Genomic DNA, 111833 nt, shown 5'->3' with positions numbered 1-111833 from the left:
GCAGCCTTGCTGTGGGTGCCTGGATCCCAGGTCCTGTGTCACTCACAAGGGGGCTGGAGGCAGGGCCCAGGGGCAGGGCTGAGGCTCTCATTCCCGTTCCCATTCCCATTTGTCCCTCCTGGGCTCAGCAAGCTCTGCAGCTGCTGTGGCCTTCCTCCTACCCTCTCTTGGGCTGCAGATGTGCTGAGCAGCTGGAGCTCAGGAGGGGTGGGATGCATGCTCCTCAGCCCTGGAGACTCCAGGGAGATCCCAGCTTCCCCCCTGGGAATGAAGGGCTGCTGTGGGCAGTGCTCTCTGCAGCACTCAGCCAGCAGGGCCCAGCCATGGCCCAGCCTCAGCCCCAGCTGGGCACCAGGCTGGGCTCCTGCCAGGCACAGCAATCCATCAGCCCTGGCTGGAGCCAGCTGCAGCACTGGGCAGTCCCTGCAGGAAAGGGAAGTGGTTGGAGCAGATGCAAGTGGTCAGCACAGCTGCCTCCCTCTGCTGCTCCTCCCTTGGGGGCCTCAGGCTGAGGGTTTCCTGGCAGGGCCCTGGCTGAGGAGCTGTGGGAGCTGGAGGCCTTGGCAAGCTCTGCTGTGGGCTGGGGGAGCAGCTGGCAGCCCTGCTGCAGTGGGGCTGTGAGCAGGACAGAGTGGGGCACCAGAGCTGGCCCTGCACAGGGGCCTGGGAGGGCTTGGCTGGGAAAGGACTTGCAAGGCCACCCAGCCCCAGCCCCTGCAGCCCCCAGGGACAGCTGCAGCCCCAGCAGGCTGCTCCCAGCCCCACACAACCTGCCCTGCACTGGGGCCAGCCATGGGGCAGCTCTCTGGGCAGCCTGGGCCAGGCTCTCCCCACCCTCAGCACCAAACATTTCTCCTCCTCTCCACTCTCAAGCTCCTGGCTTGGATCAGACCTTTCAGATCAGGGAGTCCAAGCCTTACCCCAGCCCTGCCAGGGCACCACTCAGCCATGGCCCTCAGCACCACAGCTGCACAGCTCTGCAACCCCTCCAGGCCTGGGGACTCCACCCCTGCCCTGGGCAGCCTGGGCCAGGCCTGGACAACCCTCAAGGGGAAGAAATTGTTCCTCATGCCCAAGCTAAGCCTCCCCTGGGGCAACCTGAGGCTCTTTCCTTTTGTCATGGTGCTGGTACCCTTGAGAGGAGAGCAGCTCCCACCTCACTCGGCCTCCTTGCAGGAAGCTGCAGGGAGCCAGAAGCTCTCCTCTCAGTCTCCTGTCCTCCAGAGAAACAACAGCAGCTCCTCCCCAGCCCTGCTCTCCAGACCCTTCCCCAGCTGCCTTGTTCTTCTCTGGCCCTGCTCCAGCCTCTCAATGTCCTTCCTGGGGTGAGGGACCCAAAACTGACCTCAGCATTCAAGCCGTGGCCTCCCCAGTGCCCAGCACAGGAGGACAATCCCTGCCCTGCTCCTGCTGGCCACACCACTGCTGCTCCAGGCCAGGCTGCTGGGGACCTTCTTGGCCACCTGGGCACCCCCTGGCTCATCCTCAGCTGCTGCCAACCAGCACCCCCAGGGCCTTTTCCCCCAGGCTGTTTCCAGCCACTCTGCCCCCAGCCTGGAGCCTTCCTGGGGTTGTTGTGCCCCAAGGTCAGGACCCAGCCCTTGGCCTTGTTGAGCCTCATCCCATTGGGCTCAGCCCATGGATCCAGCCTGGCCAGGTCCCCCTGCAGAGCCTCCCTGCCCTCCAGCAGGTAATGCTGCTTGGTCTTGGGCAAGTGGTACTGGCTTGTGTGATCCCTGGAGGTGTTCCAGAAAGCTGTGGCCATGGCACCTGGGGCCATGCTTTAGTGGCCATGGTGGGGCTGGGCTGGTGTTGGACTTGAATCATCTTGGAGGTTGTTTCCAACCCAATCAATTCTCTGCTTTTTCCCTGGGATGAGCTCTGTGGCTGAATGGTTAGGGTGGGATAGGATAGGATAGGATTGGATAGGATAGGATAAATCAGGTTGGACAAGACCTTTGAGATCATCCAGTCCAACCTCTCACCCAGCACCATCTGATCAACTAAACCATGGCACCAAGTGCCTCATCCAGGCTCTTCCTAAACACCTCCAGGGATGGGGACTCCACCACCTCCCTGGGCAGCACATCCCAAGGGCCAACAACTCTCTCTCTGTGGAAACCTCCCTTGGCACAGCTTGAGACTGTGTCCTCTTGTTCTGGTGCTGGGTGCCTGGGAGAAGAGCCCAACCCCCACCTGGCTCCAACCTCCCTTCAGGGAGTTGCAGAGAGCAGGAAGGTCTCCCCTGAGCCTCCTCTTCTGCAGGCTAAGCAACCCCAGCTCCCTCAGCCTCTCCTCACAGGGCTGTGCTCCAGACCCCTCCCCAGCTTTCTTGCCCTTCTCTGGACACCTTCCAGCAGCTCAACCTCTTTCCTAACCTGAGGAGCCCAGAACTGGACACAGGACTCAAGGTGTGGCCTAAGCAGTGCTGAGCACAGGGCACAAGGACTTCCCTGCTCCTGCTGGCCACACTCTTCCTGATGCAGGCCAGGATGCCCTTGGCCTTCTTGGCCCCCTGGGCACACTGCTGGCTCCTGTTCAGGCAGCTGTCAATCAGCACCCCCAGGTCCCTCTCTGTTTGGCAGCTCTCAGCCACTCTGACCCCAGCCTGTAGCTCTGCCTGGGGTTGCTGTGGCCAAAGTGCAGCCCCTGGCACTTGGATGTGTTCAATCTCCTGCCCTTGGCCTCTGCCCATCTGCCCAGCCTGTCCAGGTCCCTCTGCAGAGCTCCCCTACCCTCTCACAGCTCAACTCCTGCCCCCAGCTTGGTTGACACCCCAAAGTCTGTCTCCTCCTCCTGGCTCCTCCTGCAGCATCAGGGCTGCCCTCAGGGGGATGCTGCCAGTGGGCAGCTCTGTCAGCCTCCCACCACAGGCACCTGTGTGACCCCTGGCACAGCTCTGCTCCCCCCTTCCAGTGGCCCAGCTCTGAGCAGAGCTCTCTCTGTCTGCAGGGCTTGGGTTCACCTCGAGCCTCTGGGAGCCAGCAGCCTGCTGGCCTCTGCCACGTGCTGGAGAGAAGAATCCCTGCAGGAAACAGCCCCCTGGAAAAGAGAGCAAAACAAAAGAGGCAAACCATTCAGCTGGTGGCTGGCTGCTGCTCCTTGGCTGCTGGACAGACAGACAGGCTCTTCCCAGGAAGGCAGGGAGAATAACAGGAAGGCAGAGGGGCTGGGGGCAGTGTCCCTGGCCCTGGGGGGGACACAGCTGTGCTGCTGGGCAGGATTAGGCCTGGCCTTCAGCTGCTGCTCCAGGGAACATTAGCTGGAGGCAAGCACAGAGGAGCAGCAGAAGTTGTCCTCTCAACCACAGCTGTTTGCCCACCCTGGAGAGGAATGCTGGGTTCCCTGCCAGCCTTGGGGGAGCAGGGGAATGTTTTCCCAGCTCCTGGCTTTGCTCTTGCTGTTGGCTCCTCACAGCTCTTCTCCCTGCTGCTCCTGCAGGGTGTGAAAAACACATCCTGCTCACCAGCTTCTCCAGCCCTCTCTGTGCTGCTTTTAGCTTCTCAGCTGCCAGTGGAGCAGGGCCTGGGCCCTGCTCATCTCCTCCAAGGGGTTTCTGACACTCCCTGGTAGTCCTCTTCCTCCTGGGAGCAGGTTCCCTGCACTCAGCCCTGAACGTGGGGCACTTCTCAGCACCTTCCTGCCAGCCTGCTCTCATCCCCAGCCCTCCATCCTCTCCAGGAGGTCACCCCTGATCTTGCCCACCCTTGGAGGCCAGAGGGTTGTGTTTGTAAACCTTGGCAGGAGCTGCCTGCTGGACAGGAGCAGTCGTTGCTGGTTTGCTTTTGGCTGCCCAGCTAAGATGTTAGGATCCAGGCAGCCCCAGCCAGCCTCAGGCAGCTGGCAGATGACACCAAGCTGGGCAGCAGTGTTGAGCTGCTGGAGGCTCTGCAGAGGGAGCTGGCCAGGCTGGATCCATGGGCTGAGGCCACTGGGATGAGGTTCAGCAAGGCCAAGGGCTGGGCCCTGACCTTGGGTCACAGCAACCCCAGGAAGGCTCCAGGCTGGGGGCAGAGTGGCTGGAAAGTAGGTTGGCAGTGGGGGGATCTGGAGGGGCTGGTTGGAGGTGAGCCCAGGGGGTGCCCAGGTGGCTAAGAAGGTCACCAGCAGCCTGGCCTGGAGCAGCAGAAGCAGGGCAGGGATGGTGTCCCTGTGCTGAGCACTGCTGAGGCCACCCCTTGAGTCCTGGGGTCAGGTTTGGGTCCCTCACTGCAAGAAGGACATTGAGAGGCTGGAGCAGGGCCAGAGAAGGGCAATGAAGGTGGGGAAGGGTCTGGAGAGCAGGGCTGGGGAGGAGCAGCTGAGGGAGCTGGGGGTGTTGAGCCTGGAGCAGAGGAGGCTGAGGGAGACCTCATTGCTCTCTGCAGCTCCCTGAGAGGAGGCTGGAGCCAGGTGGGGGCTGGGCTCTGCTCCCTAGGAACAAGTGACAGGGCAGGAGGAGATGGCCTCAAGCTGCACCAGGGGAGGTTCAGCTTGGGTATTAGGAATCATTTCTTCTCAGCAAGGGCTCTCAGGCACTGGCCCAGGCTGCCCAGGGAGCTGGGGGAGTCCCCATCCCTGGAGGGGTTTAAAATCTGCAGCTCCTGGGGAGGGCAGCTCCTGGGGAGTGCAGCTCCTGGGGAGTGCAGCTCCTGGGGAGTGCAGCTCATGTGTGCAGCTCCTGGTCTTTGCAGCTCCTGTGTGCAGCTTGCTTGGCCCCAGGGAGCCATCAGCCCAGAATCAGCTTGGTTGGGAAAGACCTTTAAGACCCTCAAGTCCAACCATTATCCAGCTCCACCAGGGCCACTGCTGCACCATACCCTTGGGCACCACATCTGGATGGCTTTAAGCCCCTCCAGGGATGGGGACTCTGCCACTGCCCTGGGCCAGGCTTTGATATCCCTCAAGGGGAAGAAATGGTTCCTCATGGCCAACCTAAACCTCCCCTGGGGCAACCTGAGGCCATTCCCTCTTGCCCTGGCTCTTGTTCCTTGGGAAAAGAGCCCAACCCCCTCCCTGGCTCCAGCCTCCTCTCAGGGAGCTGCAGAGAGCAATGAGGTCCCCCTCAGCCTCCTCCAGGCTGAACACCCCCAGCCCCCTCAGCTGCTCCTCCCCAGCCCTCTTCTCCAGACCCTCCTGGGCAGTGCTCTGCAGGCTTTGGCTGAGGATCCTCTTTTCCCTGTGCTGCTGGAGCTCAGGGTTGTGACTCTGAAGCTTCATTTTCTCCTGTTCCCCTCGGGGCTGCTCTTCTCTCACCTCTGCCTGGCTGCCCCCCAGCTGGGGTTGGTTCCCCCTCACCCCCCCTGCCCTCCCAGGCTTGCCCCAAGGCGTTTCCTGCTCTTTGCTCTCGCTGTGGAGCTGCTGAGGGCTTTCCCAGCAGCAGCAGTTCTGACCCTGCTGCAGGATCTGCTTGCAGAGCTTCTGTGAAGAAAGGAGGGAAGTAACCAGGGGGGAAGTAACCAGGGGGGGAAGTCAGGGGTGGAGGATCAGGCTTCAGGGGCTGGAGCTCCAGCTGGCCCCATCGTGGCTGCTTCCATCTCTCCCCCTTTGCACTGCTGCTCTCTCCACTTTCCACAGCACTTCACTGGCTCCTGCTCTCCAGTCTTGCAGGCAGGAGCCTGGAGGAGCTGGCCCTGGCCATCCTCTCTCTCCTCTGCCCAGGAAGGCCAATGGCACCCTGGGGAGTATCAGAAGGGCTGTGGTGAGTGGGTCCAGAGAGGTTCTCCTGCCTCTCTGCTCTGCCCTGCTGAGGCCACAGCTGGAATCCTGTGTCCAGTTCTGAGCCCCTCAGTTCAAGATGGACCTCAGGGAACTGCTTGAGAGAGACCATCCCAGAGCCTCAGAGGTGCTGCAGGCAGTGGCACATCTCCCTGTGAGGCCAGGCTGAGGGAGCTGGGGCTGAGAGCTGCCCGAGGGCTGCCCTCAGTGCTGGGGATCAAGATGTGCAGGGCTGGAGCCAGGCTCTGCTCAGGGATGGCCAAGCACAGCACAAGGGGCACTGGGGGCAAGCTGGAGCAGAGGAGGTGCCATGGGAACACTGTGAGGGTGGCAGAGCCCTGGAGCAGGCTGCCCAGAGAGGTTGTGGAGCATCCTCTGGGGCCTTCCCAAGCCCCTCTGGCTGTGTCCCTGTGTGCCCTGCCCTGGGTGGCCCTGCTCTGGCAGGGGGCTTGGACTGGGTGATCTCCAGAGGTGCCTTGCATCCCCTGCCATGCTGTGCCCCCTGTGCAGCAGGGGGGCTGTGCTGCAGCACTCTGTGGTGGTGCCTCTGCAGTTGCTCTGTTGTCAAGGCTGTGGGAGTTAGGTTTTTTTAACCAGCTCTGTGCCTCAGCCTGAGCTTTTTTATCCTCTGCTCACGTCAGGAGGCATCTGCCATGCCTCTGCCTCTCTGCTGGGGTGGGGCTGGCTCTGCAGCCTCCCTCTCCTTCCCTCCTTTCCCACCCTTCCTCCCCACAGCTTTTGAACCTGCTGCCAGCCCACAGTCAGATCTGGCAGGGGCACAGGGAGCTCTGGGCCTTGCCTCTCCCTGGGCTGGGTGAGCAAACCCAGCCCTCTTGGGAGGAGAAAGCCCCTTGGTGGCTCTGGTGAAGGAGAGGAGAGGGAGAGAGGAGGAAAGGAGAGGAGAGAGGGAGAGGGGGAAGAGGGAGAGAGGAAGGCCACTGTGCTGCAGACATCACAGAGCTGAGTCACTGAGACAGTGTTCCCCAGAATGCTTTAATGCTCTGCTCACAGAATGCTCTGAGGGCTGTGAGGCTGAGAGCTGGGCTTGGGCAGCCTGCAGAGGAGAAGGCTCCAGGGAGAGCTTCTGGTGGCCTTGCAGTGCCTCAGGGGGAGATCAGAGAGCTGGGGACAGACTGCTGAGCAGGGCCAGGCCAAGGGGGGATGGTTTGAACTGCAAGAGGGAGCTGGAGAGTGGAGAGGAGGAGAAATGTTTGGTGCTGAGGGTGGGGAGAGCCTGGCCCAGGCTGCCCAGAGAGCTGCCCCATGGCTGGCAGCAGTGCAGGGCAGGTTGTGTGGGGCTGGGAGCAGCCTGCTGGGGTTGGGGTTCTGACTGCAGGGGGTTGGACTGAATGACCCAAACCCTTCCCCCCCCACCCCAGCTGTGACTCTGTGCCACTGGCTCTGTTTGCCTCCTCTCTACAACTCCCTGAAGGGAGGTTGTAGTCAGGTGGGGGTTGGGCTCTTCTCCCAGGCATCCAGCAGCAGAACAAGAGGACACAGTCTCAAGCTGTGTCAGGGGAGCTTCAGGCTGGATGTGAGGAAGAAATTCTTCCCAGAGAGATTGGCCACTGGGATGTGCTGCCCAGGGAGGTGGTGGAGTCACCATCCCTGGAGGTGCTCAAAACCAGCCTGGATGAGGCACTTGGTGCCATGGTTTCATAGGATCACAGAACTGTCAGGGCTGGAAGGGAGCTCAAGGCTCAGCCAACTCCAACCCCCTGCCATGGCCAGGGACACCTCACACCACAGCAGGTTGCTCACAGCCACCTCCAGCCTGGCTGCAAACACCTCCAGGCAGGAGGCTTCCACCACCTCCCTGGGCAGCCTGTGCCAGGCTCTCACCACCCTCCTGGGGAACAACTTCTTCCTCACAGCCAAGCTCAATCTCCCCATTTCTAGTTCTGCTCCATCCCCCCCAGTCCTATCCCTCCCTGACACCCTCAGAAGTCCCTCCCCAGCTTTCCTGCAGCCCCCTGCAGATCCTGGAAGGCCACAGTGAGGTCTCCTGGGAGCCTTCTCCTCTGCAGACGCCGCACATCCCCGGCTGATCAGATGGTGCTGGGCGAGAGGTTGGGCTGGAGGGTGCCTGAGGAGTTTCCCAGCCTGCCTAACCCCGCGTCCTGTCTGCTCTCCCCGCAGGGACCATGAGGGCCGTGCACAGACATCTCTTCCCCGGGGACTCCGCGGCGGGGCAGGGCATCGTCTGGGAGTGGCAGAACGACGAGGGGGGTTGGTCCCCCTACGAGATGAGCCTCTGCGTCCGCCTGGAGCGCGCCCACGCCGGCCGCCACCCGCGGGTGGACCTGGGCCCCCTGGGCTACGACTACGAGGTGGACCTGGGGGCTCAGGTGCAGACCAACAAGGCCACCGGGTTCCGGCGGGGCGTGCGGCGCCGCCCGGGCCCCCCCTACCCGCCGGCCGCCCCCCTGGCGGCGCCGCCCGCGGGGCCGGGCTGCTCCTGCCAGCAGTGCTGGGCGGGCGGCGTGCCGGGGCCCATCCCCGCCCGCTCCCGCCACGCCGCGGGCGCCGCCCCCGCCGGCCCCGCCTTCCTGCCCTACAGCAAGCCCGCCCCGCCCGCCGCCAGGGCTGCGCCCCGCCCCGCCGCCCACGCCGCCGCCGCCCACGCCGCCGCCGCCCCGCCCCCGCCGGCCCCTGCCGGCACCGCCCCGCCCGCGGCCAACGGAGTCAGGTACACAGACGCGTCCGCCCCGGGGGCTCTGCTGCTGGCCGGGCGGGAGGGGAGGAGGAGGGGAAGAGAGAGGATGAGGAGAGGAGAGGAAGGGAGAGGGGAGAGAGGATGAGGAGAGGGAGAGGATGAGGAGAGGATGAGAGGAGAGAAGATGAGGAGAGGGAGAGAGGATGAGGAGAGGAGAGGGAGAGAGGATGAGGAGAGGAGAGGGAGAGAGGATGAGGAGAGGAGAGGAAGGGAGAGGAGAGGAGAGGGAGAGAGGATGAGGAGAGGAGAGGAAGGGAGAGGAGAGGAGAGGAAGGGAGAGGAGAGGAGATGAGAGGGAGAGAGGATGAGGAGAGGAGAGGATGAGAGGAGAGAGGATGAGGAGAGGAAAAGAGAGAGGATGAGGAGAGGATTAAGAGAGGATAGAATAGGGTAGGGTAGAGTAGAATAGGATAGGATAGAATAGAATAGAATTTAATTGATTCTGGATGATCTCCAGAGCTCCCTTCCAACCCAAACCATTCTACCAGAGAGGTTGTGGAGTGTCCTTGTGTGGAGAGCTTCCAACCCCCCCTGGGCAGTGTGCTGCTGGGCAAGCTGCTGTGGGTGCCCTGCTGGAGCTGGACTTGAAGTGGTTGATCTCCAGAGGTCCCTTCCAGCCCCTCCCTGCTGGGGATCTGGGATAACCTTGTTCACAGCCAAAAGCACAGCAGCCTCCTACAGCTGCTGAGGAGCTTAAGGATTCACAAGGCCAGGAAGCTCAGCACACCTGAGAGTCCTTTTCCTGTTGCTTTCAAGGCTGATGAGCTCCAGGAGTCTCTCTCAGTCAGGCTTTGCCTTGCAGCCATGGTGAAAGAAGCTCTCCCCTGTGAGGGTGGTGAGACACTGAGACAGGCTGCCCACAGCAGCTGTGGACACCTCAGCTTGGAAAGTGCTCCAGGCCAGGCTGGATGAGGCCTTGAGCAGCCTGGGCTGGTGGGAGGTGTCCCTGCCCATGGCAGGGGGGTTGGAACTGGATGATCTCCACAGAGCTCCCTTCCAACCCAACCCATTCCACCAGAGAGGTGGTGGAGTGTCCTTGTGTGGAGAGCTGCCAACCCCTCCTGGGCAAGCTGCTGTGGGTGCCCTGCTGGAGCAGGAGTTGGGTTGGATGAGCTCCAGAGGTCAGCCCCTCGGTGCTGGGGTTGTGTGAAGGGCTCTCTGCCTGCTCCCTGTGTTTGGGAGGTGTCCTGGGCAGTGTTTGCTGGGCCCCACAGATGGGCCAAGTGCTGAAGCAGAGTGTGAGCAGCTGCAGGAGAACTTGCCAGAGCTGATTTACCTGCCCAGGCTGCCTGACTGAGCAGGGAGAGAAGAGATCCAGGAGGGTGTTGAAAGCAGCCTTCAGCTAATGAGAGGAGGAGCTGGGGCTGCAGGTGCCCTTTGAAGCTGCTTTCTGTTCCAAGCCAGGAGGTGAATCTGGAGGTGTTTTCCTCAGCACCCTGTCAGGGCTCTTCCCCTTCCTGGGGGTCATCTGAGTGAAACACCTTCCCACATCCTCTTCCTCTTTCTCACAGTCTTTCTCTGCTGTCTTCTCTGTGCTTGATGCTTTCTCCTGACATCTCCACCCCCTGCAGCACTTCCCTGCCCCACTCACCTTTGGCTGGGGCTGAAAACCAGGCTCTGGCCTTCTCCTGCCCCATTCCCCTACCCTCAGGAGCCACTGAGGGCTGCCTGGAGCCCTTATCCTCCCCCAGAGCCTCAGCAAAGTGACTTTCACGCTGAGGAGGTGAAAAAGGAAGAAGGAGATGCTGCAGCAGGTGCCCCCCAGGCCTGTCTGGGGCTGCTGAGGCTCTGGGGGGGCAGAGCAGAGCTGCTCACACAGGGGTGGCACAGCCTGCCAAAGGTGGAGTCTCCTTCCATCACCCAGGTGATGCCAGCTGGCAGGAGAAGGTCAGCCAGGAGAACAGCTGGAGGTGCCCAGCTAGGGCCCTGGGGAGGGCACTGTTGTGGCTGGGGCTGCCCTCAGCAGCTTGGTTAAAGCCTCCAGCAGGTGAGGGCTGGGTTGAGGGAGCAGCTCTCGGGGCTGCAGGCTGTCCCTGTGCTCTCCACTCCCTGCTCCAGTTCTGCCCTTTCTTCAGCACTGAGCAAGGAGGCTTCTGTGGCTGCCCTGCTCCAAGCCCCAGCTCCCTCAGCCTGGCCTCCCAAGCAGATGTTCCACTGCCTGCAGCACCTCTGAGGCTCTGTGCTGGACCTGTGAGGTCCTCCTTGACCTGAGGGGCCCAGAGCTGGACACAGTATTCCAGATGTGGCTTCAGCAGGGCACAGTAGAGGAGCAGGAGAGCCTCCCTTGGCCTACTCACCACAGCCCTTCTCTTACACCCCAGGATGCCAGCCTTGGCCACAGGGCACATTGCTGGCTCAGGGACATCCTTCTGCCAACCAGGAGCCCCAGGTCCACTTCCTCAGAGCTGTTCTCCAACAGCCTCCAGCCTGGGGTTGTTCTCCCCCAGCCCCTGCTGCTCCCTGGGGTTGTTCTCCCCCAGCCCCTGCTGCTCCCTGGGGTTGTTCTGCCCCAGCCCCTGCTGCTCCCTGGGGTTGTTCTCCCCCAGCCCTTGCTGCTCCCTGGGGTTGTTCTCTCCCCCAGCCCCTGCTGCTCCCTGGGGTTGTTCTCTCCCCCAGCCCCTGCTGCTCCCTGGGGTTGTTCTCCCCCAGCCCCTGCTGCTCCCTGGGGTTGTTCTCCCCCAGCCCCTGCTGCTCCCTGGGGTTGTTCTCCCCCAGCCCTTGCTGCTCCCTGGGGTTGTTCTCCCCCAGCCCCTGCTGCTCCCTGGGGTTGTTCTCCCCCAGCCCCTGCTGCTCCCTGGGGTTGTTCTCTCCCCCAGCCCCTGCTGCTCCCTGGGGTTGTTCTCCCCCAGCCCCTGCTGCTCCCTGGGGTTGTTCTCCCCCAGCCCCTGCTGCTCCCTGGGGTTGTTCTCCCCCAGATGCCACACTCTGCCCTTGGCCTTGTTGGATTCCCTGTGCTTTCTCCTCACCCCAGCAGCCACACAAGCTGGGAATGTATTCCATCACCTCCAGTGCCACCAAATCATAAACCATACACTGCTGAGGCTGGCAGAGACCTCTGAGCTCAGCCAGCCCAAGCACTCCCCCAGAGCTCACAGCCACAGCACTGCCACTGCACCACAGTCCTCAGCACCACATCCAGGTGGCTTTGAAACCCCTCCAGGGATGGGGACTCCCCCAGATCCGTGGGCAGCTTGGGCCAGGGCCTGGGAACCCTTTAGGGGAAGAAATGATTCCTAATGTCCATCCTGAACCTCCCCTGGCACAGCTTGAGGCCATCTCTTGCCCTGTCACTTGTTCCTAGGGAGCAGAGCCCAGCCCCCACCTGGCTGCAGACTCCTTTCAGGGAGCTGCAGAGAGCAATGAGGTCTCCCTCAGCCTCCTCTCCTCCAGGCTCAACACCCCCAGCTCCCTCAGCTGCTCCTCCCCAGCCCTGCTCTCCAGACCTTTCCCCAGCTTGGTTGCCCTTCTCTGGCCCTGCTCCAGCCTCTCAATGTCCTTCTTGCAGTGAGGACCCAAACCTGACCCCAGGTCTCAAGGGGTGGCCTCAGCAGTGCTCAGCACAGGGACACCCTCCCTGCCCTGCTCCAGGCCAGGCTGTGGTGACCTTGCCTGGGAAGAAGTTTGCCCTCATCTCCAACCTGACCCTCCCCTGGCACAAGCCCAGCAGTGCAGCTGCTGCTGCCAGCCTGGAGTGAGGGCTGGGCCTGGCTGTAGGGGACAGCCCCACAGGAGCCAGGCAGCTCTCCAGGGTGAGCTACAGCTCCAGAGGTCTTCTCCAGAGGTGCAGCTTTGCCTTGGCCCCACAGCAGAGATGTCTGTAGCTGTGTTTCCTGAAGGAACTGAGTGAACTGCAGCATCCTCCAGCCCCTCCCTCAGCTTTGGAGACCTTCTGGCAGTTGGAGCTCAGCTCTGAGCTGCAGGAGCTGGGTGGTCACAGCATCCCAGCAGGGAGAGGATGGAAGGGACCTCTGGAGATCATCCAGGCCAAGCCCTGCTCCAGCAGGGCACCCACAGCAGCTTGCCCAGCACCACAATGCCCAAGGGGGTTGGAAGCTCTCCACACAAGGACACTCCACAACCTCTCTGGGCAGCCTGCTCCAGGCCTCCAGCACCCTCACACCAAACAACTTTCTCCTCCTCTCCACATCCAACCTCCTGGCCTCCACTCTCTGCCCCTTGCTGCCCCTTGCTCTGGCCCTGGCCACCACTCAGCAGAGCCTGGCCCCAGCCTCTTGCCCCCCACAGCTCCTTCAGCTCTTGCTGAGCATTGCTCAGCTGCCCTCTGGGGCTGCTCTTCTGCAGGCTCTCAGCCCCAGGGCTCTCAGCCTTTGCTCCTCCCAGAGCTGCTCCAGGCCCCTCAGCAGCTCTGCAGCCTCCCCTGGACTCTCTCCAGCAGTTCTCTGTCTCTCCTCAACTGGGGAGCCCAGACCTGGACCCAGCACTCCAGATGTGTCCTCAGGAGGGCAGAACAGAGGGGGAGGAGAACCTCCCTTGCCCTGCTGGCCACACTCTTCTCCATGCCCCCCAGGACCCCATTGGCCTCCTTGGCCACATTGCTGCCTCCTGGGGACCTTGTTGTCCCCCAGCACTCCCAGCTCCTTTCTATTGCAGGAAAGAAGAGTGCAGCATTTCTCTGCTGGCCTGCTCCAGGTTCCCCACAGCAGCTCTGTGTTTGCTTTCTTCACCCTCAGGAGCAGTGACCCTGGGGGGGGTGGGATCCCTGCTCCCCTCCTGCTCTCCTGGCAGAGCAGCAGCTTCAGCTTTGGCCTCTATTGTGTTTCCACCTCCCCCAGGGAGCTGCAAGCCCTCGAGGAGGCTTCCTGGGGCTCCTCAGCCCCAGAGACATGCAGGGGCACAGAGCTGGGGGCAGGGGGGTGCCCAGGCACTCTGTGGTCTTCTTGGCTGCTCAGTTGGAGGTGGGAGCAGAGGAGGTCCAAAGCCTCTCTGATCCTTGGGAGCAGGTCTCTCAAGCTCCTTTTCATTTGCACCTGGGTTCAGTTCTGGGCTCCTCACCCCAAGAAGGACATTGGGAGGCTGGAGGAGGTCTGGAGAAGGGCAACAGAGCTGAGGAAGGGTCTGGAGAGCAGGGCTGGGGAGGAGCAGCTGGGGGTGTTGAGCCTGGAGGAGAGGAGGCTGGCTGAGAGCAGCTGGGGGTGAGCCCAGGGGGTGCCCAGGTGGCCAAGAAGGTCACCAGCAGGAGCAGGGCAGGGATGGTGTCCCTGTTATGAGGCCATCCCTTGAGTCCTGGGCTCAGTTTTGTTCCCCTCACTGCAAGAAGGACATTGAGAGGCTGGAGCAGGGCCAGAGAAGGGCAATGAAGGTGGGGAAGGGTCTGGAGAGCAGGGCTGGGGAGGAGCAGCTGAGGGAGCTGGGGGTGTTGAGCCTGGAGCAGAGGAGGCTGAGGGAGACCTCATTGCTCTCTGCAGCTCCCTGAGAGGAGGCTGCAGCCAGGTGGGGGCTGGGCTCTGCTCCCAGGTGACAGGGCAAGAGGAAACAGCCTCAAGTTGCCCCAGGGGAGGGTTAGGTTGGCCATGAGGAACAATTTCTTCCCCTTGAGGACTGTCCAGGCCTGGCTCAGGCTGCCCAGGGCAGTGGTGGTGGAGTCCCCATGCTGGAGGGGTTGCAGAGCTGTGGTGCTGAGGGCCAGGGGCTGGTGGTGCCCTGAGCAGTGCTGGGCTCAGGGCTGGACTCCAGGATCTGAAAGGCCTCTTCCAAGCTCAATGCTTCTGTGGCTCTCTGGGCCTCAGCTGGAGCTGGAGGCTGAGCTGCCCTGCCTGTGGCCATCCCCTGCTGGAGGTCACAGCAGCAGGAGCACAGCAGTGGGATGAGACAGAGAGGGGAAACAGCTGAGAAAGAGCTGTGAGCAAAGACCCAAACCAGGAAGGGAAGGCCATGAAGAGCAGCCAGGGAAGCACCCCAGCTGCTTCAGAGCCTTTGGAAACTGAGGGGGGGGATTCCACCCCAGCTGGGGGGGTTGGCTTGGGCTGTGGCCAGAGATCTCTTGTGTCACTGGCAGGTGCTGCAAAACTGGGGCAGGGGAGGGGAAACAGCCTGAAGAAGAGGGGAGGGAGAGCTCTGCGCTCTGGAGAGCTCTTCAGAGGGCTGCAAGAGCTGGTCCTGCCTGGCCAGGCTGTCAGACCTGGGGGAGCAGGGCCAGAGGAGGCCACAGCAGTGCTGCTCCCACCCCTTGGCCACCAGAGTCCTCCCAGTGCTGCCCTGTGCCCACTGCCTGCCCCAGCTGCCAGCCCTGGCCCCTGCTCATGGGGGGAGCTGAGAGCTGGACTGGCTCCCTCTGTCCCTGCTCATGGGGGGAGCTGAGAGCTGGACTGGCTCCCTCTGTCCCTGCTCATGGGGAGAGCTGAGAGCTGGACTGGCTCCCTCTGTCCCTGCTCATGGGGGGAGCTGAGAGCTGGACTGGCTCCCTCTGTCCCTGCTCATGGGGGGAGCTGAGAGCTGGACTGGCTCCCTCTGTCCCTGCTCATGGGGGGAGCTGAGAGCTGGACTGGCTCCCTCTGTCCCTGCTCATGCTCAGCACCACTGGGGCTGCTGTGCTGGTCCTGCCTGTGGCTCTCCAAGCAGACAATCTCCTGCCCAGGAATCTGAGGCCACCAGGGAGACCCTGGGTGCCTCCAGCACCTGCAGGGCTGGAGCAGCTCTGGAGCCCTCAGCACAGGCAGGGAGCTGGGGGAGCAGGGCCAGAGGAGGCCACAGCAGTGCTGGCAGGGCTGGAAGCCCTCTGCTGGGAGCCAGGCTGAGAGAGCTGGGCTTGGGCAGCCTGCAGAGGAGAAGGCTGCAGGGAGAGCTTCTGGTGGCCTTGCAGTGCCTCAAGGGGAGATCAGAGAGCTGGGGACAGACTGCTGAGCAGGGCCAGGCCAAGGGGGGATGGTTTGAACTGCAAGAGGGAGCTGGAGAGTGGAGAGGAGGAGAAATGTTTGGTGCTGAGGGTGGGGAGAGCCTGGCCCAGGCTGCCCAGAGAGCTGCCCCATGGCTGGCAGCAGTGCAGGGCAGGTTGTGTGGGGCTGTGAGCAGCCTGCTGGGGTTGGGGATGGCCCTGGGGGGCTGCAGGGGCAGGGGTTGGGCTGGGTGAGCTTGAGAGGTTAATTCCAACCCAGCCCAGTCCACCATTCATGACTGAGGACACAGTCTCAAGCTGTGCCAGGGGAGGTTCAGGCTGGAGGGGAGGAGAAAGTTCTTCACTGAGAGAGTTGTTGGCCATTGGGATGTGCTGCCCAGGGAAGTGGTGGAGTCCCCAGCCCTGGAGGGGATTGGATGTGGCACTTGGAGCCATGGTTGAGTTGTCAGGAGGTGTTGGGTGACAGCTTGGACCTGCTGATCTCTGAGGTCTTCTCCAACCTGGTTGATTCTTTGGTTCTGTGCCTGGAGAGCTCTGGCAGGGCCTGGGCTCCTCACATGCAGCCTGCAGCTGCTGAGGCTGTGGGCAGGGGGGGGGTGGGGGTGGATGAGGGGGTCCCAGATGGGGCTCATCTGAGCAATTGATCCCTGCTGATCGATATCCAGGGCCCTGTCCCTGCTTTCTCAGCCCCTGAGGTGTGCTGCTCAGCTTCTCTTTCTCTCTCCCTCTCCAGCCTCCCCACCCTGCCAGTCAAGATGTCCAAGCCCAGCAAGGTGACCCAGGCCCTGGCAGGTAAGGCTCTGGCTGTGTCCTGGGTTGGGTGGGCAAGGGGCTCTGCTCTGTGCCCCTGAGCTGCCCTCTGGGAGGGGCTGGAATGCTGCTGCCATTTGGAGGCTCAGTTCCAGAGCCCCTTTCAGCCAGGCCAAGGAGGTGAAGCTGGGGGAGGAGAGGCTGCTCAGACCTTAGGCACTGCTCCTCTCAGCTGGGCTGCTCCTGGCTTTGCCTCATGGAGCCACAGAGTGCTTTGGGTTGGAAGAGGTCTTAAAGCTCCTCCAGTTCCAACCCTTCTGCCCTGGGCAGGGAGACCTCCAGGCTGCTCAGCACCTTGAGGGTTGGGTGTTCACCTTGGGCTTCATCTGAAGCTGGGCAGACTCTGGCACAGGCTGCCAGGGAGGCTGTGGCTGCCTCCTGCCTGGAGGTGTTCAGGGCCAGGCTGGATGAGGCCCTGAGCACCCTGGGCTGGTGGGAGGGAGCCCAGGGCTTGGAGCTGGCTGAGCTTTAAGCTCCCTTCCACCCCAAGCCCTGCTGTGACCTTGTGTGGCTGTGGCTGAGCAGGTAGCAGGGGGCAGCTCCTGGGCCCAGCTCAGCACCAGCTGCTGCCTGCTCCTGTTTCTAGCACCAGGGCAGAGGAGCAGTGTGAGGTGGAGCCTGGCTTCCACCTGAGCCCTTCCAGAGGGGCTTCCTCACTTTGAGCTCAGCTTTGTCTGGGGGGGGTCAGAAGTGGCATCAGACACTGTCTGCTGTGGCAGCAGAGCAGGGGTTGGTTGGTTGGTTGGTTGTCCTCCAAACCCACCAGTGCTCACCAGATGCAGCTGGGGGGAGGTCAGATGCCCATGGGCAGAGCTCTTTTCCAGAGCAGGTTTGCTGTTGGGCACCAGTGGCATTGCCTTGGAACCAGCAGCTCGTGGCAAAGCCTTTCTAGGCCAACTCCAGGCAGTGCTCCTGCTCTGTTTGGGCTCTGCCAGCACCAGCCAGGAGTCTGGGGGTGCCTGGGGGGTAGGTCTGGGTGCTGTGCCCAGAGCTTGGTGCCAGCACTGGGCTCAAAGTCTCATCACAACCATCCTGGTGCTGGGGTGGGTGCAGAGGAGGGCACTGAAGCTGCTGAGGGGTTTGAAGAGCATGGCTGGAGGAGGGGCTGAGGGAGCTGGGCTTGGTGAGCCTGGAGAGGAGGAGGCTGAGGGAGACCTCACTGCTCTGTGCAGCTCCCTGAGAGGAGGCTGGGGTGAGGCTGGGGTGGGCCTCTTCTCCCAAGGAGCAACAGGAGGAGAGGAAATGGCCTCAGGCTGCAGCAGGGGAGGCTTAGGTTGGAGGTGAGGAAACCTTTCTTGGCTGCAGGGGTGGTCAGGGCCTGGCAGAGGCTGCCCAGGGAGGTGGTGGAGTCAGCACCAGTGGAGGTGCTCCAGAAATGAGTGGAGGTGGCTCCTGGGGCCAGGGTTTGGTGGTGGTGGAGGTGCTGGGTGGAAGGGTTGGAGCTGATCTCAGAGGGCTCCTGCAGCTTGAATGACTCTGTGCTGATGTGGTAAGCTGGGATGGGGAAGGATCTGGTGGTTGGGGTTTTCTGTGGCCACTGCAGGCCCCCTGCTAGCCCATGGCTTCCTATGGCTCTTCTCCATGCATGGTCTGCTGAGGTTCTTAGCTCCCTGGGGACCCAGCTGTGCTCCTCAGCAAGTGCAGAGCATTCCATTCTTATAGTTTCATAGTTTCATAGTTTCATTCAGGGTTGGAAGGGACCACAAGGATCATCTAGTTCCAACCCCCCTGCCATGGGCAGGGACACCCCACACTAGATCAGCCTGGCCAGAGCCTCATCCAGCCTGGTCTTAAACATTCTGGCCCTGAGCACCTTGTTCCAGGAGAGGTGATGGTGTGTGGCCTGTCCTAGACTGTCCCAAGGGTCAGGCTCCAGCCTGCCTAGGAGAGCCCCCCAGGGTGGGAGCTGGCAGGCATCAGCTGTTAGCACCATCCCCAAAGCTCTGCCTTGCACATCTCTGTGGCCAAGTGAGCCCTGCCTGAAGGCTATCCCTGGTGTCCCCTGGCAGCCTGCAGCAACTCTGACTGCTTGCTGCTAGGCTCTGGAAAGACCTCAGAGGGGATTCTGCCCCTCTGCTCTGCTCTGCTCAGCCCCCACCTGCAGCACTGCCTCCAGCTCTGGGGCCCCCAGCACAGGGAGAGGATTCTGTCCCTCTGCTCTGCTCTGCTCAGCCCCCACCTGCAGCACTGCCTCCAGCTCTGGGGCCCCCAGCACAATTGGGGATCTCCCTGGAGTCTCCAGGGCTGAGGAGCATGCATCCCACCCCTCCTGAGCTCCAGCTGCTCAGCACATCTGCAGCCCAAGAGAGGGTAGGAAGAAGGCCACAGCAGCTGCAGAGCTTGCTGAGCCCAGGAGGGACAAATGGGAATGGGAATGAGAGCCTCAGCCCTGCCCCTGGGCCCTGCCTCTAGCCCCCTTGTGAGTGACACAGGACCTGGGATCCAGGCACCCACAGCAAGGCTGCAGAGGACCCCAAGCTGTGAGGTGTGGTGGGAAGGATCCATCCAGGGGCACCCTGACAGGCTGCAGAGTTCAGCCCATGACAACCTCCTGAAGCTCAGCAAGGCCAAGGGCAAGGTCCTGCTCCTGGCTCAGGGCAATCCCCAGCACAAATCCAGGCTGGGTGAGGAGTGGCTCCAGAGCAGCCTGGAGGAGAAGGGCCTGGGGGGGTCAGGTGGTGACAAACTGCCCAGGAGCCAGCAGTGGTCCCTGGCAGCCCAGAGCCAGCTGAGTGCTGAGCTGCAGCCAGAGCAGGGAGAGCAGCAGCACAGGGAGGGGATTCTGCCCTCTGCTCTGCTCTGCTCAGCCCCCACCTGCAGCACTGCAGCACAAGAAGGACCTGGAGCTGCTGGAGAGAGGCTCCAGAGGAGGCCACAGAGATGATCAGAGGCTGCAGAACCTCCCCTGTGGGGCCAGGCTGGGAGAGTTGGGGCTGTGCAGCCTGGAGAAGAGAAGGCTCCAGGGAGACCTCAGAGCAACCTTCCAGTAGCTGAAGGGCTCCAGGAGAGCTGGGGAGGGACTTTGGGCAAGGGCTGGGAGTGCCAGGGAGAGGAACAATGGCTTTGAGCTGGGAGAGGAGAGACTGAGAGTGGAGATGAGGAAGGAATTCTTTGCAGTGAGGCTGGGGAGGGCCTGGCACAGGCTGCCCAGGGAGGCTGTGGCTGTGCCCTGCCTGGAGGTGTTCAGGGCCAGGCTGGATGAGGACTCCCCAGGGAGTCTTTGCTCTCCCTCCCAAGCTGTTTTTTGGAAGCTTGTCCAGAGGCCTCCAGGGAGCTTTTGATCTTCATCCCAAGGTGCCTCTTGGAAAGGTGCTTAGAAAGTCTCCGGGGCACCTTCAGTCCCCGCCGCCCCCGGGGAGCCTCTCAGCTGCTTTGCCTCTGGTTTGAAGCAGGGGAAGCTGAACCTCTGTGTCCTGTGGGTGAGCTGCAGGAGCAGCTGGGGCAGGCAGAGGGCTGAGGGAAGAGCTGGACCTTGGTGGTGGTGAGCTGAGCACCTGGGGATTGGCCCTGCCTGTGGCAGGGATGGTGTCCCTGTGCTGAGCACTGCTGAGGCCACCCCTTGAGTCCTGGGGTCAGGTTTGGGCTCCTCACTGCAAGAAGGACATTGAGAGGCTGGAGCAGGGCAACAAAGCTGAGGAAGGGTCTGGAGAGCAGGGCTGGGGAGGAGCAGCTGAGGGAGCTGGGGGTGTTGAGCCTGGAGCAGAGGAGGCTGAGGGAGACCTCATTGCTCTCTGCAGCTCCCTGAGAGGAGGCTGCAGCCAGATGGGGGCTGGGCTCTGCTCCCAGGGATCAGATGCTAGGAGGAGAGGAACTGGCCTGAAATTGTGCCAGGGGAGGCTTGGAGATGAGGAAATATTTCTTTGGTGCCAGAGTGGTCAGGGACTAGCAGAGGCTGCCCAGGGAGGTGGTGGAGTCCCCATGCCTGGAGGGGTTCAAGGAACCTGTGGCCATGGCCCCTGGGGCCAGGGTTTAGTGGCCATGGTGGTGCTGAGCTGATGTTGGACTGGATGAGCTTGGAGAGGTTTTCCAAGCCAACAGCTGTGTGATTCTGGAAGCACTCAGCCTTTGCTGGGGAGGAGCAGCTGAGGGAGCTGGGGGTGTTGAGCCTGGAGGGGAGGAGGCTGAGGGAGACCTCATTGCTCTCTGCAGCTCCCTGAGAGGAGGCTGGAGCCAGGGGGGGGCTGGGCTCTGACATGGAACAAGTGGCAGCCAGGGGGTAGCAGCCTCAGGCTGCACCAGGGGAGGTTCAGGTTGGACATTAGGAATCATTTCTTCCCAGCAAGGGCTCTCAGGCCCTGGCCCAGGCTGCCCAGGGAGCTGGGGGAGTCCCCATCCCTGGAGGGGTTTCAAAGCCACCTGGATGTGGTGCTGAGGGCTGTGGTGCAGTGGCTGAGCAGCAGTGGTGTGGCTGTGAGCTCTGGGGGAGTGCTTGGGCTGGCTGAGCTCAGAGGCCTCTTAAGTTCCAAGTGACAGGAGGAGAAGAAATGGCCTCAGGTTGCCTCATGGGAGGGATAGGTTGGAGAGGAGGAAAAGCTTTGTTGCTGCCAGAGTGGTCAGGGACTGGCCCAGGCTGCCCAGGGAGGTGGTGGAGTGCCCATGCCTGGAGGGGTTCAAGGCCCTTGGGGTGGTGTCACAGTATCATAGCATCAGTCAGGGTTGGAAGGCACCACAAGGATCAGCCAGTCCCAACCCCCCTGCCATGGGCAGGGACACCCCACACTAGGTCAGCCTGGCCACAGCCTCAGCCAGCCTGGCCTTAAACACCTCCAGGGCTGGGGCCTCAACCACCTCCCTGGACAACCCATTCCAGGGCTTCACCACTCTCATGGGGAAGAACTTCCTCCTCCCCTCCAGCCTCAATCTCCCCACCTCCAGCTTCATTCCATTCCCCCTAGTCCTATCACTCCCTGAGATCCTGAGCAGTCCCTCCCCAGCCTTCCTGTAGCCCCCTTCAGATCCTGGAAGGCCACAATGAGGTCACCTGGGAGCCTTCTCTTCTCCAGACTGAACAGCCCCAACTCCCTCAGTCTGTCCTCACAGGAGAGCAGCTCCAGCCCTCTGCTCATCCTCCTGGCCCTGCTCTGGACACCTTCCAGCACCTCCAGATCCCTGGTGCTGGGTTGCTGTTGGCCTGGATGGCTCTCAGAGGCCTTTCCCAGCCCAAGCTGTGGGGGTTGCATGGTCAGAAGCAAGGTTTGGGGGTGCTGCTGGCTCTGGGGGTGCCTGCAGCTGTGGGCAGCCTGGCTCAGTGCTGCTGCTGGCTGCCCCAGCTGGGAAGGGCTGAGGCAGAGGTGCTGAGCAGGACAGCCCAGCAGCAGGCTGCTGCCTGGGGGGGGGGTGGCTGTGGCTGGGAAGCAGCAGGCAGCCCCTCAGGCCAGCAGCCCTGCAGCTCTCCCTGGCCTGCAGGGCAGGGCTGTCCCCTGCAGTGCCCCCAGCCCAGGGCATCCCCTGCACACAGCTGCCCGGGATGGAGGGGGGCTGGAGCTGAGCTGCCTCCCGGCCTGGGGGTGAGCAGGGAGGAGATGCTGGGGGGTGAGCAGGGGGCAGCTGCTTTGGAGGGGCAGCTCCAGCCCCCAGCCAGCCAGCCTGGCACTGCTGCCCTGCTTAGGGGCAGTGAAGGTGCAGCTGGGGCCTGGGGGGCACTGCAGGCTGGGTGGAAGGCGAAGCTCTGGGGGCAAGGGGCTGGAGGGGGAGGTTTTGGGGGGGGAGGTTTTGGGGGGGGAGCAGCTGAGGGGGCAAGGGAGGTGAGGGGAGACTGTGGGGGGTGAGGGGATGAGGGGGAGCTAGGGAGGCAAGCAGCTGGGGGGGAGCTTTGGAGGTTGAGTAACTGGGGGGGAGCTTTGGAGGAGCTTTGGGGGTGAGCAGCTGGGCTGGGGTTTTGGGGGGCTGAGGAGGGGCTTGGGAGAGCTTTTGGGGGGCTGAGGAGGGGCTTTGGGGCGAGCTTTGGGGGCAGGGAGCTTATGGGGGGGGCTGAGGGAGAGCTTTGCAGGGGAGCATTCGGGGGGGCTGAGAGGGAGCTTTGGGAGGCTGAGGAGGGACTTTGGGGGGTGGGTGGCTGGGCCAGAAGCTTTGAGGGGCTGAGAAGGAGCCTGGCTAGGGGGTAAGCTTTGGGTGGCTAAGGAGGAGCTTTGGGTTGGCTGAGAAGGAGCCTGGGGCTGATATCCCTCATCCTTCACACCCCCAAGGTCAGGGCTGTGGGGGAGGCCACTGCCCTTCAGCAGCCTCCATGCCTGCAGAGCCTGGAGCCCAGGCAGGTGCCAACCATAGACTCAATCAACCAGGTTGGAAAAGACCTCAGGGATCAAGTCCAAGCTGTCACCCAACACCTCCTGACAGCTAACCCATGGCTCCCAGTGCCACATCCAGTCCCTTCCTGAACACCTCCAGGGATGGGGACTCCACCACCTCCCTGGGCAGCACAGCCCAAGGGCCAATCTCTCTTGCTGGGAAGAATTTCTTCCTCCCCTCCAGCCTGAACCTCCCCTGGCACAGCTTGAGACTGTGTCCTCTTGTTCTGGTGCTGCTTACCTGGGAGAAGAGCCCAACCCCCATCTGGCTCCAACCTCCCTTCAGGGAGTTGGAGAGAGCAAGGTCTCCCCTGAGTCTCCTCCTCTCCAGGCTAAGCAACCCCAGCTCCCTCAGCCTCTCCTCACAGGGCTGTGCCCCAGACCCCTCCCCAGCTTTGTTGCCCTTCCCTGGGCTCACTGTCTCTCAGTGCCCTTCTTGAGCTGAGGAGCCCAGAGCTGGACAGAGGACTGGCCCCAGTGCCTGCTGCTTGGCTGAGCAGAGTGCTAGGCAGAACCACCTCAGGGTGAGAGGGGAAAGTCCTTCTCAGGTGACTTTGCTTTCCCTCCCCCCCTGAGCCCCTCCCAGCCCCACAGCTCAGGCAGCGCTGCCCTGGCAGAGCAGCTCAGCCTCCCCCAGCCCAGCTGCAAGCCCAACCGAGCTGCAGAGGGCCTGCAGCCCCCCAGCTGCTGCAGCAAGGGCTGCTGGCAAGCTGCAGAGCTCAAGCAGGCAGCTCCTGGGTGCCAGGGCTGGCAGGGGGGGCGCTGGGCACTGCCTGGCGCCGTGCGCTGAGCTCCTGCCTGCAGCTGGGGTCGGCCTCAGCCTGCTGCCCTGCTGCTGAGAGCTGGGCAGCTGCCTCTGGCCTGCTGGGCTGCCTTCAGATTCTAACCTGCCCCTGCAGGGAGCTCTGTGCCCCCCTCCCCCACCCCCTGCTTCCACCCTCTCCCTCCACCCTCTCTCCTCCTCTCCCTCCCCTCTCGCCCGGCCGTTGTCCTCCGTCGGATCCCAGGAGGGTTTGGTTTGGTTTGGTTTGGTTTGGATTTGGTTGGTTTGATCATTTTGCTGATTGTTTCCCCCCCTCCCCTCCCCCCTTTTGGTTTTAATTTGGGGCTGTAATGAACTTGTCTCCCCCCTCCCCTTGCCTTCCCTCCCCCCCCCCTCCCTGCATGTCGCTCTCCCCCCCTCCCGCTGTAGGCATCTCGGCTATACTGATGTCAGCCGCCGGACTCCCCGCTCACCTCTCCTGTGTGCCTGCAGCTGCCACCACCCATAGAGCCACTAAAAAACACAGCTCAGTTAAGGAGGGGAGGAAAGTGGCCAAGAAAGGTAGTTCCTGCTCTCCCCCTCCCCGCCCTTCCCCCTCCCCAAACCACCCTCTTGATCTCTGCTGCCATCTCCTCCTTGTCGTCTCCTTTCCTTCACTCCTGCTCCCCTCTCCTCTCCTCTTCCCCGCCCTCGCCTCCTCCTCTTCCCCGCCCTCGCCTCCTCCTCTTTCCTGCCCCCTCTCCTCCTCTTTCCTGCCCCCTCTCCTCCTCTTTCCTGCCCCCCTCCCCTCCTCTCTCCTCCTCGTTCCTGCCCCCCTCCCCTCCTCTCTCCTCCTCGTTCCTGCCCCCCTCTCCTCCTCCTCTCCTCCTCGTTCCTGCCCCCCTCTCCTCCTCTCTCCTCCTCTTTCCTCCCCCCTCTCCTCCTCTCTCCTCCTCTTTCCTCCCCCCCTCCTCCTCTCTCCTCCTCTTTCCTCCCCCCCTCCTCCTCTCTCCTCCTCTTTCCTCCCCCCTCCTCCTCTCTCCTCCTCTTTCCTCCCCCTCATCCCCCCTCCTCCTCTTTCCTCCCCCCCTCTCCTCCTCTCTCCTCCTCTTTCCTCCCCTCCTCCTCCTCTCTCCTCCTCTTTCCTCCCCCCCTCCTCCTCTCTCTTTCTCTTTCCTTCCCCCTCCTCCTCTCTCTTTCTCTTTCCTTCCCCCTCCTCCTCTCTCTTTCTCTTTCCTTCCCCCTCCTCCTCTCTCTTTCTCTTTCCTTCCTCCTCCTCCTCCTCTCTCTCTCTTTTCCTTCCCCCTCCTCCTCCTCTCTCTCTCTTTTCCTTCCCCCTCCTCCTCCTCTCTCTCTCTTTTTCCTTCCCCCTCCTCCTCCTCTCTCTCTCTTTTCCTTCCTCCTCCTCCTCCTCCTCTCTCTCTCTTTTCCTTCCCCCTCCTCCTCCTCTCTCTCTCTTTTCCTTCCCCCCTCCTCCTCTCTCTTTCTCTTTCCTTCCTCCTCCTCCTCCTCTCTCTCTCTTTTCCTTCCCCCTCCTCCTCCTCTCTCTCTCTTTTCCTTCCCCCTCCTCCTCCTCTCTCTCTCTCTTTTCCTTCCCCCTCCTCCTCCTCTCTCTCTCTCTTTTCCTTCCCCCTCCTCCTCCTCTCTCTCTCTTTTCCTTCCCCCTCCTCCTCCTCTCTCTCTCTCTTTTCCTTCCCCCTCCTCCTCCTCTCTCTCTCTCTTTTCCTTCCCCCTCCTCCTCCTCTCTCTCTCTCTTTTCCTTCCCCCTCCTCCTCCTCTCTCTCTCTCTTTTCTTTCCCCCTCCTCCTCCTCTCTCTCTCTCTTTTCTTTCCCCCTCCTCCTCCTCTCTCTCTCTCTTTTCTTTCCCCCTCCTCCTCCTCTCTCTCTCTCTTTTCTTTCCCCCTCCTCCTCCTCTCTCTCTCTCTTTTCTTTCCCCCTCCTCCTCCTCCCTCTCTCTCTCTTTTCCTTCCCCCCCCCCCCCCCCCCCTCCTCTCTCTCTCCCTTTTCCTGCCCCCCCTCTCCTTTGTGGTTTGATTTGATTGATTGGATGAGGAGGGAACCTCTCTGCAGTGAGGGGGTGGGGAGGGAACAGCCCTGGGGAGAGGCTGTGGTTGTGTCTCCCTCACTGGAGGTGTTCAGGGTTGATGAGGTTGGCTTTTGTGGCCAGCCTGGTGCTCAACATCTCCTGGTGGGGGGGGAAGGACATCCAGAAGCTCCCTGGGCAACCTGAGGTTGCCCAGGGAGCTTCTGGATGTCCTTCCCCCCCTCTCCCTGGAAGTGTTGAAGCAGTGGGGCCCTGGGTGGCCTCCAGGGGAGGCTGTTGGAGCCTCCTGGGGGCTCCCAGGGGTGCCCAGGTTAGAGCCCTGGCTCCCAGGGCTGGGGCTCCTGGCACACAGCTCCTTTGCCCCCCCTGGGGGGTCAGCCCCCCCCCCCCCCCAAGCTGAGGTGCTGCTGCCTTCAGGGAAGGGCAGGGGAGGTGAGCAGCAGGGAGGTGCTGGAGGAAGGGCCCTGAGGTGGAGGGCAGCTGGGGGGGGGGGCTGGGCACCTGTCAGGGCCAGGATCCCCTTGGAGCCTGTGCCTGGGGGGGCAGGGAGGTGGCAGGGTGGTGATCAAGGTGCAGAGGAGGTGTCTGGTGCAGAGCTCTTGTGCAGGGAGCTGGGAGGAGGAGGAGGAGGGAGAGAGCCAGAGCAGGAAAGCAGAACAGGAGAGGGGGAGCTGGGGGCAGGGGGGCAGCGGCAGAGGGGCTGCACAGGACCCTCAGTGCATGCAGCCAGCCTGGGGGGGGCTGTGCCCCCTGCCATGAGGGCTGGGGCCCTGGGAATGCAGCAGAGGGGAGGCCAAGGCCCCCTGCAGCCACCTTGCAGCCTCTGCTGCTGCAGGAGGGCAGAGGGCCAGGCCTGCCAGGGCTGCTGGGCACCTGCTGCAGGGGCAGGATGTGGCCCCCACAGCCCTCTGGAGCTGCTGGCCTCTCCTGGGGGGGCTCTGCCTGCCTGGGGCTCTGGGAGCCTCTCCTGGCAGGGGGAGGTGCCACAGCCAGCTGGCAGCCAGGCACCAGTGGTGTGCCCCAGGGAGCAGTGCTGGGCCCTGTGCTCTTTAACATCTTCATTGATGATCTGGAGGAGGGGATGGAGTCAGTCATCAGCAAATGTGCAGCTGACAGCAAGCTGGGAGCAGATGTTGGTCAGTTAGAGGACAGAAGGGCTCTGCAGAGGGACCTTGCCAGGCTGGACAGATGGGCAGAGGCCAACAGGATGGCATTCAACAAGTCCAAGTGCCAGGGGCTGCACTTTGGCCACAGCAACCCCAGGCAGAGCTACAGGCTGGGGCAGAGTGGCTGAGAGCTGCCAAACAGAGAGGGACCTGGGGGTGCTGATTGACAGCTGCCTGAACATGAGCCAGCAGTGTGCCCAGGGGGCCAAGAAGGCCAAGGGCATCCTGGCCTGCATCAGGAGCAGTGTGGCCAGCAGGAGCAGGGAAGTCCTTGTGCCCTGTGCTCAGCACTGCTGAGGCCACCCCTTGAGTCCTGTGTCCAGTTCTGGGCTCCTCAGGTTAGGAAAGAGGTTGAGCTGCTGGAAGGTGTCCAGAGAAGGGCAACAAAGCTGGGGAGGGGTCTGGAGCACAGCCCTGGGAGGAGAGGCTGAGGGAGCTGGGGTTGCTTAGCCTGGAGAAGAGGAGGCTCAGGGGAGACCTTCTTGCTCTCTCCAACTCCCTGAAGGGAGGTTGGAGCCAGGTGGGGGTTGGGCTCTTCTCCCAGGCAAGCAGCACCAGAACAAGAGGACACAGTCTCAAGCTGTGCCAGGGGAGGTTCAGGCTGGAGGGGAGGAGAAAGTTCTGTGTTCTGTGTGAGCTGCCCTGGGTGCCCTGCCCTGGCAGGGGTTGGACTGGGTGAGCTCTGGAGCTCCCTTCCAGCCCCTGGCACTCTGTGATTCCCTTCTGCTCCTCTGTTTGCCTCCACCATGAGCAGTGCTCCCCCACAACCCTGCTCCCTCCCTCCCTCCCTGCTGGGGCCAGGCCCAGCTTTCCTGGGGGGTGCCACAGCAGCTCCCTGCTCTCTCTTGCTGCTTCTCCAGCCAGAGGCAGTGCCTGGGAGCCTTCCAGCACCCTTAGGAGCCCAGGAGTGGAGGGGGAGGGCTGAAGATGTGCCTTGTGCAGGGTGCCCCCCCCAGCTGTGGTGCCTGGCTGCTGAGGGTGGGGAGGCTCCATGCCCACCATGGAGGAGCAGCACTCTGCTGCTGCCCTCCAGGGGCTTAGGAGCAAGGCTGAGGGGAGAGCTCCTGGGGGGCAGTGATGGAATCCAGCTCCCTTGTGAGGCCCTGGGGTGCTGGGTGCTGGTGCTTGGGGCCTGTCTGGCTGCTGCTGCCCACCCTCCATCCCTGCAGGGTGAGCTCCCAGCCACCCCCATGCAGGGCTGGAGAGCAGAGGAGCTCCCAGCCACAGCCCAGCCTGCCCCTGAGCTCCCCCTGAGCTCCTCCTGAGCTCCCCCTGGGGCAGCTGAGGGAAGGGAGGCTGAGCTCCCTCCTCTGCCTGCTGTCACCAGGTTACCTCTGCACAGGGCTCCTGCCCTGGGCTGGTGGCAGGGCCTGGAGGCCTCCCTGGTGGTCTGGGTGGCCAAGGGAGTCCTGCTGCTCCCCTCAGGGCTGGCTCCTGCCAGGGGCAGCTCCAGGAGGATGGGCTGGGAGCTGTGCTGCCTTCTGCTGCTGCCAGGGGCAGCTCCCCAGGGCTCTGCTGTCACCTCTCTTGGCTCCGGCCCTGCAGCTCCCCCCCTGCAGCTCCCCTGCAGCCCCCTGCTCCTGGTCCCTCCAGCCTGGGGGGGTGTCAGGGCTGGGGCTCCCCAGGTTGCTGCCTGTGAGCTCAGCAAGAGCTCAGCCCCCAGCAGGGCCAGGAGGGAGGCTTGGAGCTGACCACCATGGGGTCTCCTCCATCCTTGGGCCTTGGGGGGGTGGGGGGGGGCTGCCTCCTCTCCCTCTGTTGTCCCTTCTGAGTGTGGTGGTCTGCAGGGGCAGGAGGTGAGCTGGCATCAGCCAGCTTGTGGCTGGGCACAGCAGTGCCAGCTCCCTGCCCTCCACCTGCCCAAGCACCTGCAGCCCCTGGCAGTGCTGCTGGCAGGCGGGGAGCCTGGGCAGCCCTCCCTGTGCCCCTGGGGGAGCTGCTGCAGGGGACCAGGGGGAGCAGCTGCAGGGGGCCAGGGGGAGCAGCTGCAGGGCTGCTGTATCCCAGCCTGGGCTGCTGGGGCTGGGGGTGGCTGCGGGCTGAGGCGGGCTGGGGGCTGGGGGCTGACTTGGAGCAGCCTGGAGCTCCAAGGCAGGGGGGATGGAGCTGGGTGGTCTTCAAGGTCCCTTCCAATTCTGTGAGTCTCCAGAGTGGAGCAGGGCAGCTGCTGGCAGGGCCCTGGGCATCCCTGGGTGTCCCTGGGCATCTCTGGGCGTCTCTGGGCGTCCCTGGGCATCTCTGGGCGTCTCTGGGCGTCCCTGGGCATCCCTGGGCGTCTCTGGGCATCCCTGGGAGTCTCTGGGCATCCCTGGGTGTCCCTGGGCATCCCTGGGTGTCTCTGGGCGTCCCTGGGCATCTCTGGGCGTCTCTGGGCGTCCCTGGGCGTCTCTGGGCATCCCTGGGCGTCTCTGGGCATCCCTGGGTGTCTCTAGGTGTCTCTGGGCATCCCTGGGTGTCTCTGGGCATCCCTGGGTGTCTCTGGGCATCCCTGGGTGTCTCTAGGTGTCTCTGGGCATCCCTGGGTGTCTCTGGGCATCCCTGGGTGTCTCTAGGTGTCTCTGGGCATCCCTGGGTGTCTCTGGGCATCCCTGGGTGTCTCTAGGTGTCTCTGGGCATCCCTGGTGTCTCTGGGCATCCCTGGGCGTCTCTAGGTGTCTCTGGGCATCCCTGGGTGTCTCTGGGCGTCTCTGGGCATCCCTGGGTGTCTCTGGGTGTCTCTGGGCATCCCTGGGTGTCTCTGGGTGTCTCTGGGCATCCCTGGGTGTCTCTGGGTGTCTCTGGCATCTCCCCTCTGTGGCACCCGAGGTGCTAGTGGTGGCCAAGCCTCTCTGGGGCTTGCAGGGTGACTTGGAGCAGCCTCTTCTCCCTTCTGAGCCTCACCTTTCTCCTTGGCACCCTGGCCAGTGGGTTGTCTGCCCCCTCTGGCTCTCCCCCTGTGCCCCCAGCCCTGCTGCCATGGCTCAATCTCCTTCTCTGCTCTCTCCCGGTGCAGCCGCCCCGACCGAGCCGGAGGCAGTGGTGAGGAGGTACCTGGAGGAGGTGAAGGGCACTCCCCCTGAGCAGGTGAGAGCACAGCCCCAGCTTCCCAGGGGCCCCTGCCCTGGCAGGCTGGCCCAGCAGCCCCCTCAGCCCCCGCCTCCCATCCCTGGGGCAGCCCCCTGCTGCCAGTGGCACCTTGGCACTTGGTGCAGAGGCCTCGGCTCTGACTGAAGGCTGCAGGCAGGAGCTGCTGCCCTGTGCTGCTCAGAGGGCTGGGAGGAAGCCCTGAGCCTGGGGATGTCCTCCCTCTGCTGGAGTGAGCCCAGAGGAGGCCACAGCAGGGCTGGAAGCCCTCTGCTGGGAGCCAGGCTGAGAGAGCTGGGCTTGGGCAGCCTGCAGAGGAGAAGGCTGCAGGGAGAGCTTCTGGTGGCCTTGCAGTGCCTCAAGGGGAGATCAGAGAGCTGGGGACAGACTGCTGAGCAGGGCCAGGCCAAGGGGGATGGTTTGAACTGCAAGAGGGAGCTGGAGAGTGGAGAGGAGGAGAAATGTTTGAGCCTGGGGAGGCCACAGCTTGAACCCTGGGGTCAGTTTTGAGTCCCTCACCCCAGGAAGGACATTGAGAGGCTGGAGCAGGGCCAGAGAAGAGCAAGGCAGCTGGGGAAGGGTCTGGAGAGCAGGGCTGGGGAGGAGCTGCTGTTGTTCATCTGGAGAACAGGAGACTGAGAGGAGAGCTTCTGGCTCCCTGCAGCTTCCTGCAAGGAGGCTGAGTGAGGTGGGAGCTGCTCTCCTCTCAAGGGTACCAGCACCATGACAAAAGGAAACAGCCTCAGGTTGCCCCAGGGGAGGCTTAGCTTGGGCATGAGGAACAATTTCTTCCCCTTGAGGGTTGTCCAGGCCTGGCCCAGGCTGCCCAGGGCAGGGGTGGTGGAGTCCCCAGGCCTGGAGGGGTTGCAGAGCTGTGCAGCTGTGGCGCTGAGGGCCATGGCTGAGTGGTGCCCTGGCAGGGCTGGGGTAAGGCTTGGACTCCTGACCTGAAAGGTCTGATCCAAGCCAGGAGCTTGAGAGTGGAGAGGAGGAGAAATGTTTGGTGCTGAGGGTGGGGAGAGCCTGGCCCAGGCTGCCCAGAGAGCTGCCCCATGGCTGGCAGCAGTGCAGGGCAGGTTGTGTGGGGCTGGGAGCAGCCTGGGGATGTCCCTGTGGGGTGCAGAGGGTTGGACTGAGTGGCTTTGAGTGGTCCCTTCCCACCCAACCCCTTCCTCATCCTGTGGATCCCCTTGGAGCTGGCTCTGGGGCCTGGGCCTGGGCAGGGAGTTTGGCTTTGGGCTCCTCCCCGAGGTCAGAAGCAGAGCTCCAAACCCTGCCCCGGGGCTGCTCTGGGGGGAGCAGGATGCAGCCATGCTCAGATCCCACTGCTCCCTCCTGCTGGGGGGCAGCTCTCTGCCTGGGCTGCCTGGGAGGTGGGGAGGGGGATGGCAGCCACCAGGGGAGATCTCTCTCTGTGGCCTTCAGTCTCACCAGAAAGAGTCACAGCATGGGTTGGGTGGGAAGGGAGCTCCAGAGCTCACCCAGCCCAAGCCCTGCACCCAGCAGGGACATCCCCCACCAGAGCAGGCTGCTCAGAGCCCTCTCCAGCCTCACCTGCAATATCTCCAGGGCTGGAGCCTCAGCCCCCCCTCCCTGGCAGCCTGCTGCAGTGTCCCACAGCCCCCTGGGCAGAGCTTGCTCCTCACATCCAATCTCAGTCTGCTCTGCCCCTGGTGCCCTCCCTGCAGGCCTCGGGGCACAGGCCCTCTGCAGGGCAGCACCTGCTTGCCTGGCAGGCTGAGTGCTGGTGCTGAGGCCGTGCTGACCCTGCTCTGCTCTCTGCCTTGCCCTGCAGGACTGCATCATCTGCATGGAGAAGCTCTGCTGCCCCTCGGGCTACGGCGACACCTCCCAGGCTGCCGGCCTGGCACCGGAGCTGGTCGGCCGCCTGCGGCGCTGCCACCACCACTTCCACCTGCTCTGCCTGCTGGCCATGTACTGCAATGGCACCCAGGTACCGGCTGGGGTGCCCCCTGACTGCCCCCTGGCACCCAGCCTGGCACCCAGCCTGCCCCCTGCCCTGAGCATGGCACCCAGCCTGCCCCCTGCCACCACCACTTCCACCTGCTCTGCCTGCTGGCCATGTACTGCAATGGCACCCAGGTACCAGCTGAGCCTGGCACCCAGCCTGCCCCCCTGCCTGCCCCCTGCCATGAGCACGGCACCCAGCCTGCCCCCTGCCATCAGCCTGCCCCCTGGCACCACCACTTCCACCTGCTCTGCCTGCTGGCCATGTATTGCAATGGCACCCAGGTACCAGCTGAGCCTGGCACCCAGGCTGCCCCCTGCCATGCACTGAAGTGCCAACCAGGTGCCAGCTGGGCTGCCCCCTGGCTGCCCCCTGCCATCTACTGCAGTGCCACCCAGGTGCCAGCTGGGCTGCCCCCTGCCATGCACTGCAGTGCCACCCAGGTGCCAGCTGGGCTGCCCCCTCTCTGCCCCCTGCCATCTGCTGCAGAGCCACCCAGGTGCCAGCTGGGCTGCCCCCTGCCATGCACTGCAGTGCCACCCAGGTGCCAGCTAGGCTGCCCCCTGCCATGTACTGCAATGGCACCCAGGTGCCAGCTGGGCTGCCCTCTGCCATGTACTGCAGTGCCACCCAGGTGCCAGCTGGGCTGCCCCCTGCCATGCACTGCAGTGCCACCCAGGTGCCAGCTGGGCTGCTCCCCTCTCTGCCCTCTGCCATGTACTGCAGTGCCACCCAGGTGCCAGCTGGGCTGCCCCCTGCCTGGGGGCTCCTGCTGCCCAGCCCCTGACGCCTCCTGCTCTCTGCCCCTCGCAGGATGGGAGCCTGCAGTGTCCCTCCTGCAAGACCATCTATGGGGAGAAGACTGGCACCCAGCCCAAGGGCAGGATGGAGGTCTCCACCTTCCCCCAGTCCCTGCCTGGCCACAGGGACTGTGGCACCATCCAGATCGTGTACCACATCAGCAGGGGCATCCAGGTGAGGCTGTGGGCAAGGCAGAGCCTCCAGCCAGCTGCTGCCATGGAGTCAGCACCCAGCTGGCAGGGCTGGCAGGGAGCTCAAGGCTCAGCCAGCTCCAACCCCCTGCCATGGCCAGGGACACCTCACACCACAGCAGGTTGCTCACAGCCACCTCCAGCCTGGCTGCAAACACCTCCAGGCAGGAGGCTTCCACCAGCTCCCTGGGCAGCCTGTGCCAGGCTCTCACCACCCTCCTGGGGAACAACTTCTTCCTCACAGCCAAGCTCAATCTCCCCACTTCTAGTTCTGCTCCATCCCCCCCAGTCCTGTCTCTCCCTGACACCCCAGAGCAGAGGGGCAGGATCCTCTCCCTCCACCTCTGCCAATGGGCACTGGCAGCCCAGAAGCTCAGCTGCCCTTGGCCTTCTGGGCTGCCAGTGCCCATTGCTGGCTCCCTGTCCCAGGCCTGATTCCTTCCCCCCTCAGAGCTGTCCCAGACCCCTATCCCTCCCTGACACCCTCAAAAGTCCCTCCCCAGCTTTCCTGCAGCCCCCTGCAGATCCTGGAAGGCCACAATGAGGTCTCCTGGGAGCCTTCTCCTCTCCAGCCTGCACAACCCCAACTGCCTCAGGCTGTCCTCACAGCAGAGCAGCTCCAGCCCTCTGCTCCTCCTCCTGGCCCTGCTCTGGACACCTTCCAGCCCCTCCAGAGCCTTCCTGGCACAGAGGCTCCAGCACTGGCCCCAGAGCTCCAGCTGTGGTCTCAGCAGAGTGGAGCAGAGGGGCAGAATCCCCTCCCTGGCCCTGCTGGCCACACTTCTCTTGCTGCAGCCCAGGCTCTGCTTGGCTCTCTGGGCTGCAAGTGCTCCCTGCTGGCTCCTGCTGAGCTTCTCCTCCCCCAGCACCCCCAAGGCCTTTCCTGCAGGGCTGCTCTCCAGCCAGTCCCTGCCCAGCCTGTATTGGTGCATCCAATCTCAATCTCCCCACTTCTAGTTCTGCTCCATCCCCCCTCACAAGTCCCTCCCCAGCAGGAGTTTGCCATTCAGAAAACACTTTTGGACCTGAAGTTCTGCAGCTGCCCTTCCATTGCTGTTCTGTGCCCTCCCTGACCCCCTCACAAGTCCCTCCCCAGCTTTCCTGCAGCCCCCTGCAGATGCTGGAGGCCAGCTCACAGCAAGGGCAGCACAGATCTCCTGGGGCTGGGACTTGGGGGTCTTGGGACTGTGGCCCCACAGTGACACTCAGAGTTGGAGCAGAGGAGCCCCTGCTGGCAGCCCAGGGCTGAGCAGTGGTGGCCATGGCCTGAGGTGCCTGGAGCCACCACCTGCCCTGGCTGCTCTCCAGCCTGTCAGTGACCTGAGTCTCCTCCAGGAAAGGCAGAAGGTGCTGGAGGCCACATCCCTGCTTCAAGGTCAGGCTTGATGGGGCTGTGAGCAACCTGATCTAGTTGGGGATGTCCCTGCTGGCTGCAGGGGGTTGGGCTGGGTGACTCTGGGGGTCTCTTCCTGCCTGGAGCATCCTGTGGCTGCAGGGGGTTGAGCTGGGTGACTCTGGGGGTCCCTTCCAGCCTGGAGCATTCTGTGGCTGCAGAGGGTTGGAGTGGATCACCTCTGGGGGTCCCTTCCTGCCTGGACCATTCTGTGGCTGCAGGGGGCTGGGCTGGGTGACCTCTGGGGGTCCCTTCCAACCCAATGCACTCTGTGACCCTGCTCTGGGATCCTCTCCCACTTGGAGAGTGGCCCCAGGGTCTGCAGCAGCCTCTCACCCAAGGCCTGCATGCAGCAGGGAGCAGACTCAGCTGTGCTCTGCACCCGGGGTGGCTGAGATCCCAGCATCTGCTTCCAGAGCCTGCAGCTGGGTTTGCAGCCAGGCTGGAGGTGGTTGTGAGCAACCTGATCTGGTGTGAGGTGTCCCTGCCCATGGCAGGGGGGTTGGGACTGGCTGAGCCTTGAGGTCCCTTCCAACCCTGACAGATCTGTGGTTCAAAGACCTTTTTCAAGCCTCTCAAATCCCATAGGAACAAGTCAGACAGCTCCTGGAAGCAGCAGCACTTTGCTCCTTTGGCATGGGCAGAGCTGGTTTGGACTCAGTGGCATCCTGGCCTCCAGCAGGAGCAGGGAGGTCATTGTGCCCTGTGCTCAGCACTGCTTAGGCCACACCTTGAGTCCTGTGTCCAGTTCTGGGCTCCTCAGGTTAGGAAAGAGGTTGAGCTGCTGGAAGGTGTCCAGAGAAGGGCAACAAAGCTGGGGAGGGGTCTGGAGCACAGCCCTGTGAGGAGAGGCTGAGGGAGCTGGGGTTGCTTAGCCTGGAGAAGAGGAGGCTCAGGGGAGACCTTCTTGCTCTCTGCAATTCCCTGCAGGGAGGTTGTAGCCCAGAGGGGGTTGGTCTCTTCTCCCAGCACCAGAACAAGAGGACACAGTCTCAAGCTGTGCCAGGGGAGGTTTAGGCTGGAGGGGAGAAGAAAGTTCTTCCCAGCAAGAGAGATTGGCCCTTGGGATGTGCTGCCCAGGGAGGTGGTGGAGTCGCCATCCCTGGAGGTGTTCAGGCAGAGCCTGGCTGAGGCCCTTGGAGCCATGGTTGAGCTGATCAGATGGTGCTGGGTGGGAGCTTGGACCTGATGATCTCTGAGCTCTTTCCCAACCTGCTTCATTCTGTGCTCTCCATCCAGCTGCTGGGGGCAGAGCTGTCCCTGCCAGATGTGCCTTCTGTCTTGCAGGGCCCTGAGCACCCCAACCCCGGCCTGCCCTACACGGCCAGAGGCTTCCCGCGCCGCTGCTACCTGCCCGACAACGAGAAGGGCAGGAAGGTAGGACAGCAGCGCCCCCCCCCCGGCCCCCCTGCCTGCTGCCCCCCTGCCTGCCTCCTGCCTGCCTCCTGACCCCCTGCCTGCCTGCCTCCTGCCTGCCTGCCTGCTGCCCCCCTGCCTGCCTCCTGCCTGCCTGCCTCCTGCCTGCCTGCCTGCTGCCCCCCTGCCTGCCTGCCTCCTGCCTGCCTGCCTCCTGCCCCCCGACCCCCCGGCCTGCCTGCCTCCTGCCTCCCCACCCCCCTGCCTGCCTGCCTCCTGCCTGCCTGCCTGCTGCCCCCCTGCCTGCCTGCCTCCTGACCCCCTGCCTGCCTGCCTCCTGCCTGCGTGCCTGCTGCCCCCCTGCCTGCCTCCTGCCTGCCTGCCTCCTGCCCCCCGACCCCCCGGCCTGCCTGCCTCCTGCCTCCCCACCCCCCTGCCTGCCTGCCTCCTGCCTGCCTGCCTGCTGCCCCCCTGCCTGTCTGCCTGCCTCCTGCCTGCTGCCCCCCTGCCTGCCTGCCTGCCTCCTGCCTGCCTGCCTGCTGCCCCCCTGCCTGCCTCCTGCCTGCCTGCCTCCTGCCCCCCGACCCCCCGGCCTGCCTGCCTCCTGCCTCCCCACCCCCCTGCCTGCCTGCCTCCTGCCTGCCTGCCTGCTGCCCCCCTGCCTGCCTCCTGCCTGCCTGCCTCCTGCCCCCCCCACCCCCCGGCCTGCCTGCCTCCTGCCTCCCCCGCCCGCCCTCCTGCCTGCCCCCCCACCTGCCTGCCTCCTGCCCCCCCTGGAGCTGCTGAGGGTCAACCTTTTGTGGCTCTCCCTCTCCCCCACCCGCAGGTCCTGGAGCTGCTGAGGGTGGCCTGGCGGCGGCGCCTGATCTTCACCGTGGGCACCTCCAGCACCACCGGCGAGAGCAACACCGTGGTGTGGAACGAGATCCACCACAAGACAGAGATGGACACAAACCTCAGTGGCCATGGCTACCCTGACCCCAACTACCTGGACAATGTGCTGGCAGAGCTGGCTGCACAGGGGGTCACTGAGGACTGCCTGAGACACTGATGCCCAGGGGCAGCGCCGCCCGGGGCGCCGGGGCGGCTGGCAGGGAGCGTCCCCCCGCCCCCGGCCCGGTGCCCTTCTTCCTGTGCCTTACCTTCTGTGTCTGTCACACTCAAGCAATAAGATTTGATCTGCAGGAGCCTGGCTCCCTCCAGCCTCCTCTTTGGGGTTTGGGGAGGGGCTCTGAGCTCTAAGGTGGGTGGGAGGGTGAGGAGAGACTGGCACGGGATGCCCGAGGAGGTTGTGGGTGTTGCTTGTCCTGCCTGGTGCTGAACACCTCCAGGGGGGAGGACATCCACAACCTCCCTGGGCAACCTCAGGTTGCCCAGGGAGGTTGTGGATGTCCTCCTCCCTGGTGGAGGTGCTGAAGGCCAGGCTGGATGAGGCCCTGGGCTGGTTGGAGGTGTCCCTGCCCGTGGCAGGGGGCTGGAAGTGGCTGAGCTTGAAGGTCCCTTCCTTCCCTTCTGTGTCTGTCCCACTCAAGCAGTAAGAGCAAGGGACTGGCAGAGGATGCCCAAGGAGGTTGTGGATGGTCCTTCTCCTCCCTGGAGGTGCTCAAGGTGAGGTTGGATGAGGCCTTGGTGCAGTCTTTTCATGCCCAGCCTGGTGCTGAACACCTCCAGGGAGGAGAACATCCACAACCTCCCCTGGGCAACCTCCCTGCCCAGGGGAGGTTGTGGATGTTCTCCTCCCTGGTGGAGGTGCTCAAGGCCAGGCTGGATGAGGCCCTGAGCAGCCTGGCCTGGTCCCTGCCCATGGATGATCTTTCAAGGTCCCTTTCCAACCCACTTGAGTGCCTGGGGGCAGGATGGGAGAGGGGAGAACATCTCACCTCCTCCCCAACCACCTGGGAGCCTTCTCCCTCCTGCCCCTGCTTGGGCACCACCAGTGGCCCTGCCTGTGCTCCCCCCCAGCTCCCAGCCCTGCCTGTGCCCCCCCCCAGCTCCCTGCCCTGCCTGTGCCCCCCCCAGCTCCCTGCCCTGCCTTTTCCCCCCCCCAGCTCCCTGCCCTGCCTGTGCCCCCCCAGCTCCCTGCCTGTTCCCCCCCCAGCTCCCTGCCTGTGCTCCCCCCCAGCTCCCAGCCCTGCCTGTGCCCCCCCCCAGCTCCCTGCCCTGCCTTTTCCCCCCCCCAGCTCCCTGCCTGTTCCCCCCCCAGCTCCCTGCCTGTGCTCCCCCCCAGCTCCCAGCCCTGCCTGTGCCCCCCCAGCTCCCTGCCCTGCCTTTTCCCCCCCCAGCTCCCTGCCTGTGCTCCCCCCCAACTCCCAGCCCTGCCTGTGCCCCCCCAGCTCCCTGCCCTGCCTGTGCCCCCCCAGCTCCCTACCTGTGCCCCCCCAGCTCCCTGCCCTGCCTTTTCCCCCCCCAGCTCCCTGCCTGTGCCCCCCCCAGCTCCCTGCCCTGCCTTTTCCCCCCCCAGCTCCCTGCCTGTGCTCCCCCCCAGCTCCCAGCCCTGCCTGTGCCCCCCCAGCTCCCTGCCCTGCCTTTTCCCCCCCCAGCTCCCTGCCTGTTCCCCCCCCAGCTCCCTGCCTGTGCTCCCCCCCAGCTCCCAGCCCTGCCTGTGCCCCCCCAGCTCCCTGCCTGTGCCCCCCCCAGCTCCCTGCCCTGCTCCCTCCCCCCCCAGCTCCCTGCCCCTGCCTGCTGGAGCTCTGGCGCCCCCCCGTGGTGCCTGGCACCCTCCTGCCTGCCTCCCCTGCCCGCTGCAGGGCTCCCAGCCGTGCCAGGCCGTGGCAGGGATGCTCTGTCCCCGGGGTTGGCAGCTGGTGAGGCTGCCCCCTGCCCTGTGCCTGCTGCCCTTGCTGTGCCTTGTCCCCTGGCTTCCCATCCCCTGCTGCCTGGAGCCTTGGGGCTGTTCCTGGCCCTCCCTCTGCCCCCACCCAGCCCCAGCTGCCTGGAGGGTGGCACAGCAGCAGCTCTGCTGCCCTCTGCCCTGTCAGGGCTGGGGCTTGGCATCCCCCTGGGGGCAGCAGGCTGTGGAGAGCAGCAGCAGAGCAATCCTTCTGCCAGCAAGAAACCCAAAGAGGCCTTCTGGAGCTGTCAGGGGCTGGAGTGGTTCCCCAGGGCCCTTTCTGGTCCTGCAGGCTCAGGGGAGCAAAGCCTCAACCCCCCTCTGGGCTTCAGGAGAGCCTTTGGCACCACTGCCCACAGCACCCTCCTGGGGAAGCTCAGGGCTTGGGTGGCTGAAAACCTTCCTGGGGGGGCCAGGCCCAGGGAGCTGTGGGGGATGGAGGCAGCTCCAGCTGGGGGCTGCTCCCCAGGGCTCAGCACTGGGCCCAGCTCTCCTTAATGTCTTTAGCAGGGGTCTGGCTGTGGGGGCTGGAGCACCCCCAGGCAGGTTGCAGGTGGCACTGCCCTGCTGAGGCCACATCTGGAACCTTCTGTCCAGCTCTGGGCCCTACAGCTCCAGGAGGAGCTCAGGGAAGTGCTGGAGAGAGTCCAGCACAGAGCCACAGAGATGCTGCAGGCAGTGGAAGATCTTCCTGATGAGCAGAGCCTGAGGGAGCTGAGGGCTCTGTAGCCTGGAGAGGAGCAGCCTGAGGGTGACCTCATTGCTGTTGCTAAAGCTGTGCAGGGTGAGTGCCCAGAGGCTGGAGCCAGGCTCTGCTGGGGGATGCCCAATGCCAGCACCAGGGGCAGTGGTGGAAGCTGAGGCAGAGGAAGTGCCATGGAAACAGGAGGAAGAATTTTGTCACTGTGAGGTGACAGAGGCCTGGAGCAGGCTGCCCAGGGGGGCTGTGGAGTCTCCCTCTCTGGAGAGATTCCAACCCCACCTGGATGAGTTCCTGTGTGAGCTGCCCTGGGTGCCCTGCTCTGGCAGGGGTTGGGCTGGGTGAGCTCTGGAGCTCCCTTCCAGCCCCTCACACTCTGTGACACTAAGCTGCCTGGGAGCTTGGATCTGCTTGGAGGCAGGGAGGCTCTGCAGGGACCTGGCCAGGCTCAGTCCATGTGCAGAGGCCACTGGGGTGAGGCTCAACAGGGCCAAGGGCTGGGGCCTGACCCTGGGGCACAGCAACCCCAGGAAGGCTCCAGGCTGAGGGCTGCAAACTGCCTGGTGGAAGGGGACCTGGGGGTGCTGGTTGGCAGCAGCTGAGGATGAGCCAGGGGGTGCCCAGGGGGCCAAGAAGGTCCCCAGCAGCCTGACCTGGAGCAGCAGTGGTGTGGGCAGCAGGAGAGGGCAGGGACTGTGTCCCTGTGCTGAGCACTGCTGAGGCCACCCCTTGAGTCCTGGGTTCAGGTTTGGGTCCCTCACTGCAAGAAGGACATTGAGAGGCTGGAGCAGGGCCAGAGAAGGGCAAAAAAGCTGAGGAAGGGTCTGGAGAGCAGGGCTGGGGAGGAGCAGCTGAGGGAGCTGGGGGTGTTCAGCCTGGAGGAGAGGAAGCTGAGGGAGACCTCATTGCTCTCTGCAGCTCCCTGAGAGGAGGCTGGAGCCAGGTGGGGGCTGGGCTCTGCTCCCTAGGATCAGGGGATGGAAGGAGAGGAAATGACCTCAAGCTGTGCCAGGGGAGGCTGAGGTTGGAGATGAGGACCAATTTCTTTGCTGGAGGAGTGGTCAGGGCCTGGCAGAGGCTGCCCAGGGAGGTGGTGGAGTCCCCATGCCTGGAGGGGTTGCAGCAAGCTGTGGCCATGGCCCCTGGGGCCAGGGTTTGGTGGCCATGGAGGTGCTGGGCTGAGGTTGGACTTGAATGACCTTGGAGGCCTCTTCCACCCCAACCCATTCTGTGATCCAGCTCTGTGTGGGGATGCTGCAGGAGCTCCTGAGGAGCAGCAGGTCCCAGTCCATGCTGCTGAGCTCAGCACCAGCAGGGCTCTGCCTGCTCCTCTCCTGCCCTGCTTGCCAAAGGAGGAGATTGGGAGCTGAAGCCTCAGCTTTGTGTCCCCAAATCAATCAAAACACTGAATTGAGCCAAAAATGGAGCAGGGCTCACCCAGCCCTCTGCACAGCCAGAATTTCCTGCTGGGCATGGCCCCTCCTGAGGGTGAATCAGCTGCAGCCTCCCTGCCTCAGGGTGGGCCTGGGAGCTTGGGCAGTGCTGTGCAGGGAGAGGGTTTGAGCCTCAGAACCCAGCAGGGAGAGGCTGGAAGGGAGCTCTGGAGCTCACCCAGGCCAAGCCCTGCTCCAGCAGGGCACCCACAGCACAATGCCCAGCAGCACACTGCCCAGGGGGGGTTGGAAGCTCTCCACACAAGGACACTCCACAACCTCTCTGGGCAGCCTGCTCCAGGCCTCCAGCACCCTCACACCAAACAACTTTCTCCTCCTCTTCACATCCAATCTCCTGGCCTCCACTCTCTGCCCCTTGCTGCCCCTTGGCCTGGCCCTGGCCACCACTCAGCAGAGCCTGGCCCCAGCCTCTTGCCCCCCACAGCTCCTTGAGCTCTTGCTGAGCATTGCTCAGCTGCCCTCTGGGGCTGCTCTTCTGCAGGCTCTCAGCCCCAGGGCTCTCAGCCTTTGCTCCTGCCAGAGCTGCTCCAGGCCCCTCAGCAGCTCTGCAGCCTCCCCTGGACTCTCTCCAGCAGTTCTCTGTCTCTCCTCAACTGGGGAGCCCAGACCTGGACCCAGCACTCCAGAGGTGGTCTCATTGGGCGAGGAGAACCTCCCTTGCCCTGCTGGCCACCCTCTTCTCCCTGCCCCCCAGGACCCCCTTGGCCTTCTTGGCCCCCAGGGCACATTGCTGCCTCCTGGGGACCTTGTTGTCCCCCAGCACTCCCAGCTCCTTCTCCTTGGAGCTGCTTCCCAGCAGGTCCCCCCTCAGCTGTGCTGCTGCAGGAGGTTGTTCCTCCCCAGGCCCTGACCCTGCCCTTGCCCTTGCTGAGCTCCATGAGGTTCCCTCTGCCCAGCCCTGCAGCCTGGCCAGGTTGTAGCTGGTGCCCTCTCTGCCCTGGTGCAGGGGTAGCAGCCAGCTTGGGGCAGAGGTACTGCAGCTGGGGTGGGTGCTGGGGTGGGTGCTGGGGGGAACTGGAGGGGGACAGAGCCCCAAGCAGCTCTGGCTGAAGCCTTGAGACCCCCTGGCCCTGACTGGAGACCCAGGAGGGGCATTTCTGCCTCCCCCTGGCAGTGCCAGCTTGTCTGCAGCTGTTCATTGTAGTCGTCCCTGCACTGCTTCCCCCCCCCAGCTCTGCTGGCTTCATGTCCCAGTGGCTGAAACTGTGACTCACTGTCCCCCACCCTCACCCTCCCCTGCCCCATCCCTGGCATCCTCTGGGGAGTGCCAAGGAGGGCTGGGGGTGCTGGCAGGGGGCCAGAGGCACCCACAGCCCCCAGGGCAGCTCTTGCTGGGGGGGAGGAGGGTGAGGGGGGCTAGGCTGGGGCTGGAGAAGGGAGGGGGGCTGGGGGCTGCAGCTGTGCCCAGCTCTCCCTGGCAGCTGGGCTCTCTCTAATCCTCCCCTGCCCCATTTCCACTTAAGCTGAAGGTGCAGCCCCTGGCACGGGGGGGGGGGGGACAAATCCCCTCCCACGCAGGGGTGGGCAGCCACAGCCCTTGGCAAACAGCAGGGGAGGAGCACACAGATCCCCCTGGGTGCCCCCCCAGCTTCCCCCTGCCTGGAGCAGCTCTCCTCTTCCACTCTCCCTGCCCTGCTTCCATCCCAGGGCCCTGGGGGGGGCCCTTCCCCAGGGAGGGGGGAGGCTGGGTGGGGAAAATGCCAGCGTGGGGTGGCCCCAGAGCTTGGGTGCCCAGCACTGGGTGGGAGCCTTGACCTTGAACACAGGAGTTTGGATGAGTTTTGGTTGTGATGGGCTCCAGGTTCTTCCCTGCCCTCAGGGCAAGGCTGGCTGCACCTGAAGCCAGCTGGGTGTGGGCACAGCACTCATCCTGGCACTGCCTACAGGGTGAGCATGGGGCACCTGCAGGGAGTCCTGGAACCCCAGAAGGGTGAGGCTGGAAGGGACCTCTGGAGCTCACCCAGGCCAAGCCCTGCTCCAGCAGGGCACCCACAGCACAGTGCCCAGCAGCACAGTGCCCAGGGGGGGTTGGAAGCTCTCCACACAAGGACACTCCACAACATCTCTGGGCAGCCTGCTCCAGGCCTCCAGCACCAAACAGCTTTCTCCTCCTGTTCAAATGGAACCTTCTGGCTTCCAGTTTGTGCTCCTTGCTGCCCCTTGGCCTCACCCTGGCTCCTTCTTCTTGGCACCCCTCAGATATTTGTAAGCTCCCCTCTGGGGCTGCTCTTCTGCAGGCTCTCAGCCCCAGGGCTCTCAGCCTTTGCTGCTCCCAGAGCTGCTCCAGGCCCCTCAGCAGCTCTGCAGCCTCCCCTGGGCTCTCTCCAGCAGTTCTCTGTCCCTCCTCAACTGGGGAGCCCAGACCTGGACCCAGCACTCCAGATGTGGTCTCACTGGGCGAGGAGAACCTCCCTTGCCCTGCTGGCCACCCTCTTCTCCCTGCCCCCCAGGACCCCCTTGGCCTTCTTGGCCCCCAGGGCACATTGCTGCCTCCTGGGGACCTTGTTGTCCCCCAGCACTCCCAGCTCCTTCTCCTTGGAGCTGCTTCCCAGCAGGTCCCCCCTCAGCTGTGCTGCTGCAGGAGGTTGTTCCTCCCCAGGGCCAGGACCCTGCCCTTGCCCTTGCTGAGCTCCATGAGGTTCCCTCTGCCCAGCCCTGCAGCCTGGCCAGGGTGATGTCAGGGATGGTCTTGCTGGTGCCATGCACAGGCAGGGGAAGGAGAACCTCCCTTGCCCTGCTGCCTGCACTTCTTCCTGCCCTCCCTAGGCCACCATTTGCCTTCCTGCCCCCAGGGCTCCTTGCTCTCCCATGGATAACTTCTTGTCCACCACCCAGCTCCTGGGGGGGTCAACAGGGCCCTGGGGTCTCTTGCCCAGCTGCCCTCATGGCCCCAACACAGCCTCAGTTTCCCTTTCCCATCCCAGGTCCTGCATCCTCGCTGCCCTCTGTGGTGTCCCAGCTCCAGGCCCCCCCCAGGGTGGCCCCACGAGGGGCTGTGGGGGCAGTGGGTGACAGGGAGGTGCAGCAGGTCCCTTTGCCCCCCGGCTCTGGCCGGGCCGGCAGAGCCGGTGCAGGAATGCTGGGCTGGGAGGGGACACGGGGCCAGGCCGGCCCTGCTGGGGGGCCCTGTGGGGTGGCTCAAACCCCCCCGGCAGTGGGACAGGGTGAGCAGAGCTGGCACAACACCATGGAGCTGCCGCGGGTGCTGCTGCTGCTGGCTGCGACGCGCACGGCCGCGGGCCTGGGTGACTTCCCCGGGGACAAGGGGCAGGGGGGCAGGGGCTCCGAGGGGCTGCGAGGTCTTACCTCGGGGCTCTTTGTGCTCAGGAGGGGGTTATGGGGTCGGGCACGGTTGGGGGGGGTCCCTACACCGGTGCTGCTCCCGAGGTTCCGCTGTGCCGGCACCGGCGCTCAGGACCCCGGCAGGGAGGGGATGGTGCTGGGCAGGGAGGGGATGGTGCTGGGCAGGGAGGGGATGGTGCTGGGCAGGGGGTGCCCCCCGCTCACCGCCTGCTCCCCCAGCCCTGCTGCCCTACGTGCCCCGCCTGTCCCCCATGGCGCTGCCGGGGAAGCTCACTGCCAGCACCTTCGCCCTGGAGAGGCCCCGCTGCATCTTCCAGCACCACGCCAGCGCCTCCGATGCCGTCTGGCTCGTGGTGGCTTTTGCCAACGGTGAGTGCCCGCGGCGCCGGGGCAGGCTCCCGGCCCTGGCAGGGGGATGTGGGGGCGCCCTGGCTGCAGCTGCTCAGCCCCCACCTGTGCCACGCAGCCTCGGCCGCCTTCAGGAACCCCCCGTGCCGGGCTCAGGTGCCCCTGTACCAGCAGCTGCCCACCAGGGGCTCCTACATGACGCTGGAGATGGAGGTGGCCGCACACTGCTGCTCGGCCCCCGGCCCGGCTGTCCTGCGGGTCGGGGGGGACACAGCCTGCGGAGCCCACGGCGCCCGGGAGCCCTGCAACGGGCCCCTGCCCTCCCCGGGGCCCTACAGGTGAGGCCGGTGGCAGCCACCCCCCACCTACCCCCACCAGCCAGGGCGCGTCGCCACCCTGTCCCCTCCGTGCCCCCTCTGCAGGGTGAAGTTCCTGCTGATGGGCCGCCGGGGCCCCAAGGCAGAGAGCAGGTGGTCTGAGCCCATCCTTCTGCGCAGAGGTACCCACGGCACGGCCCTGCCCCCGGCTCCCCTGCTCCTGCCTGCCTGGGGGGCTGGCACGCAGCGTGGCATCCACCCTGTGCCATCACCCCCAGCCCCGAGGGCAGAAGCAACTCCTGGTCTCCCCTGGCTGCCTCATCCCTCCCCTCTCCACCACACCATCCCTGAGCCCTCCCCGCCCCCCGTGTACGCCTTCCCATCCCCCTTACTCCATCTTCTTCCAGCCAGCAGCCCGAGTGCCATCGACCCCTCGCCCACTCGCGGTGCCGGCAGTGACGTTGTGGTCATCACCTCCATCCTGGCCAGCCTGGGGGTGGTGCTGGCCCTGGCAGTGCTCAGCGCCGTGGGGTATGGGGTCCGCGTGGGGGCGTGCTCGGGGGGACATCCCCTCCTCAGCCCCACCAGCAGAGGGACGGAGCCCTGCAGAGGCTTTTAAGCTTCTTGAACTGGGGGTCGGGGGGTCGGGAAGTTTGGCCAGAACAGGCCCCTTGGAGATGGTTGGGGAGGGGAGGGCTGGCAGAGCGCCCCCCGCCGAGGGCTCCGCTTGATGCCTCTTGTCTCTCCCTGCAGAGCCGAGGTGTGGGCGTCCCTGTGCCACCAGGACTTGGGGACCGACACCTTCGCCCGCAAGTCCTACAGGACCCACCACATCCCCCCGGCCCCTCCCCAGCCCCCGCCCGCCGGCCCTGGGGGCAGCCCCCCAGGCCTGGGCTGCTTTGCCTCTCGTCCTCCTGCTCCGTATTCTACCAAGTAAAACTCGCAGTTGGCATCGCAGCTGCCTCCTCCTTGTTCAGCACACGGCAGTGCCCCCTCCGCTCCGCTCGGTGCCCTTGGCCATCGAGCCCCCCGCTGTCACCCACAGGGGGATGCAGCCATGGAGGGCGGGGGCACCCTCTACTCAGCTCTGGTGATACCCACCTGGAGTACTGTGTCCAGTTCTGGAGCCCTTATTACAAGAGGGATGTGGAGGTGCTGGAAGGTGTCCAGAGAAGGGCCACAAGGATGAGCAGAGGGCTGGAGCTGCTCTGCTGTGAGGACAGACTGAAGGAGTTGGGGCTGTTCAGTCTGGAGAAGAGAAGGCTCCCAGGTGACCTCATTGTGGCCTTCCAGTATCTGAAGGGGGCTACAGGAAGGCTGGGGAGGGACTGCTCAGGATCTCAGGGAGTGATAGGACTAGGGGGAATGGAATGAAGCTGGAGGTGGGGAGATTCAGGCTAGATGTGAGGAGGAGGTTCTTCAGCATGAGAGTGGTGAAGCCCTGGAATGGGTTGTCCAGGGAGGTGGTCGAGGCCCCGTCCCTGGAGGTGTTTTAGCCCAGGCTGGCTGAGGCTCTGGCCAGGCTGATCTAGTGTGGGGTGTCCCTGCCCATGGCAGGATGATCCTTGTGGTCCCTTCCAACCCTGAATGAAACTATGAAACTATGAAACACCCCCCGCGGCCTCGGCTCGGTGGGACTGGAGGCGCGGAGGGGGCAGCCCGCCGGGCTGCGCGGGGGGCACGGCGCGGGGGGCGGCATCCCTGCCCCCGGGGCTGGGCGAGGGCCGAGGCCGGCGGCGCGGCGAGCGTGGCGGTGCTGAGCCGCCCTGGCTGGCGGGCGTGGGGCGGCCGCCCGGGCGAACGAGCCCGACCTGTTTGCCACGGGGCTGGCGCAGGAATGTGGGAGGCTGGCGGCCGCGGGCGGGTCCGCTGCGGCCTCGGCGGTGCGCCGCACTCCCGCCCGCGGCACCCAGGCGCCCGCACCATGGCCCCGCTGCTCCTCCTGCTGCTGCTGGCCACGGCCCACGGCCTGGGTGAGTGCCCCGACGCCAGCGGCGCCGCCGGGGGGTCCCCCACGACCCCGAAGTGTGGCGGTGCGCTGGGTGTGCACATCGAGGGGGACAGGGCCCAGCGCGGTGCATCCTCTGTGCAGGGTGGGCGCTGCCCCCTCCGTGCTGGGTGCTTACCCCTCTGCTCTGGGGGCTGCCCTCTCTGTGCTCTGTGCTGTCCTCTCCATCCTGGGTGCTTCCCCCTCTGCTCTGGGTGCTGCCCTCTCTGTGCTCTGTGCTGTCCTCCCCATCCTGGGTGCTTCCCCCTCTGCTCTGGGTGCTGCCCCCTCTATACACAGTCTCAAGCTGTGCCAGGGGAGGTTTAGGCTGGAGGTGAGGAGAAAGTTCTTCCCAGAAAGAGGAATGCGCCCTTGGAATGTGCTGCCCAGGGAGGTGGTGGAGTCCCCATCCCTGGAGGTGTTCAGGAGGGGACTGGATGTGGCACTTGGAGCCATGGTTGAGCTGTCAAGAGGTGTTGGGTGACAGCTTGGACTTGGTGATCTCTGAGGTCTTTTCCAACCTGGTTGAGTCTATGGTTCTGTGATTCCATGCTGGCTGCTGCCCCCTCTGTGCTGGCTGCTGCCCCCTCTGTGCTGGCTGCTGCCCTCTCTGTGCTGGCTGCTGCCCTCTCTGTGCTGGCTGCTGCCCCTTCTGTTCTGGCTGCTGCCCTCTCTGTGCTGGCTGCTGCCCCTTCTGTTCTGGCTGCTGCCCTCTCTGTTCTGGCTGCTGCCCCATCTGTGCTGGCTGCTGCCCTCTCTGTGCTGGCTGCTGCCCTCTCTGTGCTGGCTGCTGCCCCTTCTGTTCTGGCTGCTGCCCTCTCTGTGCTGGCTGCTGCCCCTTCTGTTCTGGCTGCTGCCCTCTCTGTGCTGGCTGCTGCCCCTTCTGTTCTGGCTGCTGCCCTCTCTGTGCTGGCTGCTGCCTCTTCTGTTCTGGCTGCTGCCCTCTCTGTGCTGGCTGCTGCCCTCTCTATGCTGGCTGCTGCCCTCTCTATGCTGGCTGCTGCCCTCTCTGTGCTGGCTGCTGCCCTCTCTGTGCTGGCTGCTGCCCTCTCTATGCTGGCTGCTGCCCTCTCTGTGCTGGCTGCTGCCCTCTCTATGCTGGCTGCTGCCCTCTCTGTTCTGGCTGCTGCCCTCTCTGTGCTGGCTGCTGCCCTCTCTGTGCTGGCTGCTGCCTCTTCTGTTCTGGCTGCTGCCCTCTCTGTTCTGGCTGCTGCCCTCTCTGTGCTGGCTGCTGCCCTCTCTGTGCTGGCTGCTGCCTCGTCTGTTCTGGCTGCTGCCCTCTCTGTGCTGGCTGCTGCCCTCTCTATGCTGGCTGCTGCCTCTTCTGTTCTGGCTGCTGCCCTCTCTATGCTGGCTGCTGCCCTCTCTGTGCTGGCTGCTGCCCTCTCTATGCTGGCTGCTGCCTCGTCTGTTCTGGCTGCTGCCCTCTCTGTGCTGGCTGCTGCCCTCTCTATGCTGGCTGCTGCCTCTTCTGTTCTGGCTGCTGCCCTCTCTGTTCTGGCTGCTGCCCTCTCTGTGCTGGCTGCTGCCCTCTCTGTGCTGGCTGCTGCCTCGTCTGTGCTGGCTGCTGCCTCGTCTGTTCTGGCTGCTGCCCTCTCTGTTCTGGCTGCTGCCCCTTCTGTTCTGGCTGCTGCCCTCTCTATGCTGGCTGCTGCCCCTTCTGTTCTGGCTGCTGCCCTCTCTATGCTGGCTGCTGCCCTCTCTGTGCTGGCTGCTGCCCTCTCTATGCTGGCTTCTGCCCTCTCTATGCTGGCTGCTGCCCCTTCTGTTCTGGCTGCTGCCCTCTCTATGCTGGCTGCTGCCCCTTCTGTTCTGGCTGCTGCCCTCTATGCTGGCTGCTGCCCTCTCTATGCTGGCTGCTGCCCCTTATGTCTCTGGTGTCACCTTCCCGGGCTGCTGGCACAGGGTGGGGTGCCCCGGGGGTCTCGCAGGGGTGTCCCTCGCCTGGGGGTGGTGGCACAGGTGTGGTTTTGGTTCTCCTTTTCACGATCCACCTCGTCTATGAGCTCAAAACCCTGGGGGGCAGGAGGGGGCAGCTCCCTCCTGTGCCCAGCCCCATGCCGAGCCCCAGGAGCTGTGGGTCGGGGGGCTGCAGTGAGGGGTCCGCACCCTTGCCGCACTCCCCTCTTGGCTTCCCACCGCAGTGACGCTCAGCTACACCCCAGAGCTGGCCAGCTCTGCCCTGGAGGGGCGGATCACCACCTCCACCTTCGTGCTGGAGCAGCCCCGCTGTGTCTTTGACGGATTCCCCACCGAGAACATCTGGCTGGTGGTCGCCGTCCCCGAGGGTAGGTGCGGGAGCAGCCCCGGGCAAGGGGGAGGGAGGGGGGGGCTCATGGCTCCCTCCTTACCCCCCCCGCTCCCCGTGTCCCCATCCCTGCAGCCGTGAATGACTTCAACAACAGCCTGGAGCCGGGGACCCCCGAGAGGGCCTTCCAGGAGTTCCCCAGCCCCGCCCGCGCCTACATGACCCTCAACACCACCCTGCTCAACTACCCCTGCCCCGAGTCCTCCGAGAACATCACGGTGCTGCACGTCGGCATCGAGACCAGCTGCGCCAACGACACCGCCAGGCCCACCTGCAACGGACCCCTGCCCGCTTCTGGCCCCTACCGGTGAGCCTCCCCATGGCCGACTGCCCTCCCCCCGCCCCCCCCGCGGGCCTGCCGGCCGCCCCCCGGCTCGGGGGCGCACATCCAACCTCCCCTTTCGCGCCAGGGTGAAGTTCCTCGCCTTCAACGGCTCCGTCCCCGTGGCCGAGACGCGGTGGTCGCTCCCCATCACCCTGCGGACAGGTAGCACTGCCCGGGTGCTCCTCCTGCCCCTCGGGGGCGGGCGAGGGGGGCACGGGGTGGGCACGGGGGGCAGCCGCACCCTGAGCACCACCAGCTTAGGCTGCGGGGACCCTGTGAGTGGGGAAACTGAGGCAGGGCACCGCTGTGGGTCGTGCTGGGGTAGGATGGCACCGCGCAGGGGCACGTTGGGTCTGCAGGCTGTGTTCGCCCCCCCTGCCAGCGCCCCGCAGTGCCCCCCGCCCTGGCTGGGTGTCTGTCCCCCCCACGCCGCCCTGGGGTGTGCATCCTGCTCCTTCCCCTTCCTCTCTCCCCCCAGCCAAGGACCCGAGCAGCATCCCGGTGCCGGGCAGCGGGCACAGCGGTGGCATGATCGCCCTCACCACCATCCTCTCCATCCTCTTTGCCATCCTGCTGGCCGGCCTGCTGGCCATGCTGGTCTTCTGGGGGTGAGTGCCACTGCCCAGGGGCTCTGCCGGGCGCTGGGCAGCTGGGATTGGCGCCAGAGGGTGCCCCTGGCACCCCCTGGCCCCCTCCTTCGCCCCTCACCAGCTCCTCCCTCGGCAGCTCGGACACCTGCGGGGTCAGCGGCAGCTTCAGCAAGCCGGAGGTGGTGTCGGTGCGGCGCTACAACACCCACCACGTCTACGACCAGCCGGCTGCCCGCCTCTGAGCCCCGCCACGGCCCTCTGCTACCTCCCTGACCCCCCCCCCCCCCCCCAGCACCTCATCACCTCCCCCTGCACCCTTGGGTGCCCTCAGGAGTGCCCCACTGGTGCCGGTGGCATGATGCCTGCCCCCACCGGGGGCCCAGCCGGGGCTGCTCCGCGGAGCAGAGCCCCAGGGAGCGGTGACTGAGCAAGGGATGAACCATTAAAGGCTTTTCTGAGTGCTTCATGCCCAGCATCCCCCTCCGGTGTGTGCCCCCTGGGCCTGGCACCCGCTGGAGCCTCCTCACCTCCCGCAGCCCTGCTGGCCTTGTGCCCACCTCCCCGGGCAGGGCTCTGGCTGTGGCACTGCTGCCACCTGGGGCAGGATGCGTCCAGGGCTGCTGTGGAGTGGGAGAAGCCTTTTCACCCCCAGCTTGGGGCATGTGGTGCCACCTGCACCCACCCTGGACTGGGGCAAGTCCCCTGGGGTAGGAGGCAGTGAGGGGAGGCCGATGCCCACCAGCCCTGGCACGGGGGTGAGGGGCACAGACCTGCCCCCAGGAGCTGGGGGTGAGGCTTCCTCCCCATTCCCTCTCACCCCACAGCGGTGTCCCCATGTCCCAAACCCAGAGGAGGGTCTCCACCTGGCACAGCTGGCACAGCTGGCACAGCCCTGCCTGGGTGCTGCTGATCTTCCCTCCTTGGCCATGAGATGGCATGAGGGGGCCGGCAGCCTGGGGCCTCATCCTGCACCGGGACATGGGTCCCTGATCCCGTGCTGGGGAAGGGTGGGGTGTGGGGGGCCTGGTCCTGTACCAGGCTGTGGGGTCCTGATCCTGCACCAGGCTGTGGGGTCCTGATCCTGCACCAGGCTGTGGGGCACTGATCCTGCACCAGGCTGTGGGGTCCTGATCCTGCACCAGGCTGTGGGGCACTGATCCTGCCCCAGGCTGTGGGGCACTGATCCTGCACCAGGCTGTGGGCACTGATCCTGCACCAGGCTGTGCGGTCCTGATCCTGCACCAGGCTGTGGGGCACTGATCCTGCACCAGGCTGTGGGCACTGATCCTGCACCTGGCTGTGGGGCACTGATCCTGCACCAGGCTGTGCGGTCCTGATCCTGCACCAGGCTGTGGGGCACTGATCCTGCACCAGGCTGTGCGGTCCTGATCCTGCACCAGGCTGTGGGGCACTGATCCTGCACCAGGCTGTGGGGGACTGATCCTGCACCAGGCTGTGAGGCACTGATCCTGCCCCAGGCTGTGGGGCACTGATCCTGCCCCAGGCTGTGGGGCACTGATCCTGCCCCAGGCTGTGAGGCACTGATCCTGCACCAGGCTGTGGGGCACTGATCCTGCCCCAGCCTGTGGGGCACTGATCCTGCCCTGGGGCAATGTGGGGTCCCGGTCCTGCCCTGGGGGATGTGGGTCCTGACTCTGCCCCGGCAGGAGGAGCCTGCCGCGGTGCTGAGCGAGGGGAGCTGGGGAGCAGCGCAGGGTGGCTGTGCCTCTCTGGGTGGTGCCAGGCAGGTGCACCCACACCCCACACCTCCCATGAATAGCTCTCTTCTCCTGCGGGCACCAGGGGTTAGGCACATTTACATCTGAGCCGTGGGCACCGTGCCCTCAGCAGGGTGCCAGGGGAGTCACCCACCTGCCCCTGCTGCACTGAGCTGCTGCCAGCAGCAGGCTCCAGGGAGCCCAGCCAAGGACACCCAACCCCCCCGGAGCTCAGCCTGAGCATGGCTTCACCCGGCAGAAACTTCTGCCCTCTGCCCCCTCAGGATGAAGCCCCTGTTCAACCCAGAGTGATTGTGAGGGGCTGGGGGCTCTGTCCCCTCAGGGTGAAGCCCCTGTTCAGCCCAGAGTGGTTGTGAGGGGCTGGGGGCTCTGTCCCCTCAGGGTGAAGCCCCTGTTCAACCCAGGGTGGCTGAGAGGGGCTGGGGGCTCTGTCCCCTCAGGGTGAATCTCCTCTGCCCCCTCAGGGTGAAGCCCCCGTTCAACCCAGAATGGCTGTGAGGGGCTGGGGGCTCTGCCCCCTTAGGGTGAAGCCCCTGTTCAACTCAGAGTGGCTGTGAGGGGCTGGGGGGCCCCTCTGTCCCCTGAGGGTGAATCTCCTCTGTCCCCTCAGGATGAAGCCCCTGTTCAACCCAGAGTGGCTGTGAGGGGCTGGGGGCTCTGCCCCCTCAGGGTGAATCTCCTCTGTCCCCTCAGGATGAAGCCCCTGTTCAACCCAGAGCGGTGTGAGGGGCTGGGGGTCCCCTCAGGGTGAATCTCCTCTGTCCCCTGAGGGTGAAGCCCCTGTTCAGCCCAGAGTGGTGTGAGGGGCTGGGGGCTCTGCCCCCTCAGGATGAAGCCCCTGTTCAACCCAGAGTGGCTGTGAGGGGCTGGGGGCTCTGCCCCCTCAGGGTTAATCTCCTCTGTCCCCTCAGGGTGAAGCCCCTGTTTAAACCAGAGCGGTGTGAGGGGCTGGGGGTCCCCTCTGTCCCCTCAGGGTTAATCTCCTCTGTCCCCTCAGGGTGAAGCCCCTGTTTAAACCAGAGTGGCTGAGAGGGGCTGGGGGTCCTCTCTATCCCCTCAGGGTGAAGCCCCTGTTCAACCCAGAGTGGCTGTGAGGGGCTGGGGTCCCCTCTGTCCCCTCAGGGTTAAGCCCCTGTTCAACCCAGAGTGGCTGTGAGGGGCTGGGGGCTCTGTCCCCTCAGGGTGGAGTCCCTGTTCAACCCAGAGTGGCTGTGAGGGGCTGGGGGCTCTGTCCCCTCAGGGTGAAGCCCCTGTTCAACCCAGAGTGGCTGTGAGGGGCTGGGGGCTCTGTCCCCTGTCCCTCTACAGCTGCTGGAGGGGGGCACATGCAGGGGGGGACATGCAGCCCCGAGCCATGCAGGGCTAGAGGTGGCACATGGGGACACACAAGTGGTGGTGGCAGGGGATTGCTCATCACCCTGATCCCCTCTGTGGGGGAGGCAGAGGGGCAGCATGTCCCCAGCACGTCCCTGTCGTGTCCTTGTGGTGCCCAGGCACAAATGCCAAGGACAGGCAGCATCTGCCAGCCCTGAGCCCTGGCTTTGGGTGCTGAGCAAGTCCTGCAGGATACCTGGTCCCCTGTACCCACTCCTGTTTACCCCAGAACCCCAGGAGGGAGGGGATGGAAGGGACCCCTGGAGCTCATCCAGGCCAAGCCCTGCTCCAGCAGGGCACCCACAGCAGCTTGCCCAGCACCACACTGCCGAAGGGGGTTGGAAGCTCTCCACACAAGGGCACTCCACAACCTCTCTGGGCAGCCTGCTCCAGGCCTCCAGCACCCTCACACCAAACAACTTTCTCCTCCTCTTCACATCCAACCTCCTGGCCTCCACTCTCTGCCCCTTGCTGCCCCTTGGCCTGGCCCTGGCCACCACTCAGCAGAGCCTGGCCCCAGCCTCTTGCCCCCCACAGCTCCTTTAGCTCTTGCTGAGCATTGCTCAGCTGCCCTCTGGGGCTGCTCTTCTGCAGGCTCTCAGCCCCAGGGCTCTCAGCCTTTGCTGCTCCCAGAGCTGCTCCAGGCCCCTCAGCAGCTCTGCAGCCTCCCCTGGACTCTCTCCAGCACTTCTCTGTCTCTCCTCAACTGGGGAGCCCAGACCTGGATGGAGGACTCCAGATGTAACCTCCCTAGGGCAGAGCAGGCTGTGAGGAGAACCTCCCTTGCCCTGCTGGCCACCCTCTTCTCCCTGCCCCCCAGGACCCCATTGGCCTTCTTGCCCCCCAGGGCACGTTACTGCCTCCTGGGGACCTTGTTGTCCCCCAGCACTCCCAGCTCCTTCTCCTTGGAGCTGCTTCCCAGCAGGTCTCCCCTCAGCTGTGCTGCTGCAGGAGGTTGTTCCTCCCCAGGGCCAGGACCCTGCCCTTGCCCTTGGTGAGCTCCATGAGGTTCCCTGTGCCCAGCTCTGCAGCCTGGCCAGCTCTGGCTGGACGGCAGCACAGCATGAGGGCTGTGAGCCACTCCTCCCATCAGCAGACTGCCTGAGGCTCCACTTTGTCTCCTTATGGCACCAAGCCCCCGAGATAGGACCACAGTCACTCCAGGGATGCTGCATCTGGGGGCGGATGCTTAATGAAGAGGTCAAAGCCACAGAGCCAGGGCGTGTAGGGAGCAGGTCACCGAGGAGAGGCCGGTGCTGGCCCGGGGGTGCATCCCCCAGGCTCGGGAGGTCGCTGGGTCCCAGTGTAGCTCTATCCTGTCCCTAAGTGCCATCGCAGAGGGGATCCGCTCCGAGTCCCCCGGGACGCGCCGCTGCCCGGGGCAGAGCGGCACCTAGCCGGGACGCGGCTGGCTCCGGCTCCTCCCACTCCTGCCTCGGCCCCGCCCCCGCCCGCCGAACTCCGCCTATTGGCCGACAGCCGATGCTGTCACCCGATCACTGCTAGGAACTGGCCTCCTGTCCCGCCCCCTGGCCGGCTCCCCGCGGTGATTGGCAGGCGAAGGGGCCCGCCCGCACATGGGCGCGGGGCTGTGCGTCCGCGGGTTCGAGGCTGCGTTCCGCTTCCTCCGCTGAGCTCGGCTCTGGGCAGCTCAGCTCAGCTCAGATCGGCTCGGCTGGGCTCGGCTCCGCTGCCCGCCATGGCCCGGCGGAGCGCGCTGTCCATCCGCATCGTGGAGGCCAGGAACCTGCCCGCCAAGGACATGTGAGTGACACGGTGGGGGTGAGGAGGAGTTCGGAGCGACACACCCGGAGAGGGAGCCCCCCCCCCCCCCCCCCCGACAGTGCTGTCAGGTGTCCCCCCAACAGGTCCCTGCACTTTGGGGACGCTCCCAGGGTGGCTTAAGGTTGTCCCTTCTGCTTCGGAGGATTGCCTAGAACGGCTTGGGGTGCCCTCCAACGGTGCCTGCCCTTTGGGGGTTCCCTCCAGGCTGGCTTTGTGGTCCCCTTGCATTGGGGGTTAGCCCAGGGTGGCTTTGAGGTGTCCACCTCATCAGTGTCTGTGCTTTGGGGGTTCCCTATAGAGTGGCTTTGGAGTCCTCTTGCATTAGATGTTCCCTCCACGATGGTTTTGGGGTCCTCTCGCATCGGGGGTTCCCCTCCAGAGGGGGTTTGGGGTGTCCACCCAGCTGTGCCTGTGCTTCGGGGGTTCTCTCCAGTATGGTTTTGGGAGCCTCTTGCATCGGAGGTTCCCCCCAGGGGGGCTTTGAACTGTCCCCCAGCAGTGCCTCTACTTTAGGGGTTTGCCCCGGGCTACCCCTGGGTGTCCCCAGTAGTTGTCTGCGCTTTGGGGGTTCCCTCAGCAGTGCTGTGATGTCCCCCCCTGATTTGGGGCCACCCTCTGGGGCTCTCCCTCCCAGTAGCACCCAATGCTTTAGGATACCCCAAGCAGTGTGCCCACTTTGGAGGTTCCCCCTGGGGGAAGCTGCCCCCACCATGCCCCCCCCCACCTGCAGCTGGCCCCCGAGTGGGGTCCTTTGAACAAGCAGCAGGACCCCGAAAGGACAGGGGGGAGCCCCGGTGGCTCTGTCACCCTCTCACCATTCCCAGCCCTCCTGGCTGTGCATCCTGGGTGCTCCTCTGGCAGCCCCCCCCCCCCGCGTGGGGCTTTCCCTCCTTGGCAGCCCCCTAAGGGCTGTCCTCATCTCCTGCCGTTGTCCTCATTGCTCTGATCCTCACTGGGGGATCAGAGGGGAGGAGGGAATGTGGGGACAGTGCTGGGACAGGAGGACGGCATCGGGGTGGTCCTGAGCCGCCAAGGTGGCCGTTGAGGAGCTCAGCAGGAGGGCAGGGGCAGGGCTGCCGGAAAAGCAGCAAAAAATCCCTGCAGCCGTCATGGAAAAAGAGGATAAACAAGGAAAGGAGCAGGAGTTGTGGGGTTTGACTCTCTCCCTCTCTCGCTGGCTTTTTTTAAACCACATGTGTCAGAGCCTGGGCTTTAAATCCCTTGGCACAAGTCCTTGCCGGGAGCTCTGACCTGCTCGAGGAGGCTCAGAGGGTTGGGAGGCTCAGAGGGTTGGGAGGCTCTGGCTTTTCAGAGGCTGGCTTTGTGGAGGCTCTGGGGTGTGGAGGTTCTGGGGGTTTGGCGGCTCTGGGACTCTGGGGTTTGGAGGTTCTGAGGTTTGGAGGCTCTGGGGTGTGGAGGCTCTGAGGGTTTGGGGGCTCTGGGACTCTGGGGTGTGGAGGTTCTGGGGGTGTGGAGGTTCTGGGGGTGTGGAGGTTCTGAGGGTGTGGAGGTTCTGGGAGTTTGGGGGCTCTGGGGCTCTGGGGTGTGGAGGCTCTGGGGGTTTGGAGATTCTGAGGCATCGAGGTTCTGGGGGTTTGGAGACTCTGGGTCTCTGGGGTGTGGAGGCTCTGGGGGTTTGGAGATTCTGGGTTGTGGAGGCTCTGGGACTCTGGGGTGTGGAGGCTCTGGGGGTTTGGAGATTCTGGGGTGTGGAGGCTCTGGGGGTGTGGAGATTCTGGGGTGTGGAGGCTCTGGGGTTTGGAGGCTCTGGGACTCTGGGGTGTGGAGGTTCTGAGGTTTGGAGGCTCTGGACATGGGAGGCTTTGGGTTTTCAAAGGCTGTCTCTTTGAAGGCTCCCTGTGGTTTGGAGGCTCTGTGGTTTGGAGGCTGTGGGGTTTCAGAGGCTGGAGGCTCTGGTTATCCAGACTGGAGGCTTTGGGCAGCAAGAGTGGGGAGGGAATTGTGAGCAGCAGATCTGACACTGCCCAAGCACTGCCTGAGCTTGGCATGGGGGTTTAAATCCCTTGGCAGAAGTCCTTGCTCGGAGCTTGGACCTGCGTGGGGAGGCTCTGGGGGTTGGGAAGCTCTGGGGTTTGGAGGCTGTGGGGTTTGGAGGCTGTGGGACTTTGGGAGGCTCTGGGTTTTCAGAGGCTGTCTTTCTGGAGGCTCTGGGGGCTTGGGAGGCTCTGGGTTTTCAGAGGCCGTCTTTCTGGAGGCTCTGGGGGTTGGGAAGCTCTGTGGTTTGGAGGCTGTGGGGTTTGGAGGCTGTGGGGTTTGGAGGCTGTGGGGTTTCAGAGGCTGCAGGCTCTGGTTTTCCAGCCTGGAGGCTTTGGGCAGCAAGAGTGGGGAGGGAATTGTGAGCAGCAGACCTGCCACTGCCCAAGCACTGCCTGAGCTTGGCACTGTCTGGCTGCTGTCCCTCTGGCTGCCAGGGAGATCCTCTGCCCTGGCACAGCCTTTGGGATCCCCACTGGGGCAATCCCTCTGTGGGGTGCCAGCCCTGGGTGTGTGTGCAGACCAGACCCTGCTTGGGGCACCCCTAAAGCCCCATGGAGCCCACCCAGGGACCTGCAGGAGCAGGATCTGGCCGATGCAGCTGCCCACAGCCCCCTCATCCCCTGTGTGATTTCGGGGGGGAGGTTAACCTTGCCGCCAGACCCCTGGTGGCTGTGCCCGCAGGTCTCCCACCTCCTCCCACCGCGGGAGGGCTGCTGGTTGGTTTTTCTTTCCAAGCCAGTGCCCGCCCAGCCTGGCACCCTGCAGCCTGGCACCCTGCAGCCACCAAGCCATGGAAGTGGCCATAAAGCAGCAGGAAACCGCTGCCGCTTCCTCCCTCTGGCACCTCCCTGCCCACCGTGAGGCCAGAACCCAGCTCAGCCCCGGGTGGGCTCTGCCCTTGCTGCCCCCCCCCCCCGACCTCCCCCCTCCCAGGGATCTGCAAGGGGAGCAGGAGGCTGAGCCCCTCCCCAGCTGCAGAAGTCCTCCCCGCGCCCCTTGCCCGCAGGGTACCGAGGGGAATCAGCTGCTTCCATTTGATCTTACTCCCTCCCCAAGGGCAGGACAAAGCTCAGGCCCTCAGCCCCTGGAGCTGTGCTGGCGGCAGGGGGGGGCACGGCTGGAAGCAGGGGGGCACGGCTGGCTGTAGGGGGGCACGGCTGGTGGCAGGGTGGGCATGGCTGGCGGCAGGGGGGCACGGCTGGCTGTAGGGGGGCACGGCTGGTGGCAGGGTGGGCATGGCTGGCGGCAGGGGGGCACGGCTGGCTGTAGGGGGGCACGGCTGGTGGCAGGGTGGGCATGGCTGGCGGCAGGGGGGCACGGCTGGCTGTAGGGGGCACGGCTGGCGGCAGGGGGGGCACGGCTGGCGGCAGGGGGGCACGGATGGCTGCGGGGGGGGGCATGGCTGGCTGCGGGGGGCACGGCTGGCTGCAGGGGGGGCACGGCTGGCAGCGGGGGGGGCACCACGGCTGGCTGTAGGGGGGCACGGCTGGTGGCAGGGTGGGCATGGCTGGCGGCAGGGGGGCACGGCTGGCTGTAGGGGGCACGGCTGGTGGCAGGGTGGGCATGGCTGGCGGCAGGGGGGCACGGCTGGCTGCGGGGGGCACGGCTGGCGGCAGGGGGGCACGGCTGGCTGCAGGGGGGCACCACGGCTGGCTGCGGGGGGGGCATGGCTGGCTGCGGGGGGCACGGCTGGCGGCAGGGGGGCACGGTTAGCGGCAGGGGGGCACCACGGCTGGCTGCGGGAGGGCACGGCTGGCTGCGGGGGGGCATGGCTGGTGGCAGGGGGGCACCACGGCTGGCGGCAAGGGGGCACGGCTGGCTGCAGGGGGGCACGGCTGGCTGCAAGGGGGCACGGCTGGCTGCAGGGGGGCACCACGGCTGGCGGCAAGGGGGCACGGCTGGCGGCAGGGGGGGGCACGGCTGGCGGCAGGGGGGGGCACGGCTGGCGGCAGGGGGCAAGCCTCTTTCTTCCCCCTCCCTAATTTATAGCCTGCCAGCACGCTGTAAAGCTTCATTTCCTCTTTCCAAAGCCCAACCTTCCCCTTCCCTAGCTCCTTCCCCTCCACCAAACCCCTCAGCTTTGCCACCCACGCTGGCGTGGAGGGCCCGGGGCGGGTGGCCAAAGGGAGCTGTGCCCTGCGTGGGTGTCAGCGGAGCGCCCAGCGCCCGCCGGGAGCCTGCCAGCCACATCTGCCTCCTCCCCGGCACCTCCCGGGCGCTGCTGCTCGGCGGCCGGGGGTGGGGATGCTCTGCAGACCGTGGCCCCTCCTGCAGCAGCCGGGGGGAGGTGGTGGGGAGGATGGATTTGTGCTGCTCTGGGGTTTAATCCCCGCAGCACACCGTGCCCGAGCGCCGCAAGAGCAGTTTCATGGCAACCCGTGTCCCGGGGGCTGGCAGCGTTTCGCCACCGCCAGCGGAGGGGCAGCCCCCGCGGGAAGCCTGCCCGGCGTTGCTGGGCACGGGCAGAGCTTCCCCGGCTGCTGCCTGCTCCCTGCCCGCTCCCCGGGGCGTGCGAGGCAGGAGAAAGCTCTGGCTGATGGTTCTCCATCCACTGCCCTCATTAAACCCTCTCAGGGGGAAGCTGGAGCTGGGAGCAGGCAGGCAGAAAGCTGCTCCTAGCAACCTGCCTGTGCTGCCGGCACCGAGCGTGGCCGAAATGCTGGGGGGGGGGGGGCTGGGGCCGAGGCTGGCAGAGCTGTGCCTGGAGAAACCTCCACGGCTGTGCTTTGCAGGGCAGGGAGCACCCCAGCCCCTCTCAGTCCCCCAGCCCCTCTCAGTCCCCCAGCCCCTCTCAGTCCCCCCAGCAACCAGCTCTCCAGTTCCCTGATTTGGGGATGGAGAAGTCGCTCCATGCTCAGCGTCCCCAAACCTGAGCTGTGTGCTCCCCACCCTTCTAAAGGCTGCTCAGGGCTGGCAGATGAATCCCCCAGCCCCTCTCAATCCCCCCCAGCAGCTGCCTCTCCACCTCCCATGTTATGGATGAGGAAACTGCTCCATGCTCAGGATCCCCAAACCCCAACCCCATGCGCTCCCCACCCTGCTTCTCCAGCACACTCAGGTCAGGCTTGACAAATTCCCCAACCCCTCTTTCAACTCCCCAGCCCCTTTCAATCCCCCAGCCCCTCTTAATGCCCCCAGCAGCTGCTTCTCCACCTCCCTGGCTTTGGGATGGGGCAGTCCCTCCATGCACAGGGTCCCCAAACCCCAACCCATGCACTCCACACCTTCTCCAGAGCGCTCATGGCTGGTTGATGAACTCCCCAACCCCTCTTTCAACTCCCCAACCCTTGCACTCTCAACTCCCCAGCCCCTCTCAACTCCCCAACCCCTCTCAACTCCCCAGCCTCTTTCAATCCCCCAGCCCCTCTCAATCTCCCCAGGAGCTGCCTCTCCACCTCTCTGCTTTTGGGATGGGGCAGTCCCTCCATGCACAGGGTCCCCAAACCCCAACCCATGCACTCCCCACCTCCTCCAGGGTGCCCAAGGCTGGCTGACAACTCCCCAACCCCTCTCAACTCCCCAGCCTCCTTCAATCCCCCAAACCCTCTCAAACACCCCCCCTCCCCCCCCCCCCCCAGCAGCTGCTTCTCCTCCTCCCTGGTTTTGGGATGAGGAAGTTGCTCTCCAAACCCCAACTCCATGCACTCCACTTTCTCCTCAGGTCTGACTTGACAAATCCCCCAAGCCCTCTCAACTCCCCAACCTCTTTCAGTTCCCCAGCCCCTCTCAACCCCCCCCCCCCCAGCCCCTCTCAAACCCCTCCCCCAGCAGCTGCTTCTCCTCCTCCCCCCTTATTTTGGGATGAGGAAGTTGCTCCAGGCTCAGGCTCTCCAAACCCCAGCCCCATGCACTCTCCACCTTCTCCAGGACACTCACTAACTTGAATCCCCCAGCCCCTCTCAATCCCCCCAGCAGCTGCCTCTCCACCTCCCTGGCTTTGGGATGGGGCAGTTCCTCCATGCTCAAGGTCTCCAGATCCCAACCCCATGCACTTCCCCCTTCCCCAGGCTGCTCAGGGCTGGCAGTGGAGGCTGCCAGGCTGGGTGTTAATGAGTAACCCTGCTGGGAGCAGCTCCGTGCCAGCTGGAGCCACAACCTTTACACCCTCTTGGCCAGCACCTGGGTCCTGCTGGCTCCTCTGCCTCGGGCTGGTGCCCCCCAGCCCGCCTGCCACCCAGCCAGCTCCTCCCTGATGAGCTGGGGCAGGCAGCTGGTCGACGGTAGGCTGAACATGAGCCAGCAGTGTGCCCAGGCAGCCAAGAGGGCCAAGGGCATCCTGGCCTGCATCAGGAACAGTGTGGCCAGCAGGAGCAGGGAGGTCATTCTGCCCCTGTACACTGCACTGCTCAGGCCACACCTTGAGTCCTGTGTCCAGTTCTGGGCCCCTCAGGTTAGGAAGGAGGTTGAGCTGCTGGAAGGAGTCCAGAGAAGGGCAACAAAGCTGGGGAGGGGTCTGGAGCACAGCCCTGTGAGGAGAGGCTGAGGGAGCTGGGGTTGCTTAGCCTGGAGAGGAGGAGGCTCAGGGGAGACCTTCTTGCTCTCTCCAACTGCCTGAAGGGAGGTTGGAGCCAGGTGGGGGTTGGTCTCTTCTGCCAGGCACCCAACACCAGAACAAGAGGACACAGTCTCAAGCTGTGCCAGGGGAGGTTTAGGTTGGATGTTAGGAAGAAGTTCTATACAGAGAGAGAGATTGCCCATGGGAATGGGCTGCCTGGGGAGGTGGTGGAGTCACCATCCCTGGAGGTGTTCAGGAGGAGACTTGATGGGGTGCTTGGTGCCATGGGTTAGTTGTTTAGGTGGTGTTGGGTGATAGGTTGGACATGATGATCATGAAGGTCTCTTCCAACCTGGTCTGGTCTATTCCATTCCATTCCGAAATGGTGATGAGGACTTTGGCTCAGGGTGTCCCCAGGGGGGTCAGGATGCCAGCAGCCCGCGGGTGCCCCGGCACGCGGTGCCCGCCCTTCGCCGCCTCCGCATCCCCACGGCCGTCCCCGTCCCCAGGGGGGTGCCAGGGCTGGGGAAGGCTGTGTGTGAGGGGCTGGAGGCCTCTCAGGAAGGGTGGGGATTTGTTTGTTTCTTCACCTTCCTGCGGGGAAGAGCAGAGCCGCTGCCAGCTGCCGGCGGGACGCGGCCCGCCGGACACGCTCCGGGAGGCGCTGCCACCGGCCTGGGAGTGCGGCTGGGGTCAGCACACGCCTGCAGTGGTGGCCAGATCCCCCCTCTGGGGCCTTCATCCCCCAGCACCCCAGAGCTCTGAGGTGTCAGCCCCCCTCCCTTTGCAGGGCTGTGTGCCCGAGCTGAAGGCTTGGGGTGCCCATGCCTGTGAGAGCCCCGCGGGGTGGGCGCAGGGCCCAGGGCCGTGGTTGGTGGCACTGACAGAGCCCTGCTGTGTCCTTCCAGCACGGGCAGCAGTGACCCATACTGCATCGTGAAGGTCGACCGATGAGGCCATCATCAGGTGAGTGGCTGCTCGTCCCTGGCAGGTCCCCCAGGCATGCTGGCAGAGCTGGCGCCTGGTGAGTGCCTCCAGCTGCCCTGCTGCAGGCGAGGATCTGTCTGTCCCTGATAGCATCTTCCTCTTCCTCCTTCTTAATCTGCTCTTTTCTTCTTCTTCTTCTTCTTCTTTGCTCTTCTTCCTTTTCTTCTTTCTTCTGTATTCTTCTTTGCTCTTTTCTTCTTTCTCTTTTTCTTCTCCTTCTTCTCCCTTCCTCTTTCTTCTCCCTTCCTCCTTCTTCTCCCTTCCTCCTTCTCCTCCTTCCTCCTTCTCCTCCTTCCTCCTTCTCCTCCTTCCTCCTTCTCCTCCTTCCTCCTTCTCCCCCTTCCTCCTTCTCCCCCTTCCTCCTTCTCCTCCCCTTCCTCCTTCTCCTCCTTCCTCCTTCTCCTTCCTCCTTCTCCTCCTTCCTCCTTCTCCTCCTTCCTCCTTCTCCTCCTTCCTCCTTCCCTCTCTTCCTCCTTCTCCTCCTTCCTCCTTCTCCTCCTTCCTCCTTCTTCTTCCTCCTTCTCCTCCTTCCTCCTCCTCTTTCCTCCTTCTCCTCCTTCCTCCTTCTCCTTCTTCCTCCTTCTCCTTCTTCCTCCTTCTCCTCCTTCCTCCTTCTCCTCCTTCCTTCTTCTCCCCCTTCCTTCTTCTCCCCCTTCCTCCTTCTCCTCCTTCCTCCTTCTCCTCCTTCCTCCTTCTCCTTCTTCCTCCTCCTTCTCCTCTTTCCTCCTTCTCCTCTTTCCTCCTTCTCCTCCTTCCTCCTTCTCCTTCTTCCTCCTTCTCCTTCTTCCTCCTTCTCCTTCTTCCTCCTTCTCCTCCTTCCTCCTTCTTCCTCCTTCTCCTCCTTCCTCCTTCTCCTCCTTCCTCTTCTTCCTCCTTCTCCTTCTTCCTCCTTCTCCTCCTTCCTCCTTCTCCCCCTTCTTCCTTCTCCTCCTTCCTCCTTCTTCCTTCTCCTCCTTCCTCCTTCTTCCTTCTCCTCCTTCCTCCTTCTTCCTTCTCCTCCTTCCTCCTTCTCCTTCTTCCTCCTTCTCCCTTCCTCCTTCTCCCTTCCTCCTTCTCCCTTCCTCCTTCTCCTCCTTCCTCTTTCCTTATTCCTCCTTTCCTTACTCCTTCTTCTTTCTTCCCCTTCTTTATCATTGTTGTTGTCATTGAACTCCTTGCTTTGGGCTGAGTTACCTCTCCAGACCCAGGCTGTGATGTCCAGCAGCTCCTGGCCACCTCCCACCCTGCAAGCCGCCCCCCATGTCTTGCTAGCCCGGAGCCACGAGGCAGGCCAGGGCCAGGGCCAGAGATGGAGCTGAGGGCTCAGAACTGTGGCTGCTGCCTCCAGCTGCATGTCACAAGCTGGGGAGGGAGCTGTGAGTCCCCAGTGCTGTCTGCCTTGCAGGACTGCCACAGTGTGGAAGACTCTGTCCCCGTTCTGGGGGGAGGAGTACGAGGTGCACCTCCAGCCCAGCTTCCACAGCATCTCCATCTACGTCATGGACGAGGACGCCCTCAGGTATGGGAGGCTGGCACGGGGGGCTGGGCACAGGGACTCAGAGCCTGCTGGCTCAACCCTGCTGTAGGCTGCAGAGCCCAGGCTGTGCTGGCCCTGGGCGTTGGGACACAGCCTGCTGGAGCTCTTTCCCCGAGGCTGTCTTCCAGCAAAGGGAGGCTGATGTGCTCCACGTGGCGGCCCCAGGCCAGGCCAGCGGAGTGCCATGGTGCCCCCTGGCACAGAGGGCAGGGGCTGTGCTGCCTGGGGCCTGGTGGAGCAGGTGGCTCTGGTCCCAGCCCAGGTCCTGCTGCTGCTGTTTCGCAGCCGTGACGACGTCATCGGGAAGGTCTGCATCAGCCGGGACACGCTGCTGGAGCACCCCAAGGGTAGGGGCAGCGGGGGGGAGAGGCTCCCAGGGAGGACACATCTCCCATCCCTGTGACAAGCCAGCCCCCAGGACCCTCCCCCAGACCCCTGCTCTCATGGGGGTGCTCCTGTGCCCGCAGGATACAGCAGCTGGGTGAGCCTCAGTGAGGTGGACCCTGCCGAGGAGGTGCAGGGAGAGATCCACCTGCGGCTGGAGGTCCTGGGGAGCCAGGGGGACCGGAGGAGGCTCTGCTGCACCGTGCTGGAGGCCAGGTGAGGAGGGGCTAAGGGACAGGGGGCTGTGGGTGGTGAGCCAGGGTTGCTGGGGCTCCCCAACCATCACACTGTGTCATGGCTCAGAGCTGAGAGGAGCAGAGCTATGGTCCTCAGCAGAGCCAGCTCAGAGGAGAGGCAGAGAAAGCAGGAAAGCTGTGTCCTGGATCAGATCTGGAGGAGATATGACACTGTGTCTCATGATGTCCTCCAAGAGAAGGTCAGGAAGTGTGGGTTGGAAGTGGACAGTGAGGTGGGTTGAGACCTGTCTGCAGGGAAGAGCTCAGAGGGTTCAGAGGGATCAGTGCTGCAGAGTCCAGTTGGAGGCCTGGAGCTGGTGGTCCTCCCCAGGGGCCAGGACTGAGGCCAGTGTTGGTCAACATCTTCATCAGTGACCATCAGTCACCACCCAACAGTGTCCCCTCAGCTATTTTGCTGCTGGCACCAAGCTGGGAGCAGTGGCTGACAGCCCTCAGGCTGTGCTGCCATCCAGCCAGGCCTGGCCAGGCTGCAGAGCTGGGCACAGGGAGCCTCATGGAGCTCAGCAAGGGCAAGGGCAGGGTCCTGGCCCTGGGGAGGAACAACCTCCTGCAGCAGCACAGCTGAGGGGGGACCTGCTGGGAAGCAGCTCCAAGGAGAAGGAGCTGGGAGTGCTGGGGGACAACAAGGTCCCCAGGAGGCAGCAATGTGCCCTGGGGGCCAAGAAGGCCAAAGGGGTCCTGGGGGGCAGGGAGAAGAGGGTGGCCAGCAGGGCAAGGGAGGGTCTCCTCACAGCCTGCTCTGCCCTAGGGAGGTTACATCTGGAGTCCTCCATCCAGGTCTGGGTTCCCCAGTTGAGGAGAGACAGAGAACTGCTGGAGAGAGCCCAGGGGAGGCTGCAGAGCTGCTGAGGGGCCTGGAGCAGCTCTGGCAGGAGCAAAGGCTGAGAGCCCTGGGGCTGAGAGCCTACAGAGGAGCAGCCCCAGAGGGCAGCTGAGCAATGCTCAGCAAGAGCTAAAGGAGCTGTGGGGGGCAAGAGGCTGGGGCCAGACTCTGCTGAGTGGTGGCCAGGGCCAGGCCAAGGGGCAGCAAGGGGCAGAGAGTGGAGGCCAGGAGGTTGGATGTGAAGAGGAGGAGAAAGTTGTTTGGTGTGAGGGTGCTGGAGGCCTGGAGCAGGCTGCCCAGAGAGGTTGTGGAGTGTCCTTGTGTGGAGAGCTTCCAACCCCCCTGGGCAGTGTGGTGCTGGGCAAGCTGCTGTGGGTGCCCTGCTGGAGCAGGGTTTGGCCTGGATGACCTCCAGAGGTCCTTTCCAGCCTCTCCCTGCTGGGATTCTGTGATTCTTCCTTATGCAGAGAGCATCCCCACCACCACCCAGCAGCTAGCAGAGGTCCTGAGGCAGAATTCACCTGATGTGCTGGTCTTTGGGGAGTGCATCCTGAGGTGCTGAGGGGGGCAGTGGGCACAGTGGGAAACTGCCTCTCTTGTCGGCAGGGATTTGGCCAGGAAGGACCGGAACGGAGCCTCCGACCCCTTCGTCCGCCTGCGCTACAACGGCCGGGCTCAGGAGAGCGCCGTGAGTGTCCCCGCGGTGCCTCCCGGCCCCCAGCCCGCCGGCGCTGAGAGCCGCTCCGCTGAGAAGCCCAACCCTCGGCCGGGAGCCCTCCCCGTCCCTTCCTGCCTTGCCCAGCAGGCTGTCCGCGGGGGGTTTGCCCTTGCAGGTGGTGAAGCGCTCCTGCTACCCGCGCTGGAACGAGACCTTCGAGTTCGAGCTGGCCGAGCCCGCCGGGGAGAAGCTGTGCGTGGAGGTGTGGGACTGGGACCTGGTGGGCAGGAATGATTTCCTGGGCAAGGTGAGACCCCTCCCCACCCTCCCATCCCCGACCTCCTCTCTCCGCTGCCAGAGCTGGGGGCTGCTCCACCGCATGCCTCACCCCCTCCTGCCCTCCCCTGCCAGGGCTGGGGGCTGCCCTGCCGCATGCCTCACCCCCTCCTGCCCTCCGCTGCCAGGGCTGGGGGCTGCTCCACCGCATGCCTCACCCCCTCCTGCCCTCCACTGCCAGGGCTGGGGGCTGACCTGCCGCATGCCTCACCCCCTCCTGCTCTCCGCTGCCAGGGCTGGGGGCTGCTCCACCGTATGCCTCACCCCCTCCTGCCCTCCGCTGCCAGGGCTGGGGGCTGCCCAGCTGCATGCCTCACCTCCTCCTGCCCTCCCCTGCCAGGGCTGGGGGCTGCTCCACCGCATGCCTCACCCACTCCTGCCCTCCGCTGCCAGGGCTGGGGGCTGCTCCACTGCATGCCTCACCCCCTCCTGCCCTCCGCTGCCAGGGCTGGGGGCTGCCCGGCCGCATGCCTCACCCCCTCCTGCCCTCCGCTGCCAGGGCTGGGGGCTGCCCTGCCGCATGCCTCACCCCCTCCTGCCCTCCGCTGCCAGGGCTGGGGGCTGCCCTGCCGCATGCCTCACCCCCTCCTGCCCTCCACTGCCAGGGCTGGGGGCTGCCCCACCGCATGCCTCACCCCCTCCTGCCCTCCGCTGCCAGGGCTGGGGGCTGCCCTGCCGCATGCCTCACCCCCTCCTGCCCTCCACTGCCAGGGCTGGGGGCTGCCCCACCGCATGCCTCACCCCCTCCTGCCCTCCGCTGCCAGGGCTGGGGGCTGCCCGGCCGCATGCCTCACCCCCTCCTGCTCTCCGCTGCCAGGTGGTGTTCAGCGTGCAGGGGCTGGAGGTGGCCGGGCAGGAGGAGGGCTGGTTCAGGCTGTGGCCAGACAAGTCCAAGCCGAGGGAGGATGAGTGAGTGCCGGCACTGCGGGGCAGGGTGGTCCCGGTGCCCGCGGGGGATCGCTCGTGGGAAGCATCCTCCCCTTGGAGGGGCAGCTCTTGGGCACGCCTTTGTCTGGGCTGCCCAGGCTGTGCCGGGCTCTTGGGCTGCCTCCTGCTTGGTGAAGGTCTTCTCCAGCCCTCCGTGCATCCTTCTGTCCACCCACCCCCCCCCACCCCCCTGCCCCATGCTCCTGCAGGCGCCGAGGCAGCCTGGGCTCGCTGCAGCTGCAGGTGAAGCTGCGGGACGAGACGGTGCTGCCCTCCCACTGCTACCAGCCCCTGCTCCAGCTCCTGTGCCAGGAGGTGAAGTCGGGGCTGCAGGTGAGGGCTCTGGGTGAAGCCCTGCCAGGGCACCTACCCTCCCCCAGCTCTCTGCCAAGGCATCTGTCTCCCTGGGGCCATCACATGGGGGTGCCTCTCCCCACCAGGACGGCCAAGTCCACCTGGTCACCCTCCTGGACGAGACCACCACAGCTGAGTGCCGCCAGGAGCTCGCCACCAACTTGGTTAAACTCTTCTTGGGCCAAGGGTTGGTCAAGGAGTTCCTGGACCTGCTCTTCGAGCTGGAGCTGGCCAAGCCCTGTAAGGCTGGAGCAGGGAGCAGAGCTGGAGGCTTCCAACCACCTCCCGGGGCTGCAAAACCTCCAAGCCCTTGTGTGGTGATTTGTTTCTGGGGGGGTGGCTGGTGAGGCTCAGCCATCACCCTGTGCTCTGGGGGAGCCTGCTGGTGGGACCCTCCTGGGCTGATGGAGCAGGTGGTGCTTTGGGGTTAGGAAGTCCCCACAGCTCCTATGGAAATGTCCAGGGGTGGAGGGCAGAGCCCCTATAAATGTCCCCCAGCTGCCCAGTGGGTGACCCATGGCCAGTCCCAAGGCCAAAGACCCTCTCCTCCCTTGCAGGCGAGCCCAACACCTTGTTCCGGAGCAACTCCCTGGCCTCCAAGTCGATGGAGTCCTTCCTCAAGGTGCCAAACCTGCTCCTCACAGCTCACTCTGGCTCTGGGCTGTCCCCACCGGGGCCAGCTCCCGCGGGGGGAGGCCTGGGAGGTTGGGAAAGGTGCCCTGAGTGCCCCTGGTTGGGCAGCGCGGGGGTGCCAGCCCTGCCCCTCAGCTGAAGGGCTGCGTGGTCGCCGGGTAGGTGGCAGGGATGCCCTACCTGCACGCCGTGCTGGGCCCCACCATCGCCCGAGTCTTCGAGGAGAAGAAGCAGGTGGAGCTGGACCCTGGCAAGGTGGAGCTCAGAGACGTTGGGTAAGGGGCAGGCGGGGGCAGGGGGCGCGGGGAGGGGGCCGGCCCCGGGGCTGACGCCGCCCGGTGCCCGCAGGTGCTCGGGGCTGCACCGGGTGCAGACGGAGGGCGAGGTGATCGAGCAGGGCCGCCAGCACCTGCAGGCATACCTGGGCGAGCTGCTGGATGCCATCTGCAAGTCGGCCCCCCGCCTGCCCCCCTGCCATCCGCGCCGCCTTCCGCCAGCTCTTCCGGCGCGCCGCGGGGCGCTTCCCGCAGCACCAGGTGCGGCGGCCCCGGGGGGAGACGGGCCGGGGGGCAGACGGGGAGGGGGTGCAGTCTGCAGCTGTGCTCACTGGAGTCCCTTCTCCATTGTCTGTGGCAGCCCTCCAGGGGCTGTGCTGCCCCCAGACAGCAGCCCTGGTGCCGGGAGGCAGCCCCACATGTCCCTGCTGCCTCCATGTGCCACGGGGTGCAGCTGAGGTGCAGGGGGTGCAGAGGTGCTGGGCTCAACATGCTGAGGGCAGAAGCAACTTCCCAGAGCCACTGACTCCTTCAGATCCAGGTGTTCACAGAATCCCAGCCTGGGGTGGGTAGGAAGAGACCTTCCAAGTCCACCCAGTCCAACCCCCTGCAGCCCCCAGGGCCATCCCCAACCCCAGCAGGCTGCTCCCAGCCCCACACAACCTGCCCTGCACTGCTGCCAGCCATGGGGCAGCTCTCTGGGCAGCCTGGGCCAGGCTCTCCCCCACCCTCAATGTAAATTCTTCCTCTCTCTAACCTAATCTTCCTTTTCCAGTCCCAGCCATCAGCCCTTGTCCCGTGTGGTGGCAGGGGGTGTCCCGCAGTGGGGCAGACCCTGACCCATCTCCCCCCACCTCTCTTGACCGCAGCACGCCGGCTTCGTGGCCGTCACCAGCTTCCTGTGCCTGCGCTTCTTCTCGCCGGCCATCCTGGCCCCCAAGCTCTTCCACCTGCGCCAGAGCCACGCCGATGCCCGCACCAGCCGCACCCTGCTGCTCCTGGCCAAGGTGGGACAGCGCCCGGCGGGGGGGTGGTGCCCCCCGAGTCGGCATTTCTGGGGGGAGGGCTCCCGACCGCTTCCGACTGGGGGAGGGCTGTGCCCGCGGCTGCTGACAGCGCCCTCCCCGGGGGTCTGCAGGCTGTCCAGCTGGTGGGCAACATGGAGCCGGCGGCTGGGAGGGCTAAGGAGACCTGGCTGGCCCCGCTGCTGCCCACCCTGCAGCAGGGCATCGCCCGGATGAAGGACTTCATCAGCCAGCTGGTGGGGATGGAGGAAGAGGAGGAGGAGGAAGGCGAGGGGCGGGCGGTGCTGAAGGAGGGGCTGCTCTTCGTGCACAAGACGCGGGGCAGGGGGCCGCTGCTCGCCGCCACCTCCGGGAAGCTGCACTTCTGCCTCACCGGGGAGGCCCTCAGCTTCGGCAAGAGCCCTGGCGCCGAGGTACAGGGGTGCCAGGCGTGGTGGGTGCAGGGTGGTGGCAGGCCGGGCCGATGGGTGGCACTGACCCCCCGCTCCCCGCCCCCTGCCACCTCCCTGCCCCCTGCCAGCGTAGCGGTGCCATCGCCCTGGCCAGCATCCTGGCGGCAGAGAAGGTGGAGGAGAAGAGCTTCGGCAGCTCCCACGTCATGCAGGTGGTCTACAGGGATGTGGGTGGGCAGCAGGAGACTGCCTACCTCCAGTGCAAGGTGGGATGAGGCCCCGGGGCGGGGGGGTGGTGCACCCCGAGAGGTGTCCCGGCTCCGGGGGTCCCTCTGACCCCCCTCCCCGCACCGCGCAGAGTGTCAATGAGCTGAACCAGTGGCTGTCGGCGCTGCGCAAGGTCTGCGGCAACAACCCCCAGCTGCTCCCCGCCTACCACCCCGGGGTCTTCCGCGGCGACAAGTGGAGCTGCTGCCACCAGAAGGAGAGGACAGGTACTGAGGGGGTGACCCAGGGACCACAGAACAACCAGACCTCAGAGATCATCAAGTTCAAGCTGTCACCCAACACCTCCTGACAACTAAACCATGGCTCCAAGTGCCACATCCAATCCCCTCCTGAACACCTCCAGGGACAGGGACTCCACCACCTCCCTGGGCAGCACATCCCAAGGGCCAATCTCTCTTGCTGGGAAGAACTTTCTCTTCACCTCCAGCCTAAACCTCCCCTGGCACAGCTTGAGAGTTGCTGGAGGGCAGGGAGGCTCTGCAGAGGGACCTGGCCAGGCTGGATCCATGGGCTGAGGCCAATGGGATGAGGCTCAACAAGGCCAAGGGCTGGGTCCTGACCTTGAGTCACAACAATCCCAGGAAGGCTCCAGGCTGAGGGCTGCAAACTGCCTGGGGGAAAAGGCCCTGGGGGTGCTGGTTGGCAGCAGCTGAAGATGAGCCAGGGGGTGCCCAGGTGGCCAAGAAGGTCCCCAGCAGCCTGGCCTGGAGCAGCAGTGGTGTGGGCAGCAGGAGCAGGGCAGGGATTGTCCTCCTGTGCTGGGCACTGCTGAGGCCATCCATAGCTTGAACCCTGGGGTCAGTCCTGGGTCTCTCACTCCAAGAAGGACTTTGAAGGCTGGAGCAGGTCCAGAGAGCAACTAAAGTGATGAAGAGTCTTAGACATGTCTTGTGAGGAGCAGCTGAGGGAGCTGGGGTTGTTTAGTCTTCAGGAGACCTCATTGCTCTCTGCAGCTCCCTGGGAGGAGGCTGGAGCCAGGTGTAGGTCACAGCTCTGAGAGCGGAGGTCACACCATGAGCTAAACACCACCATGGCCACAGCTTGCTTGAACCCCTCCAGGCATGGGCACTCCACCACCTCCCTGGGCAGCCTCTGCCAGGCCCTGACCACTGCTGCAGCAGAGAAAGTTTTCCTCATCTCCAACCTCACCCTCCCCTGGCACAATTCCAGGCCATTGCCTCTCCTTCTAGCATCTGATCCTAGGGAGCAGAGCCCAGCCCCCACCTGGCTCCAGCCTCCTCTCAGGGAGCTGCAGAGAGCAATGAGGTCTCCCTCAGCCTCCTCTTCTCCAGGCTCAACACCCCCAGCTCCCTCAGCCCTGTTCTCCAGACCCTGCCCCATTGCTCTTCTCTGGCCCTGCTCCAGCCCTCAATGTCCTTCCTGCACTGAGACCCAAGCCAGAACTTTTCACATGCAGTGACAGGGCAGGAGGAGATGGCCTCAGGCTGCAGCAGGGGAGGTTCAGCTTGGGTATTAGGAATCATTTCTTCCCAGCAAGGGCTCTCAGGCCCTGGCCCAGGCTGCCCAGGGAGCTGGGGGAGTCCCCATCCCTGGAGGGGTTTCAAAGCCAGATGGATGTGGTGCTGAGGGCTGTGGTGCAGTGGCTGAGCAGCAGTGGTGTGGCTGTGAGCTCTGGGGGAGTGCTTGGGCTGGCTGAGCTCAGAGGTCTCTGCCAGCCTCACCAGTTTATGGTGCTGGAGGGGGGCCGCTGGAGGGGTTGCTGGGGGTCCCCTGGTATCCTGAAGCCTTGTCCCTCAGGGCTGGGCTGTGACCGGACCCGGCACGGCGTCAGGCTGCAGGACTGGAGCGACCCCCTGGACCCCGCCGCGGAGGCTCAGCGCCTCTTCCACCACCTCCAGGGCCTCCGAGGGACCCTCAGGTGAGCCCCACCCCCACCCCCCGCAGACACCCATGCAGCCCCTCCCTCCTCCTGCCAGGGCTCCCTCCCATCCTCCCCTTCCTCCCATCCTCCCCTTCCTCGCCAGGGAGAAGTACTGGGAGCTGCTGGAGCCAGCGGACACTGGGGATGGCCCCCGGGGGGAAGGTAAGGTCTGGGGTGGGCTTCTGGGGACACTCTGGTCCCCAGAGGCTGGGGGGGCAGCGGTGGAGCCTGTGGGGGGTGCAGGGCTCTCACTGCTGCTCCCCCTTCCCAGACGCCCCCCTGCCCGAGGGGCTGAGTCGGCTCTTTGAGGTGCTGCAGGAGCTGGAGGGTCACCACCGCCTGGCACAGCCCCCAGACCCCCCGGCCCCTGCCCTGCTGCAGCTGCAGACGTGAGGGGGCTGGGGGTGTCCCCCCCCCGCCCCGTGGGGACCGAGGTGGTGGCAATAAAGGCTCTCTGTACCCTGCAGCCCTGTCCTGTGTGGCACTGGTGGGGACGCTGCTGGCCACGGGGACTGGCCCTGGCGGCTGGAGGTGGGCAGTGCTGGGCTGGCACTGGTTACAGCTCGGCTGGTGGCACTGGAGGTGGCGCCGGTGGCTCTCCTGGTGCCACTTTTGCTGGCACCGCTGGTGGGGACGTCAGTGGTGGGGAGAGGGCGAAAGCTCTGCCGGTGGCGCTGCTGAGAGTGGCACTGCTGGCAGCATTGGTGCCATGTCTGGTGGCCGCAGTGGTGGCATCACAGAGGGCTCAGCTGGGGGCATGGCTGAGGGTGGCACCGGTGTCAGCCCTCCTCATGTCATCACTGATGTCCCTCTCTCGGTGCCATGTCTGGTGGCACCAGTCAGGCACTGGTGGTGAAGCCACCAATGGTTCTGCTGCCAATCCCACCGAGGGTGGCACGGGGTGTAAGTGGTGCCACCACTGCTGGTGCCATCCCTACAGGTGGCACGGGGTGTAAGTGGTGCCACCATTGCAGGTGCCATCCCTGCTGGTGGCACAGGGTGTAACAGGTACCATCCCTACAGGTGGCACAGGGTGTAAGTGGTGCTACAACTGCTGGTGGCATCCATGCGTGTGGCACAGGGTGTAACTGGCACTACTGCTGGTGCCATCCCTGTTGGTGGCACGGGGTGTAAGTGGTGCCACCACTGCTGGTGCCATCCCTACAGGTGGCACAGGGTGTAAGTGGTGCCACCACTGCTGGTGGCACAGGGTGTAAATGGTGCCACCACTGCTGGTGCCATCCCTACAGGTGGCACAGGGTGTAAGTGGTGCCACCAATGCCGGTGCCATCCCTGCTGGTGACACAGGGTGTAAGTGGTGCCACCACTGCTGGTGCCATCCTTACAGGTGGCACAGGGTGTAAGTGGTGCCACAACTGCTGGTGGCACCCATGCATGTGGCACAGGGTGTAACTGGCACCACTGCTGATGCCATCCCTGCTGGTGGCACGGGGTGTAAGTAGTGCCACCCCTGCCGGTGCCATCGCCGTGACGCTCCCCCTTCTGCTGGCCCCGTTGGCCTCCTCCCAGCCGCGCTCCCCATGACGCCACCGGCGCCGCCCCGGCCCTTGCCGAGCGCACCGCCGCGGGAGGCCCTTTCCCCTCCCTGCCGCCAGGAGGCGCTGTGACCGCCTCAGCCGCCGTCGGAAGCCACCGGAAGTGGCCGGAAGCGACCGGAAGCGAAGCTCCGCAGCCTGGTAGCGGCGGCAGCGGCGGCCGCAGGATGAACGCCCCTCCGGCCTTCGAGTCCTTCCTGCTCTTTGAGGGCGAGAAGAAGTGAGCTGTGGTGGGGTTGAAGGCTCCGATGAGGCCGGGGGGGGAGGCGGGGGGGGAGGGGTCCGGGCTCCCCGTACGGGGAGCCCGGACCCCTCCCCCCCCCCCCCTCCCCCCGCGGCTGTATGGAAGCCCCCCGGGAGGTAACTGAGTTGTCTCAACCCTCCCAGGATCACCATCAACAAAGACACCAAGGTGCCCAACGCCTGCCTGTTTACCATCAACAAGGAAGATCACACCTTGGGGAACATCATCAAGTCGTGAGCTCGAGGGCTGGGCTTCAATTGAAGCAGAAATGAGGCGGGGGGGTGGGGGTGGGGATGGGGGGATGTTAACTGGGGGGGTTTGGGGTCTAAAAAGCTTCTGTGTTGGTGCTGAGCGGTTGCTCACTGCTGCTTCCCCCCGCCCCCAGGCAGCTACTGAAGGACCCCCAGGTGCTGTTTGCAGGGTACAAAGTCCCACACCCGCTGGAACATAAGATTATCATCCGTGTGCAGACCACCCCTGACTACAGCCCCCAGGAGGCTTTCACCAATGCCATCACCGATCTGATCAGCGAGCTCTCCCTCCTGGAGGAGAGGTTCAGGGTAAGGCTTGCTGCTTGCCAAAGCGTTTCGGCCCCCAGCAGTTCAAAGCTAATCAAAGGGAAGGGTGCTGCAGCCTGCAGCTGCCAGCACAGGATGGCAAATGGGGGAAAGGGGCTGGGGAGTGCTGGGGGACAACAAGGTCCCCCTGAGCCACCACTGTGCCCTGGGGGCCAAGAAGGCCAAGGTGAATGGAGAAGAGTGTGGCCAGCGGGGTAAGGGAGGTTCTCCTCTCTTGTTCCCCTCAGGCCAGTTTTGGAGTGCTGGGTCCAGGTCTGGGCTCTCCAGTTCAGGAGGGACAGAGAAGTGCTGGAGAGAGTCCAGGGGAGGCTGAAAAGTTGCTGAGGGGCCTGGAGCAGCTCTGGGAGGAGCAAAGGCTGAGAGCCCTGGGGCTGAGAGCCTGCAGAAGAGCAGCCCCAGAGGGCAGCTGAGCAATGCTCAGCAAGAGCTAAAGGAGCTGTGGGGGGCAAGAGGCTGGGGCCAGACTCTGCTGAGTGGTGGCCAGGGCCAGGCCAAGGGGCAGCCTTGGGCAGAGAGTGGAGGCCAGGAGGTTGGATGTGAAGAGGAGGAGAAAGTTGTTTGGTGTGAGGGTGCTGGAGGCCTGGAGCAGGCTGCCCAGAGAGGTTGTGGAGTCTCCTCTGGAGACTTCCAAACCCCCTCTGGATGTGTTCCTGGGTGAGCTGCCATGGGGGACCCTGCTCTGGCAGTGGGGTTGGACTGGATGAGCTCCAGAGCTCCCTTCCAACCCAAACCATTCTACCAGAGAGGTTGTGGAGTGTCCTTGTGTGGAGAGCTCCCAACCCCCCCTGGGCAGTGTGGTGCTGGGCACTGTGCTGTGGGTGCCCTGCTGGAGCAGGGCTTGGCCTGGATGAGCTCCAGAGCTCCTTCCCAAGGATTCTGAGAGGAAAGGACTCCTGTCCAGACATGGTGGAGCCTGGCAGCTTTTCAGAGTTGTTTGCTTGCCCAGGCTGGTTGGGTGCTCTCTGTCCCTGGCTGCCCTGCAGTGGTTTTCTCTCAGTGTTTCACAGGACACTCAGCAATGCTTCGAGGACCTTCCTCTAGCTCAGCCCTCAGCACCTCTGTTTCTGTTTGTGTTGCAGGTTGCCATCAAGGACAAGCAGGAAGGCATTGAGTGAAGGCCCTGCAGCTGCAGCAGGATGTGCCCAGCAGCTGAGTGCTCTATTTCCCCCTCCTTTCATGGCAACTCCTTCTCCTCTTGTGCCATTTAGGTTTCATTTCCACTGGCAGCAGTGAGAAGTTGAAGCCTTTTGGTTTCCCGCAGCCCAGCAGCACTGTGCCAGGAGGAGAAGGGTTAAGGTTTTGGTTGATTTGTTGGATGTCACTGCAATAAATTCTATTTTTCTAATGAAGGACCCTGGGGTGAGGCTTTGGAGGCTGCTTTGGTGACTCTGCTGAGAGCCCTCCCTGAGCCAGCAGCTGCAGGGCTTGCACACTGCTTCCCCTCCCTGAGCCAGCAGCTGCAGGGCTTGCACACTGCTTCCCCTCCCCATGCTGCCCTCCCTGAGCCAGCAGCTGCAGGGCTTGCACACTGCTTCCCCTCCCTGAGCCAGCAGCTGCAGAGCTTGCACACTGCTTCCCCTCCCCATGCTGCCCTCCCTGAGCCAGCAGCTGCAGAGCTTGCACACTGCTTCCCCTCCCTGAGCCAGCAGCTGCTGCAGGCCAGGAGGGCTTGCACACTGCTTCCCCTCCCTGAGCCAGCAGCTGCTGCAGGCTGGCAGGGCTTGCACACTGCTTCCCCTCCCTGAGCCAGCAGCTGCTGCAGGCCGGCAGGGCTTGCACACTGCTTCCCCTCCCTGAGCCAGCAGCTGCTGCAGGCCGGCAGGGCTTGCACACTGCTTCCTCTCCCTGAGCCAGCAGCTGCTGCATGCTGGCAGGGCTTGCACACTGCTTCCCATCCCCATGCTGCCCTCCCTGAGCCAGCAGCTGCAGGGCTTGCACACTGCTTCCCCTCCCTGAGCCAGCAGCTGCTGCAGGCCGGCAGGGCTTGCACACTGCTTCCCCTCCCTGAGCTAGCAGCTGCTGCAAGCCAGCAGGGCTTGCACACTGCTTCCCCTCCCTAGAGCCAGTAGCTGCTGCAGGCCAGCAGGGCTTGCACACTGCTTCCCCTCCCTGAGCCAGCAGCTGCTGCATGCTGGCAGGGCTTGCACACTGCTTCCCCTCCCTGAGCCAGCAGCTGCTGCAGGCCGGCAGGGCTTGCACACTGCTTCCCCTCCCTAGAGCCAGTAGCTGCTGCAGGCCAGCAGGGCTTGCACACTGCTTCCCCTCCCTGAGCCAGCAGCTGCTGCAGGCTGGCAGGGCTTGCACACTGCTTCCCCTCCCTGAGCCAGCAGCTGCTGCAGGCTGGCAGGGCTTGCACACTGCTTCCCATCCCCATGCTGCCCTCCCTGAGCCAGCAGCTGCAGAGCTTGCACACTGCTTCCTCTCCCTGAGCCAGCAGCTGCTGCAGGCTGGCAGGGCTTGCACACTGCTTCCCCTCCCCCCGCTGCCTCCCCCTCCCCTGGACTGCCTTCCTTCCCCTCCCCACTCTGCATTCCCTCCTCACACTGCCTTCCTCCCCTCCCTCACACTTCCTCCCCTCCCTCACACTTCCTCCCCTCCCTCCTCTTTCTCCCCTCCCCACTCTTTCTCCCCTCCCCACACTTCCTCCCCTCCCCACTCTTCCTTCCCTCCCCATTCTTTCTCCCCTCCCCCCGCTTCCTCCCCTCCCCCCCGCTTCCTCCGCTCCCCACACTTCCTCCCCTCCCCACTCTTCCTCCCCTCCCTCACACTTCCTCCCCTCCCTCACACTTCCTCCCCTCCCTCACACTTCCTCCCCTCCCCACTCTTTCTCCCCTCCCCACTCTTTCTCCCCTCCCCACTCTTTCTCCCCTCCCCACACTTCCTCCCCTCCCTCACACTTCCTCCCCTCCCTCACACTTCCTCCCCTCCCCACTCTTTCTCCCCTCCCCACACTTCCTCCCCTCCCCACACTTCCTCCCCTCCCTCACACTTCCTCCCCTCCCCACTCTTTCTCCCCTCCCCACGCTTCCTCCCCCTCCCCACGCTTCCTCCCCTCCCCACGCTTCCTCCCCTCCCTCACACTTCCTCCCCTCCCCACACTTCCTCCCCTCCCTCACACTTCCTCCCCTCCCTCACACTTCCTCCCCTCCCCACTCTTTCTCCCCTCCCCACACTTCCTCCCCCTCCCCACACTGCCTCCCCTCCCAGGCACTGCCAACTGAACACCTCTTTTATTAATCATCCTTTCTATAAAACAAATGCACCAAGTGGTGAAAACTTACAGTAAAAGAAAGTGGATGCTGAGGAGGAGGAGGAGGAAGAGGAGGAGGAGGAGGAGGAGGTGGTGGTGGTGGTGGTGGTGATGGCTTCAAACCAACTCTCGCCTGGAGTGTTTGCTTTGTGCTCTGCCACGGAACAGCTGGTCTAGAAGAGGTCATGGTTACATGGGTACCAGTCACTAATACTGCACTAGTTGAAAGCAAGGGGGTGGAGGGGTGGCACAAGGGACTAGGACTTCTTCCAGATGGCTGTGATGTTGACACTGGTGAGCACAACCAGGTAGCTGAAGCTGGGGTCTGCCACCACGTTGTTGACGAAGACTTCGGTCAGCTGCTCGCCGTTGGCGCGGAGCTCCGGCCACGAGAGGATCTGGGGAGGGCAGAGGAGGGAAGGATGGGATGGGGATGGGAGCACATCAGCCACAGCAACCCCAGGCAGTGCTGCAGGCTGGGGGCAGAGTGGCTGAGAGCAGCCAGGCAGAGAGGGACCTGGGGGTGCTGGTTGATGGTAGGCTGAACAGGAGCCAGCAGTGTGCCCAGGCAGCCAAGAGGGCCAAGGGCATCCTGGCCTGCATCAGGAACAGTGTGGCCAGCAGGAGCAGGGAGGTCATTGTGCCCTGTGCTCAGCACTGCTTAGGCCACACCTTCAGTCCTGTGTCCAGTTCTGGGCTCCTCAGTTTAGGAAGGAGGTTGACTTGCTGGAAGGTGTCCAGAGAAGGGCAACGAAGTTGGTGAGGGGCTTGGAACACAGCCCTGTGAGGAGAGGCTGAGGGAGCTGGGGTTGCTTAGCCTGGAGAGGAGGAGACTCAGGGGAGACCTTCTTGCTCTCTACAACTACCTGAAGGGAGGTTGTAGCCAGGTGGGGGTTGGGCTCTTCTCCCAGGCAGCCAGCACCAGAACAAGAGGACACAGCCTGAGGCTGTGCCAGGGGAGGTTTAGGCTGGAGGTGAGGAGGAAGTTTTACACAGAGAGAGTGATTGCCCATTGGAATGTGCTGCCCAGGGAGGTGGTGGAGTCACCATCACTGAAGGTGTTCAGGAGGAGACTTGATGGGGTGCTTGGTGCCATGGGTTAGTTGTTTAGGTGGTGTTGGATTGGTTGATGGGTTGGACACCATGATCTTGAAGGTCTCTTCCAACCTGGTTCGGTTCGGTTCAGTTCTATTCTATTCTATTCTATTCTATTCTATTCTATTCTATTCTATTCTATTCTATTCTATTCTATTCTATTCTATCCTATCCTATCCTATCCTATCCTATCCTATCCTATCCTATCCTATTCTTCTCCTCCTCCCTAGGGAGAGCACAGCTGCAGGCCTGAGCTCCCCAGCTGAGGGGCAGGCACCTGCTGGAGGGAGTCCAGTGGAGGCTGTGGAGGTCCTGAGGGGCCTGGAGCAGCTCTGGGAGGAGGAATGGAGGAGGTCTCCCCTCAGCCTCCTCCACGCTGGACTCCCTCAGCTGCTCCTCACAGGCAGGGTGCTGCAGGCCCTTCACCAGCCTCAGTGCCCTTCTCTGGACATGCTCCAGCCCTTCAATGACCTTAGTCCAGTGAGGGGCCCAGAACTGAGCACAACACTCAAGGACAAGCTCCAGAGGACCCAACCCCAGCAGCAGCTGATGAGCACAGGGGAGCTGTGAGCCTGCCTGGGGCAGTCCTGCCAGGGGACAGCCCCTCTGGCTGCCCTGCTCTGAGCCCTCAGGGAAGTGCTGCCCATTCTCATGCTCCCCCCTTTAACCACCCACTGAGGGCCCTTCTGCTGCACAACTCAGCAGCAGAGCTGCTTTATGGCTCCCAGTTCCAGGTGGGGTTGTGTGAGAGTTGAAAGCTGGCCTTGGCCACACTCTTAGGTCCTCCTCACATGCAACAAGAGCCAGGGCAAGAGGAAATGGCCTCAAGTTGTGCCAGGGGAGGTTCAGGTTGGACATGAGGAAAAAATCTCTTCCCAGCAAGGGCTCTCAGGCCCTGGCCCAGGCTGCCCAGGGAGCTGGGGGAGTCCCCATCCCTGGAGGGGTTTCAAAGCCTCCTGGATGTGGTGCTGAGGGCTGTGGGTTAGCAGCAGTGGTGTGGTTGTGAGCTCTGGGGGAGTGGTTGGACTTCATCTCCAAGGTCTCTCCCAGCTTCCAACACTTCCATGGTTCTGTGGTTCTAATTGCTGGTGAGTGTAGGGTAGATAAACCAGGAGTGTTCTGGTGTAAACCTGCTGAGGGGAGCTGGGTCAGCTGCAGCTGCTGGGGAGAGGCCCAGCTCAGCCCCTTGAAGGTGTGCAGAGAAGGGCAATGAGGCTGGGGAGGGGTCTGGAGCACAGCCCTGTGAGGAGAGGCTGAGGGAGCTGGGGCTGCTTAGCCTGGAGAAGAGGAGGCTCAGGGGAGACCTTCTTGCTCTCTCCAACTCTGTGTCCTTCTTGTGCTGGGGCCACCAGAATGGAGGCAGGATTGGAGGTGGGGTCTCTACAGAGGAGAGCAGAGGGGCAGAATCCCCTCTCCTGCCCTGCTGCCCACACTCCTCTTGATGCAGCCCAGGCCATGGCTGCCTTCTGGGCTGCATGAGGGCACTGCCAGCTCGTGGTGAGCTTCTCCTCCATCAGCACCCCCAAGGCCTTTGTGTGAGTGTGTGCACAATGGATACCACAGAGAGCTCTGGAAGGCTTCTGGACAGGGTTTAAAGGGGTGAAGCCAGTCTGAAGGAGCTGGGGTTGCTTAGCCTAGAGAAGAGGAGGCTCAGGGGAGACCTTCTTGCTCCCTGAAGGGAGTTGAAGCCAGCTGGGGGTTGGTCTCTTCTGCCAGGCAGCCAGCACCAGAACAAAAGGACACAGTCTCAAGCTGTGCCAGGGGAGGTTCAGGCTGGAGGTGAGGAGAAAGTTCTTCCCAGAGAGAGAGATTGGGCCTTGGGATGTGCTGCCCAGGGAGGTGGTGGAGTCCCCATCCCTGGAGGTGTTCAGGAGGGGCTTGGATGTGGCACTTGGAGCCATGGGTTAGTTGTCAGGAGGTGTTGGGTGGGAGGTTGGACTTGCTGATCTCTGAGGTCTTTTCCAACCTTGTTGGCTCCATGATTCCATGAAGGCCAAAGGAGTCCTTACCTGTGTGGGAGGGATCCTCTTCTCCGAGCGTTTGCCCTTGGCAGGGGAGGACCATGCTGTGAGGTGGCTGGAGAGGTGATACATCCACACACTGCCCTTCTCATCACCACAGAACACATAGCCTTTAGCTGGAAGAGCAAAGGAAGCAGCTGGGAAAGCACTGCAGGACTGAGAGGCCACCCAGCTGGAGAGCAGAGCTGTGGGAGGGCAGGGGATGTCCTGTGGCAGGGAAAGCCTCTCTCCAGCACAAGGACATAACAGAACCCAGCAGGGAGAGGCTGGAAGGGAGCTCTGGAGCTCATCCAGGCCAAGCCCTGCTCCAGCAGGGCACCCACAGCAGCTTGCCCAGCACCACACTGCCCAGGGGGGGTTGGAAGCTCTCCACACAAGGACACTCCACAACCTCTCTGGGCAGCCTGCTCCAGGCCTCCAGCACCCTCACACCAAACAACTTTCTCCTCCTCTTCACATCCAACCTCCTGGCCTCCACTCTCTGCCCCTTGCTGCCCCTTGGCCTGGCCCTGGCCACCACTCAGCAGAGTCTGGCCCCAGCCTCTTGCCCCCCACAGCTCCTTGAGCTCTTGCTGAGCATTGCTCAGCTGCCCTCTGGGGCTGCTCTTCTGCAGGCTCTCAGCCCCAGAGCTCTCAGCCTTTGCTCCTCCCAGAGCTGCTCCAGGCCCCTCAGCAGCTCTGCAGCCTCCCCTGGACTCTCTCCAGCAGTTCTCTGTCCCTCCTGAGCTGGGGAGCCCAGAACTGGACCCAGCACTCCAGATGTGGCCTCAGGAGGGCAGAGCAGAGGGGGAGGAGAACCTCCCTTGCCCTGCTGGCCACACTCTTCTCCCTGGCCACCAGGACCCCATTGGCCTTCTTGGCCCCCAGGGCACATTGCTGCCTCACGGGGACCTTGTTGAAATCTTCCAGGCCCCTCAGCAGCTTTGCAGCATCTCCTGGACTCTCTCCAGTAGTCCTCTCCTGGACTCTCTCCTTTCCAGCCCCCACCATTCTGGGATTCAGAGAGTCTCCCTGCAGAGCAGACCCCAGGAGTTTCCATCTGATTCTGTGGAGCACAGCCTGCAGCCACACCTGCTCTGGCAGGGATGCAGCTCCCTGCAGAAGCAGGAGGTTCCATCTGATCCTGTGGAACACAGCCTGCAGCCACACCTGCCCTGGCAGGGATGCAGCTCCCTGCAGAAGCAGGAGGTTCCATCTGATCCTGTGGAACACAGCCTGCAGCCACACCTGCCCTGGCAGGGATGCAGCTCCCTGCAGAACCCAGGAGGTTCCATCTGCTCCTGTGGAACACAGCCTGCAGCCACACCTGCCCTGGCAGGGATGCAGCTCCCTGCAGAAGCAGGAGGTTCCATCTGATCCTGTGGAACACAGCCTGCAGCCACACCTGCCCTGGCAGGGATGCAGCTCCCTGCAGAACCCAGGAGGTTCCATCTGCTCCTGTGGAACACAGCCTGCAGCCACACCTGCCCTGGCAGGGATGCAGCTCCCTGCAGAAGCAGGAGGCTCCATCTGATCCTGTGGAACACAGCCTGCAGCCACACCTGCTCTGGCAGGGATGCAGCTCCCTGCAGAAGCAGGAGGTTCCATCTGCTCCTGTGGAACACAGCCTGCAGCCACACCTGCTCTGGCAGGGATGCAGCTCCCTGCAGAACCCAGGAGGTTCCATCTGCTCCTGTGGAACACAGCCTGCAGCCACACCTGCCCTGGCAGGGATGCAGCTCCCTGCAGAAGCAGGAGGTTCCATCTGCTCCTGTGGAGCACAGCCTGCAGCCACACTTGCTCTGGCAGGGATGCAGCTCCCTGCAGAACCAGGTTCCATCTGCTCCTGTGGAACACAGCCTGCAGCCACACCTGCCCTGGCAGGGATGCAGCTCCCAGGCTCTAGCCCCAGCCAGGGGCTCCTGCGATGGGGGAAAGCTCTGCATGGCTGCTCCAAGCACACATGTGGCTGCCTCTGGTACAGCCTCTGCCAGTCCCAGCAGGGTGCTGCCTACCTGGGCAGGTGCTGAGTGTCAGGTAGGAGAGGTCTGTGCTGGACCACTCCAGCTCAGCCAGGATGACAGCAGGCACTGCTCGCTGGCAGCCCTTGGCCTTGGTGTCGAAGGTCCGGGACCAGCTCCATAAGTAGATGCAGCCTGGTTTAGAGCTCTTGGACACTGGGGGAGAGAGAGGGGAGCAGAAGTCAGCTGCCTGGCAGTGAAGTGCTGCCAGACAAAGGCTGGCCTCTGGTGAAGGAGGGCTGTCCAGAAGGTGGCTGTTGAAGGGACCTGACACTATGAAGGGACCCCTCCTGTGAGGACAGACTGAAGGAGTTGGGGCTGTTCAGTCTGGAGAAGAGAAGGCTCCCAGGTGACCTCATTGTGGCCTTCCAGGATCTGAAGGGGGCTACAGGAAGGCTGGGGAGGGGCTGCTCAGGATCTCAGGGAGTGATAGGACTAGGGGGGATGGAATGAAGCTGGAGGTGGGGAGATTCAGGCTGGAGGGGAGGAGGAAGTTCTTCCCCATGAGAGTGGTGAAGCCCTGGAATGGGTTGTCCAGGGAGGTGGTTGGGGCCCCAGCCCTGGAGGTGTTTAAGGCCAGGCAGGATGAGGCTCTGGCCAGGCTGATCTAGTGTGGGGTGTCCCTGCCCATGGCAGGGGGGTTGGAACTGGGTGATCCTTGTGGTCCCTTCCAACCCTGACTAATACTGTGATACTATCACACCAACAGAACTCTTGCCACCTCCTCCACCTTACTTTGGGACAATCAGAGGCCTCAGAGGTATTTTCAGCCCTGTTCCTGAACACCAGGACAAGCATGAGCTGCTCAAAAAGCCCCACCCCAGCTTTAGGAAGCCTCCCAGATGCAGGAACCCCACATTCCCCTGCAGAAGGGTACAGCTGCCACCAGCCCTTGGGCAGGAAGGAGCTCTCCTTCCTGCCTTCCACCTCAGCACCGTGCTTGGGAAGGGTCCTGCTGATCTCCAGCTCTGCTTTGCACCTCCAGCCTGAGTGCTAGGGGAAGATATGGGACTCTGGGTGACTAAACCCATCCTGGGTAGCCCCAGAGCTCTGCAGGAGGGGTAGGGGCACCCTCTTCAGTCCCTCTGCTCATCATGCTGCCTTCAGCCTGCTGTGGAGCCCAGTTACCTTTCTGGACTGGGCTACTGCCCCCAGGACTCACCAATGACATCATCATTGAGAAAAGCCAAGCCATCAACCCTGTGAGATGATGTCATCTCTCCATCCTCATCAGGAAACTCAAATATGGCTTCAAAGGTCCTAGAGGAGAGGAGGGGAGGAGGGGAAAGGTGAAATGAGTCAAGTCCTGGCTGGGCAGCAGTAGAAGGGGGCTCAGGAACAGGACCCAGAAGGGAAGCTGTGTCTTAGCCTCTGGCCAAACTCAGATGAATTCCCACTTGAATCAGGGCTTTGGCCACCTGGGTTTATTACCCCAGCAGCCAACTGTTTGCTCAGGAGCCTGCTGGTTGACTGCAGTTGGGTTTGCAGGCACCAGGGCTAGCATCTGTCAGCATGGAATGACTTCACTTGCTCCTCTGCTGTTGATTTTGCTGGGCTCCCACAGCGTGGCCATCTCCTGGGTAACCTCACGCACCAGGAGCAGGACAGAACTTGTCTGAGCCTGCAACTCCAGCCAAGAATTTATGGCCTTAAGGTGAGAACTCCCTCAAGGCTCAGGGTGTTGTGTTACACTTGTGCCAGCCTTCTTCAGAGCAGCCTGGAGCACCAGGGCACACTGAGGGCTGCTGGCTTTGAAGGCTCCTTCAGCATCAAGTAACTGAGGACAGGACAAGAGGAAATGGTCTCAAGAGACCCTGGGGGGCTGGAGAAGGGCAAGAAAGCTGGGGAAGGGTCTGGAGAACAGGGCTGGGGAGGAGCAGCTGAGAGAACCAGGGGTGTTCAGCCTGGAGAGGAGGAGGCTGAGGGAGACCTCATTGTTCTCTGTAGCTCCCTGAGAGGAGGCTGCAGTGAGGTAGGGGTTGGTGTCCTCCCTAGAATCAGATGCTACAAGGAGAGGGAATGGCCTGAAATTGTGCCAGGGGAGGCTTAGGTTGGAGATGAGGGAAAATTTCTCTGCTGCTAGAGTGGTCAGGGACTGGCACAGGCTGCCCAGGGGGGTGGTGGAGTCCCCACCCCTGGAGGGGTTCAAGAAGCCTGTGGCCATGGCAACTTGGGGACATGTTCTGGTGGTCACAGAGGTGCTGGGTAGAAGGTTGGGCTGGATGAACTTGGAAGTATCTCCAACCTTAATGACCCTATGATTGTGTCAGCACCTGTGCTGGCTGTGGGCAGGAGGGTTGAGGCTTGGTGGGACAGAGGTGGGGCACGCTGCTTTTCTTCCTCAGCTAATGAAGCCTCTTCTAGGCCTATGCCTTCTCCTCATGAAAACCAACTCCACATTCCCCCCCCCTCCCCCAACTCCTGGTTCTCACCTGCTTTTTTTGTCCTTCTCCAGTTTGATATTCCAGGCACAGCAGCCACTTTCACAGCCAGCCAGCAGGTACTGCTCTGGGCAGGTGGGGACCAGGGCGAGGCGGAGGGGAATGGAGAGCGCCTCCAGCACCAGCAGCTGGCTGCAAGAGAGAAGAGGAGGCACCAAGCAGTGGAGTGGGGCTGCAAGGTGGTAATTCCAGGCTCCTGGAGTGCCCACATCTGGGTTTTGGGGTTTTTTGTTCATCTTTACCTTGCTTTGAAATTGTAGTCAGAGTCTGGAATCCCAATATCCCAGAGTGCAATCCGCTTGTCATAGGATGCAGCTGTGGGACACAGGAGAGAGGCAGGTAGTGACACCGCTGCTCATCAGGCTCTGCTCCTGCCAGCTGCCACTGCTACCCATGGCACAGGCTCAGCACTCACGCCTGGGGCATCAGAGAGCTCGTTAAGGCACAGCTGCAGGCACCAGGGCTCCTGCCTCAGCACTCCACAGACACTCAAACACGCTTGGCCAGCACTTCGCCTGCACTCAAAGGCTGTGTCCTGCTGATGTGACTCCATTAGAGCCCATGGCCAGGACTACACCTTCCCAGCCTGCACTCAAAGGCTGTGTCCTGCTGATGTGACTCCATTAGAGCCCATGGCCAGCTCCTCACCTTCTCAGCCTGCACTCAAAGGCTGTGTCCTGCTGATCTGACTCCATTAGAGCCCATGGCCAGCTCCTCACCTTCTCAGCCTGCACTCAAAGGCTGTGTCCTGCTGATGTGACTCCATTAGACCCCATGGCCAGCTCCTCACCTTCCCAGCCTGCACTCAGTTTGTTTCCTGCTGATGTGACTCCATTAGAGCCCATGGCCAGCTCCTCACCTTCTCAGACTGCACTCAAGGGCTGTGTCCTGCTGATGTGACTCCATTAGAGCCCATGGCCAGCTCCTCACCTTCCCAGCCTGCACTCAAAGGCTGTGTCCTGCTGATCTGACTCCATTAGAGCCCATGGCCAGGACTACACCTTCCCAGCCTGCACTCAAAGGCTGTGTCCTGCTGATGTGACTCCATTGGAGCCCATGGCCAGCTCACCTTCCCAGCCTGCACTCAAAGGCTGTTTCCTGCTGATGTGACTCCATTAGAGCCCATGGCCAGGACTACACCTTCCCAGCCTGCACTCAAAGGCTGTGTCCTGCTGATGTGACTCCACTGGAGCCCATGGCCAGCTCCTCACCTTCCCAGCCTGCACTCAAAGGCTGTTTCCTGCTGATGTGAATCCATTAGACTTCATGGCCAGGACTACACCTTCCCAGCCTGCACTCAAAGGTTGTTTCCGGCTGAAGTGACTCCATTAGAGCCCATGGCCAGGACTACACCTTCCCAGCCTGCACTCAAAGGCTGTGTCCTGCTGATGTGACTCCATTGGAGCCCATGGCCAGCTCCTCACCTTCCCAGCCTGCACTCAGTGTGTTTCCTGCTGATGTGACTCCTCAAGACCCCATGGCCAGCTCCTCACCTTCCCAGCCTGCACTCAAAGGCTGTGTCCTGCTGATGTGACTCCATTAGAGCCCATGGCCAGCTCCTCACCTTCCCAGCCTGCACTCAAAGGCTGTGTCCTGCTGATCTGACTCCATTAGAGCCCATGGCCAGGACTACACCTTCCCAGCCTGCACTCAAAGGTTGTTTCCTGCTGATGTGACTCCATTGGAGCCCATGGCCAGCTCCGCACCTTCTCAGCCTGCACTCAGTTTGTTTCCTGCTGATGTGACTCCATTAGAGCCCATGGCCAGCTCCTCACCTTCTCAGCCTGCACTCAAAGGCTGTGTCCTGCTGATGTGACTCCATTAGAGCCCATGGCCAGGACTACACCTTCCCAGCCTGCACTCAAAGGCTGTGTCCTGCTGATGTGACTCCATTAGACCCCATGGTCACCTCCTCACCTTCTCAGCCTGCACTCAAAACTTGTTTCCTGCTGATGTGACTCCTCAAGACCCCATGGCCAGCTCCTCACCTTCCCAGCCTGCACTCAAAGGCTGTTTCCTGCTGATGTGATACCCTAAGGCCCCTCTGGCCTTATGCTTCCAGTCATGGCTTTTGGTGGAACCTAAAATACAACCTCAGCCTCTAACTCTGATGCTGGTGCCACTTGATTCCAGGTACCCACAGCTTCCTGTGGTGACACCCAGCTGGGAAAGCTGCAATGAAAGGCATTAAATGTCTTCAATCCTACCAGGTTGCTTGGAGTGATCTGAATCCTACTCGGAGGAGAAGGGGTTAGTGCCCAGTCCCCAGACAAGCATGCAAAGCCTCTCACTTCACTTGTGTGCAACCCAGTGAGCCTTGCTTGTTGCATGGATGGAAAAGTCATCTCCTTGTCCCTCCAGGCTTCTGCTTTCTGCCCTGAGCTGCTTCTGGAGAAGCCCTCACCTCAGATCCCTCTGTTTCAAACCGGGTTTGGTGCTGAACGGTTCAGGTAGCACTCTAACCACTCCAGGATGTGGGTAATTGCAGGCAAGAGGAACAATGTGCTGTGGGGTGCAGGTGTGGCTCTCTTAACAGCTTATTTCACAACCCTGACAATGCCATCTGTAACCTGATGGTTCACTTCACCTCCTCCCAGTCTCTAAGCCCTGAGCCGCTGTGGGCGCCACTGGGGCCAAGCTCTCTCCTGCATCAGGAGCTGAGGAGGCACAGAACTCAGATTTCATTTCCTCACAAGCAATTAAGTCAGCTGGAAAGGAATGAATTCCAACAGCCCCATTATGTGCTTCTGTCCCCTGTGGCTGTGCTGGAGGAGGGCCCTGCCAGCTGCCCCCACAGCCTGCTCTGCCTGGCATTCTTCTTACTCATCCCTGCGGAACGGATCCACTGCTGGGCTCGTTTGAGCCAGGGGGTGTGTGACAGCCACCCTAAGAGCTCCTGCCAGGGCAAGGGGAGCTGCTGCCCCCCAGCTAGGGCCAGGCTCTGGGGCTGGAGCAGTGTGGGAAAGCATCTCTCCACAGTGTCTGTCCAGGCGGGCGCAGCTGCGCCGGCTGTGCCGAGTGCTGCACTTTGGCTACGGCAACCCCAGGCAGAGCTACAGGCTGGGGGCAGAGTGGCTGAGAGCTGCCAAACAGAGAGGGACCTGGGGGGTACTGATCGACAGCTGCCTGAATATGAGCCAGCAGTGTGCCCAGGTGGCCAAGAGGGCCAATGGCATCCTGGCCTGCATCAGGAACAGTGTGGCCAGCAGGAGCAGGGAGGTCATTGTGCCCCTGTACTCTGCTTTGGTTAGGCCACACCTTGAGTGCTGTGTCCAGTTCTGGGCCCCTCAGTTTAAGGAGGACATCGAAACACTTGAAGGTGTCCAGAGAAGGGCAACAAGGCTGGGGAGAGGCCTTGAGCACAGCCCTGTGAGGAGAGGCTGAGGGAGCTGGGATTGTTTAGCCTGGAGAAGAGGAGGCTCAGGGGTGACCTCATTGCCCTCTACAACTACCTGAGGGGTAGTTGTGGCCGGGAAGGGGTTGGTCTCTTCTGCCAGGCAGCCAGCACCAGAACAAGAGGACACAGTCTCAAGCTGCGCCAGGGGAGGTTTAGACTTGAGGTGAGGAGAAAGTTCTTCACCGAGCGAGTCGTTTGTCATTGGAACGGGTTGCCCAGGGAGGTGGTGAAGTCCCCATCCCTGGAGGTGTTCAAGAGGGGATTGGATGTGGCACTTGGTGCCATGGTCTAGTCATGGGGTCTGTGTTGATAGGTTGGACTCGATGATCCTCGAGGTCCTTTCCAACCTAAGTTATACTGTGAGACTGTGAGACTGTGGCTGCCCTCGCTACGGCAGCCGAACCCTTCCCGCAGGGAGCGCCTCCTGAAGCAGAGACTTACTGAAGAGGTGAGTTGCTTGAGTTGGGCTGAAGCAGACAGTGGCAATGGGCTTTTTATGAGCTTTTATCTCCCCATAGCAGAAGTCAGATGCCACGTGGATCAGCTTGACAATGCCTCTCCTGCCAGCAGCAGCCAGGATGTTGTGGGATCTCCTGCGGCTGTCGCTGCTGGCCATCGTGAGGGTGGTCCACGCCACGCTGAAGAACTCCTGGAGGGGGGCAAAGAAACCAAGGAGAGTAGGGAAAAGAGAACTGCCAGCAGGGATGGCTGCTAGCTCACAGGTTAAGGCAACTCCCCAGGTGACACAGGCAGACTATGCAAGGGGCAGCACTGAAGCTCAAAGCAAGCCTCAGGAGGATCCAAAGACTCCAGGTTCCGCTGCGGTGCGGAGCAGGCCTGGATGACCTGCATGACCCTGCCTGGGGAGCAAGAGGCAAACTCATCCTCCACACATAAACACCAGAAGCAAACCAGGCTGAAAGGATCAGCCATACATCACAGAAGCAATAAGGCTGGAAAAGACCTCAGAGATCAGCAAGTCCAACCTCTCACCCAACCCCTCATGACTACTAGACCATGGCTCCCAGTGCCACATCCAAGCCCCTCTTGAACACCTCCAGGGATGGGGACTCCACCACCTCCCTGGGCAGCACATTCCAAGGGCCAATTCCTCTTGCTGGGAAGAACTTTCTCCTCACCTCCAGCCTAAACCTCCCCTGGCACAGCTTGAGATTGTGTCCTCTTGTTCTGCTTCTGGCTGCCTAGCAGAAGAGACCAACCCCCACCTGGCTCCAACCTCCCTTCAGGGAGTTGGAGAGAGCAAGAAGGTCTCCCCTGAGCCTCCTCTTCTCTAGGCTAAGCAGCCCCAGCTCCTTCAGACTGGCTTCACCCCTTTAAACCCTGTCCAGGAGCCTTCCAGAGCTCTCTGTGGTATCCATTGTGCACACACTCACACAAATGCCTTGGGGGTGCTGATGGAGGAGAAGCTCACCACGAGCTGGCAGTGCCCTCATGCAGCCCAGAAGGCAGCCATGGCCTGGGCTGCATCAAGAGGAGTGTGGGCAGCAGGGCAGGAGAGGGGATTCTGCCCCTCTGCTCTCCTCTGTAGTGACCCCACCTCCAATCCTGCCTCCAGTTCTGGTGGCCCCATCACAAGAAGGACACAGAGCTGCTGGAGTGAACCCAGAGGAGGCCACAAGGGTGATCCAAGGGCTGGAGCAGCTCTGCTCTGAGAACAGGCTGAGGGAGCTGGGGGTGTTCAGCCTGGAGAAGAGAAGGCTCCAGAGGGACCTTAGAGCAACCTTCCAGTCCCTGAAGGCAGGTGGCAGAGGGACTTTTCCTGAGGGTGTCTAGAGCCAGGCCAAGGGGGAATGGTTTGAAGCTGAGGCAGAGCAGGGCTAGACTGGAGCTGAGGAAGAAGTTCTGCAGTACAAGGGTGCTGAGACTCTGGAACAGGCTGCCCCAGGGAGGCTGTGGAGGTTATGGGAGAAGGAGGAAGGGACAACTTCTTCCTAACATCCAACCTCCCTGGATGGCCAGGCTGGATGAGGCCTTGAGCAGCCTGGGCTGGTGGGAGGTGTCCCTGCCCGTGGCAGGGAGGTTGGAACTGGATGATCTCTGAGGTCCCTTCCAGGCTAAGCTATTCTGTGACTTCTACAGCAGGTTATGGCATTTCCACTCCATGCTCTCTCTTCCCACCTACCTCTGCAGCCACCTTGTACTTTTTCAGCACCATGCCTGTCTCACAGTCAATCAGACAGACAGATTCCCCCCCACACGTCGCCACGGTTCTGGAGGAGCTCACAACAGGATCTGAAACAGGAAAGAGAGGAGGTGAGAAGATCCCAGGAGCATAGAGGCAGACTGCAGCTTACCACTGCCTGCTGCTCTCCCAGGCTCCTGTTTTCCAAGCCAAAGAAGCACTGGGTAAGCAAATCTCCTCCTGACAGCAGAGACCACAGCCTGAAGGAGCAGGGATCTAAGCCATGGAGATCCCAGAGTGGTTCTGGGAATCCACCTTGAGTCCTGTGTCCAGGTCTGGGCTCCTCAGGTTAGGAAAGAGGTTGAGATGCTGGAAGGTGTCCAGAGAAGGGCAACAAAGCTGGGGAGGGGTCTGAAGCACAGCCCTGGGAGGAGAGGCTGAGGGAGCTGGGGTTGCTTAGCCTGGAGAAGAGGAGGCTCAGGGGAGACCTTCTTGCTCTCTCCAACTCCCTGAAGGGAGGTTGGAGCCAGGTGGGGGTTGGGCTCTTCTCCCAGGCAGCCAGCACCAGAACAAGAGGACACAGTCTCAAGCTGTGCCAGGGGAGGTTTAGGCTGGAGGGGAGGAGAAAGTTCTTGCCAGAAAGAGGAATTTGCCATTGGAATATGCTGCCCGGGGAGGTGGTGGAGTCCCCATCCCTGGAGGTGTTCAGGAGGGGATTGGATGTGGCACTTGGAGCCATGGGTTAGCTGTCAGGAGGTGCTGGGTGACAGCTTGGACTTGCTGATCCCTGAGGTCTTTTCCAACCCTATGGATTCTGTGATCCTGGGAATTCAGAGCTCACCTTTCTTGGTTCCAGAGTCTAGCAAGGGCTCGAAGACACCTGACCAGAGCTGGGTTTTAAAGTCCTCTCTGCTGTTGCCTTTGCTGTGGCACTGAAGGAAGTGCAAGGGCTCTGCACTGACGTCCTCCTACAACAGACCAGCCCCGGTCAGCAGATCCATCCCCCCTGACAGCCACCTGCCTCAGCAGAACCAGCAACCTGAGCTCAGCTGCAGCATCCTGCAGCCCTTCTGTGTGTGCTCCAGAGGCCAGGAGAGACTGAGGTGCCAGCAGGCCTCCCTAAGCCAGCAGGTGACTCTGCAGAGAAGGTGTGCCCAGCAGCCCCCAGCAGCCAACCCCCACTGCCTGCTGCAGAGAGGAGCTGAAGAACCCTTTAGATCCCCACTGGGCTGAGCTGAGGAGGGGTCAAAACCAAAACACCTTTCCCTAGGCAGCCAGCAGTGTGACCTGAGAGCCAGTCATGCCAGTCCCATTCCTGAGAACAGGCTTTCAGTGCAGCACCTCAGAGCCCCTTGGTCCATCCAGCCCCTGGCAGGGGATTCCCAGTCTCCAGGGGGAGCCTTCCCTGACGCCTCTGAGAGATTCAAAAACAACAAGGAAAGAAACAAAGAAGAACAAAGAAGTGTAACTCACAGTGCACCTGGCCAGGCCTCAGCTCCAGTGCTGTGCAGAGCTCCCAGGAAATCTGAGTGCAGCTCTTCCCACTCAACCAAGAGGCCAAATGCAGCCTGATGAACCTACCTTGCCCTTGGAGTTCTTCACTGGGGTCAAGCTAACGACTCCGTTGTCCTGCTCCTGGCTCTTCTGCTCCCCTGCCAGCTGGCTGGACCTCCTGTTGCTTTGTCCCTTGGGAAACTGCTCTCCATTCTTCTGTGTGCCTTCAGCTCCCTGCTGAGGGCTTGCCTGCTTGGCTGGCTGGTTGGAGGCTCTGGGTTTCTCAGGAGCTGGCACCTCCTGCACGTGCCTGGACTTCCTGGGAGTGACTGCAGCCTCCTCCTTGGGGTCTGCCTGGGATTTGGACCTCTTGCTTCCAGAGACTGATTTGGAATTGTTCCTTTTCCTCTTGCTGGGCTTCAGTGTGACCTGTAAGGCAGACTGTCAGTTTGCTGGAGAAGGTTTCTAGCTTCCTGGAGGTGTGCAGATCATTTGGAAGGCAGAGGTGTTCACTGCTCAGATGCCACCACTGCCCTCCCATGGCTACAGCCTGGCTGCCAAGGCCTGCACAGCCCACAGCTGCAGAGGCCCCAGAGGCAGAAGGAATTTCCTCCCCCCAGCTTCATTTTCATCTCCTGCTCCTCATCCCAGCTACTTGTGATCTGTGGAAGATGGGGAACCCCAAATCTAGCCAGGGACTGAGGGGGGTTCAATCTGCAGCCACTTCTAAGGTGAGCACCACCACAGGCAGCCCAGGCAGCAGCCCAGCTCTGCCCTCAGAAACATTCCACCTTCACAGGAGAGGTGGAGCCAGGGGCACCACACTCATGGAGAGACTGAGAGCCCTGGGGCTGTTAGTCTGTAGAATCACAGAACTGTCAGGGCTGGAAGGCAGCTCAAGGCTCAGCCAGCTCCAACCCCCTGCCATGGGCAGGGACACCTCACACCACAGCAGGTTGCTCACAGCCACATCCAGCCTGGCTGCAAACACCTCCAGGCAGGAGGCTTCCACCACCTCCCTGGGCAACCTGTGCCAGGCTCTCACCACCCTCATGGGGAACAACTTCTTCCTCACAGCCAAGCTCCATCTCCCCACTTCTAGTTCTGCTCCACCCCCCCCCCAGTCCTATCCCTCCCTGACACCCTCAAAAGTCCCTCCCCAGCTTTCTTGGAGCCCCCTGCAGATCCTGGAAGGCCACAATGAGGTCACCTGGGAGCCTTCTCCTCTCCAGCCTGCACAACCCCAACTCCCTCAGGCTGTGCTCACAGCTGCTCCAGAAGGCTAAGAGGAGACCTTCTCAATGGCTGTAAATGTCTGAGGGGTGGGTGGCAGGATGAAGGGGCCAGGCTCTCTTAGTGGTGCCCAGAGCCAGGACAAGGACAACAGACACAAGCTGGGACCTCAGCATGTGGAGAAACTTTGTTTGTGTCCATTGCTCCTGCTCCTGGCACAGCACTGACAAGAGCCTGGCCCCTTCCTGACACCATCCTGCAGGTGTCTGTGAAGAGAGAGCTGCAGAAGAGCAGCCCCAGAGGGGAGCTGAGCAATGCTCAGCAAGAGCTAAAGGAGTCCTGGATCCTCTTCTGGGCTCTCCAGGTCAGGAGAGGGAACTGCTGGAGAGAGTCCAGGGGAGGCTGCAGAGCTGCTGAGGGGCCTGGAGCAGCTCTGGGAGGAGCAAAGGCTGAGAGCCCTGGGGCTGAGAGCCTGCAGAAGAGCAGCCCCAGAGGGGAGCTGAGCAATGCTCAGCAAGAGCTCAAGGAGCTGTGGGGGGCAAGAGGCTGGGGCCAGACTCTGCTGAGTGGTGGCCAGGGCCAGGCCAAGGGGCAGCAAGGGGCAGAGAGTGGAGGCCAGGAGGTTGGATGTGAAGAGGAGGAGAAAGTTGTTTGGTGTGAGGGTGCTGGAGGCCTGGAGCAGGCTGCCCAGAGAGGTTGTGGAGTGTCCTTGTGTGGAGAGCTTCCAACCCCTCCTGGGCAGTGTGGTGCTGGGCATTGTGCTGTGGGTGCCCTGCTGGAGCAGGGCTTGGCCTGGGTGATCTCCAGGGGTCCCTTCCAACCCCTCCATGCTGTGATTCTATGAACTCTCTTGGGTCTCCTGTGAGAATGGAAGCTCTCTCCTCTGGGAGAGCAACTCAACTTTCACACTTGGTCTGGCCACAAAGAACAAAGCTCAGGTGCTGAGCACAGCCTGGGGCTGCTCTCACACTTCCCAAAGGGGCACAGCTGTGCCAAGTGCTGCTGACTCCCAAGGGATGAAGAGGAGATTGGTAATCCAAGTGGAAAAGCAGCTACCTGAGTGACATCCAGTGCAGCTTCCCTGGGGCTCTCTGTAGCTTCTTCCTCACTGTCCTCTGTCTCCTCCTCGGGTTCAGGATCTGTGTTTACCTCCAGGCCCAGCGAGGAGGACAGAAACTCCTCTGCAATCATTTTCACCTTAGAAGCAAAGAGGAGGGGTTGGAAAGGGACAAGCAGCAACAGCAGCCACCCCCCACTGTGTGACACCCAGAGCTGCCCTGCTGAGGGCTGGCTGCCTGCTTCCCCTGCTTCACAAGGCCTGGAGGGACCCTCAGCTGGCACACAGCCTGGCACCCAAGTCCTCTGCTGGCATCACACCACTCCAGAACTGCCCTGGGGGTACCCCAGGTGTCAGTGCTGGGCCCCAGCCTGTTCAATAGCTTCATAGATGATCTGGAGGAGGGGATGGAGTCCATCAGCAGTAAATGTGCAGATGACAGCAAGCTGGGGGCAGGAGTTGAGCTCTGAGAGGGTTGGAGAGCTCTGCAGAGGGACCTTGCCAGGCTGGACAGATGGGCAGAGGCCAAGGGCAGGAGATTGAACACATCCAAGTGCCAGGTGCTGCACATTGGCCACAGCAACCCCAGGCAGTGCCACAGGCTGGGGTCAGAGTGGCTGAAAGCTGCCAGGCAGAGAGGGACCTGGGGGTAGTGGTTGACAGCAGCTGAAGAGGAGCCAGCAGTGTGCCCAGGGGGCCAAGAAGGCCAAGGGCATCCTGGCCTGCAGCAGGAAGAGTGTGGCCAGCAGGAGCAGGGAAGTCCTTGTGCCCTGTGCTCAGCACTGCTTAGGCCACCCCTGGAGTCCTGTGTCCAGTTCTGGGCTCCTCAGGTTAGGAAAGAGGTTGAGATGCTGGAAGGTGTCCAGAGAAGGGCAAGAAAGCTGGGGAGGGGTCTGGAGCACAGCCCTGTGAGGAGAGGCTGAGGGAGCTGGGGTTGCTTAGCCTGGAGAAGAGGAGGCTCAGGGGAGACCTTCTTGCTCTCTCCAACTCCCTGAAGGGAGGTTGGAGCCAGGTGGGGGTTGGTCTCTTCTGCCAGGCAAGCAGCACCAGAACAAGAGGACACAGTCTCAAGCTGTGCCAGGGGAGGTTTAGGCTGGAGGGGAGGAGAAAGTTCTTCACTGAGAGAGTCACTGGCCATTGGGATGTGCTGCCCAGGGAGGTGGTGGAGTCCCCATCCCTGGAGGTATTCAGGAGGGGACTGGATGTGGCACTTGGAGCCATGGGTTAGCTGTCAGGAGGGGTTGGGTATTAGGTCACAGCTTGGACTTGATGATCTCTGAGGTCTTTTCCAACCTGGTTGATTCTGTGACCTGTGGTAACAGCACAGCCATGGAACAAGACACAGCAGAGATGGAAGCCTCAGCTGCATGGAGGCAGCTAAAACATGTCTGGCATTTCCCCACTGCAGCAACAAGAGTTCTGTCACTGCCTCTTCTTTCATCCAGCTTCTGTCACAGCTAGAGGCTGCCATTAGCTATTGCTGGGTCCTCCACTTGGGTCACAGCAACCAATGAAGGCTCCATGCTGGGGACAGAGGCACTGGAAACTGCCCAGTGGAAAAGGAGGCTGAAAACAATGGCTGGAGATGAGTCAGGGGATGCTCAGCTGGCCAAGAAGGTCACCAGCAGCCTGGCCTGGAGCAGCAGTGTGTGGCCAGCAGGAGCAGGGCAGAGTTTGTTCCCCTGGGCAGGGCACTGCTGAGGCTACATCACAAATACTGCATTCAGTTCTGGGCTCCTCACTCCTAGAAGGACACTGCAGGCTGGAGCAGGTCCAGGGGAAGAGCAGCAGAGCTGGGGAAGGGTCTGGAGAAGAGGGCTGGGGAGGAGCAGCTGAGGTTCACACAGTCACAGAATCACTGAGGCTGGACTAGAGCTCTGAGCTCATCCAGGCCAGCCCATGAGCCAACCCCACCACACCAACCACAGCATGGCACTCAGGGCCACATCCAACCTTGCCTTAAACACCTCCAGGGATGGTGACTCCACCACCTACCTCCCTGGGCAGCACATCCCAGAGTCTTATTCCCCTTTCCATGAGGAATAGCTTCCCAGCATCCAACCTAACCCTCCCCTGGCACAGCTTCAGGCCATGGCCTCTCCTCTTGTCACAAGGGGCCTGGGGGCAGAGCCTGACCTCCACCTGGCTACAACCTCCCTTCAGGTAGTTGTAGAGCTGCAGAGGTTGCTCAGCCTGGAGAACAGGAGGCTGAGGGAAGACCTCACTGCTCTCTACAACTCCTTGAAAGGAGGCTGGAGCCAGACTGGGGTTGGTCTCTGCTCCCACAGAAGAAGTGATGGGATGAGATGAAATGGCCTCAAGTTGCCCCAGAGGAGGTTTGGGCTGGCCATGAGGAAGAATTTCTTCCCCTTGAGGGTGGTCAAGGCCTGGCCCAGGCTGCCCAGGGCAGTGGTGGAGTGCCCAGGCCTGGAGGGGTTTCAAACCCTGGGGCTGTGGTGCTGAGGGCCATGGCTCAGTGCTGGCCCTGAGTTAATGTTGGACTCAATGACCTTTAAAGGCCTTTTCCAGCCTGAACGATTCTGTGACTCCCTGATTTGCAACTAATGAAGCAGGGAGGCCACTGCAGGCTTGCTAATTAGTCCAAGGGTCATTAATGCTGATGAGTTGCCAGGCAGGGTTCCAGGGCACTCCCTGCAACTTCCTGCACGCTCAGGCCGAGCGCTTCTGGAGCTGCTGAACGAAGCAGGCAAGGGGAGAGGAGAGATGGAAGCTGGGCACAGCCCCACAGGATGGCAATCACCAGGGCCAAGTGCCAGGGGCTGCACTTGGGCCACAACAACAACCCCAGGCAGTGCCACAGGCTGGGGTCAGAGTGGCTGAGAGCTGCCAGGCAGGGAGGGACCTGGGGGTAGTGGTGGACAGCAGCTGAAGAGGAGCCAGCAGTGTGTCCAGGGGGCCAAGAAGGCCAAGGGCATCCTGGCCTGCAGCAGGAAGAGTGTGGCCAGCAGGAGCAGGGAAGTCCTTGTGCCCTGTGCTCAGCACTGCTTAGGCCACACCTTGAGTCCTGTGTCCAGTTCTGGGCCCCTCAGTTCAAGGACATTGAGAGACTTGAAGGTGTCCAGAGAAGGGCAACAAAGCTGGGGAGGGGTCTGGAGCACAGCCCTGTGAGGAGAGGCTGAGGGAGCTGGGGTTGCTTAGCCTGGAGAAGAGGAGGCTCAGGGGAGACCTTCTTGCTCTCTGCAACTCCCTGAAGGGAGGTTGGAGCCAGGTTGGGGTTGGTCTCTTCTCCCAGGCAAGCAGCACCAGAACAAGAGGACACAGTCTCAAGCTGTGCCAGGGGAGGTTTAGGCTGGAGGGGAGGAGAAAGTTCCTCCCAGACAGAGATTGGCCCTTGGGATGTGCTGCCCAGGGAGGTGGTGGAGTCCCCATCCCTGGAGGTGTTCAGGAGGGGACTGGATGTGGCACTGGGAGCCATGGGTTAGCTGTCAGGAGGTGCTGGGTGACAGCTTGGACTTGATGATCTCTGAGGTCTTTTCCAACCTTATTGATTCTAAGTGACACCACCTGCCTGTGAGAGCCCCAAGAGCTGATCCCAAAGCCCCCTAGCCCTGAAGCAAAGGCCCTGGGAGGCAGGCTGCAGGCTCCTGGCCTGGAGGAGCCCGGGGCAGGCGGGCCGGGACCTACCCGCCAGCGGGTGAACTCGCTCAGCGAGCTGGGGCCGTAGGCGATGTTGGACTGTGCTGACTCCAGGAACTTCTCCTTGATGGACCTGAGCTGCTCAGCTGTGTGCTTCTCAGGCAGCTGGCCACGGAAGAACTTCTCCCAGTGAGCAGTGACCTAGGCAGGAAGACTCACTTCAGGCAACAGAAAGCCACAGCACCACAGCACCACAGCAATCGTGGCAGCACTCAAGACCTCACCACGGCCAGGGAGTCACCAGGAGCCAAAGTCACCAAGAGCCCAAAGTCCCCAAGTCCCCAAGACCCCAAGTCACCAAGACCCAAAGTCCCCATGACCCCAAAGTCCCCAAGACCCCAAGTCCCCAAGACCCCAAGTCACCAAGTCCCCAAGTCCCCAAGACCCCAAGTCACCAAGACCCCAAGTCCCCAAGACCCCAAGCCACCAAGTCCCCAAAGTCTCCAAGTCCCCAAGTCCCCAAGTTCCCAAGTCACCACAACCCAAAGTCCCCACAACCCAAAGTCCCCAAGTCCCCAAGTCACCACAACCCAAAGTCACCAAGACCCCAAGCCACCAAGTCACCAAGTCCTCAAGTCCCCACAGTCCCCAAGTCACCAAGTCCCCAAGACCCCAAGTCACCAAGTCCCCAAAGTCACCAAGACCCCAAGCCACCAAGTCACCAAGTTCCCAAGACCCCAAGTCACCAAGACCCCAAGTCATCAAGTCCCCAAGTCACCAAGGCCCCAAGTCACCAAGTCACTAAGACCCCAAGTCCCCAAGGTCCCAAGTCCCTGAGACCCCAAGTCCCTGAGACCCCAAGTCACCAAGACCCAAAATCCCCAAAGTCACCAAGACCCCAAAGTCCCCAAGACCCCAAGTCACCAAGACCCAAAGTCCCCAAGACCCCAAGTCCCCAAGCCACCAAGTCCCCAAGTCCCCAAGACCCTAAGACCCCAAGTCCCCAAGTCCCCAAGTCCCCACAACTCAAAGTCCCCAAGTCACCAAGACCCAAAGATCACCAAGACCCCAAGACCCCTAAGTCCCCAAGTCATCAAGACCCTAAGTCCCCAAGACCACAAGCCACCAAGTCCCCAAGTACCTAAGTCCCCAAGCCACCAAGTCCCCAAGTCCCCACAAACCAAAGTCCCCAAGTCATCAAGACCCCAAGGTCACCATGACCCCGAGACCCCTAAGTCCCCAAGTCACCAAGACCCAAAGTCACCAAGGCCCTAAGTCACCAAGGCCCAAAGGTCACCAAGTCCCCAAGACCCCTAAGCCCACAAAGTCACCAAGACCCAAAGTCACCAAGGAAGACCCCAAAGTCCCCAAGCCTGAGGCTCTGCTACCTCCATGCTGGAACAGCTTCCAGTCAGCAGGGTTCAAACCATGCCCTCAGCTAATGGCAAACCTCTGTGCCAGGCTCATGGGAGTGTGGCTAAGCAGATGCCCTCTGCATGGACCCAGAGCAATGCTTCATGCCCCTGGGTGCACAGCAAATGGTGCTGAGTGTTCTGGTAACAGGGAGTAGTGGCCAGGTGGTCCACAAGGGTCAGCACTGGGGCCAGGGTTGCTTAACATCTTCATCAGTGACCTGGATGAAGGCACAGAGTGGAGCCTCAGGCAGTTTAGTGCTGGCACCAAGCTGGGAGCAGTGGCTGACAGCCCTCAGGCTGTGCTGCCATCCAGCCAGGCCTGGCCAGGCTGCAGAGCTGGGCACAGGGAACCTCATGGAGCTCAGCAAGGGCAAGGGCAGGGGCCTGGCCCTGGGGAGGAACAACCTCCTGCAGCAGCACAGCTGAGGGGGGACCTGCTGGGAAGCAGCTCCAAGGAGAAGGAGCTGGGAGTGCTGGGGGACAACAAGGTCCCCAAGAGGCAGCAATGTGCCCTGGGGGCCAAGAAGGCCAAGGGGGTCCTGGGGGGCAGGGAGAAGAGGGTGGCCAGCAGGGCAAGGGAGGTTCTCCTCGCCCTCTGCTCTGCCCTCCTGAGGCCACATCTGGAGTGCTGGTTCTGGGCTTCCCAGCTCAAGAGAGACAGAGAACTGCTGGAGAGAGCCCAGGGGAGGCTGCAGAGCTGCTGAGGGGCCTGGAGCAGCTCTGGCAGGAGCAAAGGCTGAGAGCCCTGGGGCTGAGAGCCTGCAGAAGAGCAGCCCCAGAGGGCAGCTGAGCAATGCTCAGCAAGAGCTAAAGGAGCTGTGGGGGGCAAGAGGCTGGGGCCAGACTCTGCTGAGTGGTGCCCAGGGCCAGGCCAAGGGGCAGCAAGAGGCAGAGAGTGGAGGCCAGGAGGTTGGATGTGAAGAGGAGGAGAAAGTTGTTTGGTGTGAGGGTGCTGGAGGCCTGGAGCAGGCTGCCCAGAGAGGTTGTGGAGTGTCCTTGTGTGGAGAGCTTCCAACCCCCCTGGGCAGTGTGGTGCTGGGCACTGTGCTGTGGGTGCCCTGCTGGAGCAGGGCTTGGCCTGGGTGATCCCCAGAGGTCCTTTCCAACCTCTCCCTGCTGGGGGTCTGGGATAACACTGAGCACAATCAGCCATCCCAGTCTCGTGTCTGAGCTCTCCCCCACTGCTACAGAGGAGAAACTAAGATCAGGTCAAGCAGAATCCAAGTGGTAAGAGCAGTCCTGCACAGCTCCCTGATTTCTCATAACAAATCAAAGCTGTGCTCAAGATTCATCCTGAGCTCTGTGGGGACAGCCTGCCAGGAGCTGAACTGTGTGAGTGACCAAGGGAAGAGACAGCTCAAAGAAGGAAGAACAAATCCTTGGTGCTGGTGGATGCTGGACAAAGCCAGGATTCCCTGAGCTTGGCTTCGTGCTCCCCAGTCCTGGGGCCAGCACCATCAGGGACATCGGATGGGGAGGCTTCTGCAGCTGGCATGGCAGCACCATGCTTCTCCCACTGCTGGAGATGATTGGAGTGACCTGGAAGGGTGGAGTGTCACACACAGACCTTGCTGGCCCTGCTCCTGTGGCAGAGAGTGGTGGTGAATGGTGCCACAGCCAGCTGGCAGCCAGGCACCAGTGGTGTGCCCCAGGGAGCAGTGCTGGGCCCCAGCCTGTTCAATATCTTTATTGATGATCTGGAGGAAGGGATGGAGTCCATCAGCAGTGAATGTGCAGATGACAGCAAGCTGGGGGCAGGAGTTGAGCTCTGAGAGGGTAGGAGAGCTCTGCAGAGGGACCTTGCCAGGCTGGACAGATGGGCAGATGGAGAGGCCAAGGGCAGGAGATTAAACACATCCAAGTGCCAGAGGCTGCACTTTGGCCACAACAACCCCAGGCAGTGCCACAGGCTGGGGACAGAGTGGCTGAGAGCAGCCAGGCAGAGAGGGACCTGGGGGTAGTGGTTGACAGCAGCTGAACAGGAGCCAGCAGTGTGCCCAGGGGGCCAAGAAGGCCAAGGGCATCCTGGCCTGCAGCAGGAAGAGTGTGGCCAGCAAGAGCAGGGAGGTCATTGTGCCCTGTGCTCAGCACTGCTCAGGCCACACCTTGAGTCCTGTGTCCAGTTCTGGGCTCCTCAGCTCAAGAAGTACATTGAGAGACTTGAAGGTGTCCAGAGAAGGGCAACAAAGCTGGGGAGGGGTCTGGAGCACAGCCCTGTGAGGAGAGGCTGAGGGAGCTGGGGTTGCTTAGCCTGGAGAAGAGAAGGCTCAGGGGAGACCTTCTTGCTCTCTGCAACTCCCTGAAGGGAAGTTGTAGCCAAGTGGGGGTTGGGCTCTTCTCCCAGGCAACCAGCACCAGAACAAGAGGACACAGTCTCAAGCTGTGCCAGGGGAGGTTCAGGCTGGAGGGGAGGAGAAAGTTCTTCCCAGCAAGAGAGATTGGCCCTTGGGATGTGCTGCCCAGGGAGGTGGTGGAGTCCCCATCCCTGGAGGTGTTCAGGAGGGGATTGGATGTAGCACTGGGAGCCATGGTTTAGTTGTCAGGAGGTGCTGGGTGACAGCTTGGACTTGCTGATCCCTGAGGGTTTTTCCAACCTCATTGATTCTATGATTCTATCTTAAGGTCCTCTCCAGCCAGGAGATTTTGTGCTTCTCTGTCTCCTGCCACCAGGTTGGACTCCCCCTCCCTGAAGGGATTTAAAGGCTGAGGAGCTCAGGGCCATGGTGTCAGAGTTGTGTACAAGGAGCTGTTAGGTTATGGTTGGACTCTGATCTTAAGGTCCTCTCCAGCCAGGTGATTCTGTCTCCTGCCACCAGGTTGGACTCCCCCTCCCTGGAGGGGTTTAAGAGCTGTCAGGCTGAGGAGCTCAGGGCATGGCCTGGGAGCTGTCTCCAGACAGCTGCTGGGCTGTGGCCGGCCGCGCTGTGCCGTCAGGTCTCTTGCAAGCAGGCAGCTGTGTGAGTCTGTGTGCTCTGGGGAGCTGCTGGGGCTGGAGAGAGCAGCCCCCACCTCACCTTGCTGGTGAGCTTCTGGCTGTTGACTCTCCTGACGTGGTTGGCCAGCTTGGTGATGTCCTTGCCGTTGAGCAGCCGCAGGTTCTCCAGCAGGAACATCGCCTTGTAGTCGTCGTTGAGCTGGGGAGAGAGGGCACCACACTCACAGGGGGCACAGAGCACAGCCAAGGAGCAGGGTGTGCTGGCTGACACCCAGCCTGGCTGGTGGGGAGGGGTGGGGGTGTGTGAAAGAGCCCAGCCCCTCAGGAGGAGGAAAGTGTCACAGAATCACCAAGGTTTAAAGAGACCTCAGAGCTCATCAAGTCCAAGCTGTCACCCAGCACCTCCTGACAGCTAACCCATGGCTCCCAGTGCCACATCCAATCCCCTCAGGAACACCTCCAGGCACAGGGACTCCACCACCTCCCTGGGCAGCACACTCCAATGGCTAACTACTCTCTCTGGGAAGAACTTTCTCCTCACCTCCAGCCTAAACTTCCCCTGGCACAGCTTGAGACTGTGTCCTCTTGTTCTGGTGCTGGGTGCCTGGCAGAAGAGCCCAACCCCCACCTGGCTCCAACCTCCCTTCAGGGAGCTGGAGAGAGCAAGAAGGTCTCCCCTGAGCCTCCTCCTCTCCAGGCTAAGCAACCCCAGCTCCCTCAGCCTCTCCTCACAGGGCTGTGCTCCAGACCCCTCCCCAGCCTCATTACCCTTCTCTGGACACCTTCAAGTCTGAAGCTTGCTCCAGGCAGGCAGAGGGGGACTTGGGTTTCCCCTCCCAGGAGGAAGGGTCCCCAGGGTCAAAGGTGGTCTGCTGGCTGCAGCTACCTGAGGGGAGGCTGTAGCCAGGTGGGGGTTGGGCTCTTCTCCCAGGCAAGCAGCACCAGAACAAGAGGACACAGTCTCAAGCTGTGCCAAGGGAGGTTCAGGCTGGAGGTGAGGAGGAAGTTCTTCGCAGAGAGAGAGACTGGCCATTGGGATGTGCTGCCCAGGGAGGTGGTGGAGTCCCCAGCCCAGGAGGTGTTTAGGAGGAGACTTGATGGGGTGCTTGGTGCCATGGTTTAGTTGATCAGATGGTGCTGGGTGAGAGGTTGGACTTGATGATCTCAAAGGTCTCTTTCAACCAGGTTAATTCTATTCCATTCCATCCCATCCCATCCCATCCTATTTCATTCCATCCCATCCTATCCCACCCTATTCCATCCTATTCCATTCCATCCCATCCTATTCCATCCCATCCCACCCTATTCCATCCCATCTCACCCTATTCCATCCCATCCCATCCTATTGCTGCAGCAGGAGAAGTGTGGCCAGCAGGGCAAGGGAGGTGATCCTCCCCCTCTGCTCAGCTCTGGGGACACCCCACCTGGAGTACTGCCTCCAGTTCTGGAGCCCCTATTGCAAGAGGGATCTGGAGGTGCTGGAAGATGTCCAGAGAAGGGCCACAAGGATGAGCAGAGGGCTGGAGCTGCTCTGCTGTGAGGACAGACTGAAGGAGTTGGGGCTGTTCAGTCTGCAGAAGAGAAGGCTCCCAGGTGACCTAATTGTGGCCTTCCAGGATCTGAAGGGGGCTACAGGAAGGCTGGGGAGGGACTGCTCAGGATCTCAGGCAGTGATAGGACTAGGGGGAATGGAATGAAGCTGGAGGTGGGGAGATTCAGGCTGGAGGTGAGGAGGAAGTTCTTCCCCATGAGAGTGGTGAAGCCCTGGAATGGGTTGTGCAGGGAGGTGGTTGAGGCCCCAGCCCTGGAGGTGTTTAAGGCCAGGCTGGCTGAGGCTCTGGCCAGGCTGATCTAGTGTGGGGTGTCCCTGCCCATGGCAGGGGGGTTGGAACTGGCTGATCCTTGTGGTCCCTTCCAACCCTGACTGATACTATGATACTATTTCATCCCATCCCATCCATTCCCCCTTCCTGCCCAGCCAGCCTCTCAAGGAGGCCATGTGCTGCTGCTGGCCTCCTCTCCTGCCTGGCCTGCTCCCAGGAGCTCTCACTGCTGCTGTTTCCTGCCCTGGCCCTGTGGGCAGGCCTGGCTCTCTCTCCAGGCTGCACCCATGCTCTCTGAAGGACTGAACCCACTTACATCCAGGGAACCCCAAGGCCACCCAGGCTTGGCTTTGTGTATTTCCCTCATTGCCCTTACCCCTGGCCCTTGTAAAGCCTCCCTGCTACTGCTCCTTCCAAACCAACTCCAGATTAGCTCTCTCCCAGATTCACCTCCTGCCCTTTCCCCTACCCCCCCCTTTTCTCTCTTTTTCTCCCTTTCCCCTTCCTTGCCAGGGAAAGGGGGGGAAGGAATTCTCAATTTGTTATCACCTGAGCTCTCAAAGCCCAGCTAAGGCTCACACCAGCACAGAGGGCAATGTGTCCAGCCAGGAAAAGCCATCTGTGATGTCACCTCCTGTTGGTGACACAGGCAGTGGGCCTGAGCCACCCCCAGCAAGTCAGAGAGGACCCCAAGTTGTGAGGTGTGGTGGGAAGGATCCACCCAGAGGGACCCTGGCAGGCTGCAGAGTTCAGCCCAGGCCAACCTCATGAAGCTCAGCAAGGCCAAGGCAAGGTCTTGCATGTGGGTCAGGGCAATCCCAAGCACAGATCCAGGCTGGGTGAGGAGTGGCTCCAGAGCAGCCTGGAGGAGAAGGCCTTGGGGGGGGTCAGGTGGTGACAAACTGCCCAGGAGCCAGCAGTGGTCCCTGGCAGCCCAGAGCCAGCTGAGTGCTGAGCTGCAGCCAGAGCAGGGAGAGCAGCAGCACAGGGAGGGGATTCTGCCCCTCTGCTCTGCTCACACCCCAGGTGGAGTGCTGTGTCCAGTTCTGGTGTCCCCAGCACAAGAAGGACCTGGAGCTGCTGGAGAGGCTCCAAAGGAGGACAGAAAGATGATCAGAGGCTGCAGAACCTCCCCTGTGGGGCCAGGCTGAGAGAGTTGGGGCTGGACAGCACAGAGAGAAAAAGGCTGCAGGAAAACCTTAGAGCAACCTTCCAGTACCTGAAGGGAACCAACAGGAAGGCTGGAGAGGGACTTTTGACAAGGGCTGGGATTGACAGGATGAAAGGCAATGGCTTTGAGCTGGGAGAGGGCAGAGTGAGACTGGAAATGAGGAAGAAATTCTTGACAGGCTGGGGAGAGCCTGGCACAGGTTGCCCAGGGAGGCTGTGGCTGTGCCCTGCCTGGAGGTGTTCAGGGGGAGGCCTTCTGGTGCTGGACATCCCCAGGGAGGAGGACATCCACAAGCTGCCTGAGCAACCTCAGGCTGCCCCTCCATGGAGGTGTTCAGGGGCAGTCTGGATGAGGCCTTGAGCAAGTTGTGCTGGTGGGAGGTGTCCCTGCCCATGGCAAGGGTTGGAGCTGGCTGAGCTTTAAGCTCCCTTCCAACTAAACCCATTCTGTGATTTCCAGCTTGAACCTGAACATCACCTTCCAGCTGCTCATGGCCAAGGGCATCCTGGCCTGCATCAGGCAGAGTGTGGCCAGCAGGAGCAGGGAGGTCATTGTGCCCTGTGCTCAGCACTGCTCAGGCCACACCTTGAGTCCTGTGTCCAGTTCTGGGCTCCTCAGGTTAGGAAGGAGGTTGAGATGCTGGAAGGTGTCCAGAGAAGGGCAACAAAGCTGGGGAGGGGTCTGGAGCACAGCCCTGTGAGGAGAGGCTGAGGGAGCTGGGGTTGCTTAGCCTGGAGAAGAGGAGGCTCAGGGGATACCTTCTTGCTCTCTCCAACTCCCTGCAGGGAAGTTGGAGCCAGGTGGGGGTTGGGCTCTTCTCCCAGGCAGCCAGCACCAGAACAAGAGGACACAGTCTCAAGCTGTGCCAGGGGAAGTTTAGGCTGGAGGCGAGGAGAAAGTTCTTCACGGAGAGAGTTGTTAGCCACTGGGCTGTGCTGCCCAGGGAGGTGGTGGAGTCCCCATCCCTGGAGGTGTTCAGGAGGGGATTGGATGTGGCACTTGGTGCCATGGGTTAGTCATGAGCTCTGTGGTGACAGGTTGGACTCGATCTTTGAGGTCTCTTCCAACGTTAGTGATACTGTGCTCATTAGCGCTCTCCTAGGAGCTGGGATCAGCAGGGGCAGGCAGAGCCCTGCAGCACCCCTGCAGTACTGCCGGCCACCAGCAGGCGGCGGCGGTGTGCCCGGGCTGGGCCGGGGGCGATGCCAGGCGCCCTGCTCCCAGCCTACAGCCCCAGCACACAGCAAGGCCCTGCCCCAGGGAGCCAGGGGCTGCAGCGGCTCAGGGCTGGTTCAGGTCGCAGCAGCTCCCCAGGCAAGCCACAAATAGGGCTGGAGCTGCTCTGCTGTGAGCACAGCCTGAGGGAGTTGGGGTTGTGCAGGCTGGAGAGGAGAGGGCTCCAGGGAGACCTCATTGTGTGTTTCCACGTTTCTTTCTTGGTTTCATTTAAACATTTAAAGGCTGTTTGCTTGCTGCATGAATGCAGCAGCTCCTGGCTGCCCTCTGCTAACAGCTCCCAGTGCCCAGGGCAGGCAGCGAGGAAAGGAGCAGCCCAGCCCTGCCTGACTTCTGCTCTTACTCTGCCAGCTGGCTGAGCTCACCCCACAGCCTCAGGGAAGTGGCACTGGAAGGGACCTCTGGGGATCACCCAGGCCAAGCCCTGCTCCAGCAGGGCACCCACAGCAGCTTGCCCAGCACCACAATGCCCAGGGGGGGTTGGAAGCTCTCCACACAAGGACACTCCACAACCTCTCTGGGCAGCCTGCTCCAGGCCTCCAGCACCCTCACACCAAACAACTTTCTCCTCCTCTCCACATCCAACCTCCTGGCCTCCACTCTCTGCCCCTTGCTGCCCCTTGGCCTGGCCCTGGCCACCACTCAGCAGAGTCTGGCCCCAGCCTCTTGCCCCCCACAGCTCCTTTAGCTCTTGCTGAGCATTGCTCAGCTGCCCTCTGGGGCTGCTCTTCTGCAGGCTCTCAGCCCCAGGGCTCTCAGCCTTTGCTCCTGCCAGAGCTGCTCCAGGCCCCTCAGCAGCTCTGCAGCCTCCCCTGGACTCTCTCCAGCAGTTCCCTCTCCTGACCTGGAGAGCCCAGAAGAGGATCCAGGACTCCTTTAGCTCTTGCTGAGCATTGCTCAGCTCCCCTCTGGGGCTGCCCTTCTGCAGCTCTCTCTTCACAGACACCTGCAGGGTGGTGTCAGGAAGGGGCCAGGCTCTTGTCAGTGCTGTGCTAGGAGCAGGAGCAATGGACACAAACAAAGTTTCTCCTCATGCTGAGGTCCCAGATTGTGTCTGTTGTCCTTGTCCTGGCTCTGGGCACCACTAAGAGAGCCTGGCCCCTTCATCCTGCCACCCACCCCTCAGACATTTCCAGCCATTGAGAAGGTCTCCTCTTAGCCTTCTGGAGCAGCTGTGAGCACAGCCTGAGGGAGTTGGGGTTGTGCAGGCTGGAGAGGAGAAGGCTCTGAGGAGACCTCATTGTGGCCTTCCAGGATCTGCAGGGGGGTCCAAGAAAGCTGGGGAGGGACTTTTGAGGGTGTCAGGGAGGGACAAGACTGGGGGGATGGAGCAGAACTAGAAGTGGGGAGATAGAGATTGGCTGTGAGGAAGAAGTTGTTCCCCATGAGGGTGGTGAGAGCCTGGCACAGGTTACCCAGGGAGGTGGTGGAAGCCTCCTGCCTGGAGGTGTTTGCAGCCAGGCTGGAGGTGGCTGTGAGCAACCTGCTGTGGTGTGAGGTGTCCCTGCCCATGGCAGGGGGTTGGAGCTGGCTGAGCCTTGAGCTCCCTTCCAACCCTGACAATTCTGATTCCGTGGTTTAGTGGTGACCTGGCAGGGCTGGGTTCATGACCTGGTGATCTGAAAGGTCTTGACCAACCCAAATGACTCTGTGATTGTGTATTTACACAAGCAGAAGACCCTTCTGCCTGGTAAGCTCCCTGCAGTGGAGCTCTGGCCTGGAGAACCAAAAGTTCAAGGCACCCAGGCTTCAATACCTGAGTGCTGTGAGGGGAAGTCACTTCTGCAGGTTGGGAAGCAGCAGCCCAAACTGGCTTGGGAGGCACAAAAGCCCTGGGGCCTGGCTCAAGCTGCCCTAAAACTTTCTGCCTGTGAACTAAGGAAGAGATTCTTTAGAGTGGGGACACACTGGAAACTTCAGCAAGGCCTCATCCAACCTCACCTTGAACAGCTCCAGGGAGGAGAACATCCACAACCTCCCTGGACATCCTTAGGTTGTCTTAAACACCTGCAGGGAGCCACAACCTCCCTGGGCAACCTTAGGGTGTCTTAAACACCTGCAGGGAGGAGAACATTCACACCACCTCCAGGGAGGAGAACATCCACACCACCTCCAGGGAGGAGGACATCCACAACCTCCCTGGGCAACCTTAGGCCAGGGAGGTTGTGGATGTCCTCCTCCCTGGGCAACCTAAGGTTGCCCAGGGAGGTTGTGGATGTCCTCCTCCCTGGAAGTGTCCAAGGCCAGGCTGGGTTAGACCTTGAGCAACCTGTGCTGGTGGGAGCTGTCCCTGCCCATATCAGGGTGGGGGGTTGGAACTGGATGACCTTTATGGTCCCTTCTCCATCACTCCATGAAGGATCCAGGAGGAGGAAGAGGAGGCATCCCTGCTGCTGGCTTCTCTGCTTCCCTGGGTGAGGGGAGGAGGGAGAAAAGGGGGGACAGGGTGTGTGTGTGGGGTGACTCACTGTCAGGTAGACATTGTTCTCATAGGTGAGCTCCTCCAGCAGGGGGAACTGCTTGAGGGCAGTGACATCCTCCAGCCTGTTGTTGTTGCAGTTGAGGACACGCAGGTCAGGCAGGGCCAGGCTGCTGGGGAACTTGTCCAGGAGGTTGTCAGAGAGATCCAGCTTCTGCAGGTGCCTCAGGCGGGAGAAGAGGCGAGGGTCCAGGTCCCCAGGCTTCAGCTGCAGCTTGGAGAGGCTGAAAAGCAAGCAGGGCACCAGTGACCTGCAGGGCTCCCTGCCAGAAGGAAGGCAAAACCTCCCTCCCACACCCCAAAGGTCCTTGGAGGTTGGGAGAGTGCTAAGAGCAGCCAGGCAGAAAGGGACCTCAGCCACTGAACAGGAGCCAGCAGTGTGCCCAGGGGGCCCAGAAGGCCAAGGGCAGCCTGGCCTGCAGCGGAAGCAGTGTGGCCAGCAGGAGCAGGGAAGTCCTTGTGCCCTGTGCTCAGCACTGCTCAGGCCACACTTTGAGTCCTGTGTCCAGTTCTGGGCTCCTCAGCTCAAGAAGGACATTGAGAGACTGGAAGGTGTCCAGAGAAGGGCAAGAAAGCTGGGGAGGGGTCTGGGGCACAGCCCTGTGAGGAGAGGCTGAGGGAGCTGGGGTTGCTTAGCCTGGAGAAGAGGAGGCTCAGGGGAGACCTTCTTGCTCTCTGCAATTCCCTGCAGGGAGGTTGGAGCCAGGAGGGGGTTGGGCTCTTCTGCCAGGCAGCCAGCACCAGAACAAGAGGACACAGTCTCAAGCTGTGCCAGGGGAGGTTTAGGCTGGAGGGGAGGAGAAAGTTCTTGCCAGCAAGAGAGATTGGCCGTTGGGCTGTGCTGCCCAGGGAGGTGGTAGAGTCCCCATCCCTGGAGGTGTTCAGGAGGGGACTGGATGTGGCACTTGGAGCCATGGGTTAGCTGTCAGGAGGTGTTGGGTGAGAGACTTGGTGATCTCTGAGGTCTTTTCCAACCTTATTGCTTCTATGGTTCTATGATCTGCTGGAGAGCAGCTCCAAGGAGAAGGAGCTGGGAATGCTGCTGGGCAGCAAGTGCCGCATGGGACAGCAATGTGCCCTGGTGGCCAAGAAGGCCAAGGGGGTCCTGAGTGTATCCAGCAGGTTGAGATAGGTTGTCCTCCACCTCTACTCTGCCCTAGGGAGAGTCCTGGGTCTACTTCTGGGCTCCCCAGTTGAGGAGAGACAGAGAACTGCTGGAGAAAGTCCAGGGGAGGCTGCAGAGCTGCTGAGGGGCCTGGAGCAGCTCTGGCAGGAGCAAAGGCTGAGAGCCCTGGGGCTGAGAGCCTGCAGAAGAGCAGCCCCAGAGGGCAGCTGAGCAATGCTCAGCAAGAGCTCAAGGAGCTGTGGGGGGCAAGAGCCTGGGGCCAGGCTCTGCTGAGTGATGGCCAGGGACGGCACAAGGGGCAGCAAGGGGCAGAGAGTGGAGCCCAGGAGGTTGGATGTGAAGGGGAGGAGAAAGTTGTTTGGTGTGAGGGTGCTGGAGGCCTGGAGCAGGCTGCCCAGAGAGGTTGTGGAGTGTCCTTGTGTGGAGAGCTTCCAAACCCCCCTGGGCAGTGTGGTGCTGGGCACTGTGCTGTGGGTGCCCTGCTGGAGCAGGGGGTTGGAATGGGTGATCCCCAAAGCTCCCTTCCAACTCCTGGCAGTCTGTGGGTCTATGATATTAAGGGGAGGGTCATTTAGATTTGATTAGATTGTTTAGCTGAGCCTCAAAGGGAGCTTCTAGTGCTGACAGCCAAAACAAGGCTGAGTTCCTTCAGCAAACAAAGTCTCCTTTGCACAGAAAGGCCTCCTAAATATAAACAAAGTGTGAGCAGCTGAGGAAAACAAGATTAGGAAGCCAGAGCAGGAACAATTCCCCTCCTCTCAGAACCCTCACCAGGCACAGCACAGGAAGCGGGGACCAGCAGCCAGTGGGCTGCAAAGCTGAGCACTGCCACTGTGGCACTCTGGGGAGAAGCTCAGAGTGGTCCCCAAATGGACCTCATGAAACCTAACCCTGCACAAGCCCTGCAGGTACAAAGCTGCATGGAAGAATCACAGAACTGTCAGGGCTGGAAGGGAGCTCAAGGCTCAGCCAGCTCCAACCCCCTGCCATGGGCAGGGACACCTCACACCACAGCAGGTTGCTCACAGCCACCTCCAGCCTGGCTGCAAACACCTCCAGGCAGGAGGCTTCCACCACCTCCCTGGGCAACCTGTGCCAGGCTCTCACCACCCTCATGGGCAACAACTTCCTCACAGACAATCTCCATCTCCCCACTTCTAGTGCTGCTCCATCCCCCCCAGTCCTATCCCTCCCTGACACCCCAGAGCAGAGGGGCAGGATCCTCTCCCTCCACCTCTGGCAATGGGCACTGGCAGCTGAGCTGCCCTTGGCCTTCTGGGCTGCCAGTGCCCATTGCTGGCTCCCTGTCCCAGGCCTGATTCCTGCCCCCCTCAGAGCTGTCCCAGACCCCTATCCCTCCCTGACACCCTCAAAAGTCCCTCCCCAGCTTCCCTGCAGCCCCCTGCAGATCCTGGAAGGCCACAAGGAGGTCTCCTGGGAGCCTTCTCCTCTCCAGCCTGCACAACCCCAACTCCCTCAGGCTGTGCTCACAGCAGAGCAGCTCCAGCCCTCTGCTCCTCCTCCTGGCCCTTCTCTGGACACCTTCCAGCCCCTCCAGAGCCTTCCTGGCACAGAGGCTCCAGAACTGGCCCCAGAGCTCCAGCTGTGGTCTCAGCAGAGTGGAGCAGAGGGGCAGAATCCCCTCCCTGGCCCTGCTGGCCACACTTCTCTTGCTGCAGCCCAGGCTCTGCTTGGCTCTCTGGGCTGCAAGTGCTCCCTGCTGGCTCCTGCTGAGCTTCTCCTCCCCCAGCACCCCCAAGGCCTTTCCCCCAGGGCTGCTCTCCAGCCAGTCCCTGCCCAGCCTCTATCAGTGCTTGGGATTGCCCTGCCCCAGCTGCAGGACCCTTGCCCTTGGCCTTGTTGCACCTCCTGAGGTTGTCATCAGCAACAACAGAAGTGCCAAGCAGGAACTGGCTGAGCCACTTGGACTGAGCAGACCTGCACCAGGGCAGCTGCACTGTACTGCAGGGTTGGGAAGACACCTTCCAGGGTTAAGGATCTGGGCTACTGAGGTAGATTTAGTGAATTGAGTCAGAGTTTCTTCTCCCTTCCTGCAGTGTTTGAGGTACAAACATCCTCAGACCTCCTGGGGATAGAAGGCACTGGGGAGGAGTGAAGGGAGGGCAAACAATGCCCAGAGTGGGTTTGAAAGCTTCCCAAATTC

The 111833-nt window shown here is 62.6% G+C and overlaps 6 protein-coding genes across 6 annotated transcripts; 5 read left to right on the top strand and 1 right to left on the bottom strand.

Annotated features, from left to right (window-relative positions):
* Positions 1-7841: 7841 nt before the first annotated feature.
* On the top strand, positions 7842-36275 carry DTX2 (deltex E3 ubiquitin ligase 2). The gene is made up of 8 exons (XM_068165348.1): positions 7842-8386; positions 16000-16058; positions 23556-23687; positions 29308-29378; positions 31174-31332; positions 32161-32322; positions 35020-35109; positions 35915-36275. The coding sequence occupies exons 1-8, from the start codon at positions 7842-7844 to the stop codon at positions 36137-36139; spliced, it is 1443 nt and encodes a 480-aa protein (XP_068021449.1). The 3' UTR covers positions 36140-36275.
* A 6983-nt stretch (positions 36276-43258) lies between these two features.
* On the top strand, positions 43259-45013 carry LOC137454964 (uroplakin-3b-like). The gene is made up of 6 exons (XM_068165427.1): positions 43259-43317; positions 43595-43744; positions 43842-44061; positions 44146-44222; positions 44448-44571; positions 44794-45013. Exons 1-6 carry the CDS (start codon positions 43260-43262, stop codon positions 44975-44977), a joined length of 813 nt encoding a protein of 270 aa, XP_068021528.1. The 5' UTR covers position 43259; the 3' UTR covers positions 44978-45013.
* Positions 45014-45850: 837 nt separating this feature from the next.
* LOC137454930 (uroplakin-3b-like protein 1) lies at positions 45851-49716 on the top strand. Its single transcript, XM_068165353.1, has 6 exons — positions 45851-46013; positions 48172-48315; positions 48411-48642; positions 48746-48822; positions 49139-49268; positions 49387-49716. Exons 1-6 carry the CDS (start codon positions 45878-45880, stop codon positions 49490-49492), a joined length of 825 nt encoding a protein of 274 aa, XP_068021454.1. The 5' UTR covers positions 45851-45877; the 3' UTR covers positions 49493-49716.
* Positions 49717-54004: 4288 nt separating this feature from the next.
* LOC137454937 (ras GTPase-activating protein 4-like) lies at positions 54005-71832 on the top strand. Its single transcript, XM_068165365.1, is given in 22 exon segments — positions 54005-54127; positions 61550-61589; positions 61591-61607; positions 63013-63126; positions 63430-63491; positions 63612-63744; positions 65215-65296; positions 65442-65573; positions 66420-66511; positions 66739-66862; positions 66970-67123; positions 67441-67505; positions 67679-67791; positions 67865-67973; positions 67975-68052; positions 68661-68798; positions 68930-69229; positions 69337-69474; positions 69567-69702; positions 71255-71375; positions 71482-71540; positions 71650-71832. Coding segments are annotated over 22 exon segments (2394 nt in total). The 5' UTR covers positions 54005-54062; the 3' UTR covers positions 71772-71832.
* A 1201-nt stretch (positions 71833-73033) lies between these two features.
* POLR2J (RNA polymerase II subunit J) lies at positions 73034-75101 on the top strand. Its single transcript, XM_068165340.1, has 4 exons — positions 73034-73154; positions 73322-73411; positions 73564-73738; positions 74836-75101. Exons 1-4 carry the CDS (start codon positions 73102-73104, stop codon positions 74869-74871), a joined length of 354 nt encoding a protein of 117 aa, XP_068021441.1. The 5' UTR covers positions 73034-73101; the 3' UTR covers positions 74872-75101.
* A 1866-nt stretch (positions 75102-76967) lies between these two features.
* LRWD1 (leucine rich repeats and WD repeat domain containing 1) lies at positions 76968-108618 on the bottom strand. The gene is made up of 14 exons (XM_068165434.1): positions 108533-108618; positions 101914-102033; positions 97533-97685; positions 93887-94027; positions 91685-92026; positions 90945-91071; positions 90104-90213; positions 88402-88609; positions 84806-84878; positions 84555-84695; positions 83285-83382; positions 82117-82278; positions 80111-80238; positions 76968-77404 (listed from the first exon to the last, which is right to left on the bottom strand). Exons 2-14 carry the CDS (start codon positions 102010-102012, stop codon positions 77264-77266), a joined length of 1923 nt encoding a protein of 640 aa, XP_068021535.1. The 5' UTR covers positions 102013-102033; positions 108533-108618; the 3' UTR covers positions 76968-77263.
* Between the last annotated feature and the right edge of the window lie 3215 nt (positions 108619-111833).

This window comes from Melanerpes formicivorus, unplaced genomic scaffold, assembly GCF_026170545.1.
Source record: "Melanerpes formicivorus ecotype bairdi unplaced genomic scaffold, bMelFor1.0.p_v2 SCAF_88, whole genome shotgun sequence".
In the NCBI taxonomy this organism is placed as follows: Eukaryota; Metazoa; Chordata; class Aves; order Piciformes; family Picidae; genus Melanerpes; species Melanerpes formicivorus.
The sequence above is the reverse complement of the archived record's forward strand: the minus strand, read 5'-3'. Positions and strand labels throughout refer to the sequence as shown.

What these genes read in the sequence shown, in the direction of transcription:
- DTX2 (XM_068165348.1), top strand. Translation starts at nt 7,842, where the DNA reads ATGAGGGCCGTGCACAGACATCTCTTCCCCGGGGACTCCGCGGCGGGG. An exon ending in CCCGCGGCCAACGGAGTCAG is followed by an intron (nt 8,387 to 15,999) that starts GTACACAGACGC and finishes CTCCCTCTCCAG; the next exon opens with CCTCCCCACCCTGCCAGTCA. An exon ending in GGTGACCCAGGCCCTGGCAG is followed by an intron (nt 16,059 to 23,555) that starts GTAAGGCTCTGG and finishes CTCCCGCTGTAG; the next exon opens with GCATCTCGGCTATACTGATG.
- LOC137454964 (XM_068165427.1), top strand. Translation starts at nt 43,260, where the DNA reads ATGGAGCTGCCGCGGGTGCTGCTGCTGCTGGCTGCGACGCGCACGGCC. An exon ending in CGTGGTGGCTTTTGCCAACG is followed by an intron (nt 43,745 to 43,841) that starts GTGAGTGCCCGC and finishes TGTGCCACGCAG; the next exon opens with CCTCGGCCGCCTTCAGGAAC. An exon ending in GCAGTGCTCAGCGCCGTGGG is followed by an intron (nt 44,572 to 44,793) that starts GTATGGGGTCCG and finishes CTCTCCCTGCAG; the next exon opens with AGCCGAGGTGTGGGCGTCCC.
- LOC137454930 (XM_068165353.1), top strand. Translation starts at nt 45,878, where the DNA reads ATGTGGGAGGCTGGCGGCCGCGGGCGGGTCCGCTGCGGCCTCGGCGGT. An exon ending in GGCCACGGCCCACGGCCTGG is followed by an intron (nt 46,014 to 48,171) that starts GTGAGTGCCCCG and finishes TTCCCACCGCAG; the next exon opens with TGACGCTCAGCTACACCCCA. An exon ending in CCCGCTTCTGGCCCCTACCG is followed by an intron (nt 48,643 to 48,745) that starts GTGAGCCTCCCC and finishes CTTTCGCGCCAG; the next exon opens with GGTGAAGTTCCTCGCCTTCA.
- POLR2J (XM_068165340.1), top strand. Translation starts at nt 73,102, where the DNA reads ATGAACGCCCCTCCGGCCTTCGAGTCCTTCCTGCTCTTTGAGGGCGAG. An exon ending in TTGGGGAACATCATCAAGTC is followed by an intron (nt 73,412 to 73,563) that starts GTGAGCTCGAGG and finishes CCCCGCCCCCAG; the next exon opens with GCAGCTACTGAAGGACCCCC. An exon ending in TCCTGGAGGAGAGGTTCAGG is followed by an intron (nt 73,739 to 74,835) that starts GTAAGGCTTGCT and finishes TTTGTGTTGCAG; the next exon opens with GTTGCCATCAAGGACAAGCA.
- LRWD1 (XM_068165434.1), bottom strand. Translation starts at nt 102,012, where the DNA reads ATGTTCCTGCTGGAGAACCTGCGGCTGCTCAACGGCAAGGACATCACC. An exon ending in GCCAGAAGCTCACCAGCAAG is followed by an intron (nt 97,686 to 101,913) that starts GTGAGGTGGGGG and finishes CTTCCTGCCTAG; the next exon opens with GTCACTGCTCACTGGGAGAA. An exon ending in TCTCAATGATGATGTCATTG is followed by an intron (nt 82,279 to 83,284) that starts GTGAGTCCTGGG and finishes TCTCTCCCCCAG; the next exon opens with TGTCCAAGAGCTCTAAACCA.